The 121896-nt window shown below is 38.4% G+C and overlaps 2 protein-coding genes across 3 annotated transcripts; both read left to right on the top strand.

The window, feature by feature from the left end:
- The first annotated feature begins 4791 nt into the window (after window positions 1-4791).
- CER1 (cerberus 1, DAN family BMP antagonist) lies at window positions 4792-8686 on the top strand. Its single transcript, XM_045079693.1, has 2 exons — window positions 4792-5318; window positions 7044-8686. The coding sequence occupies exons 1-2, from the start codon at window positions 4824-4826 to the stop codon at window positions 7356-7358; spliced, it is 810 nt and encodes a 269-aa protein (XP_044935628.1). The 5' UTR covers window positions 4792-4823; the 3' UTR covers window positions 7359-8686.
- A 15814-nt stretch (window positions 8687-24500) lies between these two features.
- On the top strand, window positions 24501-85641 carry ZDHHC21 (zinc finger DHHC-type palmitoyltransferase 21). 2 transcript variants are annotated; one of them, XM_045079645.1, is made up of 9 exons: window positions 24501-24794; window positions 32344-32476; window positions 38269-38467; window positions 39749-39847; window positions 47209-47320; window positions 50307-50445; window positions 71525-71641; window positions 82012-82055; window positions 82604-85641. In XM_045079645.1, the coding sequence occupies exons 3-9, from the start codon at window positions 38314-38316 to the stop codon at window positions 82734-82736; spliced, it is 798 nt and encodes a 265-aa protein (XP_044935580.1). In that variant the 5' UTR covers window positions 24501-24794; window positions 32344-32476; window positions 38269-38313; the 3' UTR covers window positions 82737-85641. The 2 variants fall into 2 exon arrangements, with proteins under 2 accessions (XP_044935580.1, XP_044935581.1); XM_045079646.1 differs by lacking the exon at window positions 24501-24794 and adding an exon at window positions 29758-29893.
- Window positions 85642-121896: the final 36255 nt, after the last annotated feature.

Raw genomic sequence — 121896 nt, 5'->3', positions numbered from 1 at the left:
GATAAAGGTTTTCTGGCTTTCAGTCCAAAGTTAGTTGCCCTTACATTACTCTCTCTGAGAGCAAACCCCGTGCAGAGGGAGAAGTGATCAAGGTGAATTTTAAGGCTGGAGAAGAGGCGCATGGCAGAGGCTTAGCATCAGTGATTGTAAGTTGAGGCTGTGGGCAGTGGGGATGGGTGGGTGACGGGATGGTGGGGCACACTGTGACGTTGCCTCAGCTGTCTTGGCCTTCTTTTAGATTTGCAGGAGCCCTCACTACCATCTGGGTAAGTAGCTGATTAGTCACATTTCACAGTGATAGATACATTCCCAGTTGCAAAAGAAACGGACGGAACGTTTCTCCAAGGTGCGGGAGTGTTTGGGACAGAGAGCTGTAGATCACTGGAACAGCCAACAGAATAATCTGACCCTAAAAAGTAACGTGGGGATCAGTGCCTAAAAGTGAAAAAGAGGGATTTTTGTGACGTGCTGCACCATTTGATATATATCCTTTTTATTGGCTCCCCATTTGGTTCTCTTTGAGTGTATGTATTAGTTTGCTGGGGGTGGGGAGGCATAACGAAGGGTCCCAGACTGGGGACTTAAAAAATGGAAGTTTATTTTCTCACAGTTCTGGAGGCTGGAAGTTTGATCCCTGGGTGCTGGTAAGCCTGTGCCCTTCTGGAAATTCTCTCCTTGGCATGCAGACTGCCATCCCTCCTGATGTCTCCGCGTGGTCTCCCCCTGTGTCTTTGTCTTCCTCTCTTTTCCTCATGAGGACACCTGTCTTGTTGGGTTAGAGCCTACGCTAATGGCTCCGTGTTAACATCATTACCTCTTTAAAAGCCTTCTTTTCAAATACCGTCATATTCTGAAGGATGAAGAGGTTGAATCTGCAACACGTAAATCTTAGGGGGATACGATGCAGCCCATAACAGGTGATAAATTTAAAAAGATCAAATATAAAGAAGTTGATAACAGTGGCTGTCTCCATGGCAGGACAGGAAGTGTGGGAGGTTACAGGAAAATTTTCCATTAATTGTACACTTTTTGTACTATTTGAGTTTTGTTACTGCAAGTATTCACCATGTCATCAAAAATAAGAGAAAATTATTGCATTGGTTACACATCTTTGCACTCAACACCTTTATCTATCTATCTACCTGTCAGAGCAAGGAAGAAAGAGAACAGGGGTGGGGTGGGGAGGGGCAGAGGAAGAGGGAAAAAGAGAATCTCAAGCAGGCTCCATGATCAGCTTGGAACCTGCCCTGACTCGGGGCTTGATCTCATGCCACTGAGCTCATGAACTGAGCTGAAATCAAGAGTCGGATGCCTCACCGACTGAGCCACCCAGGAACCCTCAACACCTACTTATTGAATAAAATTAACCTAAACACAGTGTGACCGTCCACCGTGCCTTTGGAATTTGGACCTACTTGAAGGTCTTTGATTAGTACAGGAATGGTATCTGCCAAGGTTTTTTCCTCATGTAACTTATTCTGAAGAAACAGATCTCCCACTGTAGACGGCAAACTCCAGGGGGCCTGGGCAAGGACAGCCTCACCATTTTATCCCCAGGACCACGCACAGTCGGCTCTCATAGGTGCAGTATGAATGAATGCATCAGTGAGAAAACAGCTTTGGGGAATGAGTTCTTCCTAATGTTTCCATTCCATAGACAGCAGCAGGGGGGGGGAGAGTTCCATTATTTTTTTAAAAGGTTTTTATTTATTTATTTGACAGAGAGAGACACAATAGAGAGGGTACGCAAGCAGGGGGACTGGGAGAGGAAGAAGCAGTCTTCCCACCGAGCAGGGAGCCCAGTGCCGGGCTGGATCCCAGGACCGTGGGATCATGACCCGAGCCAGGAAGGCAGACACTCAATGACTGAGCCACCCAGGCGCCCCGCGTATCATGTTTTGAATAATTTACTAAACTAAATCAAGATAATAGGTTTAAGGGGGAAACCACTCACCCTAATATGCCCTAGTCCTTGTTCTTTGGGAAAAAATAGAAAGATTCTGCTTACTTTGGGCCTCCTCTACAACAATCCAAACCCCCACAATCCTACTGTGTTTTCATATTTTGTAAAGAGAAGTAGCTAAGAAACAGTGGCATGCACCCTGAGCAGATTTCTTTCACAAATCCATTCACCCAAATTCCTTTTTCTGCCTCTCAATTCACCTCTGATGCTCACCTCTGACCCTAACACGGCCTCTCGCCTTCTGTTGTTGTAGGTCTGGGGTTTCCAGGAAAGAATTTAGCCTCTTTGTTTCTCTTTAAAAAGCACTAGACATTTTATAAACCCCTTCTGAGCGTCTGCAAGAGGGGGACAGAAAAACACAGCAGCCATGTCCTCTCAGGGACGCTGGGAGCCCCACCTGGTCCTCCAGACTGTGTAGTGCCTGGGAAAACCAGGTCAAGTTGAAAATGGTGTTCAGGTGATGCTGAACTTGAGTTGTCAATGCGGAAAGAATGAATGAGAGTTTAGTCCCCCTGGTCTCATGCAGGTTAGCCCAAAAAATGGACTTAGCTTATGGAAGCCTGGGCAGGCCTGCCTCTCACCCTGGCATTTGGTACTAAGTCCACCAGCGGTTTTGCGGTGCTCTCTCCACACCGCCACCTGCTGAGTCTGGAGGCCCCCTCCTCGCCTACCTCCATTTGGCTTCATCCAAATGGGGAGGTAAACTAGATGCCTAGGTCACAGAGGACCCACCAAGGCAGCGTTGTTTTGTTAAAAGATACAAACTATTTACGCGCGTAAGAGTAAGCTACACTGTATCACATACATAGTTTCAGATTTACTGAAAAGACATGGGGTGAAAGGTGAACGCCATCCGCCCTTAACCATAAAAGACTGGGGTTGAAGACAGACTTAAGTTCTCATCACAGAAGGCTTTGCTAGCTTTTTCCTTCAGGATATTTGTACATCTTCCCAATGGGAATGGTAAGACAGCAAAAGTAAATTCTGCATGAGTAATTTTTATTTATTTTTTAAGATTTTATTCATTTATTTGAGAGAGAGAGCATGAGCAGGGGGGAGGGGCAGAGGCAGAGGGAGAACCAGGCTCTCCCCTGAGCAGGGAACCTGCCTCCAGGCTTGATCCCAGAAATGGAGAAACCTAGCTGGGGTCCAGATTATATTTATAATCAGGGCAGAGTGGCCAGTGCTGAAAAGGCTATGTCATTGGATAGTTGAGGGGAATCAAGAAATTCTAATAGAAGGCAACTTAAGAAACTACATTAAAAGAAATGGCAAATACTAATGCTCATTTAATATAGATCAAGTGTATCTTAATTCATACTAGCCCAGGTCCTGTGGGTATTTAGTACAGGCAAAAGATGTCTCTTCTGAGAGAATTCTGGAAAACGACGGTCCATTTAAAAATAGCTCATTATTGTAAATAAAGGAACTCACTTCAGGCTTTATGTCGCAGCAATCAGGCATGACTATTAAAAGGAACACAAATGTCTGGAAAAAAGATTCCAGTGGGTCAATTCTTGGAAAGAAAGCTTAATCAGTATGAAAATGGGGACAATGTTCCAGGATTATGTGCTACTAAAAGCAAAGAATATGGTAATTAAATTAAAAGGGAAGATATATAAGCCAGTATGGGATTAATTTCCAGTGGAGATACTATTCAAATGGTGTGGGGGGACAACTCAATTCAATTCTGGGATTTCGGTTCTGTGGATTTGTTTCTTTCTCATGCCCTTGGGTGATTTATAACCTTTTTGAATGAGAGTCTTGTCAGCTAACAAATTTTCCTTTGGTTCCTGAAGATGGGTGCTTGTCTCCCTCTTTAATTAACCTGGTCATCAATTACCGTGGAATAAGGGAGATGATGTGGATTCTGTCAGGTAAAGAACTGACCAGCCAGTTTTAGGCCCTGAGCTATCAAACCTGGTTCTTAGAATCCACGTTTTCAAGTCTGGCTCTTTGTTTAGAGAAAGAGAACAAAATCAATAGGGTGGCTTGAAGGAGACATTTCCCCCCACCTGCCCTGAAGGTGCTGAGCAATCCATTAGGGAGGATCCTGTAGAGAAATTTGTGAACAATTGAAAGGGTTTATCTGATGGCTGGCTAGTTGTGAAATTTAGCATCAAGTGTTTGATTCTTCAAGTGAGGGGGTTAATTTGGGAGCTGGGAGTTTCCTTGGGTGAAAAGGGAGAATGTATTCCCGTATCCTGCCAGCAAACAAGAATCAACAACCCCAGCTACCTGTCAGTGAGAGGGAGAGTCCTCCGCTCAACAAAGTTAACATTCTTCTGTTTCTTCCTTTTCCTTCCTTATAATTTTGATATACTTATTTGGCTGACTGTGTGTGTGTGTGTGTGTGTGTGTAAAGCCTAAAGACTTGGGCATTTGCTAAATATATGCCTTTAATTTTTATCTGATATACCTCCGTCATAAAAAACATGTCTCGTCTTTCCGATCCCAATACAAAGCAGATGCACACAAATGTTTGTTGACTCTGGTCCTTCTTCTAATAACAGTGATGGGAAATCCGGGAGAAGAATGTGTTGTTTTCTCAGAGACGGCTCTGTAAATCTCAGACGAGAGATAAAGTGCCAGCTAATTACCCCCTGGGTCTCAGGCTTTCACTGGTGCCTTCTTAAATACACAAAACTCAAGTGAAGGCATGACACCATTAGCACTACATAATTCAAGCAAACAATAAATGTGTTTACTGTGCCTGGCTACTGACCACCTGCCTTTCTGTTCCACAAGGCAGGTATCTATATATAGGATCTCCTTGTTTGCATTCCTGCAGAGAGTGAGCCTTTCTCTCCTTTAGGCCTCACCATCTGTGAAAGCGCAAGAAGCTTGGGCCCCCGACAGCATGTGTCTTCTCTTACTTCAGCTGCTGGTGCTCCTGCCTCTAGGGAGGGCTGCACAGCGAGATGGCCGCCCAAGTCCTAGTTCTGGCTCCCCTGTGCTCCCAGAACGGGATCACAGAGAGCTCCCCCTTGACAACCATGAGGATGCCGAGGAGAAGCCAGACCTTTTTGTCGCGGTGCCCCACCTCGTAGGGGTAGGAGAAGGCCAGAGGCAGAGAGGGAAGATGCTATCCAAGTTTGGCAGGTTCTGGAAGAAGCCCGAGAGAGACCTGCATCCACCCCAGGACTTGGTCCCTGAGAGCATCCCACCTGGGACCCACGGCGTCACCCAGCCCAGAGATGGGACGCAGATGGAGAGATCTCCTCTTCGGGAAGAGGCCAGGAAATTCTGGCACCACTTCATGTTCAGAATGAGCCCAGCCTCTCAGGGGATCATCCTGCCCATCAAAAGCCATGAAGTACATCAGGAGACCTGTAGGACAGTGCCCTTCGGCCAGGTATCTGCTCTGGGTGGGGGAGGGGATCAGAATTGGCAAGAAAGGGGAGGACAGCTGGGGCAGGTGGAGAGTTGGGGAGGAGGCTGCTGGGAGCCTGATTCTTACCGAATTTCCTGATTGGATCCTTGGGTATTCGTCATAACATGTGGCAAACTATCGTTACATTCTCCAAATTTCCTTCTAACTCTCCATTGTCTCTTGGTATTCCGGAAATGCTGTGAGAATGGTATGACGCTACTCTTCAGATGAGTAATCATTCCTACTGATGGCACAGACATTTGTCTTAGAGGGGTTAACTTGTTTATATGCTGGAGGTGTTCTATCTGGAAAGATAATTAAGACTCTCCCCTCAGTTAGGAGAAGTGGGAGCTTGGGAGTGCCAACCAGAACTTCTCTCTAGCTATACCTCTATGTTCTATTGGGATGTGGACGAGCAGGTTGACTCTACCTGTAGATAAGGTGGGAAACACTGGACTCCTAGCCAAACACTCACGTACACAAGTATCTCAGTCTTAATCCCCTGTATTTCCCACCCAGCTATTTCCTAGGCTGTCAGATGGAAGTCGTGACATTGTTTCTATGGTTATGGTGGCAAAAATGATTTAACTTATTTTCTCATAAGCTCTCAAGAAATAATATCAATGATGTGATATTGAATGTGAGATCACATTTTCTCCCCTCAGAAACACCTCCTACTTCCTGTCGCATTGCCTAACTTATGGTTATTGTGATCGATTCTGCACTATTAAGACAAAGGGGCATTTTCTAGTAGCCGCTTCCTCCAGTCAGTCCTGGCAAGCCCTGCGCTCCAAATGTTAAATTAAATTGAGACACTGCATCAGGTCCTTAAACACGAAGATACTGAACCCAAAGCAATGCAGGGGAGAGTAAGATTTTACAGTCCAATAATGCTACTCAATTAAACAGGCAGAATTATAAGGTAATTGACTGTGTAAGGCAGTTAAGTATTCTGCCTGAAAAGGCAAGGATATGTAGCAGTAAGTCCATTATCAAATAATAATGACTGCTTTGTTGGCCATGTGCAATTAGAAAATTGCTCCCAAGAAATCATGCAATTGAATTTCCTTTGAAACTCTTATTTTTAACTCTATTGCTAATTAAATTAAAATTGAGGTGTTTGACTCATATGTCTTGAAGGGCACATAAAGCTAGGTGAAAGGGGATGGAAGGGGTAGAGGTGATGTAATGTATGGTGAATGCTTTGTCCCATGCAACTTCTTAAATTTAAACGTACTATATAGGCCCTGCAAAATAGAATAGAATTCATCTTGATGTTCTGATCTACTCTATGAGCAGTTGAACAAACACGGATGGAGAATCTATTATGCATAATGCACTGTGGGGCATAGAAAGATAAGGCACATTATTCGTGTAGGAAGGAAGCCATTAGAGTTTTTCAACTGGTAACATTTAATTAGACAAAATTTCTTCAAGTTAGGATGTAAGATGTAAAGCATTTTCTCATTAATTTAGGGATTTCCTAAAGGCTCATTTAGTAATATGTCCAATAAAAGAAATTTTAGTTGAGGTGGCTTTATGCCCTAGGAGATTAACCATGGCTCAGATATTGTAATATATGCCAAACTGGAAATTTTTTGACATTTTAGTTTGAATTATCTTCAGACTTCGAGTCTTTTGCTTCTGCATCACGTGTGTTAATGAAATGACTCAAGATGACTGAATGGAGATGTGTTTGCCTTGTAGACAATCACCCATGAAGACTGTGAGAAAGTTGTTGTACAGAATAACCTTTGCTTTGGAAAATGTGGGTCCATTCATTTACCTGGAGCTCCACAACACTCCCACATGTTCTGCTCCCACTGCTCGCCTGCCAAGTTCACCACAATGCACTTGCAGCTGAACTGCACCAGCCTTGTCCCTGTGGTCAAGGTGGTGATGCTGGTGGAGGAGTGCCAGTGCAAGATGAAGACTGAACATGAGCATGGACACCTCCTCCAGGCAGGCTCCCGGGCAGAATTTCATGCCCAGGATCCCTTCATCCCAGGATTTTCTACTTAAAAAGAGACCCCACTATTATCTTTGAAAAGCAAAACTGTAGTAGCAAAGGTGCTGGATTATTCAGCTTGGAAGTGTAAGCGAGTGCACACTATTTTAAGAGAAAGGTGGTTCAAAAGTAGTGAGATAGAACAATTTAGAGGCAATGGTGTTCATCTAGTTGTGGGTCTATGTTTGGGTTCTACTCTTGGCTCTGCCCCTCTGGCAGGAGGATGTTAAGGAGTTGTGGAAGCTTTCTCCATCTTGAGGGCTTCATCTCTATGTAAGGGACTTGAATCGGATGATTGCTTAAGTCCTTTCCACTACAATATTCCATGACCTAGGGTCTCCACATTCTGTTAAAAGTCCTCCATCTGAACTTGGAAAAGAAAGAAAGTGGGCCCTAAAAATTGGCTTCTTTAGTCAAAGTACCACCAAAAATCCATTTCTAGTATTTGTAGGGCAGATTCTTTGTATTTCAGGCTGTGTTTTATTTGCTTCCATCAGATGATTATTTAATTTCCATGGATGTAAGGAATAGCTTGCTTGGTTGCCTCATAGTTCTTTGGATATGCCCCCTATAAGGTTGTTAATGTCAGGTCCTTGGCTTTGAAGAAGGAGCGTTACTTTCAGTGGTTCACATAGGGAGAGGGAGCAATCACTGGAGGCCACACAAGTATCTCCATAATGGGGGAATAAAAATATGTGACCTGCACTGCCAGGCTGAAAGGTCAGTCCAGAGATGCCAATGAAAGTAACCAAAGAATTTCAGTGGACGTCAAATTACACAAACTGCTTAGAAATGGAAACAATTTACTGGTGAAATTCTTTATCCTTTTCGGAGTAGGTAGTAAGTTAGAGTTCTATGTTGGGATAATGTTTTGTTTTGTTTTTGTTTTTGTTTTGTTACATTCTAAAAACTCCATATTACAGACTTTTATTCTGTAAATGTCATACTTGCAAGGTCTGAAAATATTCTGAATATTTTAATGTATTAAATTTTAGTGTACGAAGCGTTCTGGGAAATGTCATGGCATTCAGTTGTCTTAAATTTTGTCTTAATGGTGCTTTTTCTGTCCCGTAACTTAAAGGTGCTATCTGGAGACGATGTACCTGGGGTATCTCTCATATGTCTTCTGAGGCTAATGATAATACTCCAAGTGTTTCTTCTGACACTGCCAGCAGTCCTCTGTTAACAGAAAAATCACTGTCCTAGGGGTCCCCTTTCTTCTTCTGTATTTATTTGTATTCGTACATTATATAAACCTGGATTTCCCTCACCCTATTTCTTTTTCTGTAATCATCCTTTAAAAATTTCATCATAAAATTATTTTGATTATTTGAACCTTATTATGCACAGTATACACAAAAAGGTGTTTCCCAGAATATTGATTTTTTTTTTAAAGGAATCAAGGTATACTTTAATTCTATTTCTCTTTAATCACACCATCTAACCTGGCGTTCCAAAGAAGTGGATGCACTTATATTTAGTGTATATTCTACATTGAAATAATAGAATATGTGATATGCAGATACACATGTGGCATTTACATCAGAATATATTATACCCTTCGGTGGTCAAAGACAACCTAATTGGCCAAGATACGGCCATAAGGATGAAACTGTTAAGCATTAATGATATCCCAGCTGGTCAATATATTTTGGTGCCAAGAGCTATTGAGCAACTGTCTTGTTTGCAATTGCCTAACCCTGATTATGTAAACCTATCCCTGCCAATTGGACTGTCCTTCTTACATGCTTGCAAATCCCTTTTATTTATCCTTGCAAATAGACTCTCAACCCAAGCCCCAAACAATCATCCATCTTATTCAAACTCTGCTCTGCTCTTCCTTCATGTGAATTCAAGATGAGACAGTGGAGAGTGGTATCAGAATTGACCTTCATAGCGCAAACCTCATGAAATTGCCCACGTTCGTCCATTTTTACTGTTAAGAAAAAAAAAAGGCAGGGCGCCTGGGTGGCTCAGTGGGTTGGGCCGCTGCCTTCGGCTCAGGTCATGATCTCGGGGTCCTGGGATCAAGTCCCGCGTCGGGCTCTCTGCTCAGCAGGGAGCCTGCTTCCCTCTCTCTCTCTCTCTCTCTCTCTGCCTGCCTCTCCATCTACTTGTGATTTCTCTCTGTCAAATAAATAAATAAAATCTTTAAAAAAAAAAAAAAGGCAGCTCTCAGTGTTTCCACCTAATACCCAGGAGCGTGGGCACCTGAAAGGAAACATACAAATACTGAACATCTATTAAGGGCCAGATATTATGCTGAGTCTCTTGCATAAGGTATAGATGAGAAAACTTATATAATACATCAATACATACATTATATAATCTTCATAAAAATCTTTTTTACAATTTTACTTAAATTCAATTAATTAACAAATAGTGTATTATTTGTTTCAGAGGTAGAGGTCAGTGATGCATAGTTACATACAACACCCAGTGCTCATCACATCACCAGCCCTCCTCAACGGCCATCACCCAGTTACCCCATCCTCCACCATGCTCCCCTCCAGCAGCCCTCAGTTTGTTTCCTAGAGTTAAGAATGTCTCCCTCTCTGATATGATCTAATCTTATTTTCCCCACCCTTCCCCTATGATCCTCTGTTTTGTTTCTTAAATTTCACCTATGAGTACAATCCTCATAAAAGTCTTATGAGGTGGGTAAATACCTTATTTTTATTTTTATTTTTAAAGATTTTATTTATTTACCTGAGAACGAGAGAGAGTGAGTGAGAGAGAGAGCATGACAGGGGAGAGGGTCAGAGGGAGAAGCAGATTCCCTGCTGAGCAGGGAGCCTGATGTGGGATTCAATCCTGGGACTCAAGGATCATGACCTGAGCTGAAGGCAGTCACTTAACCAACTGAGCCACCCAGGTGCCCAGTAAATACCTTATTTTACGGTGAGGAAAATAGGCCTTAAAAAGTTTAAGCAACCAGCCTAAAGTCATTTAGAGCTTATTTTCTATTTGTATTAAAATATTTGCTCATTCATTGCCCATCAGTTTAGATCTCTTTGAGATCTCTTGCCTCTAGGCCTCAGAGCTAATTTCTTTGATCTCTTGCTCAGCAATCTTATTTGAAGGACATCAGTGTTGCCTCTTGAAAGAGAAATCATCCCTTGGTCAGGTTCTCGGCCAAGCATTATCCTAACTTGAGAGGGGGTCATGGCAATTCCCTAATCAGTCTTGATCTCATTTTCTGCCCAGATAGGATGAGGGTGATAAATAATTACTTCAAAATTACTGTGGGAACACCTGAGTGGCTCAGTCAGTTAGGCATCTGACTCTAGATTTTGGCTCAGGTCATGATCTCAGGGTTGCAAGACGGAGCCTCATGTCAGGCTCCACGCTCAGTGGGGCGTCTGCTTGAGATTCTCTCCTTCTCCCTCTTCCCTTGCCCCTTCCCCTGCTCGTGCTCTCTCTCACTCTCTAAACTAAATAAGTAAATCTTTAAAAAAGTTATTGTGATGATCAATTGTAGAGAGCAGCACATCAGAGAGCTTTATATTCTGAAAAACCACAAGGGCTGAGTTCACTGTTTTCCATTCAGATGTTCTTTCTTTGAAAAAAGCTTTGTTTTGCAAAATTCAAAATACATAGAAAAAAGTGCAAAGGATATTATACAAACACTCCAGTTCTTACCACCAGAATATTTGACATTTTGTCATCTCGTGCTCCTGGTCTTTTTTTGCTAAAAAAAAAAAAATAAATAAACCATTTCTCGTTTAAATAAAGTCCCCTCCAACCACATGGGGAATCCCCTCTCCCAAACCCCTGACTTCTCAAGAACGCTCCCAGGATTCTGATTTATACTTTCAATACCCTTTTACATATATTTTTAGTATTTATTTGACACAGAGAGAGAGATCACAAGTAGGCAGAGAGGTAGGCAGAGAGATGGGGAAGCAGGTTCCCTGCTGAACAGGGAGCCTGATGTGGGGCTCCATCCAGGGACTCCAGGATCATGAGTTGAACCTAAGGCAGATACTTAGCCAGCTGAGCCACCCAGGCACCCCTTGTAAGAGTTTTTAAAGGTTTTTAAAAATATATATATACTTTTATCTCGATTCTAGAACCTTGTCATTAAGTATTCTCCACAGAGAGTAGTTAGCATAGCTTTGATAATTTATTTTTTCAATATACATAGTCTCTTTAAACTGTCAATTTGATTCCTAATAAAGAATGTCATGCACCTTCTTGATTTTTATAAAAGATCTATTGTACCCAAGACACTGTGCTGAGAAACCAGAGATAAGCAAAAATAAATAAGACACATTTCCCTCTGCCCTGGAACTTACAACACTATAGCAGATGTAATTTGTGCAAATTATAAAGCAATAATGGTAGTAATAATAATAGGAACTACCAGTTATTGAGGCCTTACTATGTGTTCACGTGCTTTCCAGTCCTCATCTCCTAGAAATAGACATTTCATACACCCCTCCACACCCCCCTTTTTTTTTGACAAGGGGAGTGGGTGTCAGAAAGCTTCATTCATTCAGTTCACAAATATTTATGGTGGTGATGAGACTGGTCACTGTGCTCGGTACCAAGAATGTAAATAAAGGAATGCACAATTATTTGAAAATAATTCCTGACCTTGAATAGTTTACAGTCTGGGAACACATAAATAAATATATTTGTTTCTGTAAAGCTAGAATGATGATCTTCCTACCGGGCCCCGTTCCACTTCCTCAGTGAAGCCCCCCCTTAAGCCCTACACAAGGTCAGTTTAGCCCCTTGCCTGATTACATGGTGCTCTATACCTTCACTTCTCACACTTGTTTCGGTTTCTCATTATACTATTAATTGTGTCATCAGTATTCAAATCAGAAGCTCCCTGAGAGCAGCGATTGTACTGGTTTTCTTTCACCACTGTCACCAATGCCTAGGAAAGCGTCCAGCAATAGTAGGTACCAATGCAGAATTTTTGTCCGCACAAAAGAAACAATAGTAACAGATATCATATGTTGAAGGTGTATCATGCATCAGGCACTGTGCCAACCACTTCATATACCTCATTTCATTTAAGCCTCAGGAAACTACAAGGTAGGGAGTACTGTATTGTTTTATAGGTGAAAATACTCATATAAGTTAAATAATTCTCGGGGCACCTGGGTGGCTCAGTGGGTTAAGCCTCTACCTTCGGCTCCGGTTGTGATCTCAGGGTCCTGGGATCCAGCCCTGCATCGGGCTCTCTGCTCGGCGGGGAGCCTCTTTCCCCACCCCCCCCTCTGCCTACTTGTGATCTCTGTCTGTCAAATAAATGATAAATAAAATCTTAAAAAAAAATAAGTTAAATAATCCTCCCAAAGCAGAACTGCTCAAGGGCCTCAGAAGTAGAATGACTCCAAAGTCCCAGATCTTTCCTACCAGGCTGCTTGCCTCAAGATAACAAATATATATATAAAAAAAAAAGGTAAATCAATATGTGTATTTCTATATGCACATTACACATACACATATCCATACATATACATATACATATATATCTACATACACATATACATATACGTACACATATAGGGTTAAACTCCCGATTTATCCACTACTCTATCCCTTCTCTGATTCCCACAACCCATTATCTATGCCTGTCTTAAAATGCTTAATCAATGAGGATGCCTTCTACTCAAGTACCAGAAAACACGACTCAGAATAAATTAAATTATAAAGGGATTTAGTATTTCACTAACAAGAAGCATGGAAGGCAGCTAGTTTCCTGGTTGGTCAAGTCAGAAGCTCTACCATTCTTTTTTTTTTTTTTTTTTTTTTTAAAGCTTTTATTTATTAATTTGACAGAGAGAAATCACAAGTAGATGGAGAGGCAGCCAGAGAGAGAGAGAAAGAGAGATAGGGAAGCAGGCTCCCCGCCGAGCAGAGAGCCCGATGCGGGACTCGATCCCAGGACCCTGAGATCATGACCTGAGCCGAAAGCAGAGGCTCAACCCACTGAGCCACCCAGGTGCCCAGAAGCTCTACCATTCTTTCAAGAACTCAAATTCCTTCCATCTTTCTGCTCTGTCACTCTCAGTGTATCTTCCACAAGCTAAAGCTCTCCTCAGTCACAAGATGGCTGCCACACTCCCAGACATGGTAGGTCACCATTCCCACACCAACGTCTATAGTAGAAAAGAGGGATTCACTCCCACTTTGCATCCCTTTATTTATTTATTTTTGCATCCCTTTTAAAGAGCTGAATAAAATCAGTTACATTGAGGATAATAAAACAATGGAACAAAACCTTTGCTCTGACAGCAAAGAATAAAAAAGAGATGAAGGTTGAGTAGACAAACAACAGTGTCTGCCACAGCCCTTTGCCACTTTTTAAATTATGTCATCATTATTTTTTTACTTATCTTTACTTCTAAATTGTAAACTCCTGAATAACAAGTTCTGTATATTTTAGATCTTTATTACCCCTCTGGTTCCAATATAAGGTTCTATGTTTAATATAGTATATTATTTTAATACATTTCAAATACATTAGTGATACTGTTCTAGATATCATATCATGTACTTATATTTTAATATTTGTATCCTGGCCTATATATAGAAACATAAGCCTATACATACATAAAATGTATGTTCCGTACACATTAGCTTAATGAATGAGTTTTGGGAGCTGCCCTTGGAAGACTAGGTAGTATAGATAGTGTGGGGAGTTTTGAATGACAGCCAACAGGTTTTAAGGATGTATTTGGTAGGCAATGGAGAGTTTTTGAAGGTCTGCAAGCAGACTCGGATGGCATGGGTTTATAACAGTCACACCAGAGGGGCTCATGAACCCCCCGAAATGTGCACATATGTTGCAGGTATGGGCATCCTTCAGGGGAGAGGGTCCAGAATCCTAATGAGCTTCCCAAAGATATCCACGAGCCAAAAATCTCAACAGTGGGTATGATGAATTGGAGTAGAAAGAAAGCACGGGGGCCAGAAGAGCTGGAAGAAACTGTGGAAATCATGTGCACCAACCCCCTCTGACTGGAACTCCGGAAAGTCAAGTTTCCGCTTTCAGAACAGAGGATGAATCTGAAGTACACACTGGTGGGTCCTCTTCACCCTGTTTCATCCAGTGCGCACATCCAGGAGCTTTGCAGTGGTGAAATGTGTGAGTAATAATTCCTGAGCAATGGAATGGACTTTCCTGTAATACGAGTTCTCCAAAGCCGGCCCCAATTAATCCACCCACATCTCTAGGAGCTAGCTCAGATTTTCGTGGAGTTCCTGCCTCCCTCTTACTCTGTTTTGTTCCTCTTCCTTTCCTCCAAAAGAAACAATCAGCGGTGATCCACCTGTGGGTGGGGACCCGGGTTAATATTTTACAAAGAACTTATCAACAGGCTCCTCTTGCCTACCAGCTAAAGGAAACACACCTCTTTATGTCCAATATTTAAAGAACCAGAATTTCCAGTAAGCGCTTTTCCCTCATCACAGTTCTATTACTAAAAGGAAACCTGCATCCTGCCCAAATCTCAGGCAAGAAATAGGTGAAAACTTAAGTGGATAGACAGATTTCACATTTTGCAAATATGCAAATAATATCTTGGTGCTTTTCAGGACCAGGGAACACAGTGAGGACCTATACAGGAGGTGGTTCCCAAATGTGCAAATATCATGAAAAGAGACTTTCTGCCCCCATTCTCCTGCTTGCTTGCAGAAGAGATTACTAGCCCTGGCATGGCTCTGAGGAAAATTACAAAACAGGTGGAATTTTCTTTGATGTCTACTTTCCCTCCTTTCTGCCTGGGACCTCACTCTTGAGCTTTCCTTTCTTTCTTGCCTTCTCTTCCTGATATTCAAATTATCCACAATGGCCCAGAGCTCCTAATTCCTGTCCGTTTATCTATCTAGCCTGTCAATGTATTCAGCCAATTAACATCTGTTTAGAACCTAGTAACTGGGATATCAAGATGGTTATGACAGATTCCTGCCCTTGGGACTGAATTTACCCGGTTTAAGAGTTTGGGTTTCAGTTTCTTAGATTTGGTTGCGTGTTAGAATTATCTAATTGCTTGAAAAATACAGAAATTGTGTTCCAGGGTGCCTGGGTGGCTCAGTTGTTTAAGCAACTGCCTTTGGCTTAGGTCAGTCCCAGAATCCAGTCCCTCATCCGGCTCCCAGCTCCGAGGGGAGTCTGTTTCTCCTTCTCCCCTCTCATGCCCTCTCTCACTGTCTTTCTCAAATAAATAAACAAATACATAAATAAAAATTTTAAAAGAAAGAAAGAATCTGTTCCAGTGGGGGGGGTGTTGAGGGTGGCAGACAATTGTTGATATATTTTTAAAGTTCCACAGATGATAAGAGGCGGAAGTCACTGAAGAATTCTGGTCACGGGAATTCGGAGCACTTGTTCAGAACTCAAGACCCAGAATGTTCCACCGTTCTCCCAGACCTGCTGGGTCCTCCTGCTGTTCTCCATAGAAACCGTCTTCTGCATTCTTCGTATTTCATTTCTGTGCAATTCATGAGTAACATGACTCTTGCCCAATTAACAAAATGGATTTTTGGCTAAGAGGAGATAGAGGTGTTGAATTGAATTTATTTTTCTCCCCCAAATTCCTCTTTTTTATCACATAACTATTGCACTTATTCCTTCATCAGCATTTAGCACTATAATTCAGCAACTCCCAAATACCAATGTGCCAAAAACTTGCTTGGAAGGCTCACAAGCAATGCTTTCTTGGTTCCACACCTAGGGAGTATGAGTCACTGAATTTAAGATATTCTTTGGAGTCTGCATTTTTCTAGCTTTTTGTTATAAAAATTTTCAAAAATACTAATAACTAAAAAAAACAAATAGCACCAAGAATACCTCCATAACCTCCACTTTAACTCAACAATTATTGACATTTTGCCACATTTGTTATCTTTCAGTTTGTGTAGATGTGTGTGTGTGGGGGGTATTCACTCCATGGTTTTAGACCCTTGAACCATTTGAAAGCAAATTGCAGATCTCATGACCTTTCACCTTTACTCCTTGAATGAGGATATTCTTTTTTTTTTGTTTGTTTAGTTTTTTTTTTTTTTAAGATTTTATTTATTTATTTGACAGAGAGAGACAGTGAGAGAAGGAACACAAACAGGGGGAGTGAAAGAGGGAGAAGCAGGCTTCCTGCTGAGCAGGGAGCCTCATGTGGAGCTCAATTCCAGTACTTTAGGATCATGACCTGAGCTAAAGGCAGATGCTTAATGACTGAGCCACCCAGGCACATGTAGAATGAGGATATTCTTACTTAGTAAGGATAATATCATCATCACTGTTAAGAAAATTAAAAGTATTTTCAAAATCTCATCTAGCTCCTTGTATTTTAATAGATGCCTTCTGGATCTCAGTTGAGTGATGAGTGCACCAAAGGGCACCTAAGGCATTCAGGACACACCTACTTTATTTTTATTTTTTTAATTTTTTTCAGTGTTCCAAGATTCATTGTTTATGCATCACACCCAGTGCTCCATGCAGTCTATGCCCTCCTTAATACCCACCACCGGGCTCACCCATCCCCTCAAACCCCTCCCCTCCAAACCCCTCGGTTTGTCTCTCAGAGTCCATAGTCTCTCATGCTTCCTTTCCCCCTCTTATTTCCCCCAATTCACTTTTCCTTTCCTTCTCCAAATGTTCTTTGTGTTACTCCTTATGCTCCACAAGTAAGTGAAACCATGTGATAATTGACTTTCTCTGCTTGACTTATTTCACTCCACATAATCTCCTCCAGTCCCATCCATGTTGATACAAAAGTTGGGTATTCATCCTTTCTGATGGAGGCATGATACTCCATTGTGTATATAGACCATATCTTCCTTATCCATTCATCCATTGAAGGACCTCTCAGCTCTTTCCACAGTTTGACAACTGTGGCCATTGCTACTATGAACATTGGGGAACATATGGCCCTTCTTTTCACTACATCTGTATCTTTGAGGTAAATAACCAGTAGTGCAATTGCAGGGCCATAGGGTAGCTCTGTTTTTAATTTTTTAAGGAATCTCCACAGTTTTCCAAAAAGGCTGCACCAGTTTGCATTCCCATCAACAGTGTAAGAAGGTTCCCCTTTCTCCACATCCTCCCCAACATTTGTTGTTTCCTGTCCTGATAATTTTGGCCATTCTAACTGGTGTAAGGTGGTATCTCAATGAGGTTTTGATTTGAATTTCCCTGATGACTAATGATGATGAACATTTTTTCATGAGGACACACCTACTTTAAAGGATAAGATTTGCCTCAGCGGAAGTGATCAGTGGAGTGATTCCCTGCTAAACTAAAGAGTTAAAATTGTGGCTCAGGGTCCTGCTTGGGGGAGCTGTAAGAAATAGGGATCATGAGAGTTGTAGTGTGCTCTGTTTCCATGCTCTCTAATTTTGTCTCCATAAAACAGCATCAGCTGCTGCTGCACACGGTATAATTTTAACATGATCTTTTAATATTTACAGGGTGCTTGTAAAAGACTTCCAATGACAGCTGGTGATTCCTGTGGCAGTTAAGGAATGACAGCACAACCGTGATCAGATTGCTTTAGGAAAGAGTCTCTCGGATTGCTGGCTTTCACAGATCCAGGCCTGGTGATTCTTGGGTACAAGATTCTAAACCCCAGGTTGACCCCGTTTGATTATTGCCTGCGTGGCTTTGCAGGGTAGTATCTCCAGGTTCTTCCCAGATAGCAAAAGTGGGATAGGAGAAGGCGGAATGAACAAGGACTTTGCTTGCTAGAGCAGGTATGAGCTTGGGGATAACTTTTCTTGTCTTTTTTTTTTTTTGGTAATGCAGTTACAGTGAAAGTTACTCTTTGACTAAGAGAGCAAATAAGAAGGTTATCAATAGAAATTGTGTGTGTGTGTGTGTGTGTGTGTGTGTGTCTTTGAGTTTGGCAGGTATGATTATCCAAAGCAACACAGGTATTTAATTAACCCAAGATATGGTTAGCGCATTCTAAGTCATTAGTCAATTTTTCATCCTTGCGTCTATGGAATTCCTCCATTATGTGTTCGCAGCCCCCATGCTGTTCATTGTGGCACTCTGAGCCTGAACGGCCTATGGAATTTTCTCAGCCATCTTTATATATTGTTGTCAACTAAGCCTGAGACTTCCTGCTGTGGCACCATAGGGTGTCAAAGGATGAAGCGTTAGGGGCCTCATTTCTTTCATCTGTTACATGTAGATACCGTGAACCCAAAGCAGATCTGTGAATTAACATATTTGGAAACCCGCAGAAGTTAATTCTCTAGAGTGTTGTAGAGCCACAACGTATAGCAGGAAGCACTATTTTTTATTACCTCTGGCACCGAGGTTTTTCTAGAAGGACTCAGATTATTTTTTTCCACTGGTGTCAATATTATCCCCACAGGAGACTTGTGGGCTGTCTCTTTTAGAGTCTTCGTCTCCATTCCTAGAGTTGAACATGCCCCTCTTTCCTTTTCCTTTCTGAGAGCTCAGCATGTCTTGCTTTCGTGTCTACATGAAGATGGAAGCCATTGAATTTTCCTTTTTTTCCCCTTCAAAATATCCCACCTGCTCATCCTCTGGCTCTTCTTTTATTCCTGACTTTAAGAATTAACTTACTCGTTCTTCTCCTACCAAAGATAACTCTCCTATTTGGATTCTTGATTCTACTGGTGTCCCTGCTCCTCACCTTGTTTAAGCTCTGAATTTTTTTTTAAGTTTATTTATTTAAGTCATCTCTATACTCAACATGGGGCTCAAACTCATGACCCCAGGATCAAGAGTCACATGTTCTTCTGACTGAGCCAACCAGGCAGCCCCAAGTTCTGCATTCTAACTTGTCTTCCTCTTCTATTCTTTTTTTCTAAGATTTATTTATTTGAGAGAGAGAGAGGGAATGCAAGTGAAGCGAGGGGTGGGGGAGGGGGGAGAGAGAGAATCCCGAGCAGACTCCCTGCTGAACATGGAGCCCCACACCAGGCTCGATCTCACCACCCCGAGATCGTGACCTGAGCCGAAACCAAGTCAGATGTTTAACCAGCTGAGCCGCCCAGACATCCCTTCCTCATCTCTATTTTTATGTCTTGGAGATAAACTCAGACTTCCTGACCCCCCATCCCCACCGTCTCTTTGGCTATTGTTTTTATAATAAAATCTCTCAGTGAAAATTTCAGTCCTTTGCTTCATGCAATGAGGTCTCAGCATCATTAAAATGACCCTATTTTTAGTATGTCCTTTACACTGAGCCAGGGAAGAACTTACCGTCTTTCCAGATCCATTTTACTTCTGTCTTGGATCTCTGTGAACCCCATTTACTTAAGCTATTTTCTAAAAACACGACTCACAAAAATTGTTTTTAGAAGCACATTTTCCAAAAAATAAAAATAAAAACTAAAGCCCGTTTTCCTTTTGCTTTCTACCTCAATCCACATTTCTCCAGAAGATGAGGGAGCGGAGTGACCTACCCAGAGCATTGCTTCCTCCTTTGCTGGAAGAGTCCATGTGTGAGTCTCATTGCTGAAAATGGCAGCTACTTTATCATGCCATTGACAGAGAAAAGGAGACCTCTTTTCTGAAGAGCCCTGACTTTTGAGTCCTGACAACGGGTGGCTTTCATTATCAAAAGGGTTGCTAATACTTAATCAGATAAAGACTTCTAGAGACAAGCCTGCAGCCTGACAAAAAACAGGTTTCTTGCCCTTCAAGGAGAAAGGGCTCTTCAGAGAAGTACCACTAGACCAGTAGGAGGGGCGAGCCCAATGTACATTGGGCTTTCACTAAAAGATTTCAAAGATGGTTTAAGGGAAACAGGAATCAGTTTTGGATCATTTGTTGTTTTGAGGTGGGATTAGAAAAAGAGGGAATTAAGAGTTGGGTGCTGTCGTGAGATGGCATTGACCAAGCATTTGGGTAACCCCAGTAATAAATGAAAACAGCAAGTGGTCTGAGGTGTCACTGGTCAGTGACCACCCAAAGAGAGGGGTTCACTATAGTAATTTACATCTGCCACATGACCTTTGGCAGAAACAGTGTCTGCTATTAAGTTGGCAGCTGGCTTGATCTGTGTCTCTCTTCCCAGCCTGGTTAGTGACAGGGTTTTTTTCTCTTTTTGCTCCCAGTTGATTTTCACGCTTTCAATTCCAATTAAATTTTAACTCAGTGTCCTGGATTCGAAATTCACCTGAACATTTCACCAGGCTATGTTTTTTCACAAGCACTTAACGAACTGTAAGGATTTCAAATTCATCTTGATTTAGCTTAATAGAACTTCTAGAGCAAACATCAAGCAACCCTAAAAAGTTGAAATGAAACCATTTGGCTTCACTAATAGGTTCTGATTTAGGATATGGAAAATTTTTTCTTTTTTTCTTTCTTTTTTTTTTTTTTTTTTAAGATTTTACCCATCCATTTGAGAGAGAGGAAGAGAGAGAGAGAGAGAGAACGCACACAAGCAGGGGAGGGGCAAAAGGTGAGGGAGAAGCAAACCACTCGCTGAGCAGGGAGCCCGACACAGGCCTCGATCCCAGGACCTCAGAACCACCACCGGAGCTGGAAGCAGACACTCAAACAACTGAGCCACCCAGGTGCCCCTATGGAGAACTTTTTCAAATGTCCTACTGCTCTGCATTTTGATGATACTATGGTACTCGCTAATAAAGTCTTTCCAGGTTACCGTACTCCAAAAGCTTACATTGGCTGCTTATTGGAAATAGTGTTGAATTTGAGGCTCAACGTGATTTGACTCTGTTCTACCTTCTGATTCTCTTCTCTCCATGAATTTTACTTTTGAGCCACACCTATGGACCACTGTACTTTCATGTTCCCATGCCTTTGCATAGCCTGTCCCTTATGTTAGAGGGATCCTTTGTTCCAAAGTCCTGTTCTTATTTGCAAGAACATTTCTCCAGGAAGCCACTCCTGAACCACTCTGCTGACACGACTGGCTGCTGCTTTAGCAGTCGCAAATGTAACTTCACTTAGCATTGCTTTTGTTCTATCTCCTAAGCACAGAGTGGTTTTTAGAGTATCTTTGATATTTGAGAAAAAGAAGTTTATTTCACCCACTCTCCATATCCTAAAGCAGATTCTTAGCCTGATGTTTGTGACTTCACTGTGGTCCTTGGGAGGCATGGGAAGGTGGGGCAGCTTCTGAAATTTTATTTATAAATATATATGTACATGTTTATATAATTGCATGTATATACACATGCTTCATTGGGAGAGAGGATCCCTAACTTTCATTAGATGCTCAAAGAGATGTGTAACCCAAAAGAGGTTAAGAACAACTATTAGAATATTAGACTGTTCTGGAATGGGCACTCTGCCACTCAAACAGATGGGGGAGATGACGATAAGCAACCAAGAAATCATGAATGTGCATCAAATGTGGGTGCTTAGGGCATGGTACCCAGCTGGGCAGGTGGAGAACACCATCCACCCAAAGCTGCCAAGGGCTATTAGCCAGTGTTGATTAAACTCTGGACTGCACTTGCACTGACTTTTGGAAATTGTAGTCAAATCCAGTCCTCCCCCGTCACGGCACAGAAGCACAGTAGTTGGCTGAGTTTATCCACATAAATGCCCTGACTGTGCCTTTGTTGAGAAGCTAAGTTGGCAGTGGTAGCCATGTTGCTTGTTCTTGTCTACTTTTTCAATTCCCAGATAAATACTAGTTTGATTAATAATCATGTCACAGGAAGGATGAAGTAGACTAGAATTCTGAGGGAGACTATAGCATATCTATCTTCTCTCCATCCTTACAGTAAATGGAAAAGCTTCTCAAAAAGATTATATGATGCCATATCTCCCTCACCCTCTCATTATGACATGGAGTCAAGTATATAGGTTGCAACACAAGACAATCATCCTTATGACTTGACCCTGATAGGGCCCTGATACATAGGCCCCTGATTAGACTTCTTGAGTGCCCATGCTAACGAGATCATGCTTTTGAGAATGGTTTCCCTGCCACTTCTCTATTTCCATGTCTTATTTAGAGAATTCTCTGTGAAATGGGCTTGGCTGATCAGAGACCGGTTTACTCGTGACAAAATGCACGAAAAATACATATATTCCGATTGTCACAGCACTCATGTGCCACTCAACTAATTCTCATTTTGGTACTTGTTGAAATCATTTACTGCAAATTATTCCTTCTCACAATAGTATACTAAAAAAAGAGCCAAATAATATGCAATTTGGGTACTCGAATTTTGGAAGCAAAATTCCACATTTCTCCTTCACCCAAAGTGACTAGTTATGTTTCCTTCCTTCTTTTATTTATTTGAGAGAGAGAAAGAGAATATCTGTGAGTGGGGAGAGGGGCAGAGGGAGAGAGAGAATCTCAAGCAGACTCTGTTCTGAGCCAGACATGGGTCTCCATCCCACAACCCTGAGATCATGACTCAAGCAGAAATCAGGGGTCTGATACATAACAGATTGAGCCACCCAGGCACCCCTGCACCCACTTTTCCTTCCTCCCTCCTTCCCTCCCTTCCTTCCTTTTAAAGATTTTGAGAGAGAGAGAGAATGAGAAGGACAGGGAGAGAGAATCTGAAGCAGACCCAGCACTGAGCACAGAACCCGACATGGGGCTTGATCCCACAGCCTCGAGATCATGACCTGAACCAAAACTCAAGAGCTGGACTCAGGCACCCCTTTATTTCTTTCTTTTCAAACAAACCCAAGTTATAAAGATCCTACTACATAAAATGCATTGTGAAAACCGATGGCAAATTCTTTCAAAAGCAACTGTCATTGCCTTCTAGCCTAGTTATGCATAAATGGAGGAGCTGATTGCTTAATCTGAAAGCCAATAAAACTTGCATATAGTCAAATCAATCCCAATCACTGAGTTCCTTTGGGGGGTAAAAGACAATATTCCAGGTCCATAGTTCTAAAACTTGAGTGTGCATTAGAATCACCCGGAAGGCTTATGAAAACAGTGATTGCTGGGCTTCATCCCTGAAGTTTCTAATACGGTGTATCTGCGATGGAGCTGGAGAATGTGGATCTCTCACTAGTTTACAGGTGATGTTGATGCGCTGGTGTGAGGACTACACTTTGATATCTACTGATATTGATATTGATATTTAAGGTCCTAAGGTGTTTGTAATTGAAATACATCAGAACATAACATGTTCAAAAATATCTAGCAATACAGGGTAACATATGGTTTCAAAATAAGCTTCATGGGTGTGATATAAGTACAGTGGGGAGGGGGAGAGTAGGCTGGGCTGGCAGGATTTGAACTGACTCCCAAGTCTGGATAACGATCATCAGGGAGGAAGACAAAGGGCAACCTAGGAAGGCTAAATGAACCAAGTTCATTTGAGCTAAGACTGCACGGGTAAGTAGAGACAAGTTTGTGAAGGACTTTCAATGCCATCCTATAAGAAGTTCAGACTTTATGTATCAAGTAATATTCTTCCATCCATACATGATCTCCTGGGGCATGCAAGCACAAAGATTTAGCTCTACATTACTACAAACGGTGTAGTACTGTATCCAAAGTACTGCTCGGCTTAGGAGAGGGAAGAGAAGGGAAGTTTTAAAGTAGGTCTCTGGTGTTTGGTAAGATATCCACTAAAACTGGGAGGTGGACTGATTATTTACAATGTTGAGTCAACTTAGTTTTCCTAGGCTGCAGGGATGGGAAAGCTAACAACTTTTGGATGTTTCCTTAAATACCGAGTTAAGCTGGTTTGGGTATGGACTGAGGTGGCCCACGGGAACTGACAACATCTTAGATAGCTGGGGCAACCCTGGCTCCTGCTGCGTAGAGGGTCTGAAGAGGGCAAGGGCGGGCACTAGAATCCGGTGCCTTTCAGTACTTAAGGTGCACATTTAGGGATCACCTGGAGATCTTGTTAAAATGCAGATACTGATTCAGCAGATCTGAGGTGGTGCATTTCTAACAGGTTCCCAGAGGATGCAGATGCTGCGGGCGCACTTGAAACAAGGTACCAGGGGACATCCAGAACGCCTTAGCGGAAGACAGAGGCCTGTTGGCCATTGTCCTTGAAAGAAGAGGGCTACTGGGCAATCCTTACACGAAGGCCCCTCTGCGGTCCCCCTTAGAGGGGGACAGTGAGGGGTGTGGGGACAAAGAGAAGGACGGCCCGGGCACAGCTGGGAAGGTGGCAGCAGGGGAGGGCGGAGGCGCCGAGGTGCGTCAGGTACAAGTGTTCCGGTGACGGCGCGGGGACCGCCGCACGCGGCCCGGAGCCGCGGCGCATCTCCCCGCGCCGGCGGCGCGATTTCTGCTCTTTGGGCCCTCGGCGGCTCCCATCGCGGCTCCCGCAGCGGAGCGCAGACGGCGACGGCGGCGGCCGGTAGCCCCAGCGCGCGGGCGGGCGCACACCCACCCCGCCGGCCCCGGCGCTCCGGCTCCCGGAAGCGGAAGGGGAGCGCGGCCCGGCCTGGGCGACGGCGGCGGGGCCGGCGGAGGAGGAGGGGGAAGAGCGGCTGGCGGCCGCGAGAGCAGCGGCGGCGAGAGGCGAGCCCGCCGGCGCCGGTGAGTGTGTGCAGGCGCGGGGCCGACGCGGCCGCCCCCGTCCCCTCTCCCGTCCCCCCAGCCCCCGCCCCGCCGGGCCCCCGCCGCCGCCGTTGCTGCCCGGCGCCCGCCGTCCTCACCTGGCCGCGCTCCCGCCCGCGCCCTGCCCCTCCCCGCACCTGCCCCTCTCGGCACCTGCCCCCGGCACCTGCCCCCTCGCCCGGGCTCCGGCTCCAAACCCCGCTCGCCCGGGCCCCGCGGGTCTCAGAGCAGCTGCAGCCGGAGCCGCAGCCGCCCGCCAGCTCCCCCTCCCAGAACTGGGGGTGGGGGTGGGGGGTGGGTTCCTGCTCTAGCCGAGGTGATTTAGGGTTTTTTTTCCCCCCGCTTTTGCTTTTTAATTTATTAAATCTGTGCCCAGAGTTTCTCGCCTGTGAACTCCAGTTTCCCTCTCTGCATCCCTGCCCGGAGATCTGCGCAGGGATCCCGGATTTATCGGTGTTGTCGCAGCCTTTCATTCATTTCCAGATGGCTGGTGTGAGGCTGCGGAGGACTAGGCGGGAGCAGAAATAGTTTGCTCCTTTATTGACCTTCTGCCTCCCTCTCTCTAGATCTGAGAATGATTTTGAGAAAATGGCTTATGGATGGCAGCAGTTTGCACTTGTTACCATTCACGATAATAAATAGGTCGCTGGATTTTAAGTGTAGAGTCCATTTAAAGTTGTGGTTTCTCAAGCTATATTTGGGTCACATTTTAAAATCCCTTGTGAGTCAGTGGAGGATGTCTGTATCTCTAGGGCTGAGAGAACCTGACCGGTTATTACTCGAAAATATTGCAGTTATGGCAGTCCCATAAAAGTACAAGAGGAAAAAAAAAATCAAGGTCATTGTGGGTGGGTCATAAATCATAGTGTTAAGTTACAGCCTAAAAAGACAACTGAGGATAATTAATCGCAAGTTGAAAAAGATGATGTGTCAGTGGATCCTCAGCCTAGGATGGTAATATGTATGTATCCTTAAAAAAAATTCACTACCTTCCTTGTGGTAAAAATAATAATAACGAATAAGAATAGTTACCATTTGATGATTGCTTGGTATGTGCCTTCCTTGGCTTTTTGCGCAATGGCTTGTTAAATCCTTCCATTTCTTTAGATTTTGCTTATTTTACAGATAAAATCTAGAGCAGTGTTTTATGTTGCTTTAGTTGTTCGACCTCTTAATGGCAAAAAGATTTTTGAGGAAGTGATGAGGAGAGAAATCAATTGGAAGGAAGAACCAAATGAGATTGAGTGTAGTGGAAAGAAAAACTCAATTCTAGTCCCATTGCTGTCACAGTCTAGCTGTAGGGTCACGGATAGGTGAGTGACTCACCCTGTTTTCTCATCTATACAACTAAAGAGTTAGGCTAAAGTCTTCAAGGCTCATTTGAGCTTTATATGTTACATTTGTAATTAATTTAAAACCCTTTAGCATGTTAAGAGCACATTTTAAGCATACACCTGCAGAAATATTGGGAAAATTATATCAAAATATAACTAAAAGTATATATATTTTTATACTTTTGGAATAGTATTTGGTGTTGAATTCCTCATTTTGGATGTAAACCAACAGGATCATATTAGGTCCCTTCAAACTGTGGTGATTTCTGTTAAATGTAAAATACTTTAGAAGCTGTAGTTGGAATCAGTGAAATAGAACATATTTTAAAGATTTTATTAATTTATTTGATAGAGAGCACAAGCAGGGGGAGCGGCAGACAGAGGGAGAGGGAAAAGGAGGCTTCCCCAGCAGGGAGCCTGACTTGGGGCCTCGATCCCAGGACTTTGGGATCATGACCAGAGCCGAAGGCAGCCACCTAACCCACTGAGCCACTCAGGTGTTCCAAATAGAGCATATTGTCAATAAAATGATGGTAACCGTGTCACACTGCCTATCTCTGGGGTGTTTTATTTAATACAAGAAATGTAGGTATTTTAAATGCACACATGTAACCATCAGCTTAACAGATTCTGAAGAAGTGATCATCAGTATGAATCATAAAATTTTTACTACTTATTTGCCTACTGCCTGATTTCTTTAATTCATAGGGCCTGATTCAGAACCTGTGGAAAAGTGCATGGATAAAATAATGCGATGTATTAGTGAAGAAACTAATTGAGAAGTCTAGTATTGTCTCCATGGAGCTTTTTTTCTGGGGTTGTAATTGAGTGTGAGTCAATACAATCTTTTTCAGCATAGAAGGCTACATACTGGTAGTATCCATATTAATAGGTATAACAGGGAAGACAGAGGAAAAGCTATTTTTATTCCCAGGGAGCTTTCCCTAAGCTCAGTTTTACTTTTGTATTAAGGCATGAAGGAGTTTTATATTGCTTCAGTGAAACATTAGGGCTTAGAGTCAATTTTTCAAGTGCACTAAGTATAAATGGCATTTTAACATCGAGTAGAATAATCAGTGCACTTATAGCTCTTATTTAGTAAGCGCTTTAAGCTGAAAATGTTTGAACTCTTTTGTTATCAGTGAAAAACACAGGTAAGAGACAAGAATACATGAGGAAAAAACCCCTTTTTTATTGTCAGCATAGTGATTCATTGGTAAATTGAATAAACCTAGTTATTCACAGATGTAGCACTGTTCTCGTTGGTAGCTACCTTGACAAAAATATCTTAGGATGATGGTAGGTTATTTACTTATTTCCTCTTTTGACATACCCTAGGGCAAAGACGTAACATTTTCCAAGTTTGTCTTCTGCCATTTAGGCCTCCTCTTGCCCTATGCTTTACCTTGTAGATAAATTAACTTCATCCCATTTAAGAGGCCGACTAGGTATCTGCTCCCTTCATCTAACTGTTGCTGCTTCCACAAAAGGGCAGGTTAGGTTAAAAATTAGTATTTTGCCATTCGCTGATGAGTTTTATGTTAGTTCTTTCTAACTTTAACATGCTCTTGTGTGATCTCAGCCAGGTTTCTGATTTTAAGCCTTTTATCCATAATTATGGAACAAATAATCTCCTGTAGGATTTTCAGCTTCAAGCAAGTAAAGAGTGATGATTTCTTTTGGTAGTATTGTTCTTGAGCTGTTCCTGCTTTGGTAAAGTCTGTTGAGAAGGAAATCTGATTTGTTGTTTTTCAGTTTGTCTTGGTGGAGTGGGTACTAGAGGTAGGTAGCCAGTTTCCCTTCCCCCTTGGAAGAACGTATCAGGTTCATGTCCAGGAAACACCAGAGCCTCTTCATTTTTGGCTTTTACTTTATCTGAAGGTTTTTCCTTGTGCTGTGTTTGAAGCAAAGGTTATCTGTAGCCTTCTGTCCTACTCTACATTCAGCCTTAGTTCTTCTTGCCTTTCCTGATCCTCTCCCACATCTCTATCTTCTAAGTGAAGATTCTCACGTGACATTTTATACTGACTCAAGCAGTATTTGTTATCTTTAATTCATATTATCCCACACCTTCGAAGCAACTTTTACTTTCTGTTAGGGAATTCTGATGAAGTGTATCACTGCAGTGCAGTATTTTTAATGGATGTATTAATTTACATTTATTTTTCACTCATGAAACAGGCACACAGAGGAGCAATGGCTTATGTTCAGTTTTGCCTAGAATGTAGTGATTAAAGGACTTGTTCTAGATGTGGGTTCTTGAAACCATTGATGGTGCAAGTATGTTCTGCTTTGACACTTTGCCTACCCACATTTTCACAAAGAATTCCTGGAGAACTCAGCATTGAGTCAAAATTGTGCATTCTTCATTAGTTTCTGAAAGCTGGTCCTGATTTGCTCCTGTGTTTTAGTCCTTAAATTACCAGCCCTTCTGCTTTTCTGCTTTTCCTTGAAAGACTTTGGTTTGAAGGTTTTAGTTCACTCCATTTTAGATCAAATCTCTATTTTCAGTTTTCTGCTTGAAGAGACCCCATGCCAACATGTGGAAATAAAACTTCCTCTATGCTCCTAGTATGATAACAGCTGAAAGACTGGGCTGTGGGAGGCTTCTTATTCCTGACAAGTGTTCTCAGTCTTTAGTGTTAGAGGAAGTAGAGCTGGGGTATGGTTAAATTGTATCATGACTTTAAAGATAGAGACCCAGAAACATTGTTTGATTCTGGAGTTTGCAAGACTAGAAGTAAAACTTAATTTGTCTCTCTTCCTCTCCTGTCTCCTACTCCCCTTTAAAGTTACTGTTTTGGGAGTTGCTTTTCATTTGTCAGGCAGTTTCTCATTTAAGCATGACAACAATTCCATGAGTTATTTTTATTACCATTTTACAGATGGCTAAACGGAAGCTTGAAAAGAAACGGCAGCTTGGAGGCTGTGTCATAATTTGAATGTGGCTCTCTTTTTCATATCCCCACAAGATTAATTTGCTACTCTTGAAATAAACTGAATACTTATATGATATTTAAAAAATTGAATTAACCTCTTGGCTAATTATTAGAAACAGAGCCTGATATGTTTTTTAATTAAAAAAATATTTTTAAAATGATTTATTTATTTTAGAGAGAGAAAGAGAGAGCAGGAGCAAGAGGAGGGGCAGAGACAGTGTGGAGCCTGATTTGGGGCCTGTCCCAGGACCCTGAAATCATTACCTGAACTGAAATCAAGAGTCAGCTGCCTAACCGACTCAGCCCCCAGGGGCTTCTGTAGCTTGATAGTTTAGGTAGAATTATTTATCCTGGCCAATTTTCAGAGTAGACAACATCAGAAGTTAAATATCTATATAAATATATTTAAAAGTATATAGTTGTAACTTCATTTTAAGGTGCAGTTTTAAGTTTAAATTTTATATATCTGTATATTAACTTTTCTTTTGGGAACTTTCTGTGGGATTTGTTTTGTTTGTCTTGTGAATTGTTGATTGTATTCTTTTAGACATCACGATGTTAAAAATATCTAATGACTTTATGATCTTTTATAGTTATGAAACTGGGATATTATTTGTTATCTCCAAATTACATGGAATTTTAAACCAGCATTGTTTTTGTACCTCATAGGTGAGATTTGATTCCATGATGTTGGTGATACTGCTGCTGAATTAGATAAAATGGTCATCCCATTGGAAATGCTGTGGTGCAGTGTAGCTCTAATAACTGAAAATGTAAAGTAGGAGTTTTCCTTGAGCGTAAGCCAGTGAGTGACTGGAGTTTGACTCATAGATGTTTGACTTGGGCTGTTACCTAATAATTCTGACAGGAAGTACTGTTTTGCTGAAACTTTAGGAAGCCACCCTAGAGTCATAGCCATAGCAGCGTTATTGACTTTGGCCCTGTCTCAGACATTTTGTAGTACTGTATTTAATTCTGCTTGTGATATTTTTCTAGAAGAAGATCAGCTCATTAATTTGCTATTAGTGTAGCAGCTCCTCTACTTTGTCATTACATATTTTGTCTCAAAAAAAAAAAAATCACAGGTGCAGGCAAGGAAAGCACTCTACACTAGCTTAGAAAGTTAGCGTAGAGAAGCGTGCTGGGCCCATAGAAAGTTAGCGTAGAAACAAATTGCATTTGACAATCTAACAATTATGACCATAGAAAAATTGATGCTGGGAGAAAATAGAGTTAAAGTCTATAAGGGGAATGGTAATGCTAATGATTTAGGTATATTTCTCACATACTCAGAATGTAATACTTTCCTTTTGCTATCGTAAGCAATGTACTTCAGACACCCTGAACTTGTCCTTCATTTCCTGTCTTGGAAATGGTGCTACCCTTTATGTAGTCCCTACACCAAAAACCTACAATCTGCCCTTTGCTTTTTTTTTTTTTTTTTTAAGATTTTATTTATTTATTTGAGAGAGAGAGAGAGAGTGAGAGAGAGAATATTAGAGGGGAAAGAGGAGAAGGTCAGAGGGAGAAGCAGACTCCCCATGGAGCTGGGAGCCCAATGTGGGACTCAGTCCTGGGACTCCAGGATCATGACCTGAGCTAAAGGCAGTTGCTTAACCAACTGAGCCACCCAGGCGCCCCTACCCTTTGCTTTTAATTGATTATCAAGTTCTGTTGATTTTACTTATTAAATTCTTAATCTGCCCATTTCCAGTGTGTCTCCTGTCCTAAGTTGAGTATTCGTTCTTTACCCCAGTTGTTCCACACTCCCCTTATAAGTCACTACTGTTTCGGTCTTCCCCCTGCCCCTCCTTTCTCACGTGGGTGACCAGGAAGCAGAGCTTATTTCATGTAGTCAGTTTTGGATCCTTATCCATCCACCCAAGTCCATCCTTCCTAGTGTTGCTGTTCTTCCAAAATGTGAACTTCACCACGGCATTCTTCCCCCTAAAATCCTGCAGTGGTTTCCCACTGTTTGGTGCAAAGTCCAAACTCATTAGCATGGTTTAACAGTGTTTTTTGCTCTTAGACCATTCTTTTCTTGTGGGTCATGAAATCCCTTTAGTGGACTGTGACCAACGTTATATATTTTTATTGAAGTGAACTAGGGTAAAACAGAGTAACAGTGTAGTAAGAGCAAATATTTTATTAAACCTTTTGAATTATATTTTATTTAATGAGTATAAAACATTCTCATATATATTTCTGTGTGTACTGGTAATATTATGAAATATATTTCTTAGAGGTGAGTGTACTCAAAAGGTTAAACATGTTTTACCCCATTCTTCCATATGCAGTGACTCTAGTCATTTCGGTTTACTTAGGTTTTCTCTGCCTGCTTCCTATTTTTTATTTTGCTCTCTTGTTCAGAAGAGCCTCCATTCTTTGACCAATTAACTCACAGGTTTCACTTTCTCCAGAAACCTTTTCCTGATGGCACCTCACCATAAGAAATACCTTTTGTACTACTACCTAGTATGCGCATAAATATTCCCATAACTGAAAAAAGTTCCATGAACCAGTACCCTTCCTATATGAGCTGCATTCCTGCCATCTTGCCCTCTAGCTCACCTTGTCTTAGAAGCAATTGATCTGGTCTGATACCTAGTCTGTCTGAGGATGGGGCCCATCTCTTTTTTATCTGTATCCTGTGCAAAAGCATAATATATAATCAATAGATGCTAATTGAATTAATAAGATGCTGAATCTGTGTGTGTATGTTATCTAGAACTCTTTACAGTATTATTGTTTAAACTTAAACTGTAGAAACTAACTTTTATGGTTGATTCTCTTGATGGTTCATTACAGGAGGATAGCTTTTTCCCTTAAAACATTTTAAACTTAAACTTGCTTCTATTTTAAACTCTTTATGTTTATCAATTGTGATTGTATAGTTCCAGCCTCACATCTTGATAGACATTACAATGCATTTTGTCTCCTCAGTGATCTCAGAATCTGTTGTCATTTTGTGATTTGTGGTCAGGAAGTTTGATGAAGCCCAAATGTTGGACACACAATACTAATTTGATTTTATGGGAACTGGGTGGTTTCAAAAGAGAGAACTTTCCTGTATAATGGTATAATCAAATGCAGATTGTGGGGGGTTGGGGTAGGATATGGAAACACAAAATCAGGTGGAGTTGAGTCATCTTATTTTTGAATTTAAAACTTCTGTAATTGACATTTTCACAGAATATTTAGCAACTTGCAATTTTTATCTTTGTAAGAGATCATTATTTGTTAAACCATTAATAGATTCTCATGGAGAACTGTTACTGAGGAGAGATCCATTTGTTGGGATGTAATTAAAAAAGGAATGAATCAAGATAAAACCTCTAAATGCAAGCACCAGAAAAATTACAACACATCTTGGTGAATTTGCAAGTTGGTAAGTCCACATTTAATTTTACATGGGAATATGTTTCTGTATTATGTGGCATAGTATCCTTAAAGTCTTATTTTTAGATGCATTAAACGACTATTCGTTTGCAAAAAAAGATAATTGTAGTTACATTATGTTTATTTAAAATTTTTCATATTAAATTTTAACTAGGCATTTCCTTGAATAAGAAATTTCTTTTTTCATAGAGAAAAGTAAACTGTAAGTAATACAAATTTCAGAAACAAATTTGAAATGGCTTTATAGCTGATGCTTCTTCACTGCATTTTTAAAAAAGATTAATTTTAAAAACAATATTAGGGTAATAAATATAATGATAAAGAGAGTTTAAATTAAACATCTTATGTACAAGGTTGTATTGTCTCATCAGAACCCCTAGGCAATCTTTATTTTTCAGCTGGTTGAAAAGAATTTAGAAGTGCATATGTTTATTAATAAACTGAGAAGAACACATAAACCATACATGAAATGTGAAAGCTTTCTTTTCACTGCTCTCTCTGTCCTTTAGATAGCCCAATGATAACCATTAGTGTTAATAGTTTGATGGACATGTTTTCTTCTATACTTCTTTTTCTCTATCCATATATAGAAATTACTAATACATGTTTTTTAACAACAAAAAAAAATCATGTTATACAAACTTTTCTGGAATTTTCTTTCCCCGCCAACATTTAATTGTGAAAAATTTTAAACAGAAGAGTTGAAAAAATTTTATGGTATAACACCTGAATACCTACCTCCTAGTTCTTCCACTAATATTTTATTAAACTTCATCACATGCTCAACCATCTCTCTATCTGTCAATCCACTTTATTTTTTTTGGATCCATTTCATAGTAAATTGCAGACATCAGTACATTTCCTCCTTCCGCCCCCTCCCTGATACTTAAGCCTACTATCATTAGCTAGAGTTCAGTGTTGGTTTATAGGGTTTTTTAAAGATAAATTTACGTACCATGAAATGCACCATTCTTAAGTGTAAATTTGTTGACTTTCGACAAATTCGCAACCTGTGTATCTCAAATTCATACCAAGATAGAGATCTTTATGAGGGAACCAGAGTGTTGCCTTATACCTCTTCCTAGTCTCTCATTATCCTCCTCTCCTCCAGGAAACCACTGTTAAGCTTTTCTCTCATAATCTCCTTTCTTTCATTCAACACTACCTGTGTGTACCCATATGCAGATCTAAGTCTATCTCCTTTTTTCTTTTCTTTTCTTTTCTTTCTTTCATTTTTTAAAATTGCAGTAACTTGGAAATAATGCTACACCTTGGATGTCTTATTTATAATTTATTTGATCAGTCCCCTCCCTCTTCATGAACATTGATGTTGTGCCCAGTTTTTATGATTACAATAAGCAGTGTGTGGAGCACCTTGAATGTATCTGTACCTCCTCACTCTAATGAGTACTTTGGTAGCACTTACTAGAGATACAACTGTGGGTCAAAGAGTTTGACTTTTTTAATAGATACTGCTGCATTGCCCTCTAAAGATGATTGTATCCATTTACATGCATAGCCGTAATGGATGAGAATGTCCTTTTCTCTGTGCTCTCTCGTCATTGAATAATCATCTGTCTTCCCAAAATTTTGTGCATACAAAGGATGAAAAAAAGGATTCAAAAGCCATCCATTTTGAAAAGGATGCAAAATTTTGTGCATACAAAGGATGAAAAAGTTATTTCACATTTTTCTAATCATTAATGGTTAGCCATTAAATTTTATTTTCTTTTGTGAATTGCTTCTTTGTGTATTTACTTTGTATGACTCTCACCAGTCATATGTTGTCCTTTTTTTTTTTTTTTTTAAAAGGGATACTTTGTCTTTTGACTTTGTTTTTGGTTCGTTGTAGGCTTCAGAAATTTTAATCTTTATGTGGTCTCTTAAGAGGTTCTTCCTCATTTCGAGATTACAAAACCACTTGCTATTTTCTTGTACCAGTTTTGCCTTGTGTTCTGGAATTTAGAAGAGGAGAATCACTGTGAGCTGAGGTAGCAGGAAAAATTTCATCTGGAGAGTGAGATTCAAAGTGACCTTGAAGTATGAATTGAATTTAAGTAGAGTAAACAAGATGATAGGGACATTTCAGATAGGAGGAATGAGAGAGGGAATTTTTTTTTTTTTTAATATTCATGGAACATTTATAAGACCATTGGCTGAGGTGGAGAGTCATACAAAACTCTTAAGTTTTGAGAGAACATTTGGCTAGATTTCTTGTAAATTATCTTGGCTACTTTTTATCATTTTCTAAAATCTGCATTTTCATGTTGTAGTTTTCTGTCCTATAATAGTTTTCTATCCCTTTCTTTTCATAGTGATTCGAGTCTTCTTCCTGAAGAAAATACATAGTAAAATTTAGCAGCCAAAAAAAGCAAAAAAGGAAAGGTCGTTTCCTCCTAGAATAGTTTGGGCATTGTAAATATTTATGTAGTCTAGTTTATTAGAGTTGAATTATATCTTTTAAAAAAAAGTTGGTGCTGTAGTAATTTACATCATTAATGACGTTAGTCACAGCACTCAGGTAGAGTTACCAGATAGCAATCTTAAAAAATGTGGAAGTACCAGTATGTCCACTGGTTACATCAAAGTTTGAGTTATGAACTCACCTTTTAATAGACAGATTAGCATGTCAGGATCTCTAGCTAAGGAAAGTATTTTACAAATACCACCCTTCAGATCGGATAGCAGCGCTCTGTGTTCGGTCTGGTCATGGCTCAGGATGTGTAATAGTTTCTGTTCAGCCCTAAGCCACGCCTGGTAGATATTAGCTGAGGGAAGTGATCCTACAGTTCTTCCAGGTACGTGTTTCTGGTTGTAATCTGATTTGGAGCTCTTGGAAGACTACTGTTTGCTTCTCTACAGTCTAGCTGTAAAGCTTATGTGACACTAATTTTCATTCATCAGGTATTTAAAAAACAATTCAACATCTTATTTATTCATTGTTCTGTTTTTCTTTTCTCTGCTCGCTTTTCCTTGGGGATGCTTATTCTCTTAGAACTTGTTGTCTATATACGCTCACACTTAGGAAAATCAGAAGCCCTTTACTCTACTTTTCAGTGTCTAGTATTTTCAGTTGTGAGGAATCTCCTAAGAAAACTCGTTATTCTCTGGTAGAGGAGAGTACAAATAGAGTTCAAAAATATGAATGAGTGAGAATTCTGCTGCTTGTTTTGCTGGCTTGTATGCTTTTCTGCTTGTAATATTAATAAATTTAGAAATAAGAAGTGAAGTTCTCTCTTCTTTGTGATGCTTGGAACTCATGGTCTGTTTCTCAGTCCTGACTGGAACAGAAATATTACAAGGAAGAAGGTACATGAAGTTAATAATATTGAACATGTTGAGAGACAGAGCCTTCTGTCATTTCTTTTGGCACTTGATGGTTGGCAAGACTGTAAAAATAAAAATTCTTTTTAATGTTTCTCATTTTAGCTATGCAGACAGCTTATCATTTGTATTTGAGCTCCTTTAGTTTTTTAAAACCAAGATACCCAGTAAATTAAACAGTATAATTTATCCTCTGTGACTTTCCTCACTTTAAGGATAACTAATAGTTCTTTTAATTTTCTAATTAAAAGGTAATGAAGGTCAACTTTTACTTTTTTTAAAGGCCTCGGTGCTATTCCTATTTTAAAATTCGTTCATAAGGACTAATTTAGACCATACCTGATTTAAACAGTTGAATAGTGTTGCATTTGAGGTTTTTTTTTCCCCTGCTGCTCCTATATTTGCATGTTCTAAAGATGATAGGATCAGGGTATTACTTTAAAATTAGCTAATCCTAAATCTTTCTTCTTCTCTTTGTCCCTGTAGCTTTGTAGCTTTAAAGAACATTGGCATGACCTCTAAGGGCTAGGACCCTGAGGCTCTCCAACTGATGATAGTGAGGGATAGAAGATGATAATCTGGAAGTCATTCTGGAAGTCATTTCCTCTGTAACCCCTAATATCTAGTCAATTAGTAAAAAGTACTGGTTTGATTGTAACTATTTCCTCAGTTGATCTCTTCTCCAAACCTACTTTTGGCTTTTGTCTTTCCTTAGCCTAACCGATCTTTAATTTTATCCTTGACACTAGAGTTTCAATACTTCATTTAAAGTTATAAATCTCATGTTAACTTCCTGCATCAGGAACTTTCCAGTGCCTACGAATGAAGTCTTAGCATTCTAACGTGGCATCTTTGTGTCCTTCATGACGTAGCCCCTTATTTCTCACCCCTCGCTCTCCACTGTGAGCTTTATGACGTAGGAAGGCAATTTGTAATACCTCCTACAACGTTTACTCTTGTATACCTCCTGTTCTTCCTTCTGTTCGCCATACTGTTGCCACTTTTCTTTGCTTGGATAACTTTTACCCATCTTTAAAAACTGAACTCAGATTTTACCACCTGCAGGAAGTCTTGCCCTAACTTAACTAGTCCCCATCCTCCAGGCCTGTAGTGACATCTTGTCCACATCTCAGAAATGTATTAAACCCATTTTTATGACTCTTTTCCACAGTAGACTGTTAGTTACTTTGGGCAAAGACCACATCTCACTTATCATATCTATAGTAACTGATATGTTGTGGTGGCTCCGTGAATAGATTTGTTGAACTGAGTTCAACTCCTTGCCCTAGCATTGAAGTCTGAGGGAAGCTTTTGGATCAGTAGCTTCTAGACACCAGTCTGCTTTATCAGAGACATCTGGGGAACATTTTAAGACATTTTATTGGTTTTTTAGCTTTTATTCCATAAACAGTTATGATTCAGTAGATCTGGAACGGGGCCTGGGAATAAGTATTTTTAAAAAGCTCCTCAGTTGATTCTGGTTTGCTTACAGGTTTGAGAAACACTGTCCTAGTTTATTATTGTATTATTCCATTGTATTTTATGTAAAAGGTGCTCTCTTGACCTTATAAAGTAATTTCCTGTTCAACCCTTATAAATTATATCTACTAAGGTAGACATGTATTTTAAATCACTTGTTCTGATACCATAAACATAGAACTATCAACTTTAAGTGTCTCACTGGGAGGTCGATGAGCATTTTGTTAACATTCGTATGGAAAAAGCCCATTTCTTCTTGAATTGGTAATAGCAAGATTAGTTGGGCTTCATTCTGTGAATTTGAATATTTTTGGCAATTTGTGATTAGTTTCTGCTTTTTATTATGATTTTTCAAAAAATGATTAGGCATTGTTTTGTGGTTTAAAATAAATTGCACAAATCTTTAGTGTACAGCACAGTGAATTTTTACATATGTGAATACCTATGAAGCACCACCCAGGTCAAGATATAGAACAACTCTAGACCTTCAAAGTTTCCCTTATGTCCTTTTGCAGTTAATAAACACCCCTCCCATCATAGGAGGACCACTACTTTGGATGACCATCAGTTAGTCTAATGATTAGGACTAATAATCATTAGATCTTGTCTAATAATCATTAGATAGATCTAACGATCTATCTTTTGATATGTGTCTCACTTCTCTTGGGTTGACACATGGAATTGCTGGGTTGAGAACAGTCTTGTGTTTGGCTCCAATTTATCCTCTATGGTAGCAGTTTATTTCCAATTTATCCTCTATGGTAGCAGTTCATGGTAAAAGTTGGAATTAAATTATTTGAAGATTTTGATGAAATTTGAATACTCTGAAACTTCTCTTTGTTGTCAATGTGTTTCATTTTGTCAAAAATATACAAACAAAACTCAGTGTCATTTTATAGTTGCCAGTAATGTAGTTTTGTTTTAGTCAAATGATTTTTTTCTATATAAGTAACTTTTTTCTTTGTCACCTCTCCTCAGGATCGTCTTTCCTTGTGGGTTGGCACGCAGTTGTAGGACTGCAAAATGGGTCTCCGGATTCACTTTGTTGTTGACCCGCATGGTTGGTGCTGCATGGGTTTGATTGTCTTTGTCTGGTTATACAATATTGTTTTAATTCCCAAAATTGTCCTCTTTCCTCACTATGAAGAAGGACATATCCCAGGCATATTAATAATAAGTAAGTTTCTGATATTTATTTCTTTATATAATTAGTTTTCTCATTGTGAATATTTTTAGAGTATAGTATCAGTATGATAACCTTTTAATATTATTAGTGATATTAATATTATGTTACTTACCAAATTATGGAAATTTTAAAGAAGACTGGCTTTTATAGATTTTGCATGGTTGGATAAATGTGGCATCTCCATATCTAACTGTGAAATATATAAAGGTTGACTTGTTTAAATTGAAACTGGCACAATAGTGCTATTTTGTGTGTGTCGTGTGTATTTTTAATGTTTCTATTGTGTACTTATTTCAAATGTGGAAGGAATTTTAAGAATGTAGATGATATACGTTACTGAGAAATGGGAATTTCATGTTACAAAAATTGTTGATTATGATAATACTTTGAACTTCTGGATAATTATTTTCTGCTGTAGTTTCATTTGGTGATGGTTTGCTTATGATTAAAAGAATAAGATTGAAATGATATATTTTACATGTACATGGCATTGGCAGTTTCCTTGTACATTATGTCCTTTTGGCCTCAACAAATGCTATGGGAAATATAATCTCTGTTATACAAGTGATAAAACTGACCAGTACCATGTAGTCAGTCCTGGAGTTAGCCCTCAAACTGAATTTCCTACTACTGGTGTGGGGTCTTCCCCTTCCTCTGCCAAATGCCCATTTTTTTCTTCATTTAAAAGGTTGAATTATAATGAATGAGTCTATTTTTCCTTACTGTTATTTTTCTAGTTCTTCTTTTAAAAACTCAAAATTCCCAGAATCTTTATTTTCACATTACATTAATATCATAGGCTCTATGAAAGGAGCAATTGAATGTCTCTAACTCAAAATAATTTAGAAGATAACCAATTAGAGGTAATGAAAAAGTTTAATTGTAGGATGGGTTTTAAAATGCTGCTTTGATTCTGTCAAATATATATTTGTACATGTAGTAATTAAAAGGGAGCCCATTCATTTATGCCATTATGGACAAGGAATCTCTGTTAATAAAAAATCTGATTTATAACAAGTTTATCAGTTATTATGCAAAATAATATTTAAAGTTAATATGTATGAGTTAGTCCTGTTGGCAGTATTATTTGATAAATGAAATGAATGTTTAATTATTTTATTTAATCATTTAATTTTTCCATTTTCATTTTGAAAATTATTCTGATGGCATTAATTAAAACATGCATGTAAACTTTGAATATGCTTCTTGATAAAATGTTTTAAAGAATGAATAACCAATTTCATTTACTTAACTTTCTTATTTATTTCCAAGTATTCTATGGCATTGCCATATTTTGTCTGGTTGCTTTAGTGAGGGCCTCATTTACTGATCCTGGAAGACTCCCTGAGAACCCTAAGATTCCACATGGAGGTATGGCACTCTTCAGATTGGTCACTTTTGCTCTCTCGGCATTATTACCTTTGTGAATGTACTTTATGGCCTTCAGCACGTATTCATTATATATGTTCTCTAACACCACTCGCAAGTCTCTTCTTGATGTTTCCATTCTAGGCTTCTTTTCTTTTCTTTTTTTTAAAAGATTTTATTTATCATCACAAGTAGTCAGAGAGGCAGGCAGAGAGACAGGGGGAAGTAGGGGGAAGTAGGATCCCTGCTGAGCCGAGAGCCTGATGTGGGGCTCCATCCCAGGACCCTGGGATCATGACATGAGGCGAAGGCAGAGGCTTAACCCACTGAGCCACCCAATCTCCCCTAGACTTCTTTATTTAAAATTGCAAAGCCCAGCTGACCCCCGGTATCCCCCACTCCCTACCTCTTATTTGTAGTTTACTTGGTTTTCTCTTCTCACACCCTAGATCTGTACAGCCTCTGTGAGGATACCGATTTTTTGTTTTGTTTTCTTCGTTTGTTCAGTGCTCTGTCCTTAGTGCCCATCTCTGTCACTTAGTAGATGCTTGCTTGGTAAATGCGTGTTGAATGATACATAAATACCTGATACATTTTTATTTAATAAACGAATCTTTTTGGTGGTTCCCCTCTCTTGGTGATATTATAAATAGAATATTACTTAGCATAAATATTTGTAGTATAATGATAACGTTGCCTGTATTTTTCTGGATTCTGACAATTCAGTGAAAAGTTGAAAGCTTTTTATTCTAGTGTCAATTGAAGTTGGTTTTGGGTCACCTTGTTGCAAAATAACCATTTGAACCACGAAAATGAATTGAAATGTATCACTTGTTTTATTATGTGCCAGGTATAGTAAACCTCAGGAGCCCTCTTTCCTCAGTTTCACTTTTTGATCATTTGGTCTACCAGCTTTGAGAACTGTCTGTACTTTCTTCTAAGAAGACATGTCTATGATTTTGTTGGACATTAGAGAATCAGAATACTTCCTATAGTGTTTCAGTGCTTTCCAACCTTGCTGACATGAGACATTAGAGTTGCGGGGGAGCTTTTAAAAATCTCAGTGTCCTGATCCCAATCCCGTATTAATTAAATCATAACATATGGAGCTAGGAGCTAGATACCAGCATTTTTCAAAGATTTCAGATAATTTCAGTATATAAAAAATTGGGGAGCCTATTAATTCCTTCTGAAATTAGATTAGTGGCAAATCATGAAGGGAGCCTCCCTTGAGTTCCTGAATGTTGTTTTTTGAAACCCATCATTTAGGGACTTACGTGGCCTTGCAAGTTTAATGATTAAATGGGAATGATAGATACTAATGTTTACATGACTATAGAAGTTTCTGAGAACTGTTGGAGTATTTCGTTTCTATTCACTTATAGAAGCCTTATCACCGGCAGTTATTTTTTGTGTGTGTTTGGGTGCAGACAATGGCAGTCTGCAACTTGTACTGAATCTCTTTTCTCAACTAGCCTAACCCAAAGAAAGGCTCTCTAACACATAGGTGAATGTATTGCCTCCTTCAACTCTAGAGCCCAGTGTTTCCAGAAATTAGAGAAGCAAGCCTTTTCTAACTCAGGACCGTTTTGTGATGAGCACTGGGTATTATACGCAACTCATGAATCATTGAACACTACATCAGAAACTAATGATGTGTAATGTGGTGGCCAATTGAACATTAAAGAAAAAAGGACCAATTTCTGATGAAATCTTCAGTGTGCAGTGGTCAAACACTCAGATGCCTACATGGATCAGATACTGCTCATCAGTGAGAGGGGCCAAGAAAGAACCATTTCATATTGAAAATCTCATATCCAAAGGCAGCAGCTACAGGGAAATTGTCTTGTAGGCCCGGTATTCATAGATCTTATAATTTTTAAAGAGAAAACAGAGAATTGGAGGGTTTTTTGGTTTGTATTTGTTTTTAAAGATTTTATTTATTTATTTAAGAGAGATAGAGAGACAGAGTGAGACAGCATGAGAGGGGAGGTCAGAGGGAGAAGCAGACTCCCCAGGGAGCTGGGAGCCTGATGTGGGACTCGATCCCAGGACTCTGGGATCATGACCTGAGCTGAAGGCAGTCACCCAACCAACTGAGCCACCCAGACGCCCGAGAATTGCAGTTTTTGAGAGAACTTTTATAATTTAAAAAAAACTAACAACTAATTAAAAATTTTACAAACATTGGTTTTAGATGAATACCAAACAAATGATGTCTGTATGCCTAAATGAATCTACAGGAAACCACCCTATTACCTTTAGCTTATAGACCCTGGTGATAGAAGACTCCACGTTACCTTGCTGCTGTTGGCATTCTCTCTGATCTCAGTTGATATTTGGCATAGTTTTTTCCACTGAGTCCCAAAGACTTAACTTTTGCCCAGTTGAAGAAAAAAATACATTCATTTATTGTATTTTAATGTCTCCAAAGTCTTTTACTAGTTCCTGTCATTTGATTCTCATGGTAATTGCAGGAGGTATTTGACTGAATAATCAAGTGTAGCTTTGTCCTCTCTGGGTCACAGAGCAAGTTGTTGTAGAGCTGCTGTGACACTCAAATACTTGTCTCCATCCTCTTTTTTACCACGTGTCTATATTGAGATTATTAATTTTAGCCCTTTATTCACCTTTGCTTTGATTCTGGGGAAAATTGAAGTCATCATGTGCCTTGTGATGCTGATTTCCCGATTATTTTGTAAATACGGTTTTAACTTAGTAAAAAATACAAAATTTGAACAGTGAAAAAATAACATCACACGACTAGAGAGTAGGGTCTATAAAAAGTGACATTTATCATCATTGTTTTAAGGTTGAGCAGTTTCATATAATTGAATTCTTTAGGAAAGGAAACGTAAGCCCTAATACTTTTGATTTTAACCACGTGTTAGTTGAATTACTCTGACATAGTTTACATGACTTTCTTTTTTTAAAAAAATAGATTTTAAATAAATTTAGTATCTATGTGGCCTGCCAAATATGTGAGGCAGTTTGAATATAAGAGGATGTTCCTCTGTCCCACACAAAGATCCCCAGAATTTGATTTTTATAAAGTTCTTGGGATGTAGATGAAATAGTCAAATGAAGTAATTAAGTGTTTATTTATATTTAATTAATCCCATGCATGTTTGAAATATAGAAATATTACTTTATGTCATTTTCAAGTTTTATGAAATGATTTTATTCAATCTCTTAACCTTAATAAAACAGCTTTATTGAGTATAATTCATACATCATATGATTTACCCATTTTAGATAGACAGTTTAGTGATTTTTTTATGTCCACAGAGTTGTGCAACCATTACCACAATCAGTGTTATATAATTATGTATGTACGGAAACTCTACATTCAAGGCGGGGCTTGAACTCATAACCCAGAGATAAAGAGTTGTGTGCTCTATTTACTGAGTTAACCGGGGGTCCTACCACAGTCAATTTTAGAACTTTTTTTTTTTCTAGATTTTATTTATTTATTAGAGTGAAAGAGCACAAGCAGTGAGATGGGGCAGAGGGAGAGGGAGAAGCAGACTCCCCGCTGAGCAGGGAGCTGGACATGGGGCTCCATCCCAGGACCCTGAGATCATGACCTGAGCTGAAGGCAGAGGCTTAACCAACTGAGCTAGGTGCCCCTAGAACATCTTCATCACCAAGCTCTTAACTCACATGTTTGACTTCAGTGTTTTTGCCATTATTAGAGCCACTTTGAGTAGAGTCACCCTATTACAGAGCAAAATCTTCCAAGTTTGAAAAAAAATGTAGCATGTTTAAAATTTGTGTGTTCATGTCCATTGAAATTTTGCCCCAATGGTAGGGACATTTGTGCTTTAATGCTCAGGGTCATGTTTCCTCCTGTAGTTTTGCTCCCCTCCCTATTTCTTTTATTGCTTTTTAAAGGAGATCTGTTTTAGAGACTTACTGCCGTTTATTTTCTGTATTGGCAAGTGATTCTGTCAGGGAACCTCTGTGAAGAGCCAAGCATTGTATTGATTTTCATTGTTTCAGGTTCCATTTTCTTACTAAAACATTACTTTGTGGTTTGAAATACAGTAATTGAGAGAGCCTAATACGTAAGGCTTTTAAAAGTCTTAAATAGAAGGTGATTCCTTTCTTTCGGAGGGATAGCTAAACAAAACCAAATTTTGTTTTGTATTTATTCATGCATTTACAGCATTAAGAGCATCCTTGCTACAGAGTGAAATACTGTTTACTTAGGTTACTTACTTAGGTTTACCCAGGCATTTATGGGGTTTGTCTTTGATTTGTCTTATGTTTTGATTTTTTTTTCTCTAAAAAAAGTCACTTTTCAGTTTTTCTTTCCTTTAAAAAAAAAGTCAGTTGTCAGTTTTTCTGTAGCTACCATAAATTAGCAATTGAATTCTCTCCCTCATGGGCTTTTTTTTTTTTTTAATTTAAAATTTTTATTCTCATCACGTACAGATGGCATTTTGCCTTCTGATTTTTTCCCCTATAGGCTTTTATTTTATATTAGATGGCTAGTACAAAATTTTTCAGACATCAGAATATATTAGTCACCAAGGTCACATTTGGAATGAATAAACCTAAAGAAGGAAAGGGAAAAGAGCAAGAAATGGTTCCCAGATATGTGGGGTAGGTTAAAATGGATGGATTTTTTTTTTCTTGCTATATAAAGCAAAAACATAGATGATACTTTAGTTAACTTTCTAGGTATTTAAAAAAGTGATTCTTTTCTTTGTTCTCTAAACAATTGGAGTGAGAAAATGGTGAGTTTTCAAAGCCGTTTTAGGTGCTTGTATAGTATCTTAAGTTTAGCCAGTGGAATGGCTCAAGCTCTTTCATTAAACAAACTTATGATTCAGACCATATATTGGCAAACTCTTCCTCACTGTACGCATCCAGATAGTAAGTATTTTCGCTTTACAGAGCGTGCAGTCTCTGTCAGAGCCTCTTAGCTCTGCTGTTGCAGCCCAAAAGCAGCCATAGGGAAAATGTAAATGAATGGGTGTTCATTTGAACTGTGTTCAGATAAAACTTTATGTGTGGACACTGAAATTTGAATTTCAAGATTTTTACATATCACACATTCTTATTTTCAGTTGTTGAAAATTATAAAAACCATGAAAACAGGTAGTGGCCTGGATTTGCCTGTGGACTATAGTTTGCCACCCCGTGGTCTAGACTACACAATTACAGGATTTCTCTCACTATAACCAAATGCTGTCTTCTTTTCCGAGGATACAACATGTCAAGTATGAAATAAAGAATTTTACTCTCTAGAACATCATATGCTGAAATGACCAGTAATGAATATGCCATATTTATATTTTAAGGCACTAGTTTAAAAACTAAAGTTTTTCTGTTGTCTTTTAATGAAAATTGGCTCATCAGAGGAAGTCTGCTTCCTGACTATATTCCTTGCAATATGTGAATTCAGAGTTTTAACACTGGGATGTTTGGGAGCATCTAGCTAAGTGGGAAAAGCATCTGCTTATGACACTGTATTGTGCTACATATGAAATGAGTTTTCATTTCAGTTACAGTTAAATAATACTAGTTTAACTATCTAAATTAAACTTTAATGTTACTTTCTCATGGAAGTTTTTATTAAAATAAGAATGTAAGTAAGAAATGAAAGAGGATCTTTAGGAAACAAATTGAGGATTGCTGGAGGGGGTGGTGTGTGAGCAGATGGGGTAACTGGCTGATGGTCCTTAAGGGAGGGCACATGATATGTTGAGCATTGGGTGTGATTCGCAACTGACGAATCACTAAATTCTACCCCTGAAACTAATAATGTGATATATGTTAAGGAAATTGAATTTAAATAATTAAAAAAAAGAAATTTTAAATGCAAAAGTTAATTTCTCAACTTTAATAGTATTGGAACAATTAATTTGATATTATTATTATTATTATCATTATTATTGATTTCTTCTAAGCAGAATGTTTTCCTAATACTTCACTCTATAAAATTCCAGTATATTGATTTTACTCCTGGTCATTAAACTAAAATAATGGAATTAAAATAAGGTATCTTTTAGAAAATTGAATACTACCTACTATTATCTTTTTTAACTTATATTTAGAATCTTTCGTTTTTAAAAATTCTTACTTTAGCAAGCATTTAATGACCACCTACTATGTGCTAGGATCATACTTGCATATATGAATATTCACTCAAAATGGAAATTAGGTTGATATTACTATACCCATGCTTTTAGCAAGGTTAGAGTGTAGTTTAAATATAAGTGATGGAAGGTTTAAGAATTTTGTAAAAAATAAAGTTCCATTTCAACAAATATGAAATAGATACATTCTGTATAATAAAGCAGTTGTCTTGGTAGATGACTTTCATATAGTTCTTATAGATCTGATTAGAAAGGTTTATAATGGAAATAAATGGCTTTTTATGTCTGTAAACTTAATGCTTTTAGTACAAAGCTTAAATGTGTGCTCTTTAATTACAAGGTAAAAGAAATTGCTCCTTGGTGGTAAGAAAGAGTTTGGTAAAGAACTTCCTTATTTCCATTAAATAATAACTTTCTTGTAATCTTCTTTACTTCTGAAATCATTCTAATTCCTCCTAAACCCGTCTGAAACCCTTTTCCAACCCTCCCCCATAAACACTCCCAAATGAATTCACTGATATTAAAAACATAAAATGGTTAGGGGATGGGAATGCTATCTTTGTTTTTCTAATGAGTTTATGGGATTGATTTTTTTTTTTAAAGCTTTTATTCATTTATTTGAGCAAGTAAGCAAGAGAGAGAGAGAGAGAATGAGAGAAAGTGAGCACAAGCTGGGAGAGAGGCAGACAGAGAGGGAGAAGCTAGATTCCCTGCTGAGCAGGGAGCCCAATGCAGGGCTTGATCCTGGGACCCTGAGATCATGATCTGAGCCCAAGGCAGATGCTCAACTGACTGAGCCACGCAGTTGTCTCATAGGATTGATTTTGACTTCTTAGTCAGTGAAACTAGGATTCAGTATTATTTCTTCTTTAGAGTCTTTAATAAAATTTTGAGAAATTAATTTGTTTACATAAAATTCTATTTTAATATAATAATATGGTTGTACTTTTGGGTTTTGTTATTAAATTTTACTTATGGCAATTATGTCCATAACCCAAATACATTATTTTCTATCCCTCAGTTGAACATTAATGGTGTCTTAACTATTATAGTGTTTAAAATTAGGAATGTATAAAGTAAGACATGCATAGAATAGAGAAGCAATATTTATGGCAAACTCTTCTACAGTGAAGATGTAGAAGAAAAATCTCTTGAACACATATATCGAAGACTTCCTGTAAAAATCTAAACTGTTGTTGCTAAATTTCAACATTACTCATTTGCCTTTATTAAATGGATTTTAATTTCCTTCTCTAGAACGGGAGTTCTGGGAATTATGTAACAAATGTAATTTGATGAGACCAAAGCGTTCCCATCACTGTAGCCGCTGTGGCCACTGTGTTAGGAGAATGGATCATCACTGTCCATGGTAAGAAATCTGTGATTTACTTTTAGAAAAAGAAATAGTAAAAAAGAAATCTTAGTACTTAGCAGATTTAAATAAAAGTTATGTTAAAATCATGCAGTTTTAAAAAAACATCTTTCAGTAAGGATAGCTTTATTCTATCAGGTTCTATCAACTGCCAAAGTCATTTTTGCACAGAGATCCTGTCTTTTCTAACAAAAAGGCATTGGAGCAGAAAACTGACATTCAGATGCACCCATGTGTACAAGAGACCTAAGATGGTTGTATTCAATGAGGCAATGTATGTAAACCATTGTAGTGAGTATCTGACACATAAAAAGCAAGTAATAGCTGTTATTGTCTCTAACTGTAATAAACCACACACATTGCATGGTTTGTATTTCCCTTTCCAGTTGTTTAATTAAAGAATAACATATCTCAGATACTCTGATAACCTCATCTTTACCCCCTGTAAGCTTTTTTCAATATCGTGTATTGGACGCAGGTATTAAAGTTACATGTGAGCTGGATCTGTGTCCGTGGTAGTTAGCTGATGCCACTGAACCAACATTTTTGGTCAATAGGGGGCTCTCTTGTAATATTTTTAAAAACAGTTCAGTTGAGAAAAAGAATGTTGAAAACAAATGCTGTGAGAATTCTGCATTGTATCTCATTTCAAAGCTGTCACAAAAATCTGTGAACAAGATATTGTATTTAATTCTGTTTTCCTAGCATGGGATCTCTGTATAAATATTTAAACTAGTATAGTGTAGCACTTTGTAAATATATCTAAATACATATATATTTATGTTTGTGCACACATACAGGCACATACACAAAGTTAACTGCACAATGGGCTTCTTAAATTTATCACTGCATTTATCTATAGTTGACTCCTTGATGGAGTTTAGCTTTCCCAGATGATGCTGACCAATTTGGAGTTTCCCATGTTTTTGATGACTTCACTCTGCTAGCACAAGTTAATGTTTGCAAGCTTTTCGGGAAAATTTGATTTTTACCATAAACTGATGATTTAAACAGAAGGTAATTTCCGGAGATTAGGAAAAATAAAAGCATTTTAGATAAAAGCACTTTGTTATTATATAAAAGAAGTTTCAAATTGTTTAAGTCCGTCAATGGGATAGTATAGTGTATATCATATATAGCTCATGTTTAAGAAATGTGCCTTGAATTTAAACAAATTCTCAAGTGATTTCCTAAACCTCAGTGATCTGTTTACAATTACAGTAGTAATACATTAAAAAACAAAAGGCTAGGTAAAACATGTATTATTAGGCAAGTAGTAACCACACTGAAAAACTCAATTGTGTAACCTTTTTTAGAGTAATGTTTCTGATTAACTAAGAATATAATAAATGTTCATGTTCATGTTATGGTTGGATACTGATACTTCCTTTTAAAAAAATGCTAGAGTTTAAGCTTAAAAAATAATCAACCAGGAGATGTTTTGGTCCTGTAGAGATTAGCGACATCCTTTCTTTATTTTTAAGGACTTGAGCTTAACTTGGTGACAGAAAAATGTGCTGTTAATCTAAATTCTAAGATTCGGGTGAGCTGTTTGTCTGCCTGTTCCATGGGTTTTCAACTTCTCAGAGTACTTGTGGGAAGAAAAGTGGAAGTAGAAGGAGTTGGAGGTAGGGAAGGAGGGTAGATCAGAGGCCTTGAATAGATCCGAGGGACTTTGGTGATTGAATTCCTTAATAGGGCATTGCCAAGGTAGTCACAGGCTGAGGAAAATGGACAGTGTGAAATGAAAGCAGGGAAATTTTTTTTATATTTTCAGAAATTGCATTTCTTTACTGTCTAACAGCTTTAGATTTGAAGGTCAGTTCTCAGATCACCTGGAGCTTTTCTCTCTTTCTGGCCCCTTGAGTAGTTTGCTACCAAGAGAACTCTTCCGTCTAGACTGAGTATCTTCATGGTTCTTAGAGCTCTCTGGTTAAGAATGCCATCATTAAAGCAGGTGGGGTCAAGGAGGATGGGACGAGGAGAAGTGTTGGAAGCCACAGCTGTTGGAGAGTATGTTTGAGGGCACACATGAGCACTCTTCTGTGAAGACACAGGAGCTTTCACGGTTTACAAAGCATGAGCTCTTAAGTTTAGGAAATGCCTCTTTGGGTTTTGGATTTAGTTCTATATCTGAGTTAAAAAAAAATAGTTTAATGATACACTTTTGAAATAGCAGTTTGTTAGCAGTGAACCAGTTATATCCCCCCCCCCCAAACAATAGCAGTATAATGCTATAATGAAATGAAAACATTTGAGCAAGGTAAGTTGTTGTTTTGAACTAGGGTTTTCTGTGGCAATTGTAAAATATTCTGAAAATTTGGAATGGTGAGATTTTCAACCTGCATTAGGCTTGAAAATTTTAGGATTATCACATTAATTATTTTTCCTAGCTGTGATTCCCTGTTGTCATGGTGGAACTGTAGCTCTAAGAATTTGTAAATACTTGTGGGTATATACATATATTTTTAGCCACGAAGGACAGAATTGAAAAGTAAGAAGAACTGGGAGTGCTTAGCAGGAAGGTCAGAGTGGCAGGTTTCAGTCCTCTTACTTTGAATCATTCAAATTGCTCTCCGCAGCTGGGATGCTGTAATGGGAGAGCAATATACAGAAGAAGGTTCTTGTTCTCTTGGCTACTTTCGCTTCCTCTGGCAAGTGTCTTCACTCTTTTGTTCCTGTTTCCATACCAATGAAATGAGGAGACTGCCATCTGCTCTTCCTGCCACACCGGGTGGTTGTGAGTTGAAGGCAGCCGTATCCATGGACTTCCTTTGTAAAGTAGAGAGTGCTTTGCAAATGCGAGGTGGCATATTTAGAGACTGTTGCTGTGTACTGTTTGCTTGTAGGTTTCAATGGCATTAGCAGATCTCCATAAAGTCAAGCCTATATAAAGTTGTGTTTATTTTCAGTTTTTACCGGTCCTGAGGTGAACATCTTATTAAAGTTTAAAATATTATTTCTGTTTTCCTTTTTTCTTCAGGATTAACAATTGTGTTGGTGAAGATAATCATTGGCTTTTTCTGCAGTTGTGTTTCTACACGGAACTTCTTACTTCCTACGCTCTGATGTTTTCTTTCTGCCACTATTATTACTTTCTTCCCGTAAAAAAGCGTAACTTGGTAAGAAACGTTTATATCCACTAATGTTAGAACGACTGTGGCATACAGTTATTAACATGGGGTTCCTTTAAGTGCAGAAGATTGAAAACAAAAAGCAACAAAAATAAACTCCAAACTTGGTGAATTTTAAAATATATTGGGATTGAGAAAGTAGGCCCTAATCTGCCATTCCCTTTTAACTAGATCCATTTATGATTATTTATTAGGGTTGAGTGACTTTCTTGAAAAAGCAACATATTAGATCTTTCAGTATATATGTTTGGGTTTAAAAATACCTATAACAATGAGAGAGTAAGTGAAAAATGTTAATTTCTTGTTTCCTTTCAGGTATAAAGATAGACTTTAATTTTTCAAAGGCACTCAAAGGAATGTTAAATTTTTGAGAAAAAAGGACTTTTCCCCTCTGACTTTTAATAAAAACTAAAAAGAAGAATTTACAAGATCCTTTAAAAAGTTACTGTTATATATACCATTGGAAACAGTGCTCTTCCCATGTTGTACAGGAATAACAACAGGCCTTAGTAAGGCTTGTCCCAGATTGGTGATGTTGGAGGTGTGATGGGAGTAAGAGCAGCAACAAGTGTTAAGTACTTGACTACGTACGTACGTATCAACACTGTGCTGTAGGCTTGCCGCTTCCATTCACTTTAATGCCCACAACAACCATGTGAGGTGGGGTATGCTTTTCCCCCATTTTTATTGATGAGCAAACAGATTAATAGAGGTTCAATAGGTAGTCACTGAAGGTAATTATTATTCAATAATTCACTGAAAGTAATTATTCAACTGGTTTTAGTGGTAGAGCTGGGATTTGAATTTGCTCATATGTTTTTGAATCTTCTGTGTTTTGTGTGTGCAGTTGTTTTCAGCCTGATCTTGTGTATTATTTGGACTTGGGTTGTGTTTTTGAGATACACTGCCTATGTGTGTATGTGTGTGTGTGTAAGTCAGAGAAAGGTAGACAGGCAGAACCAGAGAGCCAGCATGCACAAGGGTGCGCAAGTGTGTGTAAGGAAGGAAGGTAGGGTGGACAAGGGGAATATTTCTTTCCTATTAATCAGTTTTCTACCGTTTAAATCTTAAAAATAACAATCTCAGTGATGGCACATAAGATTAAATTTTGGAATAAGGGAGTGAAGGGCCTTTCTAAAAAATAAGGTCTTTGAGTTCTGTGTCGTTAGGTCACTTTTGTATATATGATCATTAAAAAAAAAATTATTTATATATTTTAGAGAGATAAGGAATATGTGAGGGGGAGGGGCAGAGAGAGAGGGTGAGAGAGTCCCAAGCAGATGCCTTGCTGAGTACAGAGCCTGATGCAAGGCTTGATCTCACAACCTGGAGATCATGACCTGAACTGAAACTAAGAGCCAGATGCTTAACTGACTGCTCCTTCCAGGCACTCCATCTATGATCATTTTGTTTAATTGAAAGAGGATATTTGTTCTTGTTGCTTGGCTGTGTATATTAGTGAAGCCTTGTGGTGATTATGCTTATTAAATATAGATTGAGCAATTAAAATTAGATACTAATAACTGAAAAAAGTTCAAAGGGAGAACTTTAAATACAGATGTTTGGGGCGCCTGGGTGGCTCAGTGGGTTAAGCCGCTGCCTTCGGCTCAGGTCATGATCTCAGGGTCCTGGGATCGAGTCCCGCGTTGGGCTCTCTGCTCAGCAGGGAGCCTGCTTCCTTCTCTCTCTCTCTGCCTGCCTCTCAGTGTACTTGTAATTTCTCTCTGTCAAATAAATAAATAAAATCTTTAAAAAAAAATACAGATGTTTGACATTTTCATACTGATAAGTTAGTGCATGCAAGTAATGTAGTTTTAGAAGTGTTTCATCTTATTTATAGATTAATTTCTGATATAATTGACATTATAGTTAGAATTTGTAAAAGACTAAATGTATTCCTCCAAGAGTAACCTGTTTCAAATAATGGAGCCTAATAAGAAAAGCATTAAAATAAAATTGCCCAGTAAGATGAAAGTCATAATTTTTTAAGAAGAGAGAGATACAGTACAATTTGGTGATGTTAATAAAAACTTAATAGAGGTTCTCTAGGAGGAGATGCATTGTAGTATAGAGGAGGGATTGACAATTTGACTCTCTGTGTTTTTATTAATAAAGTTTTACTGAAACACAGCTACTTTTGTTTCCATATTGTTTATAGTTGCTTTTGGACGACAACAGCACAGTTAAGTAGCTGTGACAGGGTCAAATGGTCCGAAAAACCTAAAATATTAACTCTGGCTGTTTTTGAGTTTGCCAACCCTGGTGGTAGAATGATCTTGGCTTTGTTAAACAGACACACCTAGGATCAAAGCCTGGCTTTTGTTATTATACGTATAATCTTTGACACCATGTTTAACCATTCTGAATTACAATGTTTTCTTTTGGAAAAGGTGACTAATAAGAGATTAAATGAGGTAACATGTAAAAGTACCTGATATATAATAGATGTTCAGTTTATGTTATGTTTGACGTTTATAAAAGCTCTCAGAAGGAGGAAACAGTTTTCCTTTGGCCTATTGATTTTTTTAAAGATTTATTTATTTATTTGAGAAAGAGAGTGAAGGGGGGAGTAGCAGACTCCCTGCTGAATGCAGAGCCCGACATGGGGCTCAGTCTCAGGACCCCGTCATGACTTGAGCCAAAACCAAGAGTCAGGTGCCCAACCAAATGAATCACCAAGGAGCCCCTGGCCTATTAATTTTTATGAAAATTTTACAGATAGTATTGTTGGGAGACTGATAACAGACTAAAGAAATTTCAGTACCCAAAATATAATGGTACTATTTTCTGAAGGATTAGCATATTTGAATTTATAAACTGATTTCCCTTTCCAAATGAAAGGTAGAAACTTTGAAAAAATTTTACCAGTCTCAGGTCATGATTTCAGGGGTCCTGAAATAATAGATACACAACTAATATTTTTATATTGATTTATTATCCTGCAGCTTTACTGAATTAATTCACTAGTTCTAACAGATTTTGGTGGAGTCTTTAGGGTTTCTGTATATATTGTTTTATCTGCAAAGAAGGGCAGTTTTAATTCTTTTCTAATTTGGATACCTTCTATTTTTTTTTCTTGCCTTATTGCTATGACTAGCAATACTAAGTTGAATAAAAGTGGTGAAAATGGCCATTCTTGTCTTGTTCCTGGTCCTGCAGGAAAAGCTTTCAACTTTTTGTTGTTGAGTTTGATGTTTCTTTGGGCTTGTCATATATGGCCTTTATTATGTTGAGATATATTCCTTCTTCACCTAATTTAAGACTTTTTATCATGAGTGGATATTGAATTTTGTAGCATGCTTTTTCTGCATCTATTGAGATGATTTTGATTCTTTTTTTCCCCCATTTCATTAATGTGTATCATGTTGGTTGTTTTGCAGATGTTGAACCATTCTTATATCCCTGGAATAAATCCTAAGGTCATGTGTATCATTTTTTTTTTAACATTTTATTGAATTCAGTTTACTAATATTTTGTAGAGGATTTTTACATCTCTGTTCATCAGGGATTTTGTCATGTGATTTTCTTTTCTTCAAATGTTGTCTGATTTTGATAACAGTTTAATGCAGATCTTGTAAAATGATTTTGAAAGGATTCCTCCTTCAATTTTTTTAATAGTTTGAGAATTATTTATATTAATTTGCTAAAGTTTTGTCTATTTTGTTTATCCTTTCAAGGAATGTGCTTTTAGTTTCCTTAATCTTTTCTGTTTTCTTTTTAGTCCCTATTTCATTTATTTTTGTTCTTATCTTTGTTATTTCTTTCCTTCTACTAACTTTTGGCTTGGTTCTTCGAGTGTGTGTGTGTCCACCCTAGTTCCTTGAGGTATAAAGTTAGGTACTTTGAGACCTCTCTTTTTCCCTCAGGTAGGCATTTGCTACTGTGAACCTCTCTCAGAATTGCTTTTGGTGCATCTCCTAAATTGTTGTATGTTTAGTTTCTACTAAACATTCATTTGCCTCAAGATATTTTTTGATTTCTGTTTTGATTTCTTCTCCGACCCATTTGTTGTTCAGTATATGTTGTTTAATCTTCACATATTTGTGAATTTTGAATTTTCCAGTTTTTTCTTATAATTGATTTCTAGTTTCCTACCATTCTTATTACAGATTTTTTTTAATAATTTTTTTAAAAAATTTTATTTATTTATTTGACAGAGAGAAATCACAAGTAGATGGAGAGGCAGGCAGAGAGAGAGAGAGAGGGAAGCAGGCTCCCTGCCGAGCAGAGAGCCCGATGCGGGACTCGATCCCAGGACCCTGAGATCATGACCTGAGCCGAAGGCAGCGGCTTAACCCACTGAGCCACCCAGGCGCCCCCTTATTAAAGATGTTTCAGTCATCTTAAATTTATTAATAAGACTTGTTTTGTGGCCTAAACATATGATCTCTCCTGGAGAGTATTTTATGTATGTTTGAGAAGAGTGTGTATTCTCCTGCTGTTGTATGGGAGGGTCTATAAATCTGATCAAATGTGTAGTTTAAATCCAATGTTTCCTTGTTAATTTTCTATCTAGATGATCTATCCATTGTTGAAACTCAAGTATTAAAGCCTCTGCCATTATTGTTTTGCTCTCTATTTCTCCCTTAAGGTCTGTTAATATTTGCTTTATGTATTTAGGTGGCCCTATATTGTTTGCATAAATATTTATGAATATTCATCCTCTTATTGGACCAATCCCTTTATCATTATGTTGACCTTCCTTGTCTCTTATTATAGTCTTTGACTTTAGTCCATTTTGATTGATATAAAAGTATAGTTGCTTCTGATTGCTTTTGGTTTCCATTTACATGGAATATCTGTTTCTATCTTTCACTCACTTGCAGTCTGTGTGTCCTTAAAGCCAAAGTGAATCTCTCATAGGCACCATATTGTTGAGGGTTTTTTCTTTAATCCATTCAGCCATTCTTTGTTTTTGATTGGAGAATTTAGTCCATTTACATTTAAAGTAATTATTGATAGGCATGCACTTAATATTGCTCTTTGTTAATTGTTTTCTAGCTATTTTATAATTTTTTGTTCTTCTCTTGCTCTCTTCCTTTGTGATTTGATGATTTTTTTATAGTTGTGTTGTGTAGGAATTGCTCATCTAGTTTCTGGATTTCTTTCAAAGAGAATGGTTCCATATGTAGCAGTAGATTCAGTGTGTCCATGAAAAGAGTTCAGTTCAGGAGCTTGTATGTCACCACCTTGGACTGAAATTCCTTTTCTTTTTCTTTCTTTCTTTCTTTTTTTTTTTTTTTTTGGTCTTTGTAGTTTAGCTGTTATTCTGTGATGTGCTTCATTGTCTTCTCCGCATTTTTCTTCTGTGAAAGAGTTTATATAATTTCTTGAATCTCTGGCTTGATAACATCCTTAAGTTCCAAACATATCTTGGCCTGTTACTTCAAATACTGCTTCTGCCAAACTTTTCTTTTGCATTTCTGATATTCTGAATTTACGTACGTGCGATCTCACTGTACTGCATACCTTTCAGTCTTTTCTGTATTTTCTTTTTTTTTCTCCTTCAGAGTGGGCACTTTCTACTGACCGTTATTCTGGTTTATTGATCAGCTTTTCTGCTCTGTCTAATCTGTCAAACCGTTCTACTGAGTTATTAAATCAGTTTATTTTTCACATTCAAAATTTTCATTGATAACTTTTTCATAGATAACTCCTTTAGTGAAATTTTCCATTTGTCATCTATACTTTTGAACATTTTAATTAAAGTTATTTTAATGTCTGTGTCAGTTTCAGTATTGAGATCTACTTATGGGTCTGTTTCTGTTAGCTTTTTTTTCTATTTTAGTTTCCAGATATTCAGTCCTTTCTTCTGATATGTATGATAGGTTTTGTTGGATACCAAACAAAATGTTTGTTTAAATGACAAACTGTAGAAGAGCTTTTTTTTTTTTTTCAAGATATGATTTACTCCTTTTTTTGGATAGGCAATAAAGAGAAAGCTCATCTTGATCCAACTGAGGGTTTTATATGACAAATTTCTAAGGTTACATAACAGAACATTGGTCTTAATACAGCAGTTCCTTTGAAATGACATTTATTACATTTATTGACGTTTTCTAACAATTTATGATGACAGGGCTTTGTCTTGGTGAAGGACTACTTTCAGTTTTCCTTCTCTCTTATGACATAACCCTTCATGAGACTCAACTGAACAATTTAGGTGTTTACTGTGGATCATGCCTTTTCCTTGTTCTTTTCCCAACTCTGTGAGGTTACAGACCGCCCCGAGCCTCTGCTTATGCTTGACCTTTCATACTGCGGATGAATTGGTAAGTCCCTTATGGTAAAAAGCAGTGCAGAATGTAGGACTCACCCTAGTGTGTTTCTGTACACTTGGATCTTGGCCCTGTAAGCCTTGGCTAGTTTGGCTACTTCCCAGTGTCTTCAGTCAGTTGTTTACTTATTAATTAATTGGGTTTTATGTGGCTTTTCATAGTGTTCTTATTGAGGTGAGTCTCATAAAACTTTTTCCCTCACAGATGATGTTGGCAGTAGCATTTTGTTTAAAAAATTATTTCCCAAGAGATTCTTTCTTTTTTTTTCTTTTCTTTCTTTCTCTCTCTCTCTCTCTCTTTTTTTTTTTTTTTTTTTTTCAAGATTTACTTCTTTGAAAGAGAGCACACAGGAGAAGGGATAGAGGGAGAGAATATCCAAGCAGATTTCTGCTGAACTCAGGCTCCATTCTGGGCTCCATCTCAGAAGCCATGAGATCAAGACCTGAGTTGAAACCAAAAGTCTGATAAGTCTGATGCTTAATTGACTGAGCCACGCAGATGTCCCACTTCCTAAGTGATTCTAATCCATGTTGCTTAACTGTGCAACTCCAGGGGAAACAGTCATGTCATAGTCTATGTAAAAGGTATCCTGTGGAGTTGTACGGAAAGTGAGCTCTAGCCACAGGATTTGAGAACTGTTGTGCTATAGGGAATGAGGCTTGGGGTGCTCTTTTAGTACAGTAGAGATTAACCAGATAAGGAGATGAAGGAAGTCACTGTTGGCAAAGAGTAGAACTAAAGGCCAGAGGCAATAATTGAAATAATTGCTTTTAAGGTCAAATCTGTTCTAAAATACTAATATACTGTGTAGTAAATATTTCTCAGGTGAAATAATAGAACCTTGTTCTTACTGTATTAGTTCTCTTAATGATGACATTTATTGTATTTTTTTATGATAAGGTAGAAAAATACTACAAGTAATTTCAGTACAGAAGTCACCATTATTATCATTGACATTAAAAAAATATATATTTGGGGACGCCTGGGTGGCTCAGTTTGTTAAGCGGCTGCCTTCAGCTCAGGTCATGATCCCAGCGTCCTGGGATCGAGTCCCGCATCGGGCTCCTTGCTCATCAGGGAGCCTGCTTCTCCCTCTGCCTCTGCCTGCCACTCTGTCTGCCTGTGCTTGCTCTCACGTCTCTCTCTATGACAAATAAATAAATAAAATCTTAAAAAAAAAATATTTCGGGGGCGCCTGGGTGGCTCAGTGGGTTAAAGCCTCTACCTTCGGCTCAGGTCATGATCCCAGGGTCCTGGGATGGAGCCCCACATCACATTGGGTGCTCTGCTCAGCAGGGTGCCTGCCTCCCCCTTTCTCAGTGCCTGCTTCTCTGCCTACTTATGATTTCTGTCTGTCATATAAATAAAATCTTTTAAAAAATATTTTGTAGTGGTATAGTCTTTAAACGGCCCTGCCCCATCATTTTTTTTTTCTAAGTTTTTGCCTGTGTCTTTTTTATTCTTCTGTAAAACAAACAAAAGCATAACCATCTCTTCCCTTTGTGTGGAAAGCTGGCCAGATAGTATCAGAAACATGCTAATTCACATTGTTACCCTTTCAGTTATTTGGAGTATGAACTAAAGATCCCCAGATGCCCCTAATTATCTTTGGAGATTGTATTAATGATTACTGTGCCTCTTTCGCGTGGCGATATTAGCACAATTAAGGGATGCCCCGGACTTTGACCCGGTGTTCTTCTGTCAGTCAAAGGATGTGAGAGCTTTACTCTCTGTTCTTCTTATACCCTCTCAGGTTGGTAGATGGCAGCATAGTCTCTTTTCTAGCCAAATTCTAAGGCCCAGAGCTTGCTCTCTGGGTGGGAAAAGAAAGTGTTAACAACTCTTCCTCCGGTTTTTGTTTCTTTTGTTTGTTTGTTTGTTAGGTAAGAGTGTTTTTTCATTAAACAAAAGAAGAAATGGATTGCCATTTAAGCTTTGTTGTAATGGCAGTCAGCCTGTATTCAGTAGAAAACTGGTATGTTTTGGTTAAGCTCAAGGAAAAGAGAGTTGAGAGAGAAAAAGCAAGCTGTTCACAAACTCTGGAAGTGAAGGGCTTTGGGATCCTGATTTTCTTCCATTTCTCTTCTCTTAGCTTCCTCTTGTCGGAGGTCTTTCTGGTCTGAATTGTTTTAACCCATTTGCAGATGCCCCATTGCTTTAATACTTCTAACATTTCTTCTTATTCTTTTAAAATACCCACCTATCATGAACTTCCAAGGATTTATATGTTTTTACTATATGAGATTTTGAGGAAATATTTCAAATATCCTTTAATGAGAGAAAAGGGTAGTAAGAGGTATAGGAGATAAAGAATTTATTCATTAGGCATGAATACCCAAAATACGGATTTATTTTTAAGCTGTAACTATTGATATATGTTCTAAGTTTTATACTAAAGAAGGCCTACAAACCTAAAATGAATAATACTTATATCATTTTCTTTGTCAACAGTTACTAATTTCAAAATTCTCTGTATTAGGGGTGCCTGGGTGGCTCAGTGGGTTAAAGCCTCTACCTTGGCTCAGGTCATGATCTCTGGGTTCTGGGATCTAGCCCAGCATCACATCGGGCTCTCCGCTCAGCGGGGAGCCTGTTTCCCTCTCACTCTCTGCCTGCTTGTCTGCCTACTTGTGATCTCTCTGTCAAATAAATTAATAAAATCTTTTTTAAAAATTCTCAGTATTAAAACAAAAATACATAAATGGAAAAACGGCAAAAACTTAAGTAATAAGTATCTTTCTAAATAAATAGGGATAATGTAAGCATTTTTAGTTAGAGTCACAGAAGCCAAAATCAGTAAAGATCATAGCTTTGGGTAAGTTTTTCAAATGTTAGATGTTGAATTTGTTTGACCATCATTTGTATTTATCATGCCAGTATAATGTTAAATTTTATTTTTTAAAACCCCTCTTGAAACAAAGGTCTTATTTTAAGTAGTTACTAGGATAAAATTATTTTAAAGATTTTAAGACCTATAGATTGGCAATGATTTGGCATTTTAAAAATGAATAAAATAAATGGATATTAAAGAAAATTTTCTTTGACCAAGGTCCACATTTGACTATTTTCCACATAATTGTTTTAAGTATTTATAAGCAAATGTTTAGTCATTTGGTATATTATTAAAGTATAATAATGTATTTCATTTTATTGTATGCTAGCTTACAAAAGCAATATTAGAAAATTGTAGTTTTGTAATTAAATATGAAGCAAAGTATCACTTTACTTAGTATACTTTCAAAAATTTATTATTCATGGAGTCATGAATATATCATTAGTCATATTTTTCATGAATTTTACATTCTGTTATGCTGGATCTGTAAGCATTTGATTAGTGGAAAATGCCAACTCGTTTAAAATATCTCTGAGAGGATAAGTGGTATGGTTCCCATTTGTACAGAGAAGGTGACTAAGAGTCAGAGAGATCCAAAACTTGTTAGTCCAAGAGTTACCACTTGGAAGAGGTGTGGTTTTGGCTCATTTCTGTCCATCCCTAAGTCAGTGTTGTTTCGATAGTACCAGATTCTATTGAACTTTCTGTATTTTTCTCTGGAGTGATTTTTTTTTTTTAACAATATTGTCACATTGTTAATTAAAAAAAATGCAGGTTTAAAAAATGCTGAAATGTCACAAAAATCTATTCTTCAGAGAAAGCTCATTGAATCTCCTGATTGGTGAATTTTATACTTTGCTGTTTTCATTTTTCACTGAGGCAACCCATTTTTAGTAGCTTATCTAATATGAGGATTGTCAAAATAGACCTTATAAAGGCATTATAGTAGTTTAAATATTTTTAAAAATAGGTACCTGCTGGCAATCTCATATTGTAGACAATACTGTCTCTCTAGGTGAGAAAATCTGAGGTTGTTTTCTTTTTGAAATAAATAATTCGTAGCTAGTAGTGTAGAGATTTTGTAGCTAACCATTTGTGTTTTACCACATTAGTCCTAAAGTGACATGTTTTAAATTGTTTTTAGATGAAGCGGATTCAGATAATTTGTAATTGATTCTTTTATACCTGTTTTTTTTTTTTTGTGAAGGCCCAAAACTAATATATTAACTATATTTAAGGCTATGGGGAGAGTAACAGAAGGGGGAAAGAAAGGAGAGAATTTCAAAAGGCACAGGCTGCCAATATTCAGAAGAGGAAAATAAATAATGTTTAGCAGTCTGGCAAACTCTTCAGCTAGGAAGATACATCATTATTATTCCAATTAGCTCATTCCAATAATGTTGCTAAGGACTTGATGTCAGATATAACAGTGCCACAGAATTAGTTGGCTAACAAAGAATAGAAATAGCCAGAAGATTTGATTGCAGGTAGCTTCGAATGTTGGTAAATATTATCCTTCTATATAATCAATCTTAAAGTGTCCTGAGTACTGCCATTATTTATTGCTCTTTAAGCAGTATTTTCAACTTTATTCAATAACCTTTGTTTTTTGATATCTATTAAATCATTTATTTATCATGGTCACTTTAGAATGGATAAAAATTACTGATGTATTTATTTAACTTTTTGGATTTGGGGAAAATAGTTGAGAATAGGCAAAAACAGTGTGAAATTAAGAAAAAATTAAGAAAAAAATGAAATGTAAATTATTTTTAATGTTAATATGATGGTAATTTGGCATGTCTGTGGATGCATCCTGAAATGGTGGTGGAGATATCATCACTTGGTAGTTTGTTTTTTCTTTTGCTTGAAAGTAATAGTTTCAGATATAATATAATTAGTTTATATTTATGGGAAAAGAAAAACAGCTTAAGAATATTATTATTGGGGTGCCTGGGTAGCTGAATTGGTTCAGTGTCCCGACTCTTGATTTCAGCTCAAGAGTCCTGAGTCCTGAGCTCAAAAAAACCCCAAAAGAGTATCCTGTTATTCTAACAGTTGTCATTTGAATGTGTCAGCATATCTCTGAGCTTTTAGTGATACGTAGAACGTGGAATCCTCATAAGAAATCTTGACCTTGCTGTGCAGTATCAGGTCTACTGAATATATGTCTTTGTTAAATTTGTTCATATAGCTAGTTATTTATAAATATTACAGCATTTAGCATAGAGGACTTAGCAGTTTTTATTTCTCTCTGACAATGGTGTCATCACTTTGAGTTTAAATGGTTACAGCCCAGCAGCAAATTTATTGTCTCACTCATCTTTTTTTCTTCTTCTTTTTAAGATTTATTTATTTTAGAGAAAGAAAGAATGTGGGGGGCTGGGGAGGGGCAGAGCGCGAGAGAGTGTCTCAAGTAGTCTTCGTACACGGGGCTCAATCTCACGACCCTGAGATCATGATCTGAGCCGAGTTCAAGACATTTAACCAACTGAGCCACTCAGGTGCCCATCTCACTTATCTTTGACCGAACATCATATGTTAAATGGTAAATGTAGCAAGAAAATATAGTATCTTTTTCTTTATTATTGTGTCAGTTTTTCTAGAGTTTTTACTACTAAAGTATGGGAAGGCAGACAAAATGGTTTTTCTAAAATATTTTAGCCTCCACCATGAAACTGGCTGTCATGTCAGGTGCCAGTGCAGTTTGCTCTCTAAGAAAACTACAATTATATCTGTATCAGAACTTAACGTGTCAACCTGAACCCTCAATGATAGCCATTAGTTAGGTGTGAATAATGATTTTTTTCTCATTTAGATATTAATTTTCATTAGAATTTAATAAAACTGAAAAAGGACATTTTACTTGGGGGCTGGATGTGAAAGAGGGATGTACAGAACAGTCCTGTAACTTCTCTGGGATATTATGATCAAACTTAAGGCTTATGCCCCAAAGTGCTGATAACCATACAGATATAATAGGATCTTATTTTCTGTAAGAGTAATTGTCACAGGGCTCTAATTTCAGCATGTGATATTGGTTTTGAAGCCATTTTGAAAATTCAAATCAGGTTTGATACAACCTATTTTTATTTTTTAAAAATAAGGAAAATCAGATCCCTTACAGTAGTGCAGTGGGGGGAAGAGGGAGATTTTGTCCCCTATTCCCCCAGAGGACATTGGTCACATCAGGAGACATTTTTTGGTTGTCACAGATCTGGGGAATGCTTCAGGCATCTTAGTGGGTAGAGGCCAGGGATGCCGCTAAATATTCTAGAAGGATAGGGTAGTCTCCCCAGCAGAGAGTGATTCAGCCCAAAGTACCCATCATGCTGAGGCTAAAAAACTTTTTAGTAACAGGAAGATCCTAAATGTGTCAAATCTTGTTAATTTTCAGATTCATTTCATAAAAAACACAGAAAATTACTTAAAAATGGCTTATAAACAAAGATTGCTTCCTACTGGTACTATAAAAACTTATAGTTTATAATAATGTAAAATTTTATTTGTGAAACATGTTTACTTTAAGAAATTACAAAAACTCCTCATTTAGTCATTTAACAAATATTTGTTGAGTGTCTACTATGTGCATTGATCCCAGATCTAGGCTCTGAGGATGCAGCAGTGAATAAAACCCAGTTCTTGCATTAAGGAGCTTATATTCTAATTAGAGGAGACAGGCAATAAACAAATACATAACATGCAAAAAAGTACTATTAAGCGTAATACAGTTGGGTAAGGGAGAGAGATTAATGGTTGATAATGCAGCCAGAGAAGGCCTTTCTCAATAGTGACACTTGAGGAGCGACCTGGAACCCAAGCAAGTCATTGATATTGGGACGAAGAGCATTCCATGGAGAGGACAGGACCTGGGCCAAGTCCCCCTGGGGTGGGAGCATACTTGATATTTTCAAGGAGCGGTAAGAAGACCAGTCTGCCTTGAGTGGAGCAAGCTGGGAGAAGGTAGGAGGAGCTGAATTGAGAGCAGTGAGGGATAGAACTGGAGGTTGGAGATGGTTTTTTTAGGATGTTTGGTGGTTGGGACTCTGGAAACTATTAGAGGGTTTTGAGCACAGTTACACAAACTCATTTACATTTTAGAAAGAAAACTGATGGCTGGGAAATAAATTGAGGGAGAACAAGGATGACAACACTGAAGACTAGTTGTGAGACTATTAAAATGTAGTCCGAACATGAAATGACTGTGGGAGTAGTGGAAGTGTTGAGAGTGAGCTATTACAGTTTGAAGAGCTAAATGATTTGGTGATGATTTGGATGTAGAGTATGAAATAAAATGTGCTAGGTCAAAGATGATCACAAGGTTTCATGGCCTGAACAATGGGAAGAATAGACATATCACCTCCTGAGATGGAGAAGCCTGGAGGAAGAGTTGGTTTTAGGAGTAAGTTAAAGATTTTGGTTTTATGTGTTTACTTTGAGGTCCCTCTTCTGTATCTAAGAAGAGATGTTGACTAGACAGATGGAGGGAGCAGTTTCAGTGGAGTGATGTGAGCTTTAAATCTATGAGCTTTCAGCATAAAGATGGTATTTAAAGTCATGGGATCTGATAGGAGATTTTCTAGGGAGTAAGTACACATTGAGAAGAAAAGAGGTCTGAAGACCAAGCCCAGGGCACTGTTAAAGTTTAGAAGACAGAAAGATGAGGATGAATCAGAAAGGTGATGAAGAAAGTGCAGCCAGTGAGCCAGGAGGAGAACAGTGGTAAAGGAAAGGGTCAAGAAAGTGGATGATGTACTGAGGAAAGCTATGGCAGTGTACTGTGGAGTGTAAACAAGCAGGGAGTCAGTGGAAGTGTTGGGGGAAGACAGTAATAAGTAGTAGAATGGTGGCGGGGTCAACAGATTGGAGGTCCCACTGATGCTGACAGTTTGTTAGCATCATTGGCCTACAGGGAGTTAGGCTCCAGAGGTAGGAGGTTGGTATTCAGAGTGTGCTGTGCTTGAGCTTGCATTTATGGTGTGGGTACAGTTATAGGAAGCAATATGATACAGGGTTTAATCATAGAATTTGGATCAATACTAGATTAGAATAGAAGATAAAATTGTTGAAAGAGGTGAGTTCAAGGAATTCACAGACCCAAGTTATCAGAAGACTTATTTGCTAGATCGTGAGTGGCCAAATCCAGCTCGGGGCTTATTTATTTCATCTAGCTTGCGTCAGGAAGTGCCCCATTGCTCACTAGTTTTGTAACATTTTGAAAGTTTCAATGACAGCATTACAGAAGATGGCCAGATGGGAATGTCACTGTTTATTCCATGTAAGTGCCCCTCTCTTCCTCTGTCGGTTTGTGCGGCATGCGTGTGTACATGTTGCCCGTGTGTTTCTTCTTCTCTGTTTATCTCTGCTATCGCTGTGTGCAGCAGTCTCTGTGGGCGCTGCTCTGCACCTCCATGTGTTGGGAGAGGAGACTCTGCCTTCCAACTGGCCCGGGAAGAATGTGGTAGATGGGCTCATGGAGCAGTGGGACTTCCCCTCTCTCCTTTTTTCCTTCTGTCTCATATCCTTTCTTATAACTTACTGGACATTTTTGTCTCTCCTTTCACAGACCATATGTAACCTAATTTTCTTTTGCATGTTGCTTATATGTATTTTAAAAGAGTTTTGTTTCTATTTATGAAATTAAAGTATTTTTCTAGTGTACATTTCAAGGTCACAGCTTTCTTCTCAGTGTAATTTCATTTTTTGTACCTTCTATATTGTAAAACACACCTACAGAAGAGTATACAAAAATAAAAACAAACAGTTCAGTGAATTATCACAAATTCTCCTTGAGGAGTCCTTATAAGATTTATTCTTTTTGTTATTAGATAGTTCCTTTTCATTGCTGTATTACTGTAAATTTATTCATGGGTGCAGTTGACTCTTGAACAGCACAGGGGTTAGGGGACCCAACCCCTGTGCGGTTGAAAATTCATGTATAACTTTCACTCCCCCAAAACTTCACTGCTAATAATCTTACTGTCGATTGGCAGTCTTAACAATAAGATAAACAGTCGGTTAACACATATTTTATATCGGTATCAAATACTGTATGCTTACAATGAAGTAAGCTAGAGAAAAGAAAATGTTATTAGTAAAAGTGTAAGGAAAAGAAAATATACATATAATATAGGAAAAAATCTGGATATAAGTAGACTGGTGCAGGTCAGACTGATGTTCAGGGGTCAACTGTATTTCATTTAACTTAAGACTATTTATTTATCCATTCTGTTGATGGACACTTGCCTTGTTTCCAGTTTGGGGCTCTTACGGATAATGGCCAGGAAGTAGCCTTGTCTCTCCTGTATGTGTGCAGGTATTTCCCTTGGATTTACAGCTAGAAGTGGATAATGTTCAAAGGATATATCTGTGTTCCTTTAGACACTGTTACCCAGTTTTCCAAACTGGTCCAATGAATTTAAACCTCCACTAATAGAGAATATAAGTTCAGAGTGCTTCACAGCCCCACTAATACTTGTCCAGGTCTTCTTTTTCTTTTTTTTTTAATATTCTATTTATTTGAGAGAGACAGATAGAGCATGAGCCGGAAGAAAGGAGAGAAGCAGGCTCCCTGCTGAGCAGAGAGCCTGATGTGGGGCTCCATCCCGGGACTCTGGGATCATGACCCGAGCTGGAGGCAGATGCTTAGCCAACTGAGCTACCCAGACATTCCTGGTTCAGGTCTTCTTAAAGTTAACCATTTTGCTGGAGATGAGCAGTACTTGATTGTGTTCTCATTGTGTTTCTCCAATGACTAATGGTGTTGAGCCCCTTTCATATGCTTACTGAACATATGAATAGCCTATTTCATGGGTACCTGTGTAAGTATTTTGCCTATGGTAGTGGTGTGGGGGGAGCAGCTATTTGACTTTTTTTGTTTTTTGTTTTTTTCTAATTGTAGAGCATTTTAGATTTGAGCTCTGTTTTGAGTATGTGTAATAAGTATTGTCTGCTCTCTAGCTTACCCTTTCTCTGTTGATGGTATTTTTTGATGAACAGGAGTTTTTAATTTTCATGTACTTCAACTTATCAGTCTTTTTCAGTTCGTGCTTTTTGGGTTCAATTTAAGAAGGCTTTTTCTATCCCCAAATCATCAATATAATTCTCTTACGTTGTCTTCCAAGTATTATATTCTTTTTACATTTCCACCTGGAATTGATTTTTGTGTTTCCCATGAGGTATGAGTCGGGTTTCATTTTCCTTCTCAGATGGATAGCCAATTGATTTAGCACCATTTATTAAAAAAGATAATTCTTTCCACTCTGCAGTGCCATCTTTGTCAGAAACGCAGCCGTCTATGTCTGTATCTGTTTCTGGTTCTTTCTAGTTCGTTGGTCTATTTGTCTGTTCTTGTGGTTGCAGCATGCTGTCATAACTATAGTTTTATAGCAAATCTTCTTATCCAGTGGAGACTCCTCTTTTTTCATTATTTTTGCTCCCTCAGGAGCCTTTTTAGGCCTTTTCTCCTCTTCCCTCTATGAAATTAAATACTAAGGAATAAGATTTTGTCAGGTAGGATTGATTTGTGTATGGCCACAAAACTATTGAAGTAGGTGATTTTTTTTTCCCCTGGAAGCACCAGTTTTCTCCCTCCTTTGGGGGCCATATTACTTATATTGAGAATGCATGCAATAAGCCAAACCCTCCCACCATTTTCTTTTTATATAGGAGTGGTATGGTATTTGTTGTGTTTTGTTTGTTCCCATGAAATTTAGATACAGCTTACTTAGCAATTTGTACAAAGAAAAGTAACCTAGAGTTAAAAAAAAAAAAACAACCTTTTTTTAAATTAAAAAAAACCAAACCCCATATAGTCCACCATTAGTAGATTATATGCTCTGCCAGTGGGGATTTTTATTGGACTTGTATTAATTTTATACATCAGTTTGGAGAGTTGACATCTTTAACAGTACTGAGCTTCCTGATCGTAAGCATAGCATAGCTCTAAGAAGAAAATTGCTTCAGGAGGAAATTGGAAACAGGAGGAGTTCTGTAACCATGAGTGAGTGGTTAAAACTTGTGCACGAAATATTCACAGATTTATCAGTGAGTTCTACCTCTGTCAAATATGAAAGAAAACAATAATTCTAGTCTTATAAAAACTCTTTTAGAAAGAAAAGAAAAAGAGGGAACTCTCCCCAACTTGTTTTAGGTGTTTAGCATATGTTAAATACATAACTTATCAAAGATAATGAAGAAAGAAAAAATTATAGGCTAGTCCGATTATGAACATAGATAAACAGCCTCTACATAAAATATTACCAAACTGAATCTGGATATATACATAACCAGCCTTATCCAGTTGTGTTTATCTTAGACACGAAAGGCAGTTTTTACATTAGAAAATCAGTATTTTTATCACATTAAGATTAGAAAAAAAATCATGTGTATGTAGACAACTATTTAGACAATAAAATTAATAGCAAAACCATTTATAATAGAAACAGGAAGTTCCTGAATTAAATATGGCCAAAAAAGTACAAGACCTCTGTGGGAAAAATATGAAGCTTAAGAGAGAGAGAGACACAGAGAGGGGGAGAGAGAGAGAGAGAGAGAGAGAGTGTGAGAGAGAGAGTGTGTTTCTGATTGTGTAACTTGAAAGACTAAAGAAATTTTTTCTGAAAATACAGATGGATATCCATATAATAAAAGTAAATTCAGACCCCTGTATTACACTGTGCAGAAAAAGAATGAACAGCAGTTCCAGATGGATTAGTGACCTAAATGTGAAAGGCAAAGCTACAGAGCTTTTAAAGGCTTTGGGTAATAATGTAGGAGAGTGCCATTAGTACCTCAGGATTGGAAAGGCTTCTTAAACAAGAAATGAAAAGCACTGAAGGAAAAGATTGATACATTGGTCTACATTAAATTGAAACCCTTGGAGTTATCAAAATATGCCATAAAGACAGTGAAAAGGTAGACTCAGTGTAGAAAGCATCTGCAACATACAACTAAAACTTGGTTGTATCCAAATGGCAGGAACAGTGAGTCAGTAACCTTTACCTTCAGGGTAGGGATGAGGGAGAGAATGTGCTGGGTAGGGAATGCACAGATGAAAGCTCTGTGTGCTGTCACATGTTCTCATTCTTGAGAGGATGGTGTGACTTTTCTCGAAACTCAACTTACATCTTATGCATTTCCTGGATATAAGCACATCGCTTAACGAAAAATGGGGAAAATGAAAATGATAAAGGAATACAGTTAGAATATCCGTTTGCTAAGGCTGCCATAACAAAATGCTGCAGACTGGAAGGCTTACACAACAGAAACTCCGTTTCTCGTAGTTCTGGGCTGGATATCGAAGAGCCTGAAGTCAGCAGTTTGGGTTTCTTAAGATGCCTCTGTCCTTGGCTTGCATCTGGGCCACCTTATCGCTGTGTCCTCACATGGTCTTTCCTCTGTGCATGAGCATCCTGGTGTCCGTGTTTCTTGGTTTCCTCTTATAGGGACACCAGTCAGATTGGATTAGTGCCACTCTAAGGGACTTGTTTTAACTTATTCTCCTCCTTAAAGGCCCTGTCTCCAAAGACGGTCACATTCTGAGGTACTAGGAATTAGGACTTCAACATATGGATTTAGGGGAAGATACATTCAGTCATAACACTGAATATGTAGGAAACATCTCGAATAGCACACGGGTTCTTGTGATTTGGATAAAGTTTTCCAAGTGAATTTTTAGATCCCAAAAGTGCTACATTAAAAACAAAAAATCTAAAATAAAGTGAAGATGTTATGCTCTGAAGAACTTTGCTAAATGACCAAGATTTGGATTTAGTACTGAACATGTTAATTATGTGTGTGCAATCTTGGAATGCAGTTGTGTTTTGAAAATGTTAAGAGTGATAAAAAGAAATTTCTCCAAGTATTTTACTGTTTTACACGAATACTCTTAAATCCAAATGTGCAACCTGTGAATAAATGTAATATTAGCGTTAGATCTTTTAATCTCATCATCCCCAACATTTATAAATTCTAGCTGGCAAAATTTGTTTAAAAGCTTTTCACTGGGAAAAGAGAAGATGCTTTTTATTTGGTCATATATGGTATTTTTATTACACCCAGCTCTACTGTAACACCATATGTGCATTTCTGAAATTCACCCTACTATGCAAAATTATGCAGTGAAAACCACAGAGCTTATGGGAAGAGGGAGGCACAACACTCAGAAACTTTGTCAGTGACACTCAGAAGGGTCAGAACCTAATAAAATCAGCAGCATGGTTTCACACCGGTTAAATAGTTAAGCAATACACAAATATGATACTGAACTTGACACTTCACCTTAGAAGAGAGACCTGCTGTGTTGGTGTGGCAGCGGGCATCAGATGGGTTGCAGTAAGTCATGGAAGGAGGGTCATCTGAAACCTGAGGAAAAGTTGCAATAGCAGATGTGGGTGAGTGCGGGCCCCTAACACAGACGGTCAGTTGCGGTGGTCACTAGGTGTTCGGGAGTCTGCATGCGTTTTGTGTATTCCCGCAGGCCCCTTCGTTTAGCTGGGTGCAGTCTTCCATGTTCGTTTAGGGTTTCTCGTGGATGAAGTCACACACAAGCAACACAGAATCCTCGCTGTGCTCAAGTTGTCATTTCATGTACTGACCACGTTGGAACAAATTTGTGTTTTCAAACAGCGGTAGAGCAGAACTTCCTGCACGTAATTTCTTGTATCGTGCATAGCTCCATCTTTTCATCGTCCATGATTTGTAAGGACTCTGTGTCAGGCTCTTCTCACTGGGCATTTGAAATGACTGCCTGATTTCTGACTGCTGTATGAACTGAGTGGTTTGGGTATAGACTCCGATTTCTGCTTGAGTCTGGTGGGTGGTCATTGTGCTACACCGAAAAGCATCAGTTTTTTTTGTTTCAAGCAAGCTCCTTATGTTCGGTGACCTCCCTATTTTTGATGTTGCTACCAGGATACCCTTAATCCTGAACCTGATTCAGTGTTGAAAAGACAGGTGGATGTTTATGTTTTGTGGGGGGTCCTTCCATTCATCTGTTGCTTCTGTCCATTGTGGAAGTATTACTACACAACTTAGGAGCAGGAGATTTCCAGAGCTCCATCTCACTGCTCTGGTCTGTCTGCTTGGTTACAGAGAAAATGAAGTGCTTCTTGTTTTCCTGTCTTTCCACCACTTTCTTGGGTTCACTTTTGAGACACTCATTTTTATGCCGTGAGCCAGGAAATCAGCGTTCGCTCACGGCATTTACATTTCTCCTTCCTGTCTAGGCACTGCTTGGTGTTTCCACAGTCTTCTGCATGCATCCCTGTTAGAGCATAGATCACACTGTTTTGGAGTTTCATGAAGTTGGCTTCTCTCTCTAAATAAGCTGCAACTTTTTCAGGGCATGGACCATATCTTTCTCGTTTTTACTTTTTTCTGTTACTTAGCGCCGCGCTTGGCAGTGGTAGTCGAGTGGATGGATGGATGAATGAAGTAGGCTTGAAGAGAACTTGTCCACAAGATCCCATCATTAATATTTGCCCCTCTTTTTGACTAAGTGACATAATCTCAGCTATGTTGGTCACCTGAACTTCAATACTGTGAATCAGGCTTGTGCATTCATTCTTTAGAAGTAGAATAATAAAATTTCCTTTTGTGTAACCAAAGATTGCACACTGTATGTTTTGTTTGTGTTTTTTGGAGGTTTTTATTTTCTTTTGGTTTTTGCTACAAACAGTACGTAAGTGTGGCTAATTTGCAACTGTAAGATTGAGGTTTTTTGACACGAGAGCAGTAAAAATCCCATTTTTTGGTATGCTACTATAAATTAAAAGCAATTATTTTTGAAATTTTCAAATATTTATATAGTGGTTAAGTGGAGTAAACTCAAAAGGGGGAGAATATTTTTTAAGATAATAAGGAACAGTGTTATGGGTTAATTCTTGAGTGTTACTGAAATTATAAATAACTTTTCAATTTGTTTTTAAGTCTTTCTTTTTCCTTCTTCTTATAGGACCTCTTTGTTTTTAGACACGAATTGGCCATAATGAGACTAGCTGCCTTTATGGGCATTACTATGTTAGTTGGGATAACAGGACTTTTTTATACTCAACTAATTGGCATCATCACAGTAAGTATATTTTTTTAATGTAATGTATTTATGAACACATTTCCTAATTATGTACCTAATCCTAAGTGACAAAAGTTCAGATATTAAAGGAGAAAATTACCACATAGTCATTTATATATTTTTATTCCCATGTACCTGTGTAATTTTAAAGTAGTGATAATCAATGTACAGAGTATATATACTCTTTTGTTTCCTGCTTTTAAAAATTTGCATATTCTATATGGCTACAGACTCATGTTTATAGTTTTTGATAGTTGGATATACTGTTTAGTGACTATACCATATTTTAATTAATAGTTTTCCTGTTGATCAGCATCTAGTTTGTAATTTTTTTTTTCTATATTACGAATAAGACTACTTTGAACATCTCTTTTTCCTCTTGAAACTATTTAAGACTATTTAAGATAAATTCCGAAAAATGGAGTTGCTGGTAGAAACATTTTATTAGTAATTGGGTCTTATTGGTATTTATTTATTTATTTATTTTGCATGCATTTATTAGCAAAGTAGGATTTATCACAACAGAGAGGTTCAAAAAGTGAGAAAAATTACATTGAGTAAGGATGTGCAAGTTTGGTAATATGCTGCATTGTAGAAGATGTAGGTTAAGGTTTTCTCCTACATAGTTGATGGGGATAAATTGGCAGAATCTTTTTGAAAGGTGAATTGTCAGTGTGTATCAGACCTTAAAACTCAGTCATTTTTGTCAACCTTTACACATTTGTTTTATAGAAACTATTTGTTGACGTGTATAAATAAGTATGTATGTTAAAAAAAGATCCCCACTGTTGTATTCTGTATAGCATATGTATTGTGTATGTAAACATAAGTGTTTACCAGAATATGTTCAGTGAAAACAATGTATAGTAAGAAAAAAAGGTTATTAAAACTTACTGTGAAGTAACAGTAATCAAGAAAGTATGCTACTGACACAAGGATACATGTATAGATAAAGGACCTAGAATTGAAAGTCCAGAGATGTATGCAAAAATAGTCAATTGATTTTCAACAGGAGAGCCAAAACTGTTCAGAAGGGAAAAGAAAAGTCTTTTCAATAAATGCTGCTGGGGGGCGCCTGGGTGGCTCAGTGGGTTAAGTCCCTGCCTTCGGCTCAGGTCATGATCTCAGGGTCCTGGGATCGAGTCCCGCATCAGGCTCTCTGCTCAGCAGGGAGCCTGTTCCCTCTCTCTCTCTCTCTGCCTGCCTCTCCGTCTACTTGTGATTTCTCTCTGTCAAATAAATAAATAAAATCTTTTAAAAAATAATAATAAATGCTGCTGGGATAACGAGATATGCACATGCAAAAGAGTAAAGTTGGGCCCTTACCTCACACCATATACATAAATTAACTAAAATTGGATCGTGGACCTAAATGTAGGATCTAAGTTATAGAACTCTTGGAAGAAAACATAGGAGTAAAATTTGGAGTAGGAAATAGTGTCTTAGATATGACAAGAAAATTACAACTAAGAAAAAAATGGATAAATAAAACTATAAACTTTTGTGCTTCAAAGTACACAATCAAAAAGTGAAAAGACAGCTCATGGAATGGGGAAGAATATTTGTAAATCCTATGTCTGATAAGGGGCTTTTTAAAATCTAGGATAGAGAACTCCTATAACGCAATACTAAAAACCAGCCTAAATAAAACATGGCCAGAGGATCTGAATGCATATTTGTTCAAAGAGGTTATACCAATGGACAACAAATACATGAAAAGATGCTCAACATCACTGGTTATCAGGGCAATGAAAATCAAAACCAGGATGAGGTGCCACTTCACACACACGAGGATAACTGTAATTAAAAAAAAAAAAAAAAAAGGTAATAACAAAGATTGGTCCAGACTTAGAGAATCAGAACCCTCACACATTGCTCGTGCGGACAGAAAACAGCTCAGATAGATAACAGTCTGGCAGTTCTTTAAAAAGTTACACATGGAATTATCATTTCATTCAGCAGTGCCTCTCCTAGGTGGATACCCAAGAGAAATGAAACATATGTCTGTGCAAACATTTGTACATGAATATTTATAGCAACATTATTCATACATAATAGCCCCAAACTGCGAACAGTCCAGGTATCTGTTAGCTGACAAACGGATATACAGAGTGTGGGATATCCGTACAGTGGATCTTATTCTGCCATAGAAAGTGAAGTACTGATACATGCTGGGAACACGGAAGAACCTTGAACAAGTCACAAAAGGCCCTGTATTTGTGGGGTTCCATTTATATGAAACGTCCAGAATAGGCAAGTCTGTAGAAACAGAAAGGTGGTTAATGTTTGCCTGGGGGCGGGGAGCTAGCTACAGGTAGTCGTAACTAGCCTTGGGATAAAACTGGAAGAGTGCAGTCAGGGAAACGTACCTCTTGTATAAACCTGTGTTTGCATACTTTCTACGGTACTCATCATAACCTTTCCTCCCTAGGTTTTATAGGAAAAACACTAAACACACAGGAAATTATAAAGAATTTTATAGTGAATACCCAACCACAGTTAACATTAGAGTATTTGTTTTATCTCATGTCGGACTGTCTGTCGATCTGTTATGTGTTTTGATATGTATCAAAATAAATTGCAGGCATCAAATTGTTCACCATGCAGATAATTAATAGAGCTTAATGCTTATTTCCATTTTTTTCCTTCATGTTCTTATTGGCTGTTCATGATTGCATAATGTTTGTTCAAATTATTTTTATTGTTACTCAGCTTGAAATATTTTCTAGTATCTCGTGACTTCTCTAATGATGATAACATGATATTAAGAACAGTGGTGAAGAGGAGAGTAGGTCTTTGCCTAAAATCTTTTCTCTACTTTTACACGAATTCACAATTACTTTATAATCTGTCTGTAAGTCATGTCAGAATTACCAGATTTTACGAATTTTCACTTTTGGATTTACCAAAATCATTGGTATCTATTTATATACCCCAGAATGATAATTCTCAGATTTCTTTCACTATCTTAAATTCTTTCTAATTCTCAGATTAGATCTATCTATCTATATATATATATATGGGGTATATTAGATATATATATATACCCAATATACCCCAGAATGATAATTCTCAGATTTCTTTCACTGACTATCTTATGAATAACTAAAGTTATTTATTAAATTTCTTGGTTTGGAAGGATGTGTAATATTGGATTCTGTTCTGACTCTATTCCATATTACCAAAGTGTTAATATTTTTCAAATTGCCTGATTTTTTTCTTTTGCTATAATACTGAACAGTATTTCATTATCTTAAGATGAGGAGGTTGGTTCTGATGTTTTGGTATTTCTAAAACTAAGTAGAAACCACATTTGTTATATAATGCTTTCTTCAAAAGTTTCATTTCTTTCTGTATACATATAGTACCCTCTGAGAATACTCTGTACTAGACAGTTCTGATGTCTGTAGAAATTATACATTTGTGAAACATTCAAAAAAGAATGCAGTGTTAAAGTAGACATTTTTAGCCCAGTCTCTACTCACCCTACTTCCTCTTGAATCCAGGTATTTTGAACAATTGTAGTCAACTTCAATTCCATTTATCTGGGTTTTCATAGTGACCTTCTAGCATCCCTCTTTTTGGATTAAGAAAAATTCTTTTAAGGTTTCCAGCATGCACTCCTCCTCACATTGACTTAAGGCTCTTTAAAGCTTAATTATTTAAGGTTTTAAACCTCAGTATTAATTTTAAATCTAATAAATTACTAGCAGTTAAATAAAATTTAATATTTAATTAAAGTTAAAAATATAGAGACTGTGCTTACTTTTTTTTTAAAGTACAGTATGCTTGCTGTTTTCATTTTATGAAAAAAATTAAGACTGTCCACAGGAAATTTCACACCTGGACATGTTTCTGTCATAATTTGAATCCATGCATCTCTCACAATGTAGAAGAAGTGATGAATATGTTAGGTAGCATAAGAAAGAAAGAGGAAAAGCAATCATAGTAAATTTAGTCCTTCCACTGGAGTTTTCCTCCTCCCCTATTCCTGCTTCCAAAGACCAGGAGGCATTTTGGGAAAACACCGGTAGGAGTATTATTTCATTATATAAACTATGTCATTACGTAAGTTGAATATAGTCCTATTAGACAACAAACAGGCAAAACGAAAGCTTTTTTAGGTTTAAATTGAGGCTTTGAGGAAGCAGCACATCCGTTTTCAGTAATTTTTCCTCACTATTTGTTCTTAGAATAAATAAGTTATTTCTCTCCACGCAAGAGGGAAGATTCTGTCCTCTTATTGATAGTAGAAGGTAACAGGATAATCACAGTAATGATTATCTGATGTCAAGTTTGAGAGTTAGCAAGAGCAGATTATCTGTGACCCAGATAAAGTAACTAGAAGTTAAGTTTAAAAGCCAGTGGATTTCAAGAATCTCGTTTCCAAGGTTTAAAGATTGCAACACAACCAGATGCTTCTGTGGAATAGGCTAATCTTCAACCCAGATTTAAAGGATTACCTTTGATTATTTTTAGTTTCATTTTAGACGTAGGCTTAAATATATGTTTGTGCCTTTTAACTAAACTCAGTATTGAAGTTAAAATGTTTTCAAAGCAATCTGCTTTGACGCATTCTCTATTTAGGGAACAGATTATTCTAATTACTCCTTACTTTGCCTGTTTAGCCTTTTTCTGTTTCCGAATGAAATGGATAGTGATGTTGTTATTCACGTAATTGATGTTGTCATACTCTCTTATTGAGCAGTAGTCCACACACAGCCAAGAATGATGTACGATCTGATGCGCACTGATACTGATAGTGCTGGGTGATGGTATTCGTCATGTTTTCAGTCCCTGGACTTGGGGAGAGTTCGTCAGGAAGCGCTGTAACAGCTGGTCCAGTGCCTTCTGGTGGGGTTCTGACAGGGAGCCATTGTGTACCATGACACTGCTCTGACAGTTTATCTCAGTTTTGTATACAAGCATTTTTGTTTTCTGGGCACCGTGGAGTTGATATAATAGCTTAAGCTTTTGATGGCGTCTCTGGAGCATAGAGAGCTTTTCTCAGTTGTGGTGAGGTTGAGGGTAGGGTGCTGCATATTTAGCTGTGGTTTTGTGCTTTAAATTCTCAAAGAAAAAAATGGAACTTTTGCCTTTGCTCTCACAGGTACTATTGTTGAACTCTACTTGAATCACTAAAGATGGCTTAAAGTAAAGCTTTTCAAATTAAAAAGGGAGAAATGTCTCCCCTCCCCCCCAACATACTGACTCATGATTACTTAAATAAATACAAAAAGAATCACAAAGGCAGGGGTGACTTAATTTTCACTTGGTTATCTTAGGCAATGAAAAGTATCTTCTGTTCAAAATGTGTTCAATTAGTTTAAATGAGATTGTCTATTAAATAGCATTCTCATTAGTCTGACAATTAGTGGGCTTACCTGCCTTTTATATGTACCCAGAAATGTAGTCCTGAGATTATTAATCCTTATAATTAAATTTTGCCAAGTATCCCACCGAATCAGTGTGAATTAGCATCTTTCAGTATAGCCTCTGTACAAATTATGTGTGGTTTACTCAACTCCAAATCAGCATTGCAAATATGGAAATCATTGCTAATTATGCTGAGCCCAGCTCACTTAACATTTTTATAAAGGGCGCTCTGTATGGCATTTTCTTTTCTGAATTATATGTTTTGTTTAAGAAAAACAAAATGTATTTCTAATAGAGTACTCCTAGTTGTAATATTGGATGAAATATAATATTTCTAGTGGCTTTTAAAAATCTAGAAAAATCATTAAGATTTTAAGTGCCATTTCTTACATGCTTTTAATATTATACACGGATATTTCTTTGAACTTTGAAATGTGTAGAGAACTTTATAGAACCTAGGATCTCCCTTTCCAAAGAATTAGTTTAAATACATACTAAGTTAGGTCGCATGGTAATAAAACAGCATTATTTTAAAAAATGCCTGCTAGCATCAAAATTATTTTGTGTGGGATTGGATTGCTCTTCAGCATAAACGTGTTCGTTTGTGAAAAATAAATTTATGTTATGTCATCTCTCTGGCCAGGGTCATAACCTCCTTGTATTTCTGATAAAATTACAAGTAATTACAAACTATTTAAATCTATTGTGAGAAGTTCTTCCTTAAGAATACTGCATTTTAATTTTCTCAAAGCATTACTAATTGCTCGAGTGATTAAATGGATGCTTTTTTCGGTAAAGAAGCTAAACATTTATGAGTTTTCATTTTACTTAACATTTTTACACAAACATCCATTTTATTTTCTCATGTTCTGAATCTACATGAATTTTTGATCTGACTTTAAAACATTACTGTAGGATTGGCAAAAACACTAAATCCTGTATTTATAGTTAATTTATGAATCTTTCCCACAATGATTCGTAAGCTTCTCTGTCACATTTTGTCAATACATTAGTTACTCCCTAAGTCTCAGCCAGAGAAGCACATTAGACCATCTTACCAGTACTGGTAACCAAAAATCTTATTGAAAGTATAAGTTTGTATAAAAAATGTAAGAGTAGTTGACCTGGAGTGTTGATTGGGAACATGGTTTCCAGCCGTTTCAAGTATTTAGCTTAAGGCTTACTTGTACAATATGTTATTATATGTAACCATTTTCTCTGGCATTCTCTGTATTTCCGCACAGTTCTCTTGTGTACTTGACTGCTTTCACTAGAATATAAGCTCCTTGATGCTAAGGACTGTGTCCTTAGTAATAGCAATAGGTCCTTAGTAAATTTTTGATAGGTGGATAAATGAGTATATGATCTTGGTTTATATACCCAGTACTTATTTTTTCAACTCGAGTATATGCCCCTTGTGAATATTGGATTTTATCTGTGTAGTCTCCTGTAGTCTCCGCATTTTATCTTTCGTTATAAAATCCACCTTGTAGAAGTTATATTCTGATATAATTGAGATACTGTTATCTCTAAGCCCTCAAAAGAGGGGTATATATAGTGGGAAGCAATATCAATGAAAAGTATAGTAGGCAATATCAGGAAAAAGTAGGACTGCCATTTACTGAGGCATTATTAAGGGTTCTAACATATATTAACTCATTTAATGCCTACAAAAATCTATGAGTAAGGAATGATTATTTGAAAATTGAGATACAGACTTTTAGTAACTTTCCTAAGGTTTTATACAGCTGGGAAGTGACTTGATGAAGAGAAAGACAGTGATTATTTTGGAAAGAGATTTTCAGTGACTATAGATGTAAGATCTGCGGCCTTCTCACTTTGGTTCCATGAGTGATTAAATGTTCGTGTGAACTCCAGATCTCTGATAAAAGATATAGCTCGTTCTCTTTTGGAGATTAGTGCTTAAAGAACAGATGATTTCAAATGAGGACTACAGTGAGTTCTGATTTCAAAGGAGGAGAGTGAGCTATGATTAACAGAAAATAGTCTCTCTTTAACTTACCTTCTTAGACTGAACCTGAAAGATCATTTCTTAGGGTAAGATCAGCCCCAGGAGAAGATAAAGTATTGGTTGATAAACTAGGAAAGGCCCATATAGGTCTTGCTGTTTCCACTTTATTCTTTTTTAGAAAATAAACTTATTTTTAAAATAAGAAAGCAGGGCTGCCTGGGTGGCTCAGTTGGTTGTGTCCAACTCTTGAACCGCTCAGGTTATGATCTTAGGGCTCTGAGGCCAAGCTCTGCATTTGGCTCTGCCATGGGTGTGGAGCCTGCTTACAGTCCACTCCCTCTTCTTCTGCCCCTCCCCCCTCACTTGCATGTGCTTGCTCGCTTGCTCTCTCTCAAAACAAAATGGGAAAAGATTTTCATGTATCTCTTAGTTATGCAGATTGATAGAAGTCTTAGATATTTGAGTCATTAAACCCATCATCATGGTGTAAATATTTTTCTGGAGGTAAGATAGATATCCTGATTGTAGACAACATACTATAAAAACTTGTCTCTTATTCTTTGACAAATGCATTTTTTCTGGATAGTTGAGTTTTATGCATAACTAAGTATTTATAAATTATGTTTATATTCCTCAAAGATGGCAAGTATCTTATTGGTTCTTTCCTGATGGTCACTAAAGGTATTGACTCTTATGCTGAATGAAATTACTGCACCAAGATCCATTTTAATTATTTGTAGTTTGTTTTTTCTAAAATAGTCCACATTTCTCTGCTTTGCAACACACACACACACACACACACACACACACACACACACAGTATATTTAACCTCATTTGGCACTTTTGGCATTAACTTGTGGTTTTCAGTGTTCTGCCATTAGTAACCCTCTCTCCTCCTCTGGTTTACAGATCCTATTGTGTTTATGAATGTGATAGCGTGTTGACTTGTGTTGTTCTGAGCACATTCTATAAGTGCAAGGGACGTGTTTATGCCTGTTTGGCTATTCGAATACAAATTGCATTTTCTTTTCTTATAACAGTATTCTTGATAGCTGAGTTCCAGAGAGAGAAGCATTTGCTATTTCTAGAGGGGGAAAAAAAAAAAGCAAGCCTGTTTTTGGCTAGCCTCGAAAATCCTGTTCACAAAGTCATGGTAAACATCACATTCTTTGATAGAATAACCATCTGTTTATGATGACTTAACAGGTACTATTCTACTTATTTCTTGAATCAGATTCTGGAAAGATGTCAAAAGCACTTGGAAATAAAAGCTTTTCCCATATGAAATCTAAATCCAAAGTCTTTGAAGTTGATTCTTTTATTTAAGCCACATATAAGTACCTCAGAGTTTTAATCAAATTGTAAACTTACACATAGTAAAAATTTACTATAATACTAGGTGTAGTAGTCTGACTCTGTAGTTGCCTTCCTTATCCGCAAACAGTTTATAAGTATTATCCACAACTGTGATTTGAGGCCATTTACTTACCTGTCCTAAGAACACTTACAGACCTCTGTCCTGTCTTTTCCTTTGCCTGGTTGCACAAGCTGCCTAGATTGTTGTGGGGCAACGTGTCGCCCATCAGTGCTAAGAACCTGTTCAAATTACTTCATTCACTTTCCGTGCAGATGTGGAAGCAGAGGGCCCGCTTTCCACTAAGCCCATAATCAACGTTCTCATGTATTTGCAGACTGTGTTGTCACAAAGTAAAATGTTATTTTGAGGAAATTATGCAACAGAACTGAGGAAAGTTAATTATAAATAGACTTGTCATTGGATACCATGAATTTCAAAGCATGATAGGAAAACTAATGAATATGGAATATGTGGCTAATCTACAATCTTGTCACAAATTCCCAGGGAAGAGGGAAATGAAACCCTGCTATTGGTGACTTTGTCGTCTAAAAAAATAGATTTATTTTCTCATATGTGGGCTAACTATAGTTATTCAACTGTTCATACATTGAGAACTTAATATTGTGAGCTGTTGATGTAAATGCTATAAAGAGATTTTTAAAGTCAAATGTTTTTTGTTAGTATCATTGGAAGAGAGGTCCACAGCCAGAGAAGTTCTTGGGATTGGCGTGGCCACCCGCGACGCTTGCATGTTTGGTGACAGCGCGGTCCACCTGTCATATGTGAGCGAGCTCTTGAAGTAGAGGATAAGAGGAGGAAAACTTCTCTGACTGTTTTTCATATATTAGAAAGAACATATTTTCTTTTGTAGTACTTTGAAGTCTCTTTAAAATGTAAATAAGTGTCTAAAATAAGATTGTGTCATTTGTGTTTTGGTTATCTGACTATTACTTACCAGCACAGTTTCTCAGCCTAGCGATGGATTTTTCTCTTATTGTAAATGAAACCGGCATATCTAGAAACTTTCTTCTCTTTGTTGAATTGTTTCACTTACCTATTTGTGTTAGAGCTTTATAGAAGGCACATAAGAAGAAATTGTATTATGAAGATACTGCTTTTTCTGTTAAAGAAATAGTTTCAATTTCCTTTTCAGAGTGATAGGTGCTGTAATATGGCAAATACGTAGATTGCCTTGTTGGATTGTGTTTGTTTATAGAAGTCCAGAACTAGCTAGTAGCCTTCTTGGGCTGTTTGCAGTTTTCTGTTCATGAGTGCCTTGAATTCATCATTTTGGTATTTATTTTCTCATGCATGTTCACTGATAGTTGAATTAAAAAATAAATCCTAGACTTTTAGAAGAATTATCAAAGAAAGCAACTGTAATAAAAGGTTATAGTTTAATAAAGTGAGACTCCTACAATTTTGTGAGGTTTTGTAATTGAATAATTTTTTTTTTTTGGCACGATGTAATGTTCATTCTGTTTTTGTCAAGGGGATTTCAGCAATGTATGCAGTTAATTTAAAATTCTTAGTACCCATATGTAAACTGTTTAAATCTTTAGAATATTCTCTAAATACGATGAAAAGCCTCATAAAGTAGATGTAGAATAAAGCCTTGGTAACTTTGTTCCATCTGAGTATAATTTTTCTTTGATTTTTGATAGGATACAACATCTATTGAAAAGATGTCTAACTGTTGTGAAGAAATGTAAGTATAAACGTGAAGTCCGTAGTGGTGTTCTTTAAAAACGGAAACAGCTGGCCACATTTGAAAAACGTGTGTGTGTAGTGGCAAGATAGCATAATGCTGGCTTTTTCTCGGGGCCCTGTCTAAAGCCTGAGCTAGACAGGCATAATCCAGTCTTCCAGTAGGGGTCTTCAAGCCATGCTAGTTTTAAAACAAAATAAATACTGATCCTTCTTGTTCCTTGTCTAAGTAAAGTAAGTTAAATTATTTGTCCCAGAAAGTACATCAAAAGAGATTTGCTACTGTGTTGTTGACACACATTCTGTTAATCCCGAGATTCTCCTCTGCTTCAAAAGTTGCCCTAGGTTGATTGACGACACAGATACAATATCTGCTCTCCAGAGTTAAAACTCAGCTGCATGCCATAATGAAAGGAAAGCTGTATTTGTGATGCTGGGACACAATTCATCAGAGTCCAGTAATGGATCCCCAGCCAACCTGTATTGTTTTAGCTGACTGAAGTACACCATGGGAGTGCTGTCTTTCACTAATAATGCTGTCTTCTGTAGATCGAGGCCCCGAAAGCCATGGCAGCAGACCTTCTCAGAAGTTTTTGGCACTCGTTGGAAGATCCTGTGGTTTATTCCTTTCAGGCAGAGGCAACCACTGCGAGTTCCCTACCACTTTGCCAATCATGTCTAAACAGATGGATGGTGGGCACAGATGGGTCCTCCACGCTGGAAATGCGTTACAGGTTTTCTGATAATAGAACTATGACAGTCTTCAAGTCAATTAAAATCCACCCACCAATCTTAGGCATCATAATGTGCCCCAGGCTTTATTTTAATAGTGATCTTGATCCTGTTGTGGGACTAATACGAGATCTATATTTAAGTTTTAAAGCATGTTTACTTTCAAATTAGCTTTCCACAGGGATTTCTTTAAATGCTTTTGTGATTAGACCCCAAAGGCAGTGATTGAGATGAAATAATTGTACATAATTTTTTTTAGTACTGACAATGTTACAGATTTTAATTTATGGGAAATTTCAGATGTTTATTTAAATTTTTCACTCTTAAGCAGTACTAACCAAATCTGAATTTCATTCTTTGGGTTTACAAAAGTTGATACACCTTATATTATATGTAAGTTTTCTTTTTCAAATACATCATAATTTAAATAGCAATACTGCCTTTTATATGTGCTGCAGGATTTTTTTTAATGCAGCATAGATCGAACAACAATGAAAAACCAAAAAAAAAAACCAACAGAAAAAGGGCAGTGTTTTCTTAGAAGTAGCTCTCTATAATGTTTTCTGTTTTTCTCTTCACCAAAAACAAAATAAAAACGCCACTAAAATAAAATACCAACTACCTACCTGATTTTAAAGGAAAGATGAATTTTTTTTCCATATTAACTTTCTCACTTCTTTTCCCCGCACTGATATAATTATTGGTTGTTGTTAAAATAATTGCTCCAAGTCAGAATTTTTGACCACATGGGCATGAATTCTATTTTACACTAAGATTTTGATGAGCAAAAAGGGTAGAGAATTTGCAATAATTCCACAGGTACCTTTTCTCGTACAGTTATATTAGAATGAATATGTTTTTAAAATGCTAGTGTACTAGATAATATATAATGTACAGTGTAAAGAAGAATATTGTGCTTTTAAAAACATATATATATATATACTTTTTACTTTTATTTACCTACTAGTACATCTAAAATTACACATTGAAGGTTTATATGTAATAGATATTGACCAACTAAATAATAAAATTTTATTTGTAGGAAGTTGCTAGTAAAAATTAGTAAGTAACCTTTGTGTACCCATAATCACCCAAATCAAAATGAAATTTTAATCGGCCAACTATAAATTTGGATTGAAAGACCATTTGTTAGTAGCTAATGTTAAGAAATGACCTTAGAAAATATAAAGATCTATATTTACCATTAGCTTATGCAAATTTAAATGGCTAATGGTGATGGTCTCTTGGAAAGCAGAGAAGATCTGTGTGAAAAGACATTTAGCAGACTTTGAAAAAAATTCAGCCTTTACATTTTTTTCCATTAGAATACTGCAAAATCCATATATCTTTTTAGAAAATGTATGTCCTCACAGTCTTTGAAGAGAAGATTGAAGGGGTCTGCTGTTCTTGGAGCATATCAATATTTTTCTTTTAGTTAGTTTTGAGAGTAAGGAGTCACACCTGAGAAATCATGAAACCGAAGATTTCCGTTGTCAGCCAATTAACTATACTGTAGTTAGTTCTTCCAGGAATTGTAAATATCTTCTGAAATAATCAAATAAGCTGTTCTCAGAGATATAAATACCATGTCTTTTATGTTCTGACTGCAGTGCTTTATTATTTAAAAATGTAGAATTGGCAGATGAAAATATTTATTGGTGCTGATAAGATGCATAGTAAATTTAATATGAGAAGTATATTTATAGAGCCTAATGAACCACAAAATTAGTATGTTCATGTCAGGCAACTGGGTTGAGTTTCATGCAAGCTAACATATTGACCAAATTTTGGTCTGGTGACAGAACCGTTATAGGGAAGTAACGTGTAGATATATAAATAGGTCTCAGTCAAATGCCTTATGCTGTATACATTCCTGTCAGATGAGAACCTTGAGAAAAAGCAAAGCCTACTGTAGATCCCCCCCAGGGAGCTTTTTGGACATATTTATACATCATATAGTAGCAGTAGGTGCACACCTGGGAGGTCCTCAGTCCCAACCTCTGCCTCGGCAAGGAGAGCTGGAGGTGGTCCGTTTCTCACTCCAAAGGTGGTTTTTGTTTTCTTAGATACACCACTTCTAGGCACACTTCCTTCCCTCCTTTCTCTTTACCCTCCCTGCTCCTGATCCCACTACTTGAGTCCTCTAAGTTACGGGGATATAAATTGATACACTAGGCAAGGCATATATTTATTTTGTTTGAATGGCAGAAATGCTATATATCAATCTATTTATATAAGAATCTATATTAAAGCATAGCTATATATACTTATGCTGTAACTTTCAGTATTCCCAAGTTAGCACACCTAACTGGGTTTATAATTCTTGTGCCAGGACTTGAAAGAAACCAACTGGCAGTTTGCTAGGGAGTGCAGGAAGTCTAGTTGTGTTCTGTCTGCGCCCTCTTTTGGCTAATCAGTGTAATTATACTGGCTCTAGAGATCAACAGTGCCACAATTAACTGTATAGCCTAATCCTGAACATGCCAGAATTTAGGGGCAGTGTATGTACAAAAATGTATGGGTTTATGAAAATCAGTGTGTTCCACTTTATAATGACGACGTCTAGTTCATATAAGTGTGATAAGTACTTGGCTTCATTTATGTATATTCTTATATTTTTTTACTCTCAATTAGAAATTTCTATTAGATCAGGATAAACAAATGTAAACCATTTCATGAATTTTATTTTAAACCTTACCTTGGCAAATTAAGTCCTTAGAATTAGGAAAACCGTTACTTTAAATGCCCAATTTATTACAAAACACAGAAATTTACTGTAGTTACATCAGCAAGCAAGTACCTAATGTGTTTTGATGGGTATTAAAAAAAATATGTTTAATTATTTTTTCATCTCAGTTTTGGAATGACTTTTTTTTTTGCCTGACTCTACTGCATTAAAAAAATAAGAGATTAGTAATTCTTTCTATACTTTTTTTTTTTTTTTTTTTTTAGCTCTCCTATCCAGAGTTACAGCTGTAACTTTAGTAGTCATTGTGTTAGGTATTTTGGATAACCATGAAAATAAGAAATGATGCTGAGTTAGTAAATAGTTACAAGCAGTGGGATCACTGATGTGATCTGTTTGTTAGAAGTAGTATTTCCTTATAAACATTGCATTTCATTTTAGGCAAAATATGTGTTAAAGGATGCTTTAAATCAGTCATGTTTGTGGCGGGGGTCTGGAAATGAAAGATTTTTAGCTAGATGCTCTAGGTTACACCTCTTGAACAATTCTATTTGTTGTTATTCTCTTCTGTAAACAAACATGTTTATGGGCCCTAGATTATGGGGAAAAATTGACTGAGTTCAGAGTCCCCCAAACTGTAGGTATTCGGTTAAAGAGCTTTTGGTACTTTATAACCAAGACCTAAAGAGTTTTTAAAATATGTGAAGGTGTTGCATTATAAGAAAAATACTATTTTGCTTAAGAGTTGTATTAAAAATATTTGTGATTAACATAAGAGATAGCTGTATTTAACATTTTAGTTGATGTATTAATCTCTTTTAACAGAAGAAGACATAGTTTACTTTTAATAGTAATGGAATTAGAGAACATAAACATACCTAACATTCAGTATAACAACTAAGTTAAAACTTCTGTCAGACTGAACATCAGTGAATTTTTGCTGATGCTTAGGGGTATTTTTCTCTAAGGATGCTGGCTAAGTAAAACCATTCATCACCAGGCTTTTTCAGGTCACTTCCATAAAAGTAATTACTTGAAGGTGTATTTCACCCAAAAGGATATATTATTTCTGAACGCTAATCGTGAAGACTTAGGTTAGAATAACACTTCCAACCAGGAAATGTGAAGTAGTTTAGATTATGGCCACACAGTTTTCTATGTGTTAGATCAGAGGGCAGTTTCAGTGTTCTCACATGTGTTGCTCTAAAATCAATGTATCCAGCCCTAGTTTACAATGGCAGTAATGTTAACAGAGCAGCTAGTCTCTCCCTGGGCTTTTTTCTAGTCTCTAACTAGTCCCTTGTGCTTCATGTATTTATAGATTATCTAGCTCAAGTTTACTAAACTATTGCTGCCTCAGTAAATAAAATTTTGAAATCACCTCTAATTTATGTAGATATACTTGAATTTATTTGGGGAAGCTTATACTTATAAACATCAAACAATTTACTAATAGAGACAAGTATTAGATTTTTTTACCTGACCTACTCTTGCTTTAAAAAATTTAAGTATTGGAAGATGTAGTTATTCGTGTACATTTAGTATATTCTACTTGCTAATGTTATTAACCATATAATTAACAGTTCAATGAATGTATTATTTAATGTCTGCATTTGTTACCTTCTACTCTAAGAATCATCCTCTGTTTATCTATAAATCAAAAATTTCATTATGTTCTGAATTTAGCCGTCCTCAGTTGAATTCTAGAATATTCTACAGTAGAAATGTGAGAAAGTAATCGAAGCAACTTGCTTAAAGTAGTCTGAACCCATGTTGTTATTTTATAAATCAGCCAGTATTTATCATTTCTGCTGCCTTTGGGACGATGATAGTTTAATTTCAGGAGAGTGTTTTCTCTGATGTCTCCTTTCATTTTCATTGTGCAATTTTTAACAACAAAATTTTTGTCTAGTTCTGCTCGTGCTTATTTGAAACAGAAGTAACAGTGGTATTTACAGTTCTTCAGTTGATATTGCCAGTATTTTTCATTATCATTTTATTTATATTTTAATATTATATGTGCTTTTCCCATTGTGCACTGTAGAGGGCAGGTACAAATGAGTAGCGAGTAGCCAAAATTGGGTAGAGAGAATAGGGGAGTTTACAGCGATGGAGAGAAGGCTGGACAGGACGTGGGTAAGCAGCATCTCAGCCACAGGGCTGACGGGGTGCTGTTCTGTGACATCAGGAAAGCCCCCGGGCTGCAATCATGTGATTCATCTAAGCCTTCTTTCTTGTTGATATCATTTTACTGTGAGAGTGGCTACTGCGTGTAAGCATTTGGTTAGAGCCATTTTATTTCTATTGCTGATTCTCATCAGTTGGCCAGATGCCTTTGAGAAATGATTTTCTATTTTAAATATCGTACTTCTGTAGCATATGCTCACCTGAAGTGTTACAAATAATGTGCAGAGGGAAAATGGACAGGTTGCTGAAAGTTTGAAAAGTCCAGGTCCTTTTTTACAAGCTTCCTATTGCAGAGAAAGCATACGGAGTTTTCTAGTCAATAAAATCAGCCATTTGTTTATAAAGGATGATTTTCACTTTAAAATTTGGGCTGTTTTGGAGTTCTTGATCCCCCAGGAGGTCACCTAACCCATCAGTATCATCATAAATACCTGTCAGGTAATGTGGTACTGACCACAACTGTTCACCACTTGGAGCTTTTTTGGTACTGATCGCTTTATATATAAACAGAGATGTGGACAAAACAGCAACAACAAAAGATGTGTTTAATTTTGTGGTTTTGCCTGCCTGTTGGACAAAGTGTGGGGTTTATTCGTGTAGTCTGGTAACTAAAGGGGAAGCTTGTCTGCATGTTGGAGCTCTGCGCTCTTGCCAGTGTGCGTCGGGTGATACTTTAACCTATCGGTGCCTGAAGTTAGTGTTTTACAACCTCAGCAACTGAAACATCCTGGTGCTACTCGCTTTAGCGTTGAGTGAGTGACATTTTTAATTCCTGTACCAAAGAGTTAATTTTTTTTTTTTTTAAATTCTTGGTTGCCTAAGACTTTTCTTCTCTCATCCTTGTGAACAGTGTTCCTAAGAACAATTTTGATGAACACATCTTCGTTTTTGCACACTGCTGCCTCCGTTTAATTGGTTTTAAATGTCTCCCATTTGGATTTTTTTTTATATATATATATAGTTAGGCATATTGGTATGGTTTTTCATGCTGTATTAAAATAGAGTTCCTCTATATTTTAATATAGATTGGCTGCTTTAAGAGGTAGTTTAATAGGTTGAGGTTCCAAAAGATAATTGAACACTTTTCACAAGATTTTTTTATTTTGTTTTTCTTTCTGCAGAAGTAAGTGAAATATAATAAGAACTCTCCTTTGATTTCTATAAATGAGCCACATAGCTTACTGAGCCCTTTTAATGAAGGCTGAAACAAAATCCCAAAATGAAAACTTAAGGGCCCTCTCTGATTATCAGTGAAGAATCCTGCATCTGTGTATGTTTGAGGGTCGGGGGGTGTGTAACCCTTGGTGGCACTGAAGAATGATGTTGCCATTTGTCTTTTTTGCAAATAAAGATAAAATTAAAGAAGACCTTAAAAAATATATATGCGTATACACGCACACACACACACATACACGCACACACTTTCCCAAGAAGAAATGCAAATGTACGTTCATTTAAGCAAAACTACTAATAGAAAATTGAACTTCACAAAACATGCACACAAAAGAAGTCTGGTTGTTGTTAGTCACTTTACATAAAAAGTTAGAGTAAAATTATTTTAAAAGCTAATTCTGCTTGGTGGTTCATTTTATAAAAAAAGGGGGGGGGCAGAAAATACGAAAACTTGTAATTGTCCCAATGCTATACTGCTATGTACACTAGTCTGGTTCCTTTTTTTTCCCCACAAATTTTCACACTACTTTAGTGTCTTTAAAACTGCAACTGTAATGGTTAAAATTTCTGGCAAGAAGGTAACTTGTTCATGTATTGGAAAAGTAGACAATCACATTTGAGAATGTTTTGCATTATTTTCAATCAACTGAAAATCAATCTCTCCTTGAATGTAGATACAATATATGGTTTTGCAGTGATTTCTGAATGGAAAAAAATTCATTAAATGAAATTACTTAGGATCATTTGAATTAAATATAGAAATATATATGGACATGCCATTAGATATAAAGGGAAAATATGTAAGCAAAATGGAAAGAAGCAACAGTATGTCTCTAATTGTCAACAATGTACAATTCTAGATTCTGTTGCTACAATATTGATTCTGAGTTTTTTGGCTTGTTTATGTATTATTTAAATTAGTGTGGCTGAGTGTAGTTATGTGTTCAAGTTAGTGGTAGTGGATAGTTCACCACTATCTGTTGTCCTCCAGAGATGAATATGAAAAGAAGTTCTACTTCAGCATAGGTAGAATGAAACAGCTGAGATGATATGATAGGGAGAATTTCCTGCACAATTAGAAATACTCAGACAAGTGAGTTGCAAGTCTAACATGGTGGGGTGGGTTGGGAGGCGGGGGCTTTGGGAGGCTTGAACACAGTTGACCATGCTTGTATGGGCTGTGTGTCCCCAGAATAGGCTTTTTAAAAATCTGACTGGCAAGTTTAATGAATGGGCAAAATCTGTGATATCTGGGGACTTGTGTCAACCTCTAATTGTGTCTAATGTTCTATCCCTAAGATATAAGGCTTTTAATAGTGCTGTGTTCCAAGTGCCATATAAAGATCCCAGTTTTAAATATGTCAGGTTATTTTTTTGTTTGTTTGTTTGTTTTTTTCATTCAGTGCATATGTTTAGATCTGAGGGCTGTTCTGCTGCATTGTCTGTTTTACCTTTTCTGGTCCCTCAAGAGCATTTAAAGAAAATCTTCAGTAACATTTCTAATGCTCATGGTAAAAAGGAAAATAATGGTTGAGAGACACGAGCCTAGATTGAAAAGAGGGAGGAAGGTGACTAGCAGGAGCCATGTATCTGAGATAAACTTGTTTAAATGAAAATTCTACACTGGTTCTTAAAGTGAAAAACCATGTATCTACCATAAGAACAATGTCTTTTTAAAAAAATATGTTTTAGTGATTTTGTTTTTATTCATGTAATATTTCTGTTTTCCTTTGCAGATTGTTTTTAATTTAAATTGTGGAATTTTTACTTCTCTTGAAATGTATTATGTACTGTATTTTTAGAAATCTTATTTTTAAATAAATATTTTTTAAAAACATAGGACTGTTTTTCTCCCCCACCTCTTTATTTATTAAAATCAACCCAAATTCTAGATTCTAGCACCAAGAGTGTGTGATAGGCCACTTCTTTTACTTTTATGCAATTTGAGTGGTTATTCTTAATTAGTAGCCTTTTGGAGATATTGTTCTACCATAATCTCAAAATTCATTACACATCAAGAACTAGGTGTACATACCAGGATTGAAATTGACACACACAGTATTTGCAGTCAGACATTTTTGTCTTAGAGATGACCTAGATTGGGTGGCTAGATTCAGTCACCCAATTTATTTTCCATTTATTGTGCCAGTGGACACCATTTTATAGAATTTTTTTTTTCCCTCGAGGAATAATTCTGCATAAAATGCAGAAAGTATAAGTATACATCTAGGCATTTTAGAGCTAGGGGTATTGGATTACTTAAAGCCTTTGTCTCCAGTTCTGTTTTTTTTAACTTTTAGGAAACTCAATACTGTTTTCCACAGTTCCTACACCAGCTTGCATTCCTACCTGCAGTGCAAGAGAGTTCCTTTTTCTCCACATCCTTGCCACACCTGTTGTTTCTTGTGTTGTTGAGTTTAGCCCTTCTGACAGGTGTGAAGTAGTTTTGATTTGCATTTCTCTGATGATAAGTGATGATGAGCATCTTTTTCTTGTGTCTGTTGGCCATCTGGATGTCTTCTTCGGAGAAATGTCTGTTCATGTCCAATGCCCATTTCTTAACTGGATTACTTGTTTCTTGAGTGTTGAGTTTTATAAGTTCTTTATATATTTTGGATACTAACCCTTTATCAGATATGTCATTTGCATACATCTTCTCCCATCCCATAGGTTGCCTTTTAGTTTTGTTGATTGTTTCCTTTGCTGTGCAGAAAGCTTTTTATTTTGATGTAGTCCTGATGATTTTTTTTTGCTTGTGTTTCCCTTACTCAGGAGACCTATCTAGAAAAATGTTGCTGTGGCCAAGGTCAGAGAAGTTACTGCCTGTGTTCTTTCCTAGGGTTTTAATGGTTTCAGGGCTCATTTTAGGTCTTTAATCCATTTTGAATTTATTTTTGTGTGTGGTGTAGGAAAGGGGTCTGGTTTCATTCTTTTGCATGTCGCTGTCTACTTTTCCCAATGCCATTTGTTAAAAGACTTTTTCCCATAGAATATTCTTTCCTAATTTGTCAAAGATTTATTGACCATATAATTATGGGTTTATTTCTGAGTTTTCTATTCTGTTCTTTTGGTTTATGTGTCTCTCTCATGCTGTTTTGATTACTAAGGCTTTGTAATATAACTGGAAGTCTAGAGTTGTGGTGCCTCCAGCTTTGTCTTTCATTTTCAAGATGGCTTTGGCTATTCAGGGTCTTTTGTGGTTCTGTACAATTTTAGGATTGTTTGGTCTAGTTCTATGAAAAATGGTATTGGTAGTTTGATAGGGATTGCATATGAATGTGTGGATTGGGTGATACAGATACTTTAACAATATTTGTTCTGTCAATCCGTGAGCATGGAATGTCTTTCCATTTCTTTGTGTCATCTTCAGTTTCTTTCATCAGTGTTTTATAGTTTTCAGAGTACAGGTCTTTCCCCTCTTTGCTTAGATTTGTCCCTACACATCTTAATATTTCTGGTGCAGTTATAATTGGGATTGTTTTCTTAATTTCTCTTTCTGCTGCTTCATTATTGGTGCATAGCAGTGCAACAGATTTTGTACATTGATTTTGTATCCTGTGACCTTACTGAATTCCTTTAACAGTTCTAGCAGGTTTTTGGTGGAGTCCTTCGGGTTTTCTTTTTCTTTTTCTTTTCTTTTTTTTTTAAAGATTTTATTTATTTATTTGACAGAGAGAGATCACAGCAGGCAGAGAGAGGGGAAGGGAAGGAAGCAGGCCCCTGCTGAGCAGAGAGCCCGATGCGGGACTCGATCCCAGAACCCTGAGATCATGACCTGAGCTGAAGGCAGCGGCTTAGCCCACTGAGCCACCCAGGCGCCCCTTCGGGTTTTCTATATGTAGTATCATGTCATCCGCAAATAGTGAAAGTTTCACTTCTTCCTTAATGATTTGGATGCTTTTTATTTCTTTTTGTTGTCTGATTGCTGTGGCTGGGACTTCCAGGGCTATGTTGAATAGAAGTGGTGAGAGTAGACTTCCTTGTCTTGTTCCTGACCTTAGGTGAAAAGCTCTCAGTTTTTCCCCAATTAAGGATGATGGTGGTGGTGGGTTTTTCATATAGGACCTTTATTATGTTGAGATATTTTTCTCTAAACCTACTTTGTTGAGGGTATTTTTTTAAAATTGTAAATGGATGTTGTACTTTGTCAGACACTTTTTCTGCATCTTTTGAAATGATCATATAGTTTTTATCCTTTCTTTTATTGATATGATGTATCACATTGATTGATTTATATATATTGAATCACCTTTGCAACCCAGGAATAAATCCTACTTGATCATGATGAGTGATTTTTAAAAATGTGTTGTTAAATTCAGTTTGCTAGTATCTTGTAGAGGAATTTTTATATCTATGTCCATCAGAGATATTGGCCTGTACTCTTTTTTAATGGTATCTTTAGGTTTTGCAATCAAGGTAATGCTGGCTTCATAGAATGAATTTGGAAGTTTTCCTTCCTTTTCTATTTCTGGGAATAGTTTAAGAAGAATTGGTATTAATTCTTCTTTAAATGTTTGGTAGAATCTGCCTGTGAAGCCATCGGGTCTTGGACTTTCTTGGGAGTTTTTTGATTACGGAATCAATGTATTTGCTGGCTGTCAGCATGTCCAAATTTTCCATTTCTTCCTGTTTCAGTTTTGGTAGTTTCTATGTTCTAGGAATTTATCCATTTCTTCTAGGTTGCCCGATTTTTAGCGTGTAATTTTTTCATAATATTCTCTTATAGTTGCTTGTACTTCTGTGCTGTTTGTTACTTCCCCGCTCGTTTGTCTTTTTATTTATCTGAGTCTTTTTGCGTTTTGATGTCTGCTGGCTGTTTTATCCTTCATGCCTGAATTCTGCAGGAGCTCTTTTTCCCTGTTATACAGGGCAGTGTTTGGTCCCTGGCCTGAACATGGCATGTTTTACTAGGTGTGCTTTGGTCTGCTTATGAAATGAGAACTGTTGTCACTCGCCGCTGCTGGACCCGAGGCTCTGCAAAGCTCGGGAGGCATGGGTGTAGGGTCCAGGAGATGGGGTGTCAATGGGAGGGGGCCTGCCATGCTGGGACTGAGGCAAGTGTGACTGGGAAGGGCGATTCTTCCAGAGCCAGAGGGTGGGATCTGTGCTTGGTGTAAACAAGTTGCATAACGAGTGTCCGAGTGTCCGCACTAAACTGATTCCCCCAGGTGTTTCTGTGCTTATCCTGAGGAGCAGGAGAAGGAAGAGGCCCCTGCCAGCTCCTTTGTTCCTAGTCTCTCTGTGAAGGCTGCCTCTCTGGGATGCACTCAAAGATTAAAAAATCACCTTCCCAGTGTGTGCCCAAGACACTCTTCAGATGGCTCTTGCCACGCTGTGTGTCTGCGGGCTGTTTGCCCTGCCTTCTGTCCAAGAACTGCCCCCATGTTCATTGGCTCTATCCGAGCCAAGCTGCTTGACTTTCAAAACTCCAGGTTTTAAGCCCCAAGAACTCAGCAAAATTCAGCCCTTCTCGCTTTCTAAAGGAATTGCTAGATGGACTCATTTTCTCTTTGTGCTCCCCTGTGTGTCTGTCTGTCCTTTGCCCTTCTCCGCAAGTGTAGCTCCCTCCCCACCCTGGCGGCCATGATCTGTTTCCCAAACCGAGTCTGTGCATTTCCTACCATCTTCAATGTGGCCTCTTCTCTATCTTTGGTTGTGGAGTTTCTTCTGTCAGTCTTCATGTTGATTTTCTGGGATATTTAGAATCATTTGATAGTGATTTAGTTGTATTCATGGGTTGAAGCACACCTAGAGTTCTACTTCACCACCATCTTCCAGACTCTGCCCAAGAAACTTTTCATATTTTGTCACATTAAAATCCACTGGTCTCTCTTTGCCCTTTGGAAAGTTCTCTTAACCTCTACATGATTTTGTGACTGCATTCATTGATCATTTGGAAAATACTGGAATCATGCAGATCTTAACAAGTGTTGACACGTTTCATCCTATAAAACTAAATTAAAATTTACAAAACTTAATGATACCACTAGCCTTGTTAGAAAAGTAAATATTGGAAAGCTTTAAACTCATACATTCCATTTTGCAAAATTCTCATATTTTATCTGAAAACTTGACTTTTATTATTTGTAGTAGTTTCCCTTGAAATGATGGGATCACTTCACTTAGTTTTGGGAAAAAACAACAACAACAACAACAACAAAAAACTTTGTGAAATACCTGCATCTGAAAAAGCATAGCTGCTCTTTAAAATTAAAAAATAGCATTCCATGCAAAACATGGTTAGTTCACTTGCAATTCAAACAGGTGCACTGGCACTTTTCCTTAAGAGTAACAATCATACTTTGAAATGCAGGTTAAATGCTTTATGTGTACTTCCCATCTTGTCAAATGGAATATTAGAAATGTACTCCAAGATTTAATAAAATGAATCATTTTTACTGATCCATCAAGGGCAACTTTAAGTGAAGCTCCCTTATTCTCCTTTCTAAGCAAAGTTTATCTGAATCTACTTAATTTGGCTTTGTTTAGGGAAGATAGCAAGGGAGGAAGAAAGAGCAGAGCATTATGCATTTGAGACTCAAGTTCACTTTATATTTGATAAATGAAAAGGAACAGGGGCTGCTTAAACAGAATTTGCATTGGTATATCCCTGCTCTAGAAACACCTAAAATATAGCATCCTTAAAGATTTACATCTATTTAGTCCTGTTTTAAAAAGACAAAAACTCAAAATGCATGACAGTATAATATTGCAAAAGCATCTGAGAAGCTGCCAGATACTGTAGATGAACAAATCCATAGAAATGCCGCTCTAGGCTGACCGATTACCCATATGAGCGGCAATTATATTAGCGTGCAAGGGCAATTGGAGGGAAAATTGGACCCCGTGGACATCCAGCTGAGCAAACAGGACTGAGGAAGGATAAAGGATGTGTTTGAAGGAAAAAAAAAAAATACATCTAAGCTAACTTAAAAATATTTGTATCAGTTGCAGCATATTCTTTACATGTACTCTGGTTGCTTAGTAGTTTTCAAATTAGCTCTCTTCTCCAGACGAAAAAAATGCCTCTGCTTAGATCAAATGCCCAAATAGCCATGTCTTTTGCATGCAAAAAATGCCAGAATAATTCAGGAAATAGAGAACTTGGAATATACAAATCCAAACATTCAGATGCTACGATACATATGCACACACAATTGTGGCATGGTCTGAGTTATATCTATCCTCAATACTGAAATTTACTATTTTAAAAAAGATTTTATTTGTTTATTCGAGAGAGAGAGAGAGAGCACAAGCAGGCAGAGGAGCAGAGAGGAAGGGGGAGGGAAAGAATCTCAAACAGACTCTGCACCGAGTGTGGAGCCCGACACGGGTCAATCTCATGACCCTGCGATTGAGACCTGAGCCGAAACCAGGAGTCAGAGCCACCCAGGAGACCTTGAAATTTACTATTTTTATTACTGAAAGTGTTCCCTCTTCTTATGATCCATAGCAAAAACTGACTAAGCATCTGATATGTTGTGGAGCTTTTATAGTTCCACATCAAAACTATGGATGACTAATCCTTGCTGAGTAAGTAATGACTCACGTTAATGAAATTTGTTCTATAGATGGTATAAGCTTTGTAACTGTAGGCCAGATAGCCTCATTCCTTTGAGCATATTTTAATGGCAACTAGAAGTAACAGATACCAAATTTTAGGGGGTGGTCTATACTTCGTATAACTTGATTTCTGATTTAGAGAGTTCTTGATTCTTTGAAAGCATTTCAAATATTCTCAATATGGAAAAGTACCCACAAATGGGGGAAATACCAATCCAAAGCGCTCTAATTTTTGCCATTCTTTTTCCATGTGCATTTTTTAATTTTTGAAAAATAATTTCAATAATTTGGACAATCACTGTGATAAGGAAGATCTAAGAGGGCATCCAGTCAACCCCATATCCTGGTATTTCAGTCCTTGTAGAATCTCCTTTCTCCTTACTGGAGGTAAACACTATTACACATTTGTAATCTATTCTATTCATGTTTTTATACTTTTATGTGTGGAAACATGAACAACATTTTATTGTTTTATCAATTTCTAAAATTCACATAAACCTCCTCACAGTAATCCCTGTCTTTCAGGGGACAAAATGTGAAAAATCCCCACTCTCACTCTCCTCCCAAAGGTGGCTACTGATACTACTTCAGTGTCGATCCTTCCTTAGCCCTTCCTTGACAGAAATGTATACATATATTTATCATCTGCATGGTTGGTTTGGTTTTCAAGGGAGAGTCTATTAACTTGCATGATTTGAATTTCTAACTTAATAATAGATCTTGTGATCATCCATACCAAGACACAATAGTCAATTGCATTTTTTTAAACTTTTCTATAGATTTCACCATAGCAGTTGCCCATAATTTATTTAACTATGCCTCTATAATGAACATCAAATAGATTCCTTTTTTATTTTTATTGTTTGCTATTGGTAACAATGCTACAGTAAACATGTGTACAACGTCTTCGTGCCCCTTTACTATGATTTCTCTAGGTTGATTTCTAGAAGTGAAATTGACAAATCAAACGATGTGCTTATTTTTAATTTTGATAGGAAATATCAAATTACCTTCCAAAATTCTTTAATTTATACACAACCTCACTCGATAGTATTAATCTTTAAAGTTTGTATCAATCTAGAGGTGTCTGTTCATTTTTTTTCTCTCTCCTCTAGTTTCCTTGCTTATGACATCTGAATGGATTGTTCACTTCTCCTTGTTGAATGTTAGTTATTCTCTATATTTTCTGAATTTTTGAAAATTTATTCAGTGTGTTTCTAGATTTCAGTTCAGTCTCATTTTTCTTTATAGTGATTTTTCCTATAACTATTGCTGTGTAGCAGATAACCCCAAACTTAGTGACATAAAAGAACCAGTCATTTCTTTGTGGTCACAGATTCTGTGGGTCAAGGATTCACAAAGGACACAGCAATTTTTCTCTGTTTTGTGGTGTCTGGGCTTCAGTTAGAAAGACTTTAACACTCCAAAGGAGTCTATCACTGGAGACTGTAATTAGCTAAAGCCTCATTTACTCTCGTGTCCGATGGTAGATACTGGCTATCAACTGGAGCTTAGCTGAGGCAGTCATCAAGAATACCTCCATGGACCTTTCCAGATGTTTCATTGAGCTTCCTCACAGCATGGTAGATGGGTTTCACAAGAGAGTGACCCGACAGAAACAGGCAGAAGCTATATTACTTCTTGTGACCTAGCCTCAGGGGTCATAAAGCCTGCTCAGAATCAGTGAAAGAGAATGTAGCCTCTAGCTATTAGGAAGAGTATCAAAGTTACATTTCACAGGAAAAGCATGTCAGTTGGGAGATACTATTGGGGACGTCTGTGGAAAACAAATTTTGCCACAATCATTGTCTTAGGGAAGAAATAAATGATCTTGAAATAATCATATAAAGACCTTAAGACCTCTGGGTTTTAAAAAGCCTTTCTTAAATGAAGGTTATTTATTTCTTTTTATTTTTCAAAAAAACTTTGATAATGTTGCTCTTTTGTATGGTCTTTTTATGCTGCTAATTAGAGTTTATGAATATAAACTCCAATTAACTTTAATTTTTGTAAACTTCAAAATATTTTATATACTTCTATAACCTTTTATTTTTGTAATAAATGTGTAGTGGAAGACTAAGTTTAAATTTTTCAGATATACAAACTGTCACCAACAAAAATTTTTTTTGCATACCTTATTTTTTCATATTTAAGGTCACTGATGTCCTTGGGGATATATTATATGCATTTAATTCTTCTAATTAATTACTGTTAAAAACTTCAAAAGCATTACCAATATTTTTCTAGTTGTAAACTTCATGTAAGGAATACCCCCACCCATCTGAAACAAAAACTTCTCACATTTTTGTGTTCTAGAACTTCACATAAATGGAATTATACATACACGGTATATCCTCTTTTTTAAAAAACGAGCTTCTGCTCAGCATAATGTTTTTATGTTGTGTATCAGTTTGTTTTTATGTTATATCAGTTTGTTTTTTGCTGTTGTCGCTGAGTGTTATTCTTTTGTATGAATAATCCTCAACATGTTATCTATTCCACTTCCTGAACCAGTTATAAAGGATTGGTAATAGTTCCTTAAATATTTGATAAGGGACACCTGGCTGGCTCAATTGGTTAAGTGTCTACCGTCAGCTCAGATCATGATCTTGGGGTCGTGGGATAGAGACCCATGCTTAGTGGGAGTCTGCTGCACGCTCTCCCTCCCTTCCCTTGCCTCAGGTTCTCTCTCTCTCAAATAAATAAATGAAATTTTAAAAAACATATATTGATAAATTTCACCAGTGAGGATAAATGGGCCTGGGCTTTTCTTTGATGGAAGATTTTTAATTAATTAACTCATTCAAGTTTGTTACCTTGTAGGTCTATTCAGGTTCTTCCATTTCTTCTTAGTTTGGGGAATTTATGTCTTTCTAGGAATTTGTCTACTCCACCCCAGTTGTCTGATTTGTTGGCACAGACTTGTTCATAGTATTCTCTTAGAAGCATTTTAATTTTTGTAGTGTCAATAGTGATATTCCCTTTTTCATTCCTAATTTTACTAATGTGTCTTCCTTTTCTGTTTTGTTAGTCTACTTTAAGGTTACTCAATATTGTTATGTTTTCAAGTGATGTACTTTTTTACCAATTTTCTCTATGCAAGAGTTCAGAAATTTCTCAAATTTATTTCTACTGTAGCTTTCTACTTTAATTCCACTATCACTGAATAAAAAGTTTCTCAGTTATTCTAATTTGTTGAGATATATTTTTGTCCTAGCCTGTAAGGTCTCTTGAAGAACGTTACAAGTGTGTTTGAAAAGAATGTGGATCCTTCTGCTGGTTTGAGGTAGTGTTCTATAACTGTCAGTTATGGCAAGTTGGTTAATATGTTTTTTTCAGGTCTTCTATATCTGTAGTGGCTTTCTCTCTGGTTCTTTTCTTATTTATAGAGATTAGAGTATTTCAGTCTCTAAATGTTGTTGAATTGTATATTTGTTCTTTTAATTTTTTAAGTTTTTGTTTCATATATTTTTCAACTCTGTTGTCAGATGGGTATAGATTTATAATTGCTAGAGCTTTCTGGTTGTATATCATACTCTTTGGCTTATAACATACATTTTATATGTAATATATATAGATTTTGTATATGTATGGATATGGATTTATACATATACACAGGAGCACAAAGGAAGAGAGGAAATGGACTTATATTGGAACAAAGTTTCTGTATCTTGCTGGAATTAGGTTAGTGTTAATTTATAGTAGATAGTAGTGAGTTACAGTGGGGATTCTAATCACTGAAGTAACCACTAAGAAAATAATCCAATAAAATATAAATTAAAATCAGTAGAGGAATTAAAATGGTGCACTAAAAATTATATTTAAGACAGAAGAAGGCATAGGAGAGGAATAGAAGGGAAAGAAGATATAAGATATAGAAAACAAGTAGTAAAATGGTATATATAAATCCAATTACATCAATAATCACTTAAATGTAAATAGAATAAAAACTCCAATCAAAATGTACAGATGGTCAGACTGGATAAAAAAAGCAAGATCCAACTACACACTGTCTGCAAGAGATAAAAGACATAAGTAGACTGAAAATAAAGGATTATAAAAGATAGACCATGCAACCAGTAATCATAGAGAGCTAGAATAGCTGTAATGATAGTGGACAAAAGAGATTTTATACCAAGAAATGGTACCAGAGAAAAAGAGGGATGTTTATAAAAGAGGTGTATTGAAGGGTCATGATTTAATAATATCAGTAATTTTTACTGCTTCATGAAGGTTTTCTTAAGTGGAACTGACTTTTTTTTCCCTGCAGATTTAATGAGGATGAACGATACAATGATTACTAATACAGTGTGATGTTCTGCCTTGATTTCTGCTAAAGGGCCATAAGCCATGGATTTAGAACTGTTGATTTAGACCATTTATACTTATCATAATTATCATGCTGTTAGTGTTGAAATCTAACATCTAGTTGTTTGTTTTTTTAAAGATTTTGTTTATTTATTTGACAGAGATCACAAGTAGGCAGAGCAGAAGGCTAAGTTGGGGGGGTGGGAAGCAGGCTCCCTGCTAGCAGAGAGCCTGATGCGGGGCTGGATCCCAGGACCCTGAGATCATGACCTGAGCCAAAGGCAGAGGCTTAACCCACTGAACCACCCAGGCGCCCCACATCTAGCTATTTCTAAAAAATTATTTGTCCTATCTATTCTTTTTCTGTTTTCCTGCCTTTTTTGGGTTAATTTAGTGTTTCTTTAATACTCCATTTTATTTCCACTATTGGTTTATTAACTGTACCTCTTTTAATTTTTCAGTGGTTTCTCTCAAAACTACAATATGGCTTTTAAACTTTCCAGTCTATTTTCAGATATTATTATTCCATTTCATGTATTATGCAAAAATCATACAACATTTTGTTTCCATTTCCCTCTTCTTTCCTTTTGAATGTTGATGTCATATATTTACTGGTACATGTGTTACAAAGCTCATAATAACACTGTTATTACTTTTTGCTCACCAGGCAATTATCTTTAAAAGAAATTTAAAAGTAGGAAAAATATTTTTAAAATTTGCCCATCTGCTTACCATTTCTGGTGCTTTTCAATCCTTTTTTTAGATCTTGGTTTTATGTATATCTTTTTCCTTCTGTCTGAGAATTTCCTTTTACATTTCTTGTGATTCAGGCCTGCTGGTAATGAATTCATTCAACTTTTGTTTGTCTGGAAAAGTTTTATTTCACCTTCATTTTTGAAGGACATTTTTGTTGACTGTAGAATTCTAAAGTAGAGGGGTTTCTTACCCCACTTTTGGCTTCCTGTATTCCATCGTTTTCTGACACGCATATTTTCTGGTGAGACGTGTTACAGTTCTTTATTTTTCCCCCTGTACTCAATGTACCATTTTTTTTTCTCTTGCTCTCTCTTGTTTAAAGGTCCTTTTATCTGTGGTGTTCAGCATTTTAATTATGATGTGTGGTTGGTGTGGTTTTCTTTGTGGCTATCCTCTGTGGGTTTATGGAACACCTTAAATTTATGAATTTCTTTTCATAAAAACTTTAAAACTTTGGCTATTATATTTTTGAATATTTTTCTACTGCATCACTTTTAAATAGATGCTATACCACTGGGTTTTGTTTCGCAGGTTATTGAGGCTCTTTGTTTGTTTATTTGAGTGTTCTATCTGTCCTTCTGTTCAGAAAGTTTCAATTCGGATGTCTCAAGTTCCTGCGCTTTTCTTCTGTAGTCTCTAAGCTACTATTAATTCCCTATAGTGAATTTCCCATTTTAGATTTATTTTTTATTTCTAGAATTTATATTTAGATCTTTGTATCCTCCGTTTATCTTTTTATGAGGTACATGTTTTCCTTTAAATATTTAAACATGATTGTAACAGCTGTGTTTTAAACAGTCTGTGTTTAGACTTGTCTGTTAATTCCATCATTTCTGACATTTTTGCATCTGTTTTTATTGACTATCTTTTCTCCTCATTATGAGTTACATGCTCTTCCTTTGCACGTGTCTAGTAATGTTTGCTTAGATACTGGACCTTCTGAATTTGACACTTTTGAGTGGTAGACATTGTTGCCTGTCTTTAGGAATGTCAGACTTTGCCGTGAGGGGCAGTTAAATTACTTGCTGACCACTTTGATCCTTTCAAGGCCCAACTGTACCATCTTTTCCCACTCACTTCTTAGAGCCCACAGAACACAGATGCTCAGCTTGCCTGGTGCCTTGCCAATGTTTAGAGGAAAAATTATTAATCTCTTGGTTAATGAAAAACAGGGGGTTTTGGAAGTCCCCAAACTTAGCTAGAATTTCTTTTAGGATTTCCCTTCCTTAGTTTCAAGGAGAACAAATATCAGTTACCCTCCTCCAGAGGGAAGGGAGGGCAGCAGGTGTAGCCTCTTTCTCTGAATATTCACCTGAAGTCCACACTTCCCTGCCAGTTCTGCCTTTATATCAATTGGGGGACTAGGGTCTGAGGTGGGGAAGACAGAAACAAACACCTCAGTAGACCTAGGACATTTTAGGCCATGATTGTCTTCTTTCATTACAATTTCGGGACAATGGGGAAAATTCTGTTTTACAATGACAACAATAATAGTCACAAAACTCTGCTACTCGTAGCTAGCAATTATGGGATACTTACTTGGTGCCACATATGGTTGTTGAGAGCTTTATGGGCATTAACTTCTCTAATCCTTAGAACAAGCCTATGAAAGTGGCCCATGATCTCATCTTCACAGATGAGAACACGAATCTCACTCAACTATTAAATGGTGGGGCCAGAATTAAGATCTAGAGTCTGCATTTCCTAACCACTAGTGCTATTGTCCCCCAGATTGGGCATTTGGCCGTCAGTGTCAGTGATGCCCTTGCAAGTTTCCTTCTTGGGTTGTATCTTCCTAGGTACCAGTGACTGGGAAGCAGTGGTACTGTTAGAAGTCCTTTTCAACCAAAGTCTCATTCTCCCTTTAGAGTCTTTTTAACTTTAGGATTCTGTGATTTAGACATAAATAATAAATATGGTTTAGTAGAGGGTAATAAACACTCATTGACTTACTGCCAACTTTACTCTAGGTCCTCGTTTCTTTGATTCTCTTAGGGAATAACTACCTCTTTGGGAATGAATTTCCCCATGTGGATTTGAATTAATTCCCTCAGGCCACAGAACTGTAATCTGGAAGAGTTCATTTAGCAAATGGCACCCAGCTTTTCTCACCCTGGTTTGCCAAAGACAGTGTGAGGCTTTGTTTGAACACAGGCAACGGTTCTGGACAGCAGATGTTTGCAAATACCATTTGTTTAATTGCTTAGGCACTTGATAATATATTTTTCTCCTAAGCTGTGGGAAACACATCCTTTATCAGCTTTAAAACAGAGTGCAACTTTGGAGGGCCATTCTGTCTGTCTTTTTTCCTTGTGCATTGGTCCAGACAGATTGAGTGAACAAAAAGAAGAGAAAGGGGAAGCTGTTGGCAGTTAACCTCAACTTTGCCTCTTACGCCAGAGGCAGTGATACAGAAATGAGTACCCTTTCCCATCCCACTCCCCACCCCCTGAAATAAATAAACCCAACCACCAAAAAGGCACTCGTATTGCAACTCACAAGCTGAAAAAACAGTCAAGGAAAAGAAGGCTCACATGGCAGCAGCTCTCCCCAGCAGCCCATCTCACTGCATCTGCAGTTAGCCAGTGTCCCAGGGATCTGGCATCGCATTATGGCTGCCATCAGCTCTAATGGGATGCATACGTGGGTGCAGTTAGAATGCGAGGCGTGGCCTTTCATTCTGTGTGCAGTGATTCAGGCTCTTACCCGGGCTGTAGAAGCTTCAACAGTCGCACCTTCGAGGACACGGGTGTGCGGTCATGGGTGTGGGTTTCAAATGTAGTGCTGGTCTTGGGTGAGGTGCATGGTAGGAAATGAGCCTCTCCTGAGCCTTCTTCCATGATGTCTTGTAGCCACAGACTCTTCTTGCCCTGGAGTCAGTGTGCCAAGCCTTAGCTCCATCTCTGTTCCCAGAGATGCCTCCCAAACTACATACAGCTGGACCTCACTTGGAGAGTTTGATTAAGTCTGTCTTGATCTGGACCCGAGCATCTGCTTCCATATATCACTTCCTAGGTGACTCAGATATATAGCTAGGGTTGAGAATCCTTACCTTAGTGCTTTCTCAACTGGGGCACTAAATACATCATTTGTATATACAGTTACAAGTAAATTCTCTAGAGCCAAGATCCTTAATCCTAGCTCTGGCACTGGTTAGCTGTGTGATGTTGCACAGCTACCCTTTCTGTGCCTTATTTTCATAATCTCTGACATGGGAATGATAATTGTACTTACCACATGTGGTGGCTTGAGGATCAGATAAATTAGCGCAGGCAAAACCCTTAGAATACAGTCCCTCAATAGGTTGTTGTATGCGTGAACTTATTTAGAAGGGAAAAAAATAGCGGTATATTTGCTTTGAGGCTTGTTTTGTTTGAGTCTGGTAGGAAAACAGGAAATTGCTTTGTTCTACAGCTGCCTAACCATTACAGTATCTGAGCACAGAGAGAGCCATGGCGCTGTAGGGCTACTTTGCGGTGCCAGATTTTCCTTTTAGTTCTTGCTATAATTTTTGTCTCTCTTGAAAACTTTTTCGGAGAATCCAGTTTTAATAAAGAGTTAATTATATATTTTAAATCTCTGAAGGGATTTACTTCTGGCTGCTTCAGGAGTCAGTCTGTTAGCCAGATAAAGTACTAATCCCCTGTGAAAGATACACATATTCTGGGCACATACTCGGTATTTTTTTTTTTAAGTTTTAAAGATTTTTATTTATTTATTTGAGAACACAGAGTGAGTGAGCATGAGTGGGGGGAGGGGCGGAGGCTAAGGGAGATGCTGACTCCCCGATGAGCCTGGAACTCCACATGGGGCTTGATTCCAGGCCCCCAAGATCATGACCTGAGCCTAAGTCAGATGCCTCACCGACTGAGCAAGCCACCCAGGTACCCCACATACTCAGTATTTTAAAGTTCAGTTAACTTCAACAAATATTTGGTAAGTTTATACTGGGTGTGAGGCACTTTTGGGAAAAGGAGCAAATAGGAGAAAGGAATCTGACATTTATGAAGCAGCTGCTTTATGCCAAAAACTGTACTTAGAACTTTATAATCGCCTTATCTACTATCTGTGGTTGCTACAGTTAGCCATATTTTATAGCTAAGGAAACGGAGACTTCACAGAATTCATTGTCTTAGGATTTGAGAAAATCCAAGGCTCTACCATTTACTCCTTTGCCAAACCACCCCAGAAGGTTCAAAGATGAAGGTGGGTCATACCTTATTTCTACAGCAAGTTATTGTTTATAATGACACGCCCACCTCCATTGTTCACGGGGACTTAGATCCTGGAGCTGCCAGCTCTCATGTATTCCTTGTTAATTTCACAGAGCTGAGAATGTCCTGTGTTTGGGGCACTTGATGCTAAGGGAGTGCTTTTCTCTTACCTCACAGGATTGTTGCAACAACCCCATGAGGGAATTTATAGCAATCATAATGATGGACAGTATATAGTGGGAACTTACCATCCGGGTCAGCCTGCCTCCGAAGCCCAAGGTCTTAATCACTGTTACACTCTCTCATTATCTGCATTTTTTGAATGAGGATAGCAAGGCTCAAAAGAGGTATATGACAGCTAGACTGAGAATCAAGCCCCTCTCTTCTGATGACATGTTTCTGATTAGTAAAGAGGACTAAACGGTATACAAACAACTATACTATGAGGCAGAATACAAAAGGAAATAGGATAATGACAGGTGTGTAGTCTGGTGGGGTAAGGAGAGGCTTGTGAAGGAAGTGGATGGAGTCTAATAAGATGAATAAGATTTCTAGAACAGAAATAACCAGGAAGGATATCTGAGATGAAAGCAAGAAAATGCGTAAAATTATGACACATGGAACATCCAGGAAACAACAGATACGCTGGTGTAAATTCAGCCCAGGATGGGGTACATGTACAGGCTGCTGGAAGACTGGGTTAGAAAGCTATGTGTGCTTGAATGCAAGAAGGGTGTGCTCTTACATTGTTGGAGAATGGGGAGCCATTGAATGTTCTGGAGCATGGAATGTGTCATGATCAAAGCACAATGGGAAGAGTGTTGTGTTGGAGAATACTGAGACCAGGAAGAGGCCATTATAATAGTTCTTAGTATAGAAGGAGGATCTGACCCAGTACCAGAAGTGTGGGAAGGGAGAATTCAAGAAAACATCACCATGGAGAGTTGGCAGAACCTCCTGACCATCCAAATGCTGGGGCCACAGAGAGGAAGGCAGCAAATACAGATCCATGTTGGCGTCTAGGTCCATAAAAGAATTGTGTTGCCATACTTGAAAACAGGGAATTAAGAAAGAAGAGCTAATTTGGGGTGTGGGGGGGGGGAGATAATGATCTCAGTTGGAAATAGGGCAACTTTGAAGTCCAGGCAGGTTATTAAAGTTGAAATATATCCAACTTGTGTGGAAAGTGATGAAACCTAATACTTAGTTGAAGGTGGTCGCAGGTTAGGTCATGGAGGGAGCAGGCACAACAGGAGAATCAAGGCATACCCTTTGGAAATTCCTACTTTTAGAAGGCAGACGGGTGCTGAGCAGCTCTTAAAGGAAGTAAGGAAGTAAGCAGAAAGGCAGAGGGAGAACCAAGAAAGTACCAAGACATGGAAACCAAAGAAGGTGTCTAGAAAAGAAGAAATGACTAACAGTAGGGAAATGGGACAATCAAGGAAGCTGAAATCAGAGAAAAGATCCTAAGAGCAAGTTTGATTCCAGAGTGTGGTGAGTTAGGAGGGGATAAGAACTGAGTGTTCTGCATCAGGCAGAATGCATGACCACTAACTCCCCCAAGAAGTTTACCCACGAAAGTCAAGAGACAAGTTCCACTCACTCCTATTTTAGAATGTCATGTGGTATAATGCACACAAGTCAGGGAGGGATGGTGGGTAATGACTTTTTATATATCAATCCACATTTTTAGGGGATTTGTAGACAAATTTTTAAGTGTTGGGAACCAACATGAGAGAGACTTCCAAGGCAGTTATTCTAAAGAGGATGGGTAAAAAAAAAAAAAAAAAAAAAATCTGGTATCACAGTGTGGAAATGAACTTGCAACTTAAGAAGGGATCACAACTTTGGCTTTTACACAACATTCCACTAATAATTAGAGAGAAAACTACAGCCTCCGGGAGAAAAAAAAAATTTTCAAATCATTTCCAAACCCAGACACTGAGTTTCTGAAAACAACTAGTAATGCACCTGGCTACACATGTTCCTTATCTTGTAGATAAACAAGTCAGCTTCCTCAGAGAGACACGGTATGCAGTGTTCTCTTAGTAAATGCTCCATTTCAAAGCATGCATCTCATGTCTGCCAGCAGATTACAACAAAAGGACAACATTCTTTTGTTTTCCCTTATTGTTTTTTTGCAAGTTCTTCTCTGCATGTTACAGCGATGGTCAGATTAAAATGGGCCCTTTTAAAAACAGTCAATATTGGAGTATTTGAAGTGGATACACAGACTTCCAGTTCATAAGCTGTATGGATGTAATAACTATTACGCTCTGGAATAAAACCAGGTTACACAGAGAAGAGACTATGATTCCAGATGGTCCATACTTACCTCTGACCTCGAAGGACAGACAGACAGACGCACATACACACACACAAGCTGAAATAGTACAGCTAGTGAATCATTCCCAGTTTTCTAATTAAGGTACCAAGGCCTACTCTTCTTGGGGGAAATGGAAGTCTTGTTTTAAAATAATTTTGGCACATGGCTGCCTTTAGATGGGTTTGTCTCTCTTTCTGTACATAACTAAGAAGCAGGAAACCAATAAAAACTCATTGCTTACTTCCCCTCTCCTTCAGACCCTTACAAATCATGAGAACCCATTTGCCCTATTCTTAAATATTCCTTCTATTTAGAAAATTTTAGAATTGAAACTGTCACTTCATTAATTTTAGTGTTATTTTTAATAAAACTGCATTATAGAAGACCCCCCAAAAGAAAGAAAAACATTGCCTATAACTGTATTCTAAGACCACAATCTTCATTTTGATGTATGTCCAGTAGTCTTTTTTGCTATGCATATTTATTACATAATTTTACTACAATGCAGTTTTGCATTTTCTTCGTGTAATTTTACATCTGAAGCAACTATGCCCTTGCTCCATCGAAGGGACTAACATAAAGATGTCCTACCTTGTCAAGTAAAGCTACCAGGAGATTGGTATTTATCAACTCAGCTCTCTTGAGAAAGAAACACTAGTCGGTTAGACCTTAATCCGGCTGTATGCTGTTTGCATTTCTTTTAATTCCCTAAAAACAAAGAGACCATATCACCGTCCAGAAGACCTACTTGCCTCTCCTTTAACAATGTGATGGTTCTTTCACTTTGGGGGGAGTAGAAAAGCGCCATGATTATTTAGCAATGGCTGCCTCAGAGGGTGGGGAAGAAGTTAAAGAACCCACATCCAGTGTTTGCCATCCCTTGAGAGAAAAGAGTCATTCAAAGCCTACTATGTGCCACAGACTCTGCCTCCACCATACGATATATTCCCCACTAGGGAATATATCCACTAGGAAACAGATACCATTTTCTTATGTGGGCAGAACAGGGAGGCAAAAGTGAGATGTTCCCCTGAAATCGGTAATCAGGGAAATTAAATTACCTCAGAGGGTGAGGCTGTGGAAGCAACACAAAATGAAAGGCAGGGAAGGAACTTGAAATTTTCTGCTGAAGAAACTTGTCAGACTGGCTCTCAGGAGAGCAAGATGGTTGTTTGCTGGTAACCATATCTAGTGATGAAGCATATTTTAAAGAAAGATTGCCCATCAGAAGCGGATTTGATTAATAATGGAAGCTTAGCTCCGTGGGTGTCACTGAGCCACGTATAAGCTGTACCCTTCCAAGCAGGACCATTCAGTAATATTCAGCAAACATTTATCGAGTGTCTCCTATGGGCCATGCGTTATATGTCCAGATGCTGGACGTGCGAAGATAGCTAAGACACAGTACTTGCCCTCAAGAAGCTCATGGCGGATTGGAGGTAACAGACATATAAACAGGTAATTAAAACAAGTGCCCAAGAGTAGAGATTTGCTTTTGTGTTTGAAAGTCTGGAGGAAAAGCATGCACCCCATCTAGGAGGAAATGCTGAGGGTTTCTGGGGAAGAGGGTATCAGAGAAGCGTCTTGTGGCAGCTTCTCAAACTACCCATAGAAAAGGGCTCATTTCTTTTTCTCTTTTTAATTTCCAATTTGCTAGGCAAATACAGTAAAAATGGATGACTAGACCAGTAAAATTAAAAAGTACAAGCAGCATTTTGTTATTAGAGTACACTGATAGATAATTACTCTAGCATATTACTATAAAAGTTTCTAAATGCTTACTCTTAATTTCCAGCCTTCCCTCACTGCACTGGTTAAAACAATGAAACAGTTCAGAGCCTGGCACAGATCCCTAGACCACACTTCGAGTGGCTTCGGGTCTAAGTAGGCATCAGCCACCAGCTGGGAGGGGCCTGGGCGGTGGGGAGCACAGCCTAAGCAAGGACAGGACCACAAGGCTTCTGGATCACAGGGCGGGGTTGGGGGCTGGTGACATGGAAGCACTGGGCAAATTCTCTGGGCCTCTCAAGTGGACTCAAGTGACTCTTCCTTACCCCTGGCCTGTGGGGGCTCTGCTTGCAAACTCCCTCCAGCCCTGTCCCTGGGTCTCTTTCTTTCTCTCAGATATGATTTTCTCCTTCAGGCTGTGCATTCTCCTCATCGCCTTCCAAACCTGGAATGACGACTTTTCTTGGGACCAAGGGACAAAAAGAGAGAGGGGGAAGGCGTGATCGGGGGAACTGCTCCATTTTCCTTCTTGGCTTTGGTCCGAGAACATTTTGAATTCTTACTCAACATTCCCGAGCTTACAAAGCACGTAGGATTTTATGTAGAAATGGAACTGATGTATTCGAATCTGTTCAATTCCAATTCCAGAGTTAAAGGACTCAGGGGTCAGTCTCACATTTTAATTTCCTGAACCTAAAACCTGGAAAGGGAATGGAATTTTTTTAAAAGGTAAATGAACTTAAAAAAACAAAAACAAAAACTTTGTAACATGTCATTTTTTCATTGCCCCAGCATCACCCATGCTCATTATGAAATTTTGTCATAGCCTCAATTAGAGTAATGTCTAACTCAGAACTTTGGAATTGGCTTCAGAGAAGCTTCTGGGTGTGGTTTGATAAACTGGCTTTCCTAGTTTCAGAAGGCTGTTTATTTGAATGATAAAGTGAATACGACTGCCATTAAACTCAGTTATAAACAAAGTGAATGATGCTTGCGTTGAACTCTCCAGGGGCTCAAAGCAATGAATGGATGCGCCAAAGAAATCATGAGGGAAGATCTACAGATTCAACTCTGTTTTTTTCTTCTTTCATTTTTTCAGTTATTTGTTTTTTTATTATGTTCAGTTAGCCGCTATATAGTACATCATTAGTTTCTGATGGAGCGTTCAGTGATTCATTAGTTACGTACAACACCCAGTGCTCGTCACCACACATGCCCTCGTCACTACCCATCACCCTGTCAGTCAGTTTATAAAAATGAAAACTTTGTATTATACTAAAAATTTCAAAGCCAAAAGTGAAACCGAAAGCCAATGGGAAAAATATTTATAACTACATTGACAAAGGACTAGTATCTATGTTCTATAAAATAAACATGCTATCTATGTTATATAAATCACTTACATACATTAATGAGAAAAACACCAAGGATACAATAGATAAATGAATAGAGGGTATGAGAACCCAGAACTGACATTAGATAAAAATAGGAATTTTAAGGTTAAAATGTTTTTAAAGGTTAATAAAGTTAAATGAGAAAAAAATTCTGATCTCTATTGATGCTTCTGACCAGCACCCCGTTGGACTGCTCTGAGCAGCGTGAACATTTGAGGGAGTTAGAAGCCACTGGGCAGTTCTAGACCCTGTAATTCGTGCCTGTGTGACCCTCTATGGCAAATAGATTGCCTATCTGTAGGAAACCATTTTTCAAAAGGAAAAATACACACTATATGTATGTGATACCATCGTAGCATTGATTGGAAAACCAACATATCCAATAACGAGAATGAGCTTTAAATAATGGCGTATTGACAGGATGAAAGTATAACCCCCCTAAAAATAATTACGAAGATCACAATTCACCAGCTTACTACTCTCATCAGAGAAAATAATTTGTGGCTTAAAATATCACAGAATAAGTCAATATAAATTTTTATTGTGCTATGGTTAAATGACATTTAAATGGGTATGCCTAAGAATGACAACTGGAAGAAAAGAGAAGGCTGAAAGAAGTGTTGTTTCGCTGTTTAGATTCCCTTCCTTCCTTGCTTTCTCTCATGTGCTAAATAATGCGTTGGTGACTTCTCAAAAGCGGGCTTCCATTTGTCCTGATTTCTACACTTAATTCTTTTACAACTGGGTATGTTTTTACAGGTCAAGCTACATCGTTTTTAGGAAGGAGGCTAATTATAAATTGATAAAAATTGAAAAATTGAAAAAATAAATAAAATGGTAAGTAAAAGAAGAAAAGTTTGCCTTCTGAGTTGGCTGTCATTTCCTGTCCACTCCCCAACCCTCACGCGTGGGACCATCCTCTCAGTGCCTAAGAGAAACCTAAAACCTAAACCCTAAACCTAAAGTAAACTTTTCATTAAACAGGATACTGTTAAATGTGGCTAAAGGCATGAATGTGTTCTCATCACTGTGTTTATCCATGAATATTTCAATAAACTAGTCCTATAAACACAATCGTGTGAAACTATGTAAAGCAGAGCCATGACTTGCTTGTGAGAGGGAAGTTGTAAAGAAGAGAGGACGTTTAAGTGGGTTTTGTTTACTTAAAAAATAGTAAGTTTTTATTCTAACAACACAGTGCATGCATACAGTTTAATATGTCTAGTAGTTGTGGGGCACCTGGGGGGCGCAATCTGTTGAGCTTCTGACTCTTGGCTTCAGCTCAGGTAGTGATCTCAGAGTCATCAGATTGAGGCCCCTGAGTACTCTGTGCTCAGTACAAATTCTGCTTAAGACTCTCTCTCTCTCTGCCCCTCCTCACGTGTATGACCTCTCTCCCTCTCGCTACAAATATATATATATATATATATATATATATATATATATATATATGTCTTGTAGGGTGCCTGGATGGCTCAGTCAGTTAAGGGTCTGCCTTCAGCTCGGGTCATGAACCCAGGGTGGTCCCGGGATCAAGTCCCATATTAGGCTCCATGCTCAACAGGGAGCCTGCTTCTCCCTCTGCCTTTCTCTGTCTCTTGTGAATAAATAAATAAAAATCTTTAAAAAATATGTCTGGTACAACTATCATATGATCTCCCTGGTATGAAGAAGTGGAGATGCAATGTGGGGGGTTGGGAGTAGGAAAAGAAAATATGAAGGTAGATGGGATTGGGAGGGAGATAAACCATAAAAGACTCAATCTCAAAAACCAGACTGAGGGTTGCTGGGGGGAGGGGGGACGGGAGAGGGTGGTGGGGTTATGGACATTGGGGGGGGGGGGTATGTGCTATGATGAGTGCTGTGAAATGTGTAAACCTGGCGATTCACAGACCTGTACCCCTGGGGATAAAAATACGTTATATGTTTATTTAAAAAATAAATAAATTTAATTAAAAAAGAAAAGAAAGAAAGATTCTATAAAACAAAACAAAAAAAATATGTCTGGTAGTTTTACGAAGTTTTTCATGAAATCAGACGAGCCCTGAGTCCCACTCCTAAGAGACAATAATTTCTAGCACTCTTCAGTTTTAGTTCTGCTATCAATGTATTTCTAAATAATACACTGATGATGATATTTCTTAATTTTGTCCAAGGTAAGTGCTGTGTGCTGACTTAGGTCTATGGAAACATGGAATTGGCTTTCTTATCACGTGACCTCCACGGTCCGCCTCCCATCTCATTGGTTGGATGCCAGTTTTGTTGCTGTCTGTCATAGTAGAGACTTTGTTCAGAGGTCTCCGGGCCATGGCAGATGGTTCCTGTATAAAGTTGCCTGGAACAATCTGTATGGAAGGGCAGGGCTGTGGCTGGAGGCTTCCCTTTGGGGAAATCAGGCAGGTATCTTGTCATCTTCTGGGCAGCTCACAAATGTCAGTATTTTTATGATGTCTCTTTTGCGTTGGCTGATTTCCCTAAAGAGCCGTCCTCCAGTCTCTTGCATGGGATGCATAAATCTGGTTGCCAGCTTTCTCAAAGCCAAGTTGGGCAAGCTGTGGGGAGTCCCCCCTTCTAGCTTGGGAGTCTCACCTTCTAGTGTGTAGACTTTCCCTTAACCCTTGTCACCCTGGTCATAATCTGCTTGGTCTTTCTAATCCCAGAGTTCCTTAGGCTCAGCCTCTCTAGAATTTAAGCTCAGGCCTTCTGGCTGGAGAGAGTATTTACCTGGCTGTGTGGGGAGGGTAAGTAGATCCAGGGGTCAGCAACTTCTTGTACATTTGATGAATACTGTTTTTAGCCTCTTCCACCCTGCCTTCCATGACATCCAACCCCCTGTTTCCTGTGTCCTCTGGGTTCTGCAATGAGATACATTGTGTTGCTTGGCTCCCCCACCCTGCAGACACTCAACCATTTCTGGTCTACTAAGTTGGGCACTGCATATTTGCTTTCTACATTCCAGAGTTTTGTTGAAATACTTTATCACCTGTCAATGTCTCTACTCTTTGTCCCTGTGGACATCTTTATGTCCACGTTTATGCATCTTTATTTCTTTTTAAAAAAAGATTTAGTTATTTTAGTGGGGGTAGAGGGAGAGGGAGAGAGAGAATCTCAAGCAGACTCTCCACTGAGCATGGAGCCCTATATGGGGCTCAATCTCATGATCCCGAGGTCATGACCTGAGCTAAAATCAAGAGTCAGACACTTAGTCGACTGAGCCACCCAGGCGCCCCATATTAAAAAAATCCTTTTTATATCCTTTCACTAAGTTCTCATGAGGGAGTAGGAAGATTGCATCTTCAATTGGTCCCTTTTAACTTGGAGACAAAAGTTACACTTTAAAGGACGATTTAGGGGTGAAGACACAGGGGAATGAAAAAGGCCTTTTAGGTCAAGGAAAGCAAGGCCAGAAACATGGATTCTGAAAGGGTATGGCATCCTGTTTGGGAAATGGGGATCCCAGTTGGCTGGAGTGTAGGGTGAACTGGATGGCGGTGCTCAAGGCAGGTAAACAAGGTCCCTATGGTAGACATTTCTCCCTCAATGCACAGTCCTTGCAATGTGACCTTGCAGCTTCTTCCATTAAAGGGGAAAGTCTAGGCCCCAACCCCAGAATCTGGGTAGGCCTTGTGGAGACTTTGGTCAACAGAATGTGGCAGCAGTAATGATGTATAGTTCACCCTAGGCCAAAAGGGACCTTCTGTCTTCCACTCACCATCCTGAAATGTGCCCAGGTGCTCTGAGGACAAATTCAGTTATACTGTGGGAGGATGAGAGTCATGTCACCCACCTCACTTCACCCCAGCCAGTCCCCAAAGCAGCCACCCAACTGACTTCCAACAAAGTGCATGGACAAGGGAGCCCAGCTGAGACCAGAAAGAGCACCCTACTGAGACATGTCTAAGGGTCCAACAACTTAGTTGTTCAGAATTCTGAGGGAGATACGGTTGTTTTCAGTGATGATGTTTTGGGTTGGTTTGTGACTCAACTAGAGCTAACTGATATGCCCAAGCAGAAATTTGAAGAGGCATCATGAGGCCAAGGAGAAACTACTGGTTAGAATTACAGGATCAGATTCTAGTTCTTCCTGTGCTACTAACTAGTTCTGCATCCTTGGGCCAGTCACTTCACCTTAACCCCACCATCTAATTAAAGACACTAGAAGGAAGACCACAGAAGTGGTTGTCAAGCTTCTTTGCAATGTAAGCCCCCCAGAAGCTTGTCAAAAATAGCCATTTTGTGGGGTGCCTGGGTGGCTCAGTGGGTTAAGCCTCTGCCTTCGGCGCAGGTCATGATCTCAGGTCCTGGGATCGAGCCCCGCACCAGGCTCTCTGCTCAGCGGGGAGCCTGCTTCCCACCCCCCCCCCCCGCCTGCCTCTCTGCCCACTTGAGATCTCTCTCTGTGTCAAATAAATAAATAAAATATTTTTTTAAAAATAGTCATTTTGTCCCCAATCTTGTAAGGTGGAAAAAAAAAACTCTAATTGTATTCCGTTCCCTGGTGATTCGGAGGCAGCCAGGCCAGCAGACAACTCACACACCACTGTACCATGTGATCGTCAAGATGTCCTCCAGGCTCAAAATGCGGTGAGCTTCCCTCCCTTCAGTGGGCTTTGCTGTGGCTTTAGATGCTTCTCCACCAAGCTGTGTATGTTCCTTCCACCCATGGGGTGGGGGCTCTCCGCCTGTGCACCCTCCCTCCAGCCCACTCAACTTGCATTGCCTCAGGCGGCTGTTTACAGCTCCCTGTCTCACCCCCTCAGCAGCCATCCAGTTCAGAGCTCCCCAAGAACTCCATTTTTCAAGAAAACAGTCATTCTACCGGGGCTGTCTTTATCCCTTAGTCTTAAAAGGGGAACCCATTCAGCATTCTCAGGCCCTTTAAATCACTGGTTCCACAGCCCTTTGGATTCTCTGATAGACAATGACAGATTTCTAGTGTTCTTTGACTGGTTTCCAGTTTTCAGGGACTGGTGGCCCACATCATGTCATACCTTGTTCCATCAGCTGTTGTCTTAGGCTCTGTGAATCCATGTATTAAAAAGACCTCAATCTCCTGCCCCTTGACATCACTTGTTTCCCATCTGGAATGCTCTTCCCACAGGCCCACGTCTCCCAAACTAGGGTGTCTCCTGGGTAACCGTTTACCATGGATACCAGTGGTTCTAGCTCTCAAATCGAGTAACAAGCCTTGGTCTAAGCCTTCCTGTCATTTATTCTCGAATCACATTTTGCATGTACGGCTGGGGGAGGGGCGAGGAGAAGGAAGACTCTCCATAAACTACATCCATATTGTGTACACCCCTCCTATCCCAGAAAAAATAAAATAAAATAAATGATCTCAGGACATCAGACAAAAGCTGTAAGGCAGATGGCAAAACCAGAGTGGTTCCCAGCCTTAGGATAGCGGGTGGGGTTTGCAAGAGGCAGGCCTCCTGGGAGCTCGGGGAGAAGAGACACCCTTTGTCATCCTGGGTGCCCCTACAGTGTGACCTCATTTGGTCCTATATGCTCCCTTCTTTCTGGATTCCCCTCTGCACCAGGAGTCAGCTCCTCTAGGGTACAATGATTAGCAAAGCTGAACAATTTGCAGATAGGTTCTACATACTGTTTAGGATTTAAAAACTAGTGGGAGTCGATAGTGTTAATTGAACTCTTTTTGTTGGGATACTAAGGCAATTTATTCAATAATTCGATGTGCACTCAAGGGCTTACAGCCACTCGCCGTGTACTCAGCCAGCAGGGCTAAAACACATAACTTGTTAATTCATTTCTTTGAAATACAATGTTGTAGCCATAAACTTGGCTTTTTTTTCATACTTTAAACAACTCTGTTTCTTCATTGTTTGGCCCATGATTTGAGGTTCCGTCTCACTCACGAATCTTTGGATAGATCTTTGTGAGCACTCTGAGGATGAGCCAGCCTTGTTTAGGATAGGATGGTCCCTTTCGTGGTCTTTTACATTCATCTTGGGATAGCGTCCAGATTCTGTGTCACTAATCCTATCACAAGCTCAGTGGTGGTAGGGTCCATGGGTCTCAGGGTTCACGTGTTGAACCACATGAGTGCTTCCCCATGTTGGGAAAACTGAATTCTACATGGCTCTGGGCAGGGACTGGGCTGAGTGATCCAAGATGATTCTTACCTCCCTGCTTCTCTGGTTCCTTATTCTATAGAAAGGCGCAGCACAAATTGTCCCTAGAGCTCTTTCAGCGCTGACACCGTGAACATATTTGTGATCACGATTTCAGTCTGCAGTAGCTGGCGAGGAGAGTAGACTCTGAGGGTTCCGGACTGACTGATGGCATTGGGGTTGGTGTCGGGTTCCCTCCCCCTCTGAACAGTCCCGGGTACCATTTCTTGACTTCAGAGGGGAACATTGAGACCCTTTGTTTCTGACTCACAGCAGGAGCTTTGGAGTTCATTTTTCTCATCTGAGCCTCACCCTACAAGGACATCAGAGCATTGGTTAGCATTTTTGTTTGACAGAAAAAAAAATCAGGTCTCGCTGCTCTAAGTCACCCATCCCAAGTCACGTGACTAGTGGTGGTGAAATTGGCCTCGAAATCGGGCTTTGCACTTTTCACCAAGGTCCCTTACACCATAACTAAAATCTCAGCAAAATGAAGGGATCCGGCAAGACACCTTTCTCAGACAAACACAGGGGTCTCTCTGTGCCAGGCTGGGTGCTGGGAACATAGTGTGACCCAGGCATGAGGGGTTTGGGGCCAAGGGCAGTAGTAGGATGGATCTGTGCCATGTGAATGAGTCACCTCAAGTTAGGAGTTCAGCCTTTAGGACCATAAATGCATTCTTCACTGGATTTTCTCTTCCATCTTAGTTTCTCCTTTATCCAATACCAAAAGAAAATTAGCTCAGGATGGCGCTGCTCCTCTGAATGTGTTCTCCAAGGCAGCATAGTCCAAGGGAAATAAAATGCGAGCCACATGTATGACTTAAAATTTTCCAGTAGTCGCATATTTAAAAAAAGTAAAAAGAGGAAAAGAGGCAGGTAAAATGAATGATACGTTTTATTTAAACCAGTATATCCAAAATGTTATCCTTTCTGTATGCAGTCAATACAAAACTTATTGAGACATTTACATTCTTTTGTGTGAAATAGGGGGTATCTTTTAACTTTTCCCAGCAGACCTCAGACTGGCCACTTTTCCAGTCCTCAGTCGGCACCTTGGGCTGCTGGCCGCCGTGTTGGACAGTGTGCTCCACTGGGTCTGCCTCAGAGAACGGACTCGTAAGGCCTCAGAGAGGGGCTCTCACCACCTGTCCCTCTCTGTTGGGCGCCCCATTCCAAGGAGTCCTGGAATCCTGCTCTGATGATGCTCTGGAGGGAAGCTGCACCATCCCGCCTGCTGCCCGTTGATCAGCCGCAGGGAGCCCGCGGCCCCCCTCGGGGTCCAGCCCCCAGCAGGCCTTCTTTCCTTATGGTGAAACATGACCACTCCCTGAGCCTGGCCAGCAGGCGCCCCCCAAAGCAAGCCCCCATTTGCAGCCCTCATGAATTGCTCTTTCTTTTCCACAGCACACAGAAACCATTTCCCTGCCTCCTCTTACCCCCGTGGAAGTACCATATTGCCCGGCGGAGGGAGCGGCACAAGGCTCCCTTTGTCTCTCGGCTTGGATCTCTGCAATGTACCTGCTTTGGATAAAAGCCTTACCCTGAAAAGCCACCTTTTTGTCTCTTTTCTTCCTTTCCCATTTTTACAGAACCAACAATCAAACCTTCACTTTCGCCATTTAACCTTGCAAAATACGAGCCGGTTTCGACTTTGGCAGAGGGTCTGAGAGCTCCCCAGCTCCCTGCCCCGGGTTTGGCTTTCTGAGACGAGAACTAGCTAGGAGCCAGGAATCGGTTCTGAAAGCTCCAGAAATCCATTTCTGATGCCTCGTGATCATTTGGGGACCCTCTGTTATCCTTTATTTCTTACTAAAATCTTTTCCCAACCTCAGGGCGGCAGTGTCCTTTAAAGAAACAGGTTTTGATAACACTGTGCAGTTGTGTAATTCAAGGAAAAATCAGGAAGCTGGGGCGTAAGGCGAGAGACATAAATGCCATCCTTGAGGATGAGAGTTGCCAAGGTCTGTGCACTAGAAAGTGCTGCCACCAACTCCCCTGCCCGGAACCTGCTCCCTAGAAGAGGCGGAGAATGTGGGCTCTCGGGTCATCACCATCGGGAACTTGTTTTCTTATTTTAAATCCAGAAACCCTGCCTCTGTTGCACAGCAGGCCAGCTGGAAACCGCCTCCAACAATCGTCTGACATTGTCCTAGGTACACCTCACAAAACAACAACACTGAGGACAAGGCAGCCCTGTGGAGAGCATGGACCCCGCTGGGCCATTCAGAGGCCTCGTACAGAATCTCTGGACACAGGATACTTTTAATGTAGGCGCCTGGAACTTTTACTTTTGGGAGAGAGCCTTGGTGTTATTGAAACCACTTTTCCTCTGGAGGAAATCGTGTTTTTTACTCCTTTCCTTCTCCCCCTTTCCATTTGATTGACTCCAGACTCAGCCCTCTCTAGGACTTGGCCACAGAGAAACTGCGGTTCCATTCTGTGACAATGGACTGAGCGGCTGTGTCTTGTCACCCGTAGGACTAAGTGGGGGCGAGGCCGAGAGGCTCAGGAGAGGCTCTACCCTTATAGCACCAACCAGCACCGAAGGGGAAACTTTTATTTCCACTCTGTAATCGTCATTGCCCTCAGAATCTCTACATCAGGGGCTGGCAACCCATGGCCATTTATCTGTTTGGTTTTTAATAAGATTGTGGCTAAATATACTCAACATAAAATCTACCATCTCATCCATTTCTTTGTTTTCTTTTCTTTTGAGAAAGAGTGATAGAGTGAGAGAGAGAGAATAAGAAAGAGAGAGAGAGAGAATCATAAACAGGTTCCACACCCAGCAGGGAGCCCAATGTGGGCTCGGTCTCACAACCCTGAGATCACTACCTGAGCTGAAATCGAGTTGGATGCTTAATCGACTGAGCCACCCAGCACCCCCATCTTACCCATTTCTAAGTGTACAGTTCAGCGATGTTAAGTACCTTCTCAGTGTTGTGCAACCCGTCTCCAGAAACCCTTTTATCTTGTAGAACTGACGCTCTATGCCCCCTGAACAACTCCCCATTTCCCTCCCCCTGGTTCCTGGCAACCACCAGGCTACTTTCTTTCTTTCTTTTTTAAAGGTTTTGTGTATTTATTTGACAGAGAGAGAGAGAGAGAGATCACAAGTAGGCAAAGAGGAAGGCAGAGAGAGAGGGAGATGAAGCACGCTTCCCAAAGAGCAGGGAGCCCGATACGAGGCTCCATCCCAGGACCCTGAGATCATGACCTGAGCCGAAGGCAGAGGCTTAACCCACCGAGCCACCCAGGCGCCCTTGCTTTCTGTTTCTGTGAATTTGACTACTCTGGGTACCTAATATAAGTGGAATCATACAGCATTTGTCTTTTTGTGACTAGCCTATTTCACTTAGCATAATGTCCTCGAAGGTTCAACCATGTTGTAACATGCTCTGAATATGGGTGTTCAAGTATTTCTTTAAGACGCTGTGTTCTGTTCTTTCAGGTATAGTCCCAGAAGTAGGATTGCCAGATCGTATGTTAATTCTATATGTAATTTTCTGAGGAACTGCCATACTGTTTTCTAATCGGCTATACCTTTTACAACCTCACTAATGGTGAGGCTACGGTTTCTCCACATTTTTGCCAACAACATATTTTCTGTATTTTTGATGGAAGCCGTCCTGTTGAGAGTGAGGTGGTATCTCATTGTGGTTTTGGTTTTCATTTCCCTAATAATTAGTGATACTGAATATTTATGTGCTTATTGGCCATTTGTATATCTTTTTTTTCTATTCAAGTCCCTTGCCCATTTTTTAATCAAGTTGTGCCAGTAGCCTGGTTTTGGAAATGAAGCTTTATTGGAACTCGCCCCTTCATTTGCATTTTGTCTGTGGCTGTTTTCTGAGCTACCACCACAGGGACCATATGGCTCACAAAGTCTAAAATATTTACTCTCTGGTTCTTTACAGAACAACGTTGCCAACCCCAGCTTTAGAGAATTGACAATCGACTATGTAGGTGTCCTTCACGTTGCTGCAAGTGAATAGACGGTGCACATCACAGCTCACACAGAATCCCACAGATGAGAACTTTCAATATGTGGTGTCACATAAGCGTTAAAGAGGAAAATAAGACTGAGATTTTTGTTCCTCACCAACTCCTAGTCTTATAGGCCTTGGCAGTGGCTTGAAGCTTTTTAACTCTCCTCACATACCCTAACCTTAAAACCTTCACTCACTTTTCAGAAATGACCTCGCCCCCTACTTCACAAGAGGAGGAATAATGCAGCAGAGGGTTGGGGTTCTTCAAGCTCATTCCCTACCAAATTAAACTGTTCCTGCCCTTGGTTTCTGTCTCAGAGGGACTACTCTCTCCACCTTAGCTCACAGTCCCTCCTCATCCTACTTTCTCTGGAAGGTCCATCCGGTGTCCTCTCTCCTTATATGCTTAGTCTTCCTATTTCCCAATTCACCCCCCTATGCTTTCAAACAATGCTTGCTGCCCTGAATGAATCTATCATCTACCTCTCTGTCTACCTGTCCTCTATCCACCTATCTGTCCTCGATCTATCATCTGTCAATCATCTCTCCAGCCTGTCTTTCCTTCAAGTTACCACTCTCTATTAGAACTTTTGTTTTTGGTAGAAAATGACAAAGCCACCTGAATTTAAGCAAACAGAAGGGTTGACTGAAG

Source organism: Mustela putorius, unplaced genomic scaffold (genome assembly GCF_011764305.1).
Source record: "Mustela putorius furo isolate JIRA1106 unplaced genomic scaffold, ASM1176430v1.1 tig00000421_pilon_pilon_pilon, whole genome shotgun sequence".
NCBI lineage: Eukaryota > Metazoa > Chordata > Mammalia > Carnivora > Mustelidae > Mustela > Mustela putorius.
Note: the sequence above shows the minus strand (reverse complement) of the source record. Positions and strands in the feature narration are given on the sequence as shown.

Coding starts and splice junctions, on each gene's coding strand:
- CER1 (XM_045079693.1), top strand. CDS start 4,824: ATGTGTCTTCTCTTACTTCAGCTGCTGGTGCTCCTGCCTCTAGGGAGG. Junction 5,319..7,043: donor GGACAGTGCCCTTCGGCCAG/GTATCTGCTCTG, acceptor TTTGCCTTGTAG/ACAATCACCCATGAAGACTG.
- ZDHHC21 (XM_045079645.1), top strand. CDS start 38,314: ATGGGTCTCCGGATTCACTTTGTTGTTGACCCGCATGGTTGGTGCTGC. Junction 47,321..50,306: donor ATGGATCATCACTGTCCATG/GTAAGAAATCTG, acceptor TTTTTTCTTCAG/GATTAACAATTGTGTTGGTG. Junction 82,056..82,603: donor TCTAACTGTTGTGAAGAAAT/GTAAGTATAAAC, acceptor TGTCTTCTGTAG/ATCGAGGCCCCGAAAGCCAT.